This window comes from Danio rerio, chromosome 1 (genome assembly GCF_049306965.1).
Source record: "Danio rerio strain Tuebingen ecotype United States chromosome 1, GRCz12tu, whole genome shotgun sequence".
NCBI classification, from domain to species: domain Eukaryota; kingdom Metazoa; phylum Chordata; class Actinopteri; order Cypriniformes; family Danionidae; genus Danio; species Danio rerio.
The window spans coordinates 53,692,159-53,836,337 of NC_133176.1; the positions used below are offsets into that span (position 1 = coordinate 53,692,159).

The 144,179-nt window shown below is 38.5% G+C and overlaps 2 protein-coding genes across 2 annotated transcripts in view; both read right to left on the reverse strand.

Moving 5' to 3' along the window:
• Window positions 1-17,542: 17,542 nt before the first annotated feature.
• dkk2 (dickkopf WNT signaling pathway inhibitor 2) lies at window positions 17,543-63,157 on the reverse strand. The gene is given in 4 exon segments (NM_001111209.1): window positions 17,543-18,090; window positions 39,486-39,617; window positions 39,714-39,864; window positions 62,632-63,157. Coding segments are annotated over 4 exon segments (732 nt in total). The 5' UTR covers window positions 62,830-63,157; the 3' UTR covers window positions 17,543-17,839.
• A 48,003-nt stretch (window positions 63,158-111,160) lies between these two features.
• papss1 (3'-phosphoadenosine 5'-phosphosulfate synthase 1) overlaps window positions 111,161-144,179 on the reverse strand; it is a 42,505-nt gene continuing 9,486 nt past the window's right edge. The window contains exons 8-12 of the mRNA NM_001128699.2: window positions 141,295-141,500; window positions 128,113-128,248; window positions 127,525-127,793; window positions 121,413-121,642; window positions 111,161-112,999 (exon numbers count right to left, since the gene is read on the reverse strand). Coding sequence (NP_001122171.1) covers window positions 112,861-112,999; window positions 121,413-121,642; window positions 127,525-127,793; window positions 128,113-128,248; window positions 141,295-141,500 — 980 coding nt within the window. The 3' untranslated portion in view covers window positions 111,161-112,860. The remainder of the gene's footprint in view (window positions 113,000-121,412; window positions 121,643-127,524; window positions 127,794-128,112; window positions 128,249-141,294; window positions 141,501-144,179) is intronic.

Sequence of the window (144,179 nt, forward strand, 5' to 3'; positions counted from 1 at the left end):
AAGACACATCAAATAAATAAATAAATAATACGATGTCTGAACTTTAAGTGAATTCTGACCTTCTGACCTGATGAGTGTTAAAAGCAAATAAACAAAATGATTTCTGTGACGCACATGACGTTATTCTGCTGTTTACAATCTGTCAGATTCAATCAGTTGGGTTTGGACATATCAAAACACATATGCGATGACTTACTTTCATGCTGATACTTACAAACATAAATTTAGAAAATATCGAGTCACATTCAATTATTCTTGCCATGCTCTAACGATCTAATGATGACAGATGTCAAAAGTCCTTCCAATTGTGACATTTTGTCTCTTAATTAATAAAATACACAAATGGGTCATGTTAAGTATGACTCTATAGAAGGCAGTAATGCTGCTGTCTGATGCATGGATTATGACACACTGACAAATAATGATTTATTGGATCACCAAGGTACGTGGTTGCAAACAATATATATGGGCTAAATACATATACGGACGTAAATAAGGCAAGTGTGAAAGCCCCCTAAATCCATTTGAGTAAACGTACCAATTTGAGCACAGTAAACCCCAGTAAATGAAGAGAACTCAAACCAACTAGTACTGTAAGGGTGCTTTCACACCTGTAGTTGACTTCATTTGGTCCGGACCAAGGGCAACAAATGAGACATTGTAGCATTTTCTGCCGTTTTTTAGTTCTTTTCACTTTTCACACTGATTGCTTTGATCTGAACCAGTTGAAAAGTTATGTTATTGATGTCACACTCAAAGAAATGTTCTGATGGATCCAAGTGCGAGTGAACAATTAATATTTATTTGACACAGTCAAAACAAATGCAAGGAGTGAGTGCGGTGCTAGGGCTAGGAGAAAACAGGGCAGGGATCAGGCAGGAAAACAGGGTCCAGGTAACTCCTCACGGTCATGAGCACAGACAAATTGCACACATAAGCACAGGTAACGAACTGACAAGGACACACAGAAAACGTCGCCCATATATAGGCACGGTAATGAGCCTCAGCTGGCGAACTAATCAAACTAGCTGAGTGCCGTCATAACACGTGACCAAAACAAATACACGTGGGCAACAAAAACAAAACAAACCCACATGATCAAACAGACACTCTGGGAGAGCTCACAAACCTACAACCGTGACATTTGAACATATTTCCTAAACTGCTTTTCAATTGTTCAGAATTCACATGCGGGAAAATAACAATGGAACTCCCTCAAGTAAACTGGCAGACACAAAATGCTGTTTGTAACTATGGCGGGACGACATACTGATTGTACATAGAGCTGACTGATTGTATCATAGTATTTGTACTATATAGTTTGTATACATTACTTTAGACAAACTATACATTTCGAGAATGAAGCGCATCTGCGTCTGGAAAACAATGTATTAATGCATCGCAAACGGCGAAGGTGCATCGTGCGTCACTTCAGGAGGAGACGTGAATTAATTTAGCTAAACTGCGACATGGTCATCTTCCGTAAATATTACCACCGGTCCACCAGGTAATGTTTTTCCCTCTCTCTGTCTCTCTCTGTTTAAAATTGTTGGCAAAGCGCTGTCAACGAATATTTTTCCTCCACATCCTATAATGCAGAGCGCATCAACCTACCTCTGCTGAAAAATCCAGCTTAAACCAGCCTAGGCTGGTTGGCTGGTTTTAGAGGGGTTTTGGCCACTTCCAGGCTGGTTTCCAGCCATTTCCAGCCTGGTCTTAGCTGGTCAGGCTAGGAGATGACCAGCTAAAACCAGCTTGACCAGCCTAGCAGGCTGGGAGCCCAGCCAAAACCAGCTATGTCCAGCTTAAACCAGGCTGGTCAAGCTGGTTTTAGCTGGATTTAGCTGGTCATTTTCCAGCCTGACCAGCTAAGACCAGGCTGGAAATGGCTGGAAACCAGCCTGGAAGTGGCCAAAACCCCTCTAAAACCAGCGTGGTCGACCAGCTAAAACCAGCCAACCAGCCTAGGCTGGTTTAAGCTGGATTTTTTAGCAGGGACGGCAGCTGGATTAGTCCGAAAAGGTGCAGTACTTTTTGCGGTTGGGTCTGTTTTAGTTCGGATCATATTCTTACCACAAACTAACCACTCCAGATCACCTCTTCGAGGAGATCTCTGTACTTTTTTTTGGTCCGCTTTTGGTGCAGACTCGAATACTATTGCTACATTCACACCAGTCCGTCCATCCATCCATCTGTCCGTCTATCTATCTATCTATCTATCTATCTATCTATCTATCTATCTATCTATCTATCTATCTATCTATCTATCTATCTATCTATCTATCTATCTATCTATCTATCTATCTATCTATCTATCTATCTATCTATCTATCTCAACTGAGCCAGGTTTCTCTCAGGGCTTTTTCCTTTACTTTGGTCAATTGGTGAAGTTTTGTTCCTCGCCACTGTTGCCACTGGCTTGCTTGGTTTGCGACTTGTGGAGCTGAGAGTCGATGGATTTGCTCTTCAGTGTTTGGAGTTTTTTAGCAGTGAAATTTAAACCACACTGAACTGAACTTAACTGAACTCCAACTCTGAAAACTGCACTGACACAATGTCAATTTACCAGAACTTCTTTGATAAGCTGCTTTGACACAATCTACACTGCCAAGGCGCTATAGAAATAATGATGAATGAATGCGAAGTGTTGAGTTCAGAGTAGATCTATTTCTGGGATGCACATGACTTTGTTTAGCGGTTTAGATGACCTGTTAGAATGGATTGTTTGTGTTTGGACATTTGAAAACCACACATGTGATATTTCTTTCCCATTATGATCCTTTGCAGACATAAATTAGGATAAAATCTCTGACCCTGAGTCATGTTGAGATATCATCGCTCGCATTTGAAGTTGTTTGTTGAGATTTCTTCAACAAGTGCCGCCTTTGCTTTTGATATTCACTCCATTTGCAAGAAATGTGTCCGAGTCTCCAGCCAGGACTGGTTTGAATACAGCAAAACTGACGACCTGGTTAATCTAATGATGACAGACGGCCTCATAAATCCTTACAATTTAATGTTTTTTGTCTTCTAATTAAAAAAAAAACATGGCCAGGGTTATGACAGGTAAGAAGTTCTTGGAATTCCTGTTGGGCATCTGCTGTGGAGTAGTAAAGAAAAAGCCAGAGAGATTGTTTCACCAGGAAAAGCTCCAGAAATAAGGAACTGGCATATTGCAGCCAGCGTGTTTGGATAAACTCTAAAACAATTACAGTGTGACCTTGGCCTCGGCGCATGTGGTAGGTTTGGCCTGATTGAAATGATTTGAAATAGTAAGAAAAATGGGTCATGTCAAGAGCAGAAAGAGAAAAGAGTAACGGAAACTTTGAGTCGATGCTGAAACTTTGGCAGATAAAATCACTTTAACAAAGCCATAGCGTTATCTATCTGTCTGTCCGTCTGTCCGTCTGTCTGTCTGTCTGTCTGTCTGTCTGTCTATCTATCTATCTATCTATCTATCTATCTATCTATCTATCTATCTATCTATCCATCAAACCATCCTTCCGTCCGTCCTTCCGTCCATCCATCCATCCGTCCGTCCGTCCGTCCGTCCGTCCGTCCGTCCGTCCGTCCGTCCGTCCATCTATCTATCTATCTATCTATCTATCTATCTATCTATCTATCTATCTATCTATCTATCTATCTATCTATCTATCTATCTATCTATCTATCTATCTATCTATCTATCTATCTATCTATCTATCTATCGACTCGTCCATCAGTTCAGTCCATCCATCCATGCATCCATCCACCCGTCCATTCGTCCATCCATCCCTCCGTCCATCCATCCGTCTGTCCGTCCATCTATATATCTAATCTATTTGTCTGTCCATACACCCACCCATCCATCCATTCAACCGTCTGCCCGTCCGTCCGTATGTCTGTCCATTCGTCCATCCATCCATCCATCCATCCATCCATCCATCCATCCATCCATCCATCCATCCATCCATCCATCCAACCAACTATCTATCTATCTATCTATCTATCTATCTATCTATCTATCTATCTATCTATCTATCTGTCTGTCTGTCTGTCTGTCTGTCTGTCTGTCTGTCTGTCTGTCTGTCTGTCTGTCTGTCTGTCTGTCTGTCTGTCCGTCCGTCCGTCCTTCCTTCCATCCATCCATCCATCCATCCATCCATCCATCCATCCATCCATCCATCTATCTATCTATCTATCTATCTATCTATCTATCTATCTATCTATCGACTCATCCATCAGTTCAGTCCACCCATCCATGCATCCATCCACCAGTCTATTCGTCCATCCATCCCTCCGTCCATCCATTCGTCTATCCGTCCGTCCATCCATCTATATATCTAATCTATTTGTCTGTCCATCCATACACCCACCCATCCATCCATCCATCCATCCAACTGTCTGCCCGTCCGTCCGTCCATTCGTCCATCCATCCATCCATCCATCCATCCATCCATCCATCCATCCATCCATCCATCCATCCATCCATCCATCCATCCATCCATCCATCCATCCATCCATCCATCCATCTATCTATCTATCTATCTATCTATCTATCTATCTATCTATCTATCTATCTATCTATCTAATCCATTTGTCTATCCATCCATAGTATGTTTACATCATTACATCTATCCAGTAATTTAAATATATTCTTGCTGTAATATGTGTGTCATGTGTGGGTAAGTTGCTTAACAAAATGCATCTTGAATCGAGCCGTAAACATAACTTTACATTCTTACGTGATTTAAACCACAAATGTAAGAAAAAGTTGTGGCCTGTCAGTGATTACATAATATACATTAACATATTGAGCTGCGGCTCTCACACAGCATCCAAAATTTCCCAAAGAACCATAAAAGAATTACTTCAATATATCTGATGGAGGAAAGAAAAAAAAGTCAAAACTCACAGCTGACACACAAAAGAACGTGCATTTTTCCCAGTATTAGGTGGGGTCTCTTGTGTGGCCTTGACTTTCATTATTCCACATGTGATGTCCAGGAAAGTGTGCCACATGCTACCTCGGGCACACCACCAGAGCCTTCCATCCATCAACACGACACTAAAGCCTGCTGGCACACGCACAGACACACTGAGGGCCAACGCTAACAACTGTGTTGGATTACGATGACACATTTGTCTCAGAGGAGCGAGCCGCTTTGGGCCGCAGACATCACTTTGAACCAATTAGCAGATTACGGTTGCTGCTTAGTGCTGGTGGGTGGCCGACCATTGCTAATATCCCAGTACTGTTCGAAAAAAGTCAACGTTATACGGTATTAGAGCTCGGATTTAAGGCTCGATGACCATCAAGGGACTTTCTGCCTCGCTTGACTTCTATATGAATCTGAGTTGATAGAACAATGCTTACCTATAGCTTCCCAATAGCCCACCCAATGCTTGAGACGCAAGTCATTATTTAGTATTAAAAACACATGTGAAATGTAACACCAACGCCTGGACCGTTTGACCATGAGCTGAAAGCCTGTAGTATTTCATAATTATTACAGGTCGTGCCTCTTAGACTGTCCAAAAAAAAAAAAAACATTTGAGAAAATGATTTATTATGGGCTACAACATCAGACGCTCGGCCCTTTAACGGTCTGTAAAAGTAAACCGGCCAGAATGATTTTCACTAGCCCTGGATCGCTGTGACCAATTGTTTTTTACGACAATATTTGATCTGTTCAAAATAGAAAATCCAAGGGGAAAAGAAGAAATACAGCTTTTTTTGTCTGTGCTAAAGGTGTTTTTAAGGAATGGCTGTGGAAAATCCCTGTGATTTCATCACTTCCAATGAAAGCATTCAAAACGCTGAGCTGATGAAAGAAATAAAACATCATGTTTGTAGAGCTGCCACGTGTAAAGGAGCAGAGGCAGATTTTTCTTGCAAATTTGATCATATTCATATACAGTTGAAGTCAGAATTATTAGCCCCCCCTTTTCTCTATCTATCTATCTATCTATCTATCTATCTATCTATCTATCTATCTATCTATCTATCTATCTATCTATCTATCTATCTATCTATCTATCTATCTATCTATCTATCTAATCCATTTGTCTATCCATCCATAGTCTGTTTACAACATTACATCTATCCAGTAATTTAAATATATTCTTGCTGTAAAATGTGTGTCATGTGTGGGTAAGTTGCTTAACAAAATGCATCTTGAATCGAGCCGTAAACAAAAACTTTACATTCGTACGTGATTTAAACCACTAATTTAAGTTAACTCAATACTTTTGAGTTAACAGAAAAAAGTTGTGGCCTTGCAGTAATTACATAATATACATTAACATATTGAGCTGCGGCTCTCACACAGCATCCAAAATTTCCCAAAGAACCATAAAAGAATTTCGTCAATATATCTGATGGATGAAAGCAAAAAAAAGTCAAAACTCACAGCTGACACACAAAAGAACGTGCATTTTTCCCAGTATTAGGTGTTGTCTCAAACTTTTCACAGTATGTTTGGTAAATTTTTTTTCTTCTGAAGAAAGTCTTTTTTTTTTGTGACTTGAATAAAAGCTGTTTTTAATTAAAATATATATATATTTTTGGGACGAAATTATTAGCCCCTTTAAATATTTTTTTTTCAACTGTCTACAGAACAAACCATCATTATACAATGACTTGCCTAATTACCCTAACCTGCCTAGTTAACCTAATTAACCCAGTTAAGCCTTTAAATGTCTTTTTAAGCTGTTTAGAAGTGTCTTGAAAAATATCTAGTCAAATAGTATTTACTGTCATTATGGCAAAGATTAAATAAAATAGATAAAATAAAATAATAAATGAGTTATGAGTTATTAAAACTATTATGATTAGAAACGTGTTGAAAATGTCTACTCTCCGTTAAACTGAAATTGGGAAAAAAAATAAATCTACACACTTAGCTTCAGGGTTCTGATCTATTGACCTTATTCTTCAATGCGGACGTGTGCTTGTTTCGCGATTGTTTTAGAACTTTCGATTAAGTTCCCTATGGGAGAAATGACTTGTAATAATAAACTGCGAGAAAACGGTCAAACTACTTGCTCTACAAAACAAGTGTTTGCACGATTATACAGACAAAGTAGATTAATATAAGAAAATATCAGTTTGCAGTGTAACAAACTGTTTTTGACGTCTAAAAATGAATGATAGTGAATGAGACTGGTCTCGAACCAAAAAGATTTAAATGGCTGCGCCCGCTCATATGCGGAGAATAAGGTGAATAAGATGTGTGTAGAAAACTTCCTTAAAGTGAACACACCATAATACATTTTTATTTATTTTATTTTTATTTATTATTGATGGCTATGTAGGCATAATTACTGATCTAAAACAGTCAACACTTAACAAAATGCATCTTGAATCTATCCATAAATATAACCTAAACGGGTGGTCCAGGGTGTTTTTTTAATTCTCGGTTGTGTATAAAAGATGCAAAGCAATGTGTGCTCATGCTTCACTTGTAGAAAATCACGTTATTTTATTATACATCTTACTTTGATTATATACACTTACTCTGCTAACATAAAAATGACTAATATATTTCATAGTTCCTCTGAAAGGCCCACCCTCAAGAGGCTCTGATTGGTCAGCTAACATGATGTGCTGTGATTCGCAGATCGGCTCTACTTCACCAGTAAAGCGTCACGCCTCCACAAGCATGTGCTTTGCCACAGCTGTGTAAGTACCAGACATCCCAAGTCCTCCAGAAGTACCGGGAGTCTTTATCAATTGCCGGCAAACTAATGATAATCTCACGGAATCGCGAGTTTTTTAAATATCTCGTGCACCCCTCTCCACCACATCGTCAGTACCTCCTCACCATCTCAGTCTCTCCTGGAAATGACTTTGCCCAACTTGGGATGTCTGAAACACTGTCAGTCAGATTAGCTGCTAGCAGTATTCGTTTGAGCCTAAAGGCTCGTACACTGAAGCACTTTTCGTTTGCGCTTATCGTCAGAGTTTTTCGAGACGTTCTTCCAGATTCAAACCCAAGCAATTTTCACTGGCGTCGAGCAGAAGAGTTTGCAAAATCACTCCTTGATGTTAGAGGGCGCTACACAACTTCTGACACCAGCTTGTAACACGGAAGAAGAAGAAGATAGAAAGTTGACACGCTTGTTGTTAAAGTTACTGGTGATTCGAACTAGCATAGAGCGCATAGAGACACTGCAGCACTGGTGAAGAGTGTGAATAGACTGATAAATATGAATTTGTAGCTAAATTGTTAGCGGTGGTAAACAAAATTTTTCTGTTGTTTACATCTTCGCTACAACATACAGTTAATGCTAGACACAGTGCATGTAATTATCAATCGTCAAAGTAAAGATCAATTTGTAACAAATAAAAATACAGGTTGTGACTCACGATCCACAGCTTCTGCTTGTTGGAGCTGCTCCTTTGAGGAGTTTTTAGCTTAATCGAGCTCTGAATTGGGAGAGATTCTGTAAGTTCTTCTTTGTCAAATGCTAGCTATAGGTTTTTTATAATTCTCAGGAACATAATTTAAATTAAACTGTAAGCACTTCTCTCTGTGTCGTCTCCTTTGGAGGCCCAAATACAGAAACAGAACAAGCTCTGTGGAAATAGCAGCACTTGGACCACATTTTAGCTTTCTCTGCTGAACCATTACAGCGCCTCTGGCCACGCCCCTTCACCCCATTACATTCAGAGATGTTGTTTATGTTCAAACAGCTACATTATACATCAACTAAAGTATAACATATGATATCGTAGTGGACCACCCCTTAAATATTCACAATTTTAAAACATAGATATTAGTTAAATTGGGCTGCATGGTGGCGCAGTGGTTAGCATGATCGCCTCACAGCAAGAAGGTCGCTGGTTCGAGTCCAAGCTGGATCAGTTGGCATTTCCATAGTTTCCAGTACTGGGGTGCGTTTTGGAAGGGCATCCGCTGCATAAAACATATGCTGGATTAGTTGGTGGTTCATTCCACTGTGGCTTAAACATGAAGTTAACTTACTAGTTTTTACTAATTTAAGTGAATTGAATATAAAAAAATTAAGCTGTCCCAAAAAAAACCTTAACAATCGCATTGTTTCAGCTCATTTTAAATAAGTAATTTGAACAAGCAGCGAATGACATTGTGCTTTGAGTGTATAAGTGTGTACTCTAGGAGCAATCCTGGTGGTAGCCATGCTTTCTGAAGCAAAGAGAAGTGTTTCTTAACATTGCTGAGGGAAAAACTCGCCGAAGTCTAACATATGATTTAAAATTGATGTGGTTTACTTTGTGAACCCTGTGATTTACAGTTCTGACGAAGTGTGGATCATTAATAAGCCCAACATACACACATTTTAAGACCATTCTCTTTACTCCTGAAGGACTCCATGGTATTAAGTGTGGGATGGACAACATTAAGCCGTTTCCGTGATCCAGGAGCATTATATGAGCCACTTTGTTAGTGGTTTGTCATGTTAACGGCCTTAGACATTTTATATTCTTTCGTCTACTCGTAACATGTCTGCCAGAAACACAAGAGCTCAGTCTTCATGTTTTATTAACATGTTAGGCCATTAAGCTAATCCTGAAACGGCTATTGAGAAGAAAAGGAAAATGAAATGCAAGTGGGTTATTTTTAACATAAGAGCCCTTGAGCGTATTAGCTAATAAATGTCATCACAGATAACGTCACAGAAATACAAAACGTATAAAGCTACCGAGACTTTTAAAGAAGATTGTTATTTGATGAAGTAACGTGTTTATAAATATGCCAAAAATTATGTCAGGATGAGAATAATTTGATGACATTTTAAAGGGATCACAATGCAGCCCTAAAATACTTTAATCCTTTTTTTTACTTCACCTCTATTCTTCAAAACACTTTGCTTTACTCCTTTAAATACAATGTTTTGTCATTTTATTTTGCCAAAAATATTTGAATTATTAAAGCAGACATTTGTCTCGCATTTAATATGTATTTTACGCCTATATATTCTCATGCTGTATTAAACTAAATCACATATTTATCGGTATCGGCCGATAAACACTGAATGCTCATTATAAGCTTAAAAAGAAAATTTGGTTGATATATAAATGTCAATAAATGATTACATCCAGCAGGCACATAATGTCGTAAGATGTTAACATTAGGTTAGATTCAGGTCGTGGTTACAACGTGATTACAACGTCAAATGATGTTGATATTTGGTTGTTTTTAGCTTGCGTTGGTAATTGACCAAAATTCAATGTCAGGCCAACATCACATTCAAATAAAATACTGATATTTATTCGTCAGGTATGGCAACCTTTATCCAACGTCTGATAAATGTCATAGTGGTAACGTCCAAACAACGTCAAGTTGTAAAATCTTTGGAGGTTGATATTTGGTTGTTATTAGGTTGTGTTGGAAAGTGACCAAAATCCACAGTCGAACCAACATCTTAAACCAACGTCATATTGATGTCAGGTACTGACATTTATTCGTCAGGTATGGCAACCAAAATCCAACGTCTGATAGACGCATATTGATAACATCCACATGTCAAGCTGTAACGTCATTAGATGTTGATATTTAGTTGTTTGTAGGTTGTGTTGGTAAATGACCAAAAATCCAATGTCGGGCCAACATCTTAAACCAACTTCATATTGAAGTCAAACACTGACATTTATGCATCAAGTATGGCAAATAAAATCCAACATCTGATAGACGTCATAGTGGTAACGTCCACACAACGTCAAGCTGTAACATTATTAGACGTTGATATTTGGTTGTTTTTAGGTTGCGTTGGTAAGTGACCAAAATCTAACATAGAAAAAACATCTTAAACCAACGTCAAACTGATGTCAAATACATATTGATTCATGCGTCAGATATGGCAAGCAAAATCCAACGTCTGATAGATGTCTTAGTGATAACATCCACACAACATCAAGCTGTAACATCATTAGACGCTGATATTTGGTTGTTTTTAGGTTACGTTGATAAGTGACCAAAATCCAACATTGAGCCAACATCTTAAACCAACGTCATATTGATGTCAGGTATTGACATTTATTCGTCAGGTATGGCAACCAAAATCCAACGTCTGATAGACGTCATATTGATAACATCCACACGTCAAGCTGTAACGTCATTAGATGTTGATATTTGGTTGTTTGTAGGTTGTGTTGGTAAATTACCAAAAATCCAATGTCGGGCCAACATCTTAAACCAACTTCATATTGAAGTCAAACACTGACATTTATGCATCAAGTATGGCAAATAAAATCCAACATCTGAGAGACGTCATAGTGGTAATGTCCTCACAACGTCAAGCTGTAACATTATTAGACGCTGATATTTGGTTGTTTTTAGGTTGCGTTGGAATGTGACCAAAATCTAACATAGAAAAAACATCTTAAACCACTGTCATACTAATGTCAAATACATATTGATTTATGCGTCAGATATGGCAAGCAAAATCCAACGTTTGCTAGATGTCTTAGTAATAACATCCACACAACATCAAGCTGTAACATCATTAGACGCTGATATTTGGTTGTTTTTAGGTTACGTTGATAAGTGACCAAAATCCAACGTTGAGCCAACATCTTAAACCAATGTCATATTGATGTCAGGTACTGACATTTATTCGTCAGGTATGGCAACCAAAATCCAACGTCTGATAGACGCATATTGATAACATCCACATGTCAAGCTGTAACGTCATTAGATGTTGATATTTAGTTGTTTGTAGGTTGTGTTGGTAAATGACCAAAAATCCAATGTCGGGCCAACATCTTAAACCAACTTCATATTGAAGTCAAACACTGACATTTATGCATCAAGTATGGCAAATAAAATCCAACATCTGATAGACGTCATAGTGGTAACGTCCACACAACGTCAAGCTGTAACATTATTAGACGTTGATATTTGGTTGTTTTTAGGTTGCGTTGGTAAGTGACCAAAATCTAACATAGAAAAAACATCTTAAACCAACGTCAAACTGATGTCAAATACATATTGATTCATGCGTCAGATATGGCAAGCAAAATCCAACGTCTGATAGATGTCTTAGTGATAACATCCACACAACATCAAGCTGTAACATCATTAGACGCTGATATTTGGTTGTTTTTAGGTTACGTTGATAAGTGACCAAAATCCAACATTGAGCCAACATCTTAAACCAACGTCATATTGATGTCAGGTATTGACATTTATTCGTCAGGTATGGCAACCAAAATCCAACGTCTGATAGACGTCATATTGATAACATCCACACGTCAAGCTGTAACGTCATTAGATGTTGATATTTGGTTGTTTGTAGGTTGTGTTGGTAAATTACCAAAAATCCAATGTCGGGCCAACATCTTAAACCAACTTCATATTGAAGTCAAACACTGACATTTATGCATCAAGTATGGCAAATAAAATCCAACATCTGAGAGACGTCATAGTGGTAATGTCCTCACAACGTCAAGCTGTAACATTATTAGACGCTGATATTTGGTTGTTTTTAGGTTGCGTTGGAATGTGACCAAAATCTAACATAGAAAAAACATCTTAAACCACTGTCATACTAATGTCAAATACATATTGATTTATGCGTCAGATATGGCAAGCAAAATCCAACGTTTGCTAGATGTCTTAGTAATAACATCCACACAACATCAAGCTGTAACATCATTAGACGCTGATATTTGGTTGTTTTTAGGTTACGTTGATAAGTGACCAAAATCCAACGTTGAGCCAACATCTTAAACCAATGTCATATTGATGTCAGGTACTGACATTTATTCGTCAGGTATGGCAACCAAAATCCAACGTCTGATAGACGTCATATTGATAACATCCACACGTCAAGCTGTAACGACATTAGATGTTGATATTTGGTTGTTTGTAGGTTGTGTTGGTAAATGACCAAAAATCCAATGTCGGGCCAACATCTTAAACCAACGTCATATTGACGTCAAATACTGACATTTATGCATCAAGTATGGCAAATAAAATCCAACATCTGAGAGACGTCATAGTGGTAATGTCCACACAACGTCAAGCTGTAACATTATTAGACGTTGATATTTGGTTGTTTTTAGGTTGCGTTGGTAAGTGACCAAAATCTAACATAGAAAAAACATCTTAAACCAACGTCATACTGATGTCAAATACATATTGATTTATGCGTCAGATATGGCAAGCAAAATCCAACGTCTGATAGACGTCTTAGTGATAACATCCACACAACATCAAGCTGTAACATCATTAGACGCTGATATTTGGTTGTTTTTAGTTTACGTTGATAAGTGACCAAAATCCAACGTTGAGCCAACATCTTAAACCAACGTCATATTGACATCAAATACTGAATTTTATTGTCAGGTACGGCACTCAAAATCCAACATTTGATAAACATCATAGAGGTAACGTCCACACAACGTCAAGCTGTTAAATCATTAGACGTTGATATTTGATTGTTTTCAGGTTACATTGGAAAGTGACCAAAACCCAACGTTGAGCCAACATCTTAAACCAACAACATACTGATGTCAAATACTGACATTTATGCATAAGGTATGGCAACCAAAAACCAAACGTCTGATAGACGTCATAGTGGTAACGTCCACACAACGTCAAGCTGTAACATTATTAGACGTTGATATTTGGTTGTTTTCAGGTTACATTGGAAAGTGACCAAAATCTAACGTTGAGTCAACATCTTAAACAAACATCATATTGATGTCAAATGCATATTGATTTATGCGTCAAGTATGGCAACCAAAACCCAACGTCTGATAGACGTCATAGTGGTAACATTCACCAAACGCCAAGCCGTAACATCATTATACGTTGATATTTGATTGTTTTTAGGTTACAGTGGAAAGTGACCATAATTTTTGACATTGGATATTGATGTCGGCCTGACATTGGGTTCTGACGTCAACTTGATTTTCATTTCCACCCAAAATGCAACCTCCCCACGATATCAATCTGACATTACGTTGACGTGCTGGGTAGTTTCTTTGTATTCTGCATTTTAGGTTTAAAAATAATGGTAGTTATCTTCTATATTTGCCTTTTGTTTTTGTAACCAGAATACATATCAGCATTTATATTAATTGGTTCTAGTTTAGTAAACAGACATCATTCATATCAGTATAAATCAGAGCTGTAAACACAAGACCAGCAGAATGCTTGTAATACAAAATACATTCTTTAATCTGCTTTAATCACTGTAAATACACAAGACATAACAGCACTGTTAAAACAGAAACAAATAAAGACTAAGCCAGGCCCATATGGAAATCTGATATATGGCTATTTATGAACATATATATGAAACTGTAGCTAATATATATGAACACATATATACAAAATATGTTGTAAATACCCATTTTTTGCAACATTTTGAAATATATATAGATATTTTATATATGCGAAATACAAACATGTTTATTTAGCATATGTGATTTGCATATATTACCATATATCAAATTTCTACATGGCGGAAAGCAGACATTGAACACACATACAACATGAGCTCTGTGAAGGAACATGGCTTGAAAATAATTTAATAGAAATAATTCTGCATGTGGATTTTCATATCTGCGCTGTAAAAAACTGAATAAAACAGAAAACACCATGCTATGACAAGTAAAAAAGTTTAAAACAAGTGTTTTATGCTACTTTATTCACGTCCCCCTCTGTTCTTTTTACCAATATATACATGATATACAACTTTTTCTTAAATACATTTTTGAAATTTGTTTTTTATTTACAATATAAGAGCTTATTAGTTTTTTTTATTTTGTATTTTTTTAATATTCTAGCTAAAGCCGGTGTAGAGTTTTTACAGAGCAAAAGTATGGAGTATGATTCATGAAGTCATAAAAGCATTTGCACATTCACTGAACAGCATTCAATCTGTAAACAACTTTCCTCGATTATCAGAACTGATTTAGTATTTCTGATCTCATCTATGACTATTGCGCAAATCTAATGATCATATTCCTAACAAGAGGGTATCTTGAACATATATTCTTCGGTTTGGGTTTTATGCGTCACACAAGCAAACTCAAAAGTGCACTTTCAGAAGGGCAGATGTCTGAATTCTAGTCTACAAAAACCAAACTAAAATAAAGGAAGTTAAAACGGCATTTTCATAACACGATGATAATGAACGAGACCCGATGTGTATTTATGCAGCAAAAATAAAACTTTGCTGTATAAAGCGATTAGTTGACTTTAATCTTAAAAAATGAATTAAAAAATAGCTTTTAAAGTGATAAGTTGACTTTACTCTAAAAAAAAAAAAAGGAGAAAACCTGTTGCTTTACAAGCGATTAGTTGAGTTAACATTATAAAAGAGAGTAATCTTGTTGCCTTAAAATGACTAGGGTTAACTGTCCATATTTACAAAAATTAAGCTTTCAAAAGTATTTCACTTAGATATGCTTGACATTTACAGCAGGTTTGGCATGCTGTCCAGGGAGAGAACCCTGAGCTTGGAGATATTTGAGCCCAGGGCTCCCGCCCGGTCTAGAAGCATATCAGGAGATCCGAGATCAGGTAGGTCTCGATCACTCCCCCTTCAGAAGGGGAGAAAAAGGAGGAGATGGGGTGGAAGGGGGGATTCTTCCAAAACGAAGATAGAGCAATAAGGAGAAAGTGATCTGTTTATGTTAAGCTAGGATCATTCTGATTGGATTATTACTGATTACAAATGAGTGGCCAGTGGTGCACAATCATATCACGTGCTCCGCTCGTAATTAGTTTATGAAACTTCACAAGTCAACTCAACTTTTCCAAGATACTACAGATTTTTTTAGTGTTTTAAAGCAATACGTTGACTTTATTCTAAAGAAAGTGAGAAAACCGGTTGCTTTAAAAGCCATTAGTTGACTTAACATAATAAAAGTGAGTAATCTCCATGCTTTAAAACGATGAAGTAAATAATCTGTGCATATTTATAGAAATTAAGTTAAGTCAACTCAACTGTTTCAAGATACATCTAATTTTCTCACTTTTTTTAGCAGTAAGTTAAGTTTACTCTAAAGAAAGTGAGCAAACCTGTTGCTTTACAAGCGATTAGTTGAGTAATATAATAAAAGTATGTCATTTCGTTGCATTAAAATGATTAGGTTAAAGAACTGTGCATAATTCTAAAAAATAAGTTCTAAAAAATATTTTTGACTCAGCTTAAAATTTTAAGGCAACCAGCTTTCAACCCAAGTACTGCACTTGACTCGATTTAGGTTGAGTAAACTCAAATGTCCTAAAGCTGGTTGCCTTAAAATGTTTACAGTGAAGACACAACAGTTTTTCTCAATATTTTAAAATGATGTGATATTTAAAAAAGTGAGAAAACCTGTTGCTTTAAAAGCAAATAGATGACTTAACATAATAAAAGTGAGTAATCTTGTATTAAAATAATTAGGTTAAAGAACTGTGCATAATTTAAAAAATTAAGTTAATTCAACTCAACTGTTCCAAGATACAACTGATTTTCTCACTTTTTTAAAGCGATAAGTTGACTTTACTCAAAAAAGTGAGAAAACCTGTTGCTTGAAAAGCGATTAGTTGACATAATAAAAGTGAGTAATCTCATGGCATTAAAATGATTAGGTAAATGAACTATGAGCATAATTATAAAAATTAAGTCAACTCAACAATTCCAAACAGATTTTCTCACTTTTTTAAGAGATAGGTTGACTTTCAGCTAAAGAAAATGAGATAACGTGTTGCTTTAAAAACAATTGATTGAGTGAACATAATAAAAATGAGTATTTTGTTGCCTTAAAACGATTAGGTTAAAGAACTGCATAAATACAAAAATTAAGTCAACTCAACTGTTGTAAGTATCCACAGATTTTCTTAGGGTTTTAAAGCGAGAAGTTGGCTTTACTCAAAAAAAAAAGTTAAAAAAATTGTTGCTTTAAAAACGATTAGTTGAGTTACATAATAAAAGTGAGTAATCTGCATGCATTAAAACGATTAGGTAAATTAATATATGCATAATTCTAAATATTAAGTTAACTGTTCTAAGATACAACAGATTTTCTCACTTTTTTAAAGCAAGAAATTGACTTTAGGCTAAAGAAAATAAGAAAACATTTTGCTTTAAAAGCGATTAGTTGACTTAACATAATAAAAGTGTGTAATTTTGTTGCATTAAAATAATTAGGTAAATAAAGTGTGCATAATTATAAAGATTAAGTTAAGCCAACTCAACTGTTCCAAGATATATTCGATTTTTTCACTTTATCTAAGAGATTTTGGCTAAAGAAAATGAGAAAACTTGTTGCTTTAAAATAAGAAAATAAGAAATCTTATTGCTTTAAAAGTGATTTGTCGACTTAACATATAAAAAGTGAGTAATCCAGTTGCATTAAAAAAGATTAGGTTCAATTAACTACGTGCATATTTATAAAAATTAAGTCAACTGATCTGATCTGTCCCAACAGATTTTCTTTTTTTATTCTTATTTAAGTAAAATCAACTTGTCGCTTTTAATAAAAACAGTTTTTCAGTTCTTTTTTTAAAATAAAGTAACTAATCGCTCTTGATATTAAAGTGGTTATGTAATAAAAAATGTGCATGGAATATTTTTCTTGACAAAACAAAAACAAATCAGAGCATTCAGATCCGAGAAGACACTAAAACCATCAATCCCAGCCCTCTACCAGAGATAAATATGGCTTGTAAATCATTGAAACCTCCAGAAAAGATGCCCGGAGTGCATCACACTGAGTATCCGCTGTTTCGCTTCATTCCCGTCCTAAACCCACCCTGTTCTGGCACACATTCATCTGTATCTCACTCTTTATCACAGCTAAGTAAGTCCTGCAGAAAAGGAGTCCGACGCAGGGCCCTCAAGGTGCTGCTTGTTTTGTATGGAACGTCCCTTCTTAGATCCTCTGGCACACGTGCAGCCTGGATCTGGAGAATGAGGTGGCGTCTTTCCATACCTTGCAGGCTAGTCCTTTGGCACAGTCGCAGCGCTGGAAGATCTCCAGGCCGTGGGAGCCTTTTTTGCGCTGTTTGGTGCAGACTTCCCCCTGCCGCAGGACGGGCTTGCAGATTTTGGTCCAGAAGTGGCGGGCGCAGCAGTAGCCCTCCGAGCAGTCGGACGATCGCAGGCAAGGGTCGCCTTCGTGACCTGCACGTGAATGGACAAGAGCAGTGTCAAACACTTGAAATCGACAATGAAATAGACAATATTGTTGAGTTCTATAAATACAAATGCATTGGCTTCCTCTATAGCCACACTGTATTATATATACAGTTGAAGTCAGAATTATTAGCCCCCTTTAATTTTTTTTTTCTTTTTTAAATGTTTCTCAAATGATGTTTAAGAGAGCAAGGAAATTTTCACAGTATGTCTGATAATATTTTTTCTTCTGGAGAAAGTCTTATTTGTTGTATTTCGGCTAGAATAAATGCAGTTTTTGATTTTTTAAAAGGCATTTTGGGGTCAAATTTATTAGCCCCTTTAAGCTATATTTTTTCGATAGTCTACAGAACAAACCATCGTTATTATTAGAAATGAGTTATTAAACTATTTTGTTTATAAATGTGTTAAACAAAATCTCTCTGCGTTAAACAGAAATTAGGGAAAAATAAACAGGGGGGGGGGCTAATAATTCAGGGGGGCTAATAATTCTGACTTCAGCTGTATATCTGTTAATAAACAGTTTATTTATTTTGTGATTCACAGGTGTTTTGGTTTATTTACAGTTGTGAACTGCATGATGGGAGCTTGACCTTTGTTCTGTCAGCTTTTGATGTTTAAAATTCAACTCTACAGTTTATAAAGTGACTTTTATTGACATTTTAGAAGTGCATAACACACTATTTAGAGAAAGAAGTCTGTAAAATAACAGAAAATAAAATAAATATTACAAGGTTTATACACCAACCCAGACAATATTTCACCTTAAACTATTAAAAATGTCCCTTTTTTTTTTAAATGTTTCAAGGTTAAAAGTTGTTGGAAGAAAGATCAAGCTCCCAAAGACTATTCAAACACATGAATAAACAGGACAAAATCAAAACATCAATCACAAAATACAGAATTTGTCATTATTGAAGATTGTTCCCATCGATTAAATATAAGATTTCAGTTATTGCCATCAAAAAGGCATTTTAGGAAACCTCAAGTGAAGAATGTCCTTTGTGTCGACTGACATTATCATTTTAAATACTGAGTTAAAAGTATGAATAGGGTTTAAGGGTTTAAGCTTGTTTTTAATAAAACAAAAATAAATATGCATATAATAAATACTACTACTAAAAATAATAACATTAAACAAAAGCCAATTGTTATGAATGAACTGAAAAAGCCAGCAGAGATGAAAAAGGCATGAAAGTAGGGTTTTTATATTTATGTAGGTTAGAAAATAATATTTTTAGTAATATTTTAATTCTTTAATTTGTAAAGATATTTGTGTATTGCTGTACATCCTGTGTGTATTAAGCAATGTGTAAGCGAGGCGCACAACTAATGCGCTCTGTGCTGGACATTAGACAAGCTTTGATCTGATGAATTGTACCGTCTATTTAAGTTCCTCAAAATAGCCATGCACCAACAATGCGCCTCAACACGCCTCCTTTATTAGACCAGAACGCCTATGAGCCCACATATGAGCGCAAATGCATTTGCTTTTTAAGCAGCGTGGCGCAAAACCTAAAAACGACTCTTGGGCCAAGCTGAAACTAGCAAACAACAATTGCGTCCCGCATTGCGTTCGGTGTATGATAGGGCCCAAAATCTGTGCGCACAGTAATCTGCATAATTATGAGATTACTGTTCGCCTCACAGCAAGAAGGACACTGGTTCAAGCTTCGGCTGAGTCGGTTGGCGTTTCTGTGTGGAGTTTGCATGCTCTCCCAGTGTTGGTGTGGGTTTCTTCCAGGTGCTCCGGTTTCCCCCACAACTCCAAAGACATGCCGTATAGTTGAATTGGTTAAGCTAAATTTGTCTGTAGTGTATGTGCGTAAATGAGAGTGTATAGATGTTTGTCAGTGATGGGTTGCAGCTGGAAAGGAATCCGCTGAGTAAAACATGTACTGGAAAAGTTGGCGGTTCATTCTGCTGTGGTGACCTCAGATTAATAAAGGGACTAAGCTGAAGGAAAGTCAATATATGAATATTCATTTCAGTTCTATTATTGAGTACTACGCAATAATTATATGGTTTTTGTAGTTTGTTATAGTCATATTTTCTGTCTTTTCACATATATATTATATGAATGACTTGCTTTGTCCACCAAACAAGTGGTTCTAATTGGATTTGCACTGTAAACCTTAAATATGAGGGTTTTTTTTCATGTGTTAAGTTTTTAGTTACTATACTCTCGAAATTATTTCGGATATCTCCGCAGAAGGGCGACACGGTAGCCCAGTGGTTAGCGCTGTCGCCTCACAGCAAGAAGATTTCTGTGTGGAGTTTGCATGTTCTCCTCGTGTTGGCATGGGTTTCCGTCTGGTGCTCTGAGTTCCCCCACAGTCCAAACACATGCACTATAGGTGAACTCAATAAACTAAATTGTTCGTAGTTTATGTGTGTGTATGAGTGTGTATGGATGTTTCCCAGTACTGGGTTGCAACTGGAAGGGCATCCGCAGCGTAAAACATATGCTGGATGAATTCATTCCGCTGTTGCGACCCCTAATGAATAAAGTGACTAAGCCTAGGAAAATGAGTGAATGAATATATATTGTGATGGGATTTCTCCACATGTTTACTTCACATTCAGATCGGCCTCCATCCAACAGCCATGTGATTTTTCTTCCCCTTATTCCTTAAACTATTTCACTCACACACGCTGTGCGTCAGATTATGGAAACCACATCTGTTACATGTGCAAATTGCAAAACTCTTACGCACACGTTTTATCTCTCATGCAAATATTCAGGACAGCGCTCAAGTGAAATAAAGATAATAAAGTGCAACGGAATACGTCACTGTCACAGATACGCATCGACAACACAAACAAATGCAAAACAGCTGGAGCTCGGCTTTCTAACAATAGCACAGCACCAAAATAGACTATTGTATTTCTACTTGACATCGCAGAACTGCAGTTTAAACATCACCACAGTGGAATGAACCGACAACTATTGCCAATGCATTGACAATCATTTTCCTTCAGCTTAGTCCCTTTATTGATCAGGGGTCGCCACAGTGGAATGAACCGCCAACTTATCCAGCAAGTTTTACATAGCGGATGCCCTTCTAGCTGCAACCCAGTACTGGGAAACAGAAATACACACTCATTCACACTCATAAACTACGGCCAATTAAGTTCATCCAATTCTACTATAGTGCATGTCTTTGGACTGTGGGGGAAACCCACGCCAACACAGGGAGAACATGCAAACTCCACACAGTAACGCCAACTGACCCAGCTGAGGCTCGAACCAGCAATCTTCTTGCTGCAGTGCTAACCACTGAGCCACCGTGTCGCCCCCTTGGCAATATATTCGATGGGAAATTGGACCCTCTCACACTGTAGCCTAAGCGCTAAGGCATTTTCTGCATTGCATTATACCAGGCCTGCATACAGAAAGAGTGTTAGCAGTCCTGGTTCGAGCAAATCATTTCCGGATCCAGTATATTAAGTAATTGGCCCAAGTAATTTGTAGAGAACATGATATGCTTGGCTAACAGACTGCTTTAGTCTTCAAAGGGACAATTAGCGAAGCAAACATTACATATAACATAAATGATATTTATTCATGCAAGGGATTTTTACTTTCTTTGTGTGTGTGTCTGTGTGAAACATGACTTAAAAGCTTTTCCAGAGAAAATGCTAACTCGGAAAATAGCCTTCCTGTAATAAAACGTTCGAGGTTACTAAAGTAACCCTTCGTTCCCCGAGGAGGGGAACGGAAGCACTATAAGTGGATTTGATTGTAAAATCCACGCATTGGGAGGTTCGGTTCAGAAGCTACTCGTCTGAAAGAGTATTGAACGGGCCAATTAAGAATGAATTGGCAGCGCAAGCCTGCGCAGGTGAGCGGCATAAGCAATCAACTGAGTATATAAGCTCACCTGGCGCAGCAGACGCTATCCTTTTTAAGCTGAAGAGACTTTCAACAGCTAAGGGACAGTCATTATGGCGACGGAGTATAGTGCTTCCGTTCCCCTCCTCGGGGAACGAAGGGTTACTTTAGTAACCTCGAACGTTCCCCTTCGGGGGGAACTTCAGCACTATAAGTGGATTTGATTGTAAAATCCACGCATTGGGAGCCCATTGAAAGCGCCATAATGACTGCACCTTACCAACACCCCCGATGAGGAGATAGTCAAGCAAGCGTGACGCACCCACATCATGGGGGGCGCGGTCCTCCAACGTGTCCCTGGCCCTAATTTATCCTACTTCAACAGAAGTTTTACGGATTTATATATATTTTTTGGGGTGTCGTGAGCATCTAGATAATTCTAGGAAATACGACAGTACGTTGGGAAGCGTGCAATCCCGATAGGGAGGACGCTGCGGAGGCCATCCGTTACCCAAGGGGGGATAGATGGCAGAATTTACATATGGACTAGCCCTAAAAAAGGGGGAGTACGCATAGCAAAAGAGTGGTTAGCGGGGAGGGAAGACACGGGTCCGCCCAGGGGGGGGGGGACTTAACCGTGGCTGAATAAGCATATGGGATCGCCTAGTGGGGACCACGCATAGCAGACACCTTTACCCAAAACGCGGGCTGACCAGCGGGCAGACCTACAACGTAGTGGGCCAGCAAGTGACTCCTCCGCTGAGTCAGTGCTGGGGGCCACGGAGGAATCTGCAGGGCTCACCTGACGGGGAACTTTACTGACAGATAAAAAGGCGCACGTATCTCCGTGTTAGGGAAAATGGCGCAGCAAGCGTGTTTCAACACCCTACCGAATTGTTTCCTCAATCACCAAGGGTTACCTAATACCCTTGAGGAAACCGGCTCCACTCGCAGATTGTAAAACCTTGCAAATGTGTTGGGTGTCACCCAGCCCGCAGCTCTACAGATGTCTGTTAGAGGGGCGCCGCGTGCGCGCGCTCGAGAGGATGCGAAGCTCCGAGTGGAGTGCGCACGCGCTCTCGGGGGACGCGGCTCATCTCGGCTCTGATAGTGAAAGAAAGGCATCCACAATCTAGTGGGAACTTATTTCGGTACGGCACTTCCCTGCTGCCGACCGCTATAACAGACGAAGAGCTGCTCAGATGATCTAAACTCTGAGTGCGGTCCGGATAATACGCAAAACGCGAACTGGACAATAAATAAGGGCTGGGTCTGCCTCCTCCGAGGGCAGCGCTTGCAGGCTCACTACCTCGTATTAAAACGGAGTGGTAGGAACCTTGGGCACATATCGCGGGCGGGGTCTCATACGTGAGAGAAGCCAGCCCAATTACAGGCACGAGTCACTGACCGAAAAATGCCTCCGGGTCCCCGACCCTCTAATCGATATCAACGCGACCAGCAGAGCTGTCTTCAGGGACAGAAATATACTGAGTCGAGGATCGAAGGGATCTGACGCGAGGGCGAGATCCTAAGAGGGCATGAGAGGGGGCGGGGTGGATTAATTCGCTTAACGCCCCTGAGGGACCGGATGATGAGGTTATGCGTTCCCACGGTGCTGCCAGCCACCGCGTTATGAGAGCGGAGATGGCAGCCACGTAACCTTGAGTGTGGAGGGCGACAGCCTGCTCTCCAACTTCTCTCGGCGTAAAGAAAGCACAACGCTGATCTGGCAAATTACGGGGGTCTTCTCAGCGAGAGACACACCATTCAGTGAATAGACTTCACGTCAGGGCATAGGCGCGCTCGGGGAGGGGGCTCTAGCCCGAGTGACGGTATTAGCCACCGCAATCGGAGGTTACCTAAGTCTTCCTCGCGTCTAAAATCTCTTCAAAGATCGGCGAGGGTGCCAGGTGGTGCCCTGTCCCTGAGAGAGTAGGTGCTCTCTCGAAGGGACTGCCAGGGGAGGGCTATCGCGAGGGAGAGCTCTGACATCCAGGTCCGGTTGAGCCAGAGGGGCGCAACCAGCAACCTGTTCCTCGTCCTCCCTGACCATGCACAGTAACTGCGCGAGCAGGCTCACTGGGGGAAACGCGTATTGCGCGTGCCCCGAGGCCAGCTGTAAGCCAGTGCATCCGTGCCGAGAGCACTCGGTCAGGGAAAGAACAACTGGCAATGAGCGATCTCGGGGGAAGCAACAGATCGATCTGGGCTTCCCCGAATCGCGCCCATATCAGCTGAACAGACTCGGGGTGGAGTCTCCATGCTCCAGGACGCAAGGCTGCCGTGAGAGCGCATCGGCTGCACGGTTGAGCTTGCCTGAATATGAATGGCGTGCAGCGATTTCAGCCGCGGATGACTCCAGAGGAGCAGACGGCGGGCGAGCTGAGACATGCGGCGAGAGCGCATACCCCCTATACGGCTGATATACGCCACCGCCGCCGTACTGTCCGTCCTGACCAGCACGTGTTGCCGCTCCAACACCGGAAAAAAAACGGTGGAGAGCGGGGAACACTGCCAACAGCTCCAGGCGATATGCCAATGCAACTGGGTACCTTTCCACAGGTCCGCAGCCGCATGCCCGCAACGCACAGCCCCCCAGCCCGTGTTGGGAGCGTCTGCTGAAACGACAACAAGACTGGACGCCTGTTCTAGAGACACCCAGGCCTGTAGGAACGAGGGGTCGCTCCAAGGGCTGAGGGCGCGGCGACACAGCGCAGTAACAGAGACTCGGTGTGCGCGCGCGTGCCATGCGCGTCTGGGGACTCGATCGTGAAGCCAGTGCTGAAGTGGTCTCATATAGAATAATCCGAGCGGCATGAAGCGGCTGCGGATGCCATATGCCCCAGGAGCCTCTGAAATTGTTTCAGTGGGACCACTATTTTACTGTCGAGCTCTCTCAGACAGTACAGCATCAGCTGAGCGCGCTCTCCGGAGAGGCGCGCTGCCATGGTGACCGAGTCCAGCTCCAGCCCGAGAGAAGAGATCCTCTGCACGGGGGCGAGTTTGCTCTTTTCTCGGTTGACCTGAAACCCCCACAGGTGGAAGTGCCAGAGCACTTTGTCTCTGTGCATAATCAACTCTGTGCATAATCAAAAGAGAGGGCAATTCAACCAGTCGTAAAGAAATTGAGTATGCAGATGCCCGCGAGCCGAAGGGGCGCTGAGGCACCCTCCGCGGGCTTGATGAGGACCCGCGGAGACAGAGAGAGCCCGAAGGGGAGGGCTTTGTATTGCCAAGCTCGACCTTCAAACGCAAACCGCAGAAACTGTCGGTGGCGAGGAAGAGTGGAGACATGGAAATACGCGTCCATCAGGTCTAATGCTGCAGACCAACCCAGAGGACGAACGCACCGGAGGATGCGCTTCTGCGTGAGCATTCTGAACGGCAGCTTGTGCAGGCAGCGGTTCAAAACGCGCAGATCTAGGATTGGCCGTGACCCACCGCTCTTTTTGGGCACGATGAAGCGTGGGCTGTAAAACCCGCTCTCCATCTCGGCTGGAGGGAGCGGCTCGATTGCATCCTTCGCCAGGAGGACAGCAATCTCCTCTCGCAAGACAGGGGCGGACAGGGGGCTGACCCTGGTGAATACACACCCGTGACTTGGGGGGCCGTTTCGCGAACTGAATCGCATAGCCGAGTCTGATTGTGCGTATGAGCCACCGCGAAGAGCTGGCCCGCGCTAACCAGGCAGGCAGAGCTCTCGCTAATGGACTCATCGCTACAATCGCTGACGTACCAGCAGTGGGGCAGCGCGGAGTGGGTGTGCTGATCCGGGAAGCTCGCGGGTCCCACGGAAAAGCTGGAGGTGAGATATTTGCTCTCACTCCAAACCCGAGCTCCGGAGGGGAGGCTCGAGGGGTGGGAGAAAGGAGACCGTCCTCCCAGCGCTCGTGAGCCACTGGCGAAACGCACCGAATCTGCAAGCTAGAAAGCATAGCGTCCCAGACTGGCAGATTTCGGGCTGTCACATCTGGGGAAGTGAAAAGTGCCCTTTCATAATGTTTTCATGGCAGTAAAAAGTGCCGTTGGAAATGGGGCCCCGCCCTCCAGCGGGGAAAGAGCAAGTTCCCTCTTCTCCAGATGGCCTGTCCCAGGGGCGCTTCGCGGTCCGTTGCCGGACTTAGCGGCGTTCTGGGCAGGGGGGCTGCCTGCTTCCGAGGTGCCCGACGCGCTCGCTTCGCCTTAGGCGTGTGCGGGGGCGGAGCAGCTCTCGTAGGCGGACGCCTTCGGCGAGGAGCAGGTATGAATGGCACGGCGGGCGGAGCGGGCTACGGACCGCCGATAAGACATCACCCACCAACTGCTCTCTCACCGCCTTGAATTCCTGGGTGAATTCACAGACAGTGTCGCCGAACCTGGCTGGGGATATGGGGAAGTCAAGAAAGCGGACTTTGTCGACTTTGCGCATATCAGCCAGGGGTGGCGCTCCTGGACCACTAATGTGGACATCGTCCTCCCCAACGCACACGCAGCGGACTCAGTAGTCCGAAGAGCTAAGTCGGCGGCGGTGCGAAGCTCGTAAGCCTGGGTTGGACCCACCCTCGTGCAGCTCGGCCAGCGCCTGCGCTTGGTAGCGCTGGTAGGTGGCTATCGCATGCAAGGCGGAAGCAGCCTGGCCCGCAGCTATGTAAGCTCTAGCCCCGAGGGAGGTAGATAACTTACAGGCTTTGGATGGGAGACGAGGCGGACCCCGCCAAGAAGAGGCGCCGCGCGGATTTACCGCCATCGCGCACTCAACCTGAGGAATCGCCACATACCCCCTGGCTGTTTCACCGTCAAGAGTGGTTAGGGTGGAGGAACACGCAGCACGAGCAGAAAAAAGTGCTTTACAAGACCGCGTGAGCCTACTGTGCACCTCCGGGAAGAAGGGAACGCCCCTCTAGTCGGTCCGGCCGCGGAGCTGGGGGATAAACCATCTCCAACCCACGGCCGAAGCAGCCCGGGAAAGCACGGCTAACATGTCCGTTTCAGGATCCGTAGTGACAGCGCTCACCAGCCCGAAGGGGGCGAGCGGGTCTGGATCATCATCGGACAATGAAAGCCCACCCTCCGATGCCGCGGTGGACATCTGGTCTCCGGTGTCATCGGGCGTAAGGGCTACCATCTGTTAGACGGATCGCTTCCTCCGCCCGAAGCTTGGATGGAGCGCTTAGAGGAGCGGGAGGTCCGCGGGCCCGTGGGCGACGGATTATCTCTCGCTGAAACCCTCAGATCTGCCCGAGTGCCCGCTGCAGAGCAGGGGACAACTGGGGTGGTTCGCCTTTTTGCAAAGGCTAACCGCGATCTTGCGCAACAGTCATGGCATCGCAATGACGACATGAACTGCCCGCGAGCAGCGCATTAACATGCTGGACCCCCAGACATGTAACACAGTGCCCGCGCCCATCATCCGAGGACAGGAAACCACCGCATCCAGAAACGCACAGTCGGAGCGCCGTCCTGATAAGGACGTGCTGCACGACTGTGTTGCTCTTTCTGTGAAGTTTGCAACTTTATACGCACCGCTCTGGAGGACCGGACCCAAAGAACGCCAGGCAAGGGAGAAACCCAGCTCGACCGTCTGCCACTGCGTGTACACACTCTGGACCGGGAGAATGCTCTCGTTCGCTCAGAATCGCTGGTCACAGCAGGAGGAACCCTCATCGACTCGATCAGAAAGTCTCTGAAGCGAAAAGGATAGCGTCTGCTGCGCCAGGTGAGCTTATATACTCAGTTGATTGCTTATGCCGCTCACCTGCGCAGGCTTGCGCTGCCAATTCATTCTTAATTGGCCCGTTCAATACTCTTTCAGACGAGTAGCTTCTGAACCGAACCTCCCAATGCGTGGATTTTACAATCAAATCCACTTATAGTGCTGAAGTTCCCCCCGAAGGGGAACCGCAGTTTCCTGACTCCCTTTTCTCTGGTTTTGGAGTCTGATGGAGGAGGACATCAGCTTCCACCTGGTTTGTGTGTGTGTTTTGTGACAATAAATAAGTTTTCCTTCGGCTTAGTCCCTTTTTCATCACTGGTCGCCACAGTGGAATGAACCGCCAACTATTCCAGCATATGTTTTACACAGCGGATGCCCTTCCAGCTGCAACCCAGTTCTAGGAAACACCCATACGCTCACATTCACACACACACTCATACACTATGGCTAATTTAGCTTATTCGATTCACCTAAAGCGCATGTCTTTGGTCGGTGGGTGAAACCGGAGCACCCCAAGGAAACCCACGTCAACATGGGCAGCACATGCAAACTCCACACAGAAATGCCAACTGACCCAGTTCGGACTCGAACCAGTGACCTTCTTGCACAGTGTTAATCACTGAGCCACTGTGCTGCCTAACAATACCTCAGAACAGAAATAACTGCAATAAATACAAACTTATATTGTTTTCCCTAACAACTATGGAAATGCATCATCATATTTATGCTATTCAACATTTAAACGTGTCTCTACACAGACACAGATATAAGAAATGTCTTCTGTGATCGCTTTTCTATGTGTTTATACTTTAATATAGCATTATGGGATCTTAGGCGCCGTGGTGGCGCAGTGGGTAGCACTGTCACCTCATAGCAAGAAGGTCGCTGGTTTGAGCCTTGGCTGGACCAGTTGACATTTCTATGCGGAGTTTGCATGTTCTTTCCATGTTGGCGTGTTTCCTCCGGGTGCTCCGGTTTCCCCCACAGTCCAAAGGCATGCGCTATAGGTGAATTGGGCCTATTGAATTGAAGCTAAAATGATTGAATAAATGGGATCTTATTCTCTGCCCAACAACTACTGATGTCAAAACGTTTGACAAAATGGCTTTTATTGTTTATTTTTTGAAGATCAAAAGTTGAATACATAAATTGTAGGCGGCGCAGTGGCACAGTAGGTAGTGCTAATCTGGCGACTGCTGTACTTAAACCCCCTTTGGGAACAAGTGTATTTGTCAAACTAGTGAGTTTATTGATCTGCTGTCATTCTATGTGGACGGAGTAACACACAAGGGGGAAGTGTGCTGTTATTGCAGAATATAGCATGGCTATCATATATAAATGGGCGTCATGGTGGCACAGTGGGTAGCTTGATCGCCTCACAGCAGGAAGGTCGCTGGTTCGAGCCTTGGCTGGGTCAGTTGGAGTTTCTGTGTGGAGTTTGCATGTTCGTCCCGTGTTGGCGTGGGTTCCCCCACAAGTCCAAAGACATGCGCTATAGGTGAATTGGGTAAACTAAATTGACTGTATGTGTGTGAATGGATGTTTTCCAGTAATGGGTTGCAGCTGGAAGAGTATTCGCTGCAAAACCATATGCTGGATATGTTGGCGGTTCATTCCGCTGTGGTGACTCCAGATTAATAAAGAAAAAAATATTCTGCAATAATAATAACAGCACACTTCACGCTTGTGTTACTCCGTCCACATAGAATGACAGCTGATCAATAAACTCACTAAAGTTCGACAAATACACTTGTTCCAAAGGGGGTTTAAGTACTGCAGTCGCCAGATTTACAGTTAAATACAATGATTTACAGGGACTCAAATAAAAAATAAAAAAAAGCTACTGGCGAATAACTGATGAGCATTAAATGTTATATATGTTTTTTTTTTTTTAAACAGTTATGTTCATTTATTCATTCATTTTCTTTTCGGCTTATTTCCTTTATTAATCCGGGGTCGCCACGGTGGAATGAACCACCAACTTATCCAGCATGTTTTTACGCAGCAGATGCCCTTTCCGCTGCAAACCATCTCCGTGAAACATTTACACACACACACACGCACGCACACGCACGCACGCACACACACACACACACACACACACACACACACACAATACGGGTAATTTAGCCTACCCAATTCACCTGTATTGCATGTCTTTGGACTGTGGGGGAAACCGGAGCACTCGGAAGAATACTATGCGAACACAGGAAGTACATGCAAACTCCATACAGAAGCGCTAACTGAGCTAGCCAAGGCTCGAACCAGTGACCTTCTTGCTGTGAGGCGACAGCACTACCTACTGCGCCACTGCGTCGCCCAACGGTTATGTTATATTAATATTTTATATTTATAGGTTATATTTCAGACATATAGACCCATATTGGATAAGTAGAGCAAAGCCAAAGCACATGCAGCAACTGGATCTTCCATAGTTGAATGGATATGTTAAAGGCGTGTAACATTTTCACACTAGAAAGTATGTTTTTAATATACGACAATGTTTTTAAATACGACATCAATGTAGCGAATTTTGACGCTATCATCACTGGAGCTGTGAAAGCAGACAGCATTGTTGGCAGGGCGGGCAGAGCACTCTTGGACACCCTTGCTGGCTTCGATGTAAACGCGCAGTAAGGGTCCTATGGCAACATTCCTGAACTCTGGGGGCCCCAAAATGGCGTGGGCCCTTAAAATCGCCCTTTCTAACTGAATATAGACATGTTTTTTTTATATAAAACAAAGTCAATTTGTTAAACTATACAATTAAATTTTACAAATCAAAAGCTGTCAAGATGGATTTTGCATCCCATAATGCTGTTTGAAAACATTATTAAACAGTAATTAAATCTTAAATCACTTTCTTGATTACAGTGCATTTTATTACACTTTTGTTAACCAGAGCTTTAATTTTTTTTAAGTAAACATAATAACAAAACACTTATTTATTTACCGCATATCGTTTAACATCGACGTTTACTCATGAATAAACAGAGGAGTCCATAAATTACAGTAAGTGGCCTTCAGGCCGCCTCAAACGTCTCCGTCTGTATCTTGTGTGGTGTAATTTATGTTTGAGCGTGACTGTTCTGTCAGCCTGCAGTGAGAATACAGAGGTGTGGGAACAGCAGTGCATTGTGGTCCGTCTAAACAGGCCTCCCCGCTGTGGTTTAGTCTTCAAGATATACGAGCTGCGTGTAGTTACAGCCAAAATTGTGGCCCGCAGTCGCTCAACACATGCGTGCGACCACATCCAGTGAATCAACTCATTGCAGACATAGTTTATAAGTGAGCACCGATATGAAACACTCTCCGTTCGTTTCAGACCGCACACACAGTCTGGACTGACGCTCATGTGCTTTGATAATACTGATTTGATGGAAATTATAGGTATAAATGAACATGAGGTGCAAAGTGAGTGCATTTGGAGAAAGTTTGACAGATTGGGGATGACATTCGAAAAGGTTTTACTTCAAATATAGTTATACTGTAAGCTAGTTTATAAGGCTGCACGGTGGCGCAGTGGGTAGCACTTTCACCTCACAGCAAGAAGATCTGTAGTTCGAGCCTCGACTGGGTCAGTTGGCATTTCTGTTTGCATGTTCTCTTGGTGGGTTCACATGGGTTTCCTCCGGATGCTCCGGTTTCCCCCACAAGTCCAAAAACATGTGGTATAGGTGAATTGGGTAGGCTAAATTGTCCATAGTGTATGTGTGTGAATAAGTGTGTATAGATGCTTTCCAGAGCTGGAAGGGCATCCGCTGTGTATAACATGTGCTGGATAAGTTGGTGGTTCATTCTGCTGTGGAGACCCTGGATTAATAAAGGGACTAAGCTGAAAATAAAATAAATGAATGAATGACTTTAGTTTATAACTAAGCTAAATTCAAGTTATTAAATTCTAGTTTAAGTTATAGGTGGTAAATTATAATTAATGGTTTAATTTAGTCTATAGTTTAGTTATAGTTTTAATTTATACAATTTCAGTATAATTTTACGTTCGATTAGTTAAAATCTTTAAAGTTGATGCTAATTTGAATATTTACTCTCATTTTTGAGATTTCGAGAGTAGTATTTTAATCATAATTGGCTAAACGTCTATAGGGGTGAGCTCAAACTACAGCAAATATCATTTTGCATTTCCATTTTCCACATTACCAAAAATAAATCAATTTTAAAAAGTCCACAATTGCATTTTTATTACTTTCCATACCTTATTAAATAGAAAAAAAAAATACAAATAAAAATAATAATAAAGGCATCACGGTGGCGCAGTGGGTAGCATGATTGTCTCACAGCAAGAAGGTTGCTGGTTCGAGCCTCAGCTGGGTCAGTTGGCATTTCTGTGTGGAGTTTGCATGTTCTCCCCGTGTTGGCGTGGGTTTCTTCCGCATGCTCTGGTTTCCCCCACAGTCCAAAAACATGGGCTTTGGTGAATTGGGAAAGCTAAATTGTCCGTAGTGTATGTGTGTGAATGAGTGTGTGTGGATGTTTCCCTGTGATGGGTTGCAACTGGAATGGCATCCGCTGTGTAAAACATATGCTGGATAAGTTGGCAGTTCATTCCGCTGTGGTGACCCCTGATTAAATAAAGGACTTAAGCCGAAAAGAAAAAAAAAGAATAAATAAATAAATTTCAAGCTACAAAAATAAAAGTCAGATAATTAAATTTGATGTACAGACACTTTCCCTGACTACAATGACAAGTTTCCATGGTTATTAACCAGGGGTCTCAAACTGCCGGCCCGCGGGCCATTTGCTGCCCCTCCTCCTCCTCCCTGCGGCCCGTGCAACTTACGTAAAAAATTGGCCCACAAAAAATATAGTTTTGAATCACTATCATTGGTGCGTAGTCACATGTAGGCACTTATCGTTTTGACCCACCTCCTACTGGACGTTTAAAGTACGGAAATATGCTCTGGTTACTTTCGGTTTTTCTCAGTGAGCAATCGAGAGTAACACACATGCCGATTATTTCTGGGGCTGATTTAAATGTTGAAATATATTTCCATAATGCTCTATTTTTACTAAAGTTATATTTTTAATAGAACCTAAATCTATCCAATAATTAACATCTTATGATGTTGTGTGCCTGCTGGGCAATAACTAAAGCCTCTACAGAATGTTACGTTTACACACACATGCACAAATTAGATGTAAATGCATCAGCTTTTTACAGCGTACTGCTCAATACTCACTACTCATGAGTACTTTTGAAAGGGCTACTTATTACTCACACTTTGAGTAAACAAAGTCCTTTTACAACAGATACTTTACAGATACTCTATTTGTGCTATGTTTTTAGGCAAGTAATGGTACTTTTACTTGAGTATGGTTTTTCAGGACCTTTCACACCTAATCTCATTGCCGTGACGTTGCTTGAAAATTTATTTTTTAACCGGATAATTGAATTTTCTCTAAACAATGCAAAAACAACCAATTTCATTCACTTGTTAGTAAAATATATGTGTCCTAATAGTGTTTTTAGCAACGTGGGACATATATATGACTGTCAACAGCTCAAAAAATGCTTTTGCTGTATTGTGGCCCTTTAAAGCAATATATTGTCTGGTAAAAATTGGACAAACACCTTTAATAAACTGTAATGAACTGCCATTCCATTTAGCTACTAACAGACTTATTTCTCTTTATGTTATTACTTATATATTATATTATTTCAAACTACTAAAATGTCAATAAAAGTCTCTTTTTTTCAGTTAAACTATAGAGTTGAATTTTCAACATCAAAACTCGACAGAGCAGGGAGTTCCGGTTATGGCGCCTGAGGAGTAGACGTGCGCGTGGTCAGCTCCCAAAAAACTTTTCAGTTTTGTCTATTAACATCAGTGATTTTGTTCGTTTCTGGCAGTATTCGTTTATTTACTGTTTTGCGACATATTTTATCTTTGAAATGTCAAAAGGAAGGGGCAGACAGGTCGATAAAGAAGGTTCTCCTTCGCCGAATGCTAACGTCACATTGGCCGAGATTCGCGCGCTACATGATGACCTTAGAGCCTCGATCGCAGAGGATTTTAAAACATCTTTTGAAAGTTTATAATATTCAATCCACGGTGGCTGATCATGACCTTCGCATCGGAAACCTCGAGTCCGGTGCTACAGAGTTTAGTCAGCAACTCGATCAACTCAACGCTACGTGTTTGCGGCTCCAGAAGGACAACGAGTGGCTAAAAGCTAAAGTTTCCGATCTTGAAAGTCGCAGCCGGCGCCAAAACATTCGAATAGTCGGCTTACCCGAATCAGTCGAGGGGCCGCGACCGACGGCTTTTTTCTCTCAGCTTCTGGTCGATGTCCTTGGCTCCCAGGTGTTAACCTCGCCGCCCGAGCTGGACAGAGCTCACCGCAGCCTCGCGCCTAAACCTGCACCAGGCCAGAGACCGCGACCTGTCATCCTGCGATTTCATCGCTTTCAAACGAAGGATTTGGTCGTCCGTGAATCTCGCAAAAAGGGTGAGCTGCTGTATGATGGCCACAAGATTCGTATCTTTGAGGATTATTGCCCTGATGTTGTGAAACTTCGCGCCGAGTATAAAGACGTGATGTCATCACTCTACAAACGAGGACTCAAGCCTGCGCTTCTCTACCCTGCTAGACTTCGAATAACACTTCCAAACGGTGAGAAGAAATGGCTTGCTTCGGTTTCGGAAGCCAACAGTTTCATCCAGAGTTCGAGCTAGTAGCAAACGAGTTGAATTAGACTCTACTATGTACAGTCATTAATGTCTTTCTGGCCGCCTCCCTCTCCAAGGATGCTATAGGATGTACCTGTGGATTTGAGATATAAACCTGCTCAGTATAAAGACTTTTCCGTGCTTGAACTTAAAAGCTCATTTTATTTATAGTAGGTTGAATTGTAGGCTTGCAGTTTATTTTCCCCCTTGTTTTTACATTGCATATTATGCTGCTTTGTTTTTTTTATATCGATCTAAATAAGGGATGACTAGTACTTGGACAATAAGCTCAGTCAGGCTTTTTTATACTGCAAGCAGAATTTACTTTTTGACCTTTTTTATTATTTAAAGAACAGCCTGGGAGGTTGGCCCAGCGGTTTTTATATTGGACATTGTTAAATTTGATAAAACTATGTTGATGTTGCTTAGTTAAAAACTTACTGCAGACTATTTTATGTTATGTTAAAATGCAATCTACTTAGATTTGTGCTTATTTTGTGAGGCATAGTGTTACTGCCCTTTTGTATTTTGTGTGCGATTGCTTCGCCTTTCTTTTTTCTCTTCCACCAATTTGTTTTGCAGTCTAAGTTTGTCAGTAAGCATTGAATGAAAATCGAAATTTAATATTACTGATGTAACTATTATGTTTGGGAGGTCCAGGAGTTAGGAAACTTGCCTGTTATGGTAAAGTGGGTTCAGCTGCAGTTCTTGTTGTCAGCTGGGGAAAGGGTGGGTTTAGGAGTGGGTTTATCTTTTTTTCCCTTTCTTTCTTTTTTTCCCTTTGTTACTGTTGTTTTGTTTTTGTTGTGCTTTTTTTTTTCTTTTTGTATTTTTGTGTGCAATCACTTTTATTGCATTTTGTATCCTCATAATGCTTCTAGCCACCTGCTATGTTGGCTGTGCATACTTGGGGGTGGGTTCTCAAAGACTCGATCACGCTTATAGTATTTGTTATTAATATCTCTCATGAGTAACAAGGTAGCAACGCGTGGTGTACTAAAATTCACTAGTTGGAATGTTAAGGGGCTTAACTCCCCGGTGAAGCGAAATAAAGTTCTTAACTACTTAAAACATTTAAATACTAGCATTGCCTTTATCCAAGAAACACACCTTATGCCTGCCGATCATCTAAAGATAAGAAAGGGATGGGTAGGTCAGCTTTACCATTCTAGTTTTCAGAGTAAGTCCCGAGGTGTAGCTATTCTCATCCACAAATCGATTCCCTTTTCAGTCTCTGAGGTTATTTCGGATCCTAATGGGCGTTTTGTTATTCTCAGAGGACAAATAAACGGAGCTCGCTTGGTTTTGGCAAACGTATATGGACCTAATTGGGACGATGAGGCATTTTTCAAAAAAATTTTGTTTTCCCTCCCTGATTTACACTCAAACCAACTAATTCTAGGTGGGGATTTTAACTGTTGTTTAGACCCTCTTCTAGACCGCTCATCTTCCAGACTCTGTGCACAGTCTAAATCTAGTAGGATCATTCAGCTTTTTATGGAGCAATATGCTGTTTCTGATGTTTGGCGCTTTTTAAATCCGAATACAAAAAAATTTTCATTTTTTTCTCCTGTCCATCACTCTTTTTCCCGTGTAGATTACTTTTTGGTTGATAATAATTTGCTTCCATTGATTAGTTCATGTGTTTATAATGCTATAGTAATTTCAGATCATGCCGCTGTTACATTTGATCTGGCTCTTCCTGGCTTTTCAATGTCTAGGCCACCCTGGCGTTTTAACTCCTTACTAAAAGATCCTGAGTTTATAGCAGTTATTAATGATCGTATTGATCTATTTATCTCTACAAATCTCTCTCCAGAAGTTTCACCTAAGACTATTTGGGAGGCATGCAAGGCTTACTTAAGGGGAGAAATTATCTCATATGCAGCATACAAGAAAAAAATAATGAACGAAAGTAGGGTCAAGATTCTTAATTTGTTGTCAGACCTCCAGGCTAAATGTGCTAACTCAACAGACCCTGACCTTTTCGCTCGGTTTCTCACAACAAAGACGGAATTTGATTTGCTTACCACAGATGAGGCAATTGATGCTTTACATAAAACTCATTCCAATTATTATGAATTCGGTGATAAATCAAGTAAATTGCTTGCTCATCAGTTACGTCAGTCTGCAGCTTCACATCATATTACTCAAATCTCCACCCCCACTGGTTTTTCAGCCAACCCACTAACTATTAATGACATGTTTAAAGATTTTTATGCCTCTTTATATACTTCGGAAAATATAGTCGAAGAGGCTCAATTTGACACTTTTTTCAAATTTCTAAAATTACCCTGTATTGATTCTGATATCTCCTCTAATTTGGCAGCTCCACTTGCATTGGAAGAAATTAAGACTGCTCTAAATTTCATGCAGAGTGGCAAGTGCCCAGGGCCTGATGGCTTTCCCGCAGAATTTTTTAGGACATTTTCTGACAAATTGTCTCCTCTTTTACTTAACATGTTTAATGAGTCTTACAGTTCAGGTATCCTTCCTCCTTCTCTCCGACAGGCTATTATTTCCCTTATTCTTAAAAAAGATAAAGATCCCTCCCAGTGCAGTAGCTATCGTCCCATCTCTTTACTTTGTTCTGATGTCAAATTATTAGCTAAAGTTTTAGCAAGACGTTTAGAGACTGTTCTCCCAGCTATAATCTCACCAGACCAAACAGGTTTTATTAAAAATAGACACTCTTTTCACAATATTAGACGCCTTTTAAATATTCTCTACTCTTCTTCTTCAAATGCATCTCCAGAATTAGTTATTTCTATGGATGCTGAAAAGGCATTTGATAGAGTCGAGTGGAGGTATCTGCTTTACACACTGAAGAAATTTGGGTTTCCGGATCAAATTATAACTTGGATTAGACTTTTATACACATCTCCAATGGCCTGTGTACGAACAAATAACAATTATTCTAAATATTTCTCACTTGGTCGCGGTACTAGACAAGGCTGCCCACTCTCCCCTTTACTATTTGCAATAGCCATTGAGCCGTTGGCAATTGCTCTAAGAGCCAGTGCAATGGCTGGCATAAAAAGGGGGGAGTTGGAGCACAAACTGTCTTTATACGCCGATGATCTCTTGTTATACGTGTCTGACCCTTGTACCTCTATTCCTTTGGTTTTGAAATTGCTAGCAGACTTCGGCCTGATCTCAGGATATAAATTAAATTTGAGTAAAAGTGAATTGATGCCTATTAATACAGCAGCCTTGGATTACCCATTAGGTTCTCTACCTTTCAAATCCTCCTTACAAAGTTTCAAATATTTGGGCATAAATGTCACAAAAAGCTTTTCGGACTTATTTGACCTCAACTTTGTCCCATTAGTGAATAATCTTACACAGGATTTTAATCGATGGTCTCTCCTCCCCTTATCTTTGATCGGTAGGGTTAACTGTATTAAGATGAATGTACTTCCTAGATTTCTTTACTTATTTCAATGTATTCCTATTTTTATTCCAAAATCTTTTTTTGTTTCACTTGATTGCTCTATTTCTAGTTTTCTTTGGAACAGAAAAACCCCAAAGATTCGTAAAAGTATTCTTCAAAGAACAAAACAATTGGGTGGTCTAGCTCTTCCAAATTTCCAAATATATTACTGGGCAGCAAATATACGCTCTACTCTATATTGGCTACATTCATGCAAATTAGCGAATCCCCCCTCTTGGCTGCACATTGAGTCTGTCTCGTGCAATAAGTCGTCCTCTTTGGCTGCTCTTTTATGCCTCCCACATACAATGACCCCAATTAAATATTCAAATAATATAATTGTAAAAAACAGTCTCAAAATTTGGACCCAATTTTTGCGCCATTTTGGTTTTCATAATATCTCTTTATTATCCCCAATACACTCCAATCCTCTGTTTTACCCTTCTATCTTGGACAGTGCTTATGCCTCATGGAGAGATCTTGGATTGGCTTCTTTTGGTGATCTTTACATTGACGGTGTTTTTGCCTCTTTTGGTCAGTTGGCCTCTCAATTTAATGTCCCTAAATCCAATTTTTTCAGATACTTACAAACTCGAGATTTTGTGCGCAAAAAATTTGTTAACTTTCCAAATGCACCGCCAACTTCAGATCTAGACACAATACTGGGCATAGATCCCTGTGCTAAAGGTTCAATTTCTAAATTATTTAATATAATTGTTAATCTTCAATTTTCTTCTGATAACTTACGGACCACCTGGTCTCAAGACATGGGAATTGAGATTACAGAGGAGACATGGAAAGCGGTCTTGAACAGGGTTAACTCCTCCTCAATCTGTGCACGTTACAGGCTTATACAATGCAAGGTAGTGCATAGAGCTCATTGGTCCAAAAGCAGGCTAGCTCGCATCAATCCGTCTATAGACCCTGAGTGCGACAGGTGTCATTCTGGTACAGCTACTTTATTTCATATGTTTTGGTCCTGTCCTTCCCTGCTTTCCTTTTGGAGACAAATATTTATCTCGCTATCAGCTATTACCACTGTTGATATCCCACCATGTCCAATTATTGGTTTATTTGGGGTTCTTCCGCCCGACCACACTTTACCCTCTCATTTTGTAGACTTTGTAGCTTTCTTAACTCTTCTGGCTAGGCGATTAATTCTTCTGAACTGGAAGAGCCCACACCCTCCTTCTCACTCTTGTTGGATAAGAAATGTTCTTTATTTTATGAAATTAGAAAAAATTAGGTACTCTCTTCACCGAACTAGCACTATTTTTATTAATTTATGGGAACCCCTTCGCAAATATGTCCAAACTCTTCAGCTTGACCCTGCTCCTTCTGATTGAGTCCCCACCCCCTAATGCCCAGCTTTTATGGGAAACTACTTCTGGTCAACACATTGTAGACTTGTTTTTTATGTATATAAGATTGCACTAGTGTTGTTGTTTTTTATTTTATTTATCTATTTATTTTTATTATCATATTTTTATTTATTACTGTTTATTTATTTTTATTATTACTATTTGCTCAAAATACTCTTCAGTATATTTGCATATTGTTACATGATTATGTCTTTGTAAATTTTTGTAATGTTTCATAATGTATAAATAAAACATTAATAAAAAAAAAAGATGAATAAATTTACAAACAAAAATGAAAAAAAAAAAAAAAAAAAAAACTCGACAGAGCAAAAAAATCATCACCACATTTGTTGTGCTATTGGAAGCTGCTCACCTTTGAGAGAGATCTTGGCGTGAGCTTTCCCGTTCTTCTTCCAGTTCTTCTCTTTGATGGAAAACTTGTTGTTCTCATCCATAGAGGATTTGTGCGAGGACAAGGCGCTCTCTGAGATCGGAATGCAGATGTCTAAAGAAACACAACAAAAAAACAAATCCACTGTAGCTTTCTCCAGGTTGGTTTGAAGACATTAGCAGTATTCATACGTCAATTGAACAAGCGTACAGTTGCTGCAGCGGTTTCCCGGACAACACATGTTGTCTCTGTGGCAGCGCTTCTTCCTCCGGCGGCATGACAGGCAGCGGGATGGCGCGTGTTGAGGGCTGTGGCAGTACGTTCCCACCACACACTCTTTATCACTGCTGCATGGATAACCCTGAGAAGCAGACGAAAACATCAGCTGTGGCTTTTTTGCACACTGAATAAAGCTACTTATATGGGCTGAATTTACATAAACAAAATTAAACGTAGTAATGCTCAACTTAATTTGTTTAAATTCAGCCCATATAAAGAGTTTGCAACCAGTTACCTCAACAACAACAAAAATTAATTTTCCCAATTAATTTTAATCCAATTAATAAATAATTTTTTGCAACACAAAACTCGTATTTAAAGAGATAGTTCGCCAAAATACAATTTAAAAATGGATCCCTGTTTGCTCACCCTCTAAGTCAATTATTTTCTGTGTTGAACGCAAGAGAAAATCTTCTGCAGAATCTGCAAACCATTGACTTGCAAAGTTGTGTTTAAAAACATTCAATAAAGAGTCGATGGCTGCTGGTTTTCAACATTCTTCAAAATATCTTATTTTTGCTTCTAGTGAAGAAACAAACAGGTTTGAAACAGAGGTTAAGCGATGAGAGAATTTTCATATTTGTGCATACTTGTCCCTTTAAAAAGTTACATGTAAAGATTTGTAAGTATTAATGACAACACTTAGACCAGGCCTAAAGTATCTGGATGCAGCCATGATGATGCAAGCTGAGATTGCTTATCTCAGTGATGCATTGTCAGACACAATGCACTCAAGGAGCTAGTGATGTCACTGAGAGGGGTAGGGTTAGGTGTGGGCATTAAAAAGCATTGCATGCAGGCCAACTGCACCAGGTCTGCATCCAGAACTCTCTCCAAAAAAATGCAAAAGGTGTGTAATAAACACTTTAGGTGTTGTAGTTTTGCGGTTCTTATGTCTATATTTTGTGGAAACTGCCATTCAAAATGTCTGTGTTTCGTTTCATAGTGGCGTTTTACATTTCCACTCTTTACAACTCCAATTGTCTCATTAGAAATCAAGCAGGGGTGCGTTTCCCCAAAAGCAGCGTTAGCCAATTAAGGTCGCAAGTTCCATTCTTACAAACATAGTTCGTTGATTTGCCTTTTTTTCAAATCCATCGCTCCAATGAACATTCGCAAACTGCGTTGCAAACTTGAGCACTTGAATCTACACCTCTGGAGCTGTAGTTAGAAACATAGTTCCTGGCTGTGTTCTGTTCCCACTTATCCCCCCTATGCCGTATTCATTTAGAACATTCTAACATTCAAAGTTGCTATTATTAAAAATAAAAAAAGCATTAAAGTCATCTTTTAGCTTTAATTTGCTTTCAAACTATTTTTACAGTTCAGTTTTAGCGATCTTCGTGTTTACAATTGTGCTCTCTTCGCAGTGCACTTCGAAAACATTGATGCCATTTTGAACACAGCCTCGTGACGAAAGCTATAGGCGACCTATTATTTAAAAGCGGAATTTATGATACATCTCCAAAGCTTGTGAAAACAAAAAACATATCATTCGTTGATGCTTTTAAGCTATAGTAGACTATTTATTAAGTGTCTGTACTGTATATGACATGGACCTGTTAGTTAGAACTTTCTGCTGTGGTTTGCATGTCAAATTGTAAAAGTAGACTTTTCTAAAAAAAAAAAAATATTCTAAAAAAATCTAATAAAATAAATAAACAATATCCTACTTAATAATCATCATCATCATCAATATTATTAATATTGTTATTAAAGTAAATATATTTATAATAAATCGCCTCATTATTTATGTATTATATGATTTATATTTGATATTAGAATACGTGTTAGCTTTTGTAAGTGATTTTATGTTTTAGAATATAATATGGAATGTTCTCAGTAATATTTGTAAAGAAAACACAGGCCCTATTTGTGCCATTCACATGTATTTCAATTTATATGGAAAGTGAGTGCATGTTTTTACCAAATCTAATATTGGATTTTATTTTAAATGCGTGTGTGTGTAAAACAATATAATTTGCACAAAGAAATGATGGGGTTCTACTCTAAAGTTGTTATTCCACCCCGTTAGGAGCATCACTATGGGCGTTTTACGCTATAACTAACTTGGTTCAAGCAATGGATCTGCGACAGAGAAACTAGTGGTTTTGGGAAACACTCATCACTACATCGTTCTTTTTCCCAAATGATGCATCGAACTATGATAGTTCAGCCTCGAGTTACGTCGTTGTTTGGAAAACGCACCCAAGAACTCATACTTATCTGTTCAACTTTAAACTGTCGACACTCTTAATCAAGTTTTCTTTTCCATGAAACGGATATCTTCATCTATTCAAATTATTGCATTGCTGCAGTGCATTAGAATTAAGCATGTGCGCGTGTGCGATTAGCCCACTCGTTCACATAAAGCCTCGTATGATCACTGGATGTCATGACAGAGTCACGCAGAAAACCCATATTTTTTAAAACAATAATACAAACAAATAAACTGCTGATTTACAAGCTTTATGCATTAATCAATCAAGCAAATCCACAATTTGAATCTTTTACGTATGGTCTAGCAATACGAAATGGAGTCGGGTGCGAACTAAAAACCGTTTTAATGTCTAAATATCAATGGAAGTAAATGAGACCAGAAGTCCCGAGCTAAGAAGATTCCAACGGCTGCGTCCGCTATTGTATCAATATTGTAATGCTTGTTATAAACTAAAGTATGTATCTGCAAGCTACATTATTTTGTGAAAATGTATTTGTCCTCAGGCTGATTCTAAAATACGTACCCCTATATACATTTCTGGAGATCGCTTAATACGTCACTGGAGGTATGTTTTTTTTTTGTTGCCATTTTTGTTTTCACGAATCCACCCGAGGCCGCTGTGTATGCTTTTTGAGATCTCAAATTTCTCACAAGAGTACCATTCGCGCCTGCTCTTCTCGCATAAATCCACCAGAGGCCGCTGTCAACTGACTGGCTGACTGTCCAATCGACTGACCCACCCTCCTCCTTCCCTAAACGCAACCTATAGTGTTTTCAAAAGCACCGATTGACAGTGGTGGGCGACACTTCCCTACACCCAACCAATAGTGTTTTCAAATGCATTCAATAATAAGCAGATTTTTACCACGTTTTTAGATTTGACCACATTCTCACCCTGTTATTTACTTGTTTAATAGTTTTTTTTGGCTTTAGTTATTGTCTTACCTGCTTTCTGAAACCATTCTTTGCCAGACTCAAACCCTATCGTTGCGGTCAACTCAGTTCCACCTAACAAGTTCCCTGAAATATGCGGCGAGCCACAGGACATACTGATAATAGTGGAAAAGCCGTCTACAAAGAGGTAAGCGGTAATCGCAAAAAGGAACGACATCATACCGCCACATAGTGTTCGTTTTAAAGTTTAAATGCAGCCATATGTACCTCTGGCTACATACCTTGCGATCTCCAGAATTGTATATAGCGCTACGTTTTCAGAATGTTGCTTATATCATAACATTGCTCCCTGTCGAAACAACATTTAATTTTCTTTAGACTTGGATAAACTATCTATGCAGCTGCCATATGGTTATTGCGATACTAATATCACGATAATTATATGATGGAGGTAGATTTTTTTGCAGTTTTTGTTTTCGCAATTCCACAAAGAGGCCGCTGTGCACCCTTTTTGAGATCTCAAATTTCTTCCATGAGTGTCATTCGCGTCTGCTCTTCTCGCATAAATCCACCAGAGGCCGCTGTCGACTGACTGGCTGACTGGACATATTGGTACTGGTGGAAAAGCTGTCTACACAGAGGTAAACAGTAATCGCAAAAAGAAACAACATCATACCGCCACATAGCGTTCGTTTTAAAGATGAAATGTAGACATATGTATCTCTGGCTACATAATTTGCGATCTCCAGAAATGTATATAGGGGTACGTTTTTAGAATGAGCCTGTGTTGTTTTTCTAATAGCATTTCCTCCCCTGTCGAAACGACTTTAAATTTTTTTTAGACTTGGATAAACTACCTATTCAGCAGCACACAAATGCTTGCATTTTGCTGCCATATGATTATTGCATTGCTAATATCGCGATAATGATATTTGATAAATTGTGCATTGCAACTGAAGATGCAGTCATATTTACGGTTGTTCTGCAAATGTTCATGCTCAAAATCCACTCAATTAGGAATTTCCCCACACACATTTCAAAACAGATTTAAGTTCATGCTGTTCTACTTGGTTTGGAAGCGATTTCTGCCTGAGTCTTTTTAACCCGTCAACATGATGTGCACTAACAGGTCACAGAAGTAAAAACTGTCTTATAAATAAGAGGATAAGCGATGAAGTAATTTCATCAAAAACAGAAAATAATCAAATTTATTAGATTCGATTACTCCAACTCTGGAACCACAGTATCAGCCATTACTCATCTCTGTCGCCAGTCATATTTTATTTCATCTTTTATGTGACGGATGAAACTTTTGGATGAAACCACATTCATAACATATGCTGTGCTTCCCCTAATAAGCTTATTAATGACGGTAATGTGATGAAAATACAGCATTCTGCAACACACAGTCAAAATAATTATTTTGCAGCTTGTTGAAACTACTTGTTTAAAAGGAGTTGAAACAACATAATTCATAAGTTTTTTGGGACAACTTAACTGTATTATATTCAACCCACTTAAATTTGTAAAAACGATTTAGTTAACTTAATCAATTTGTGTTAAGACAACATAAAGAAATTATACAGTACGTACACTGTAAAAAAAAAAGCATGGTTCCACACACAAAACCATTAAGTTAATGTAACAAACTTAAATAGATCGAACATAAAACAATTAGGTTTGCCAAAGAAATCTCCAGAACTGTGTTGTTCTCACTTTAAATAAGTAATTTGAACAAGCAGCAAGTCGTTCAAAGGTTGCTTAACCGTTTTCTAAAAGGATGACAAGCTGACAAAACACTGCTGTCACTATAATACAACAGTTATTTATGGAGAAAATTACAAAGCATTGTAGTATTGGGGTGCTCTGTGTTTGTAAGAGATAATTATTCCGATTTGTGTATATTCCATACAAGCTGAAGCTGATCGGTCAGTTCTTGTCACATGACTCGCTGTCAGCCTTTAAGCTGTGCACCTCCATTGGAAATAACTAACTTGCGCAAACTCTAGAAAAGACGTAACAAAACACCTAAAAGCCCGCCGTCATTTGCATTCTCCAGCAGTTGATTTTCCTGCACAGACATGCTGGATTAACCTGATTTGTTGACAAATGGGTTGCGGATCTAGTCCTTGGCAGTTCGCGGGTCCTTCACTGGGCCTTTTCCTCTTAGCAAAGCAACTTTCCTCTGTTTTTTTTTTTTTTTTTAAAGATTAATCTTTGGCCTTCATTAAGTGGATAGGACATTAATTCAGATAGCAAAGTGAAGTGGGAGAGAGAAAAAGGAGGTAAGGGTGGGAAATGTCCTCATGCCAGGATTCGAACCCGAGACACCCTAAAGAGCTACTGCACCATATGTCAGTGCGCTAACCCCTAGCCTATTGTGCTGACCAAAGATACCTGTTCCTTAAAGAATACAGACATTTTTCAAAATAAAAAAACCATTCAGACTCAGATAAAAAAAATAAACAGAAATAATTAATGATTTCTTGCGTGCGGTTGAGGACCACTGTTATACGAGATCGCTGGGATCATTTCAGACTTTGGAATTGTTTTATAATCTTAACAATCATATTGTATATGCTAAAAAACTAAATATAGAATAATCCATAGAATAATCCATTGATCATTTAATAATTCTAAACTAATCTACGGTCATTTTTACTGATAATCCATAGATGATACAAAAGATGAATGCATGTGTGCAAGTATAAAAGTTGTATAAGTTGAATCAAATTAATCTTATACAAGTCCTTTCAATGTACATGACATATTACTGGCTTAAAACATGAAGTTTAATTAATATAAAACATGACTGTGCTATCCTGACCAATCGGAATTGAGAATTTCAGAGAACTGCGTAATAAAAGGAAGTTGCGATGATTCTGCATCATTAACAGATATAATTAGTTTCGACAGTCATATAGGAATTTTAAAATTTAGGGTATATTTACATATACGTATTCGCATTGTCACATTTACATAGTGATATTGCCATCTACTGGCCTGGCATGCATAATTAAATATTTCAAGTCATTTTTCGTGGTTTTATTATAACAACTTTGCTGCAAAATTACACATAAGAGTACACTAAATAGCTGTGTTAATATGTGTTTCACTTTAGTATGATTTCAATAATAAGCTACGCCATGACAGTGGTGTCTAAAATCCCTTCAGAACAACCAAACCAAACTAGCTTCCTCAACACAAGCTTAAATTACCTTCAAAAGTCGAAGCTGAAACTGAGACCATGACAATCTTTTACAAATCTCAACCTCCAGAACAGAATCCAGCTAGTGTAGATTAACATTACATCACCCGTAACAATCTTCAGTTTAGCGTCAAATGCGAAACATCTGTTCTGACAAGGACAGAAGAATATCTCAATATCTAATAACAAACAACAACAGCAAAAAAAAAAAAGGTTTTGTTCCGTAGATTGACGGACCTTTGGGCGATCTTCCTTTCTTATGTAAGAAACACAATTGGTAACATTGAAAACACATGATGAAAGCCGGCCAAACCACCAATGATACGTTCATGAGAGGAATAAAGAATGAATGAAGCCCATAAAACATGTTTAAATACTAAGTCGCTGACCTCAAAAAGCAGTATATTGCATCATTAGAAAGTTATCGAGTACATTACATTAGTGGATGCATGAACCGTGCTAAAACATACAACTCCTGTCAGATTTTGGTTTTATTGTCAGGATTCATACACATTTTAACCACTAAAATTCAATGACTTTACTTCCAAGTACATTTTCATGACCTACTGTTTCATGTAATGCCTACGTGTAAAAAATGCTGGGTCCCGCACATGATTTGTGTTGAGACATCATCGATTAGTTAAGTTAACTTAGTTTTTTACAATTTTAGATGGATTAAATAAGTTCTCCCAAAAACAACTTAATTTTAAAATAAATAGTTTAAACCAGGGGTGCCCAGACTACGGCCCGCGGGCCATCTGCGGCCCGCAATCAGTTTTGTGGCGGCCCGCGAGGCTGTTTATAAATATTAATAGAATCTGGCCCGCTATACCACCAGGTGTCGCTATGACATGCCTTCAATTAGGCAGCAGTTCCTGTTATGAAGTAAAACAAACCGAACAAACTGAAGGAAACATAATTGATATTGATATGATTGAGTGCAGGAAATTTCAGTCACGATGGGGCAAAGATTATTTCTTCACAGAGGTCAGTGGAATATGTGTCTGTTTAATTTGCCAGGAATCAGTTGCAGTAATGAAGGAATATAATATTAAAAGACATTATAAAATAAAACATCAGGCCTTCAGCTCTTACACTGGTGCCGAACGAGATCAAAAAGTAAAACAATTAGCAGCTGCCCTATCAGCTCAACAACAGCAGTTTTTTCATGCTAATAAAGTGCAAGAAAATTCTACGCTGGCTAGTTATGCACAGGAAACCCCTCACTGAAGGAGAATTTATATAGTCTATAGGAGTGTCTGATGAGTGTTGCAACTGTAATTTGCCCAAAGAAGATTCAAGATTTTAAAAACGTAAATCTTTCTAGAAACAGTTGAAATAATTAAAATAATTCCATAATACACACACACACACACGCACACTGTGTGATGTATGTAAAATTTGGCCCGGGACAACTTTTTTTTTTTGCATCTGGCCCTCGGCCCAAAAAGTTTGGACACCCCTGGTTTAAAAAAACAAAAAAGGGTGGCAGTCCCAGCTGGACCACTTGGCGTTTCTGGGTGGAGTTCTCCCCATTTTCACGTGGGTTTCCTCCAGGTGTTCAGGTTTCCCCCACAGTCCAAACACATGTGGTATAGGCGAATTGGATGAGCTAGATTGACTGCAGTCCAGGGTGTGAATCACAGGAGGGATTGGGGGAGATTGACCCCCTCAACTATTGCTTGAACCCCGCTGAAGGACATCAAAGCAAGATATATGAAGGGGTCACCCCTTTAATAGTTAGAAATAGTTTTATATTTTAAATAATAATGTAATGATTAAAATTCCAGATAATGTAAATATCCATTTGACCACCCCTATAATGGTTAATAATACCACTGTGGATCCACAATCACGCCAATCGGTCAATGAAAAAGAAATCATTCAACAGTCTGAAACCGGCAGATTTAGAGCGACAATAGTGTTCACAAGACACTAGATGTGTTGGTGTTGGGATCATCAACATATAGCTTAAAATACAGTAAAATAGATGCATAGTTTGTATAGTTTGACTTTGAGTAACCTCTGAAATAACTAATCAGAGGATACTGTAGGTCAGACACTAACTATCCCTCAAAACACTGAACGCTTAAATACATTTTATTATTAAATTACATGCAATTTAAGTAAATACATAATTGACTGAAGCTTGCACAATCTACAGTAACATTACTGAAAAAGTGATTGTTGATTGTCAATGTATAATTCGCACACTGCTGTAGTGTATGAGTATATGTGTGTGTGTGAATGTGAGAGTGTGTGGATGTTTCCTAGTACTGGGTTGCGGCTGGAGGGGGATCCACTGCATAAAACATATGCTTGAATAGTTGCCGATTTATTCTGCCGTGGCGACCATACCTGCCAGCACTCCCGGGAGTGTCCTGTATTTCAGACCCATCTCCCGTTTTGTAATTTCTCACGGAAAATACAGTAATTTCACCCCTTAACACCCAGCAACATTCATTCATTTTCTTTTCGGCTTAGTTCCTTAATTAACCAGGGATCGCCACAGCTGAATGAACTGCCAACTTACCGAGCACATGTTTACGCGGTGGATGCCCTTTTAGCCACAAGGAACACTGGGAAACACCCACACACTCTCGCTCACACTCACATAAAATATGGCCAATTTAGCTTATTCAATTCACCTGTACCGCATGTCTCTGGAATCCTAAGCACACAGAGGAAACCCACGCCAAACAGCAATAAATTCAGTTAAACTGACAAGCTTACATAAAGCATAGTACTAATTTAAATGAAGTTTTTAAACTAATTTCGAGAGGAGCACGTGATATAATTGACTGCAGCTGGCCGCCTATCTACACTCATTAGTTAGCCAATCAGATCTATCCTAACTTACTATAAATAGCCTAGCTAGATATTACTCTACCACCTCTACTCTACTAAACCCCCCATCCACCCTCTTTCTCCTCCTTTCCTCCTTTAAAAAAGGGGAGCTCTCGAGAACCACCTGATCTCGTACTCCCCTCACATGCTCTATGGACCTGGCGGGAGCCCTGGGCTCAACTATCTCCGAGCTCAGGGTTCTCTACCGGGACAGCATGCCAAACCTGCTAACAGTTGTCAAGCAATATCTAAGTGTGAACTCTTGAAATACCCCTTTATTAATCATTGGCTGTTAAACAAACAGAAACGACAGAAATATGCGAAGTTGGTATTATGCTAATTATGACGGAATATAGCAACATTTAGCAACTTTTTTGGCAGAGCTTAGGGCCTTTTCATTGAAAATAGTTGCCACTCCTCACATGCACCCCCACCCTACCCTGCTCTTCATTTTCTTTCACGATTCCCTAACCCTCTTCAATTTCATCTACGTCATCTCTCCCTCCTCTGGTAACACATGCCTATTCTGAAACCTTGCAATTTACAAATTAGGCACTGGTCAACAGATATCACTAATGTATTCACAGCAACCCGAGTTCGATTCCCAGCTTAAGGTCCTTTGCCTGTCCTACCTTTTTGTCTGCTCCCTACTCTTTCCTAAATGTATTCTCCACTGTCCTGTCCATTAAAGGTGAAAACCTCTAAAAAAATTAGAATAAAAAAAATAATTGTGTTGTTTCAGCTCATTATAAAAAAGCGGTTTGAACAAACAGCAAACCTAATTTTTTTTGAATGTCTCATCCTCTTGAGTAGCATGATTGACTTTGGCAACGTGTTCTTCCACAACATCATGTCATTATGAAGGTACAAAGTGAACGAGATGAACTTAAATTTGATGTTGAGAGACACCCGCATAAAAAAAACTGCTTTTTATAAACCCGCCGGATCCATAATGGTGTCTACACACAATCTGGCAAAGCCATCGCATCAAGATTTTAATGACCCGGCCAACGCTTGGCTACGTCTCGTTGATCCTCATCCCTCATTGATTCCACACTGTGTTTTTTTTATACCTCCATACATTCATGTGTGAGATAAGTGTGAGGATGATAAGCTCAGAGACAGACGGTGATGAGGGAAACCCAGTGGCCCTTGTGTCACCACTTCCTAGCTAGCAAAAAAAGCAGAACTTTGAAGACTAAACGTGCCATGCCTTTAAAAACCATCTCGCTATCTGTCTGTATTCTCCCTCATGCTTTCAGAAACCATTTAAGGATTGATATCAGTGTAATACCCAAACTGCGTCAAGTCTTATCTTGTTAGCCGTAACTGATAAGCGCGCAGTACTTTAGCAAGGGGATTTGTAAACTTGCAGTCTACTTCCTTTCATAATGCTACCTGTATTAAATTTCAACTTTTCTAGAAACTGAAAAAAAAATTATAATTTCAACTCAAACCATCTGAGGAAAACGTTTGTAACAAACCATTTGAGTCAAAAAATTATAATCTACATGAGTACTGTGAGCTAACTGTTAGTGTTGGTATTTAATTAACTCATTACCTTCAACACTGAGTTCAAAACTTTTTTCGATTGAGTACAATTAACTTTCTGTATATTTTAAGGTTAACTACACTCATTTCACAGTGTACTTGCACTACATTGTTGCACAAGTAGTAGTACTTTTAATTGAGTATGATTTTTCAGTACTCTTATTAAAATGTGAAATAAAACTAATTGCAATGCGACACTGAAAGCCAATTTGCTCATGTTCATTGAGCAACACACACAAAAAATTAACGAGGAGGCATGTGGACATAACACAACATCTATATCAAGTAATTTTAGCATGCCCGAGTCAGATTCATATATAAAATATTTTTTCCCAACAATAAAATTGTGGCTAGTGAAAATGGCGAGTGGCTAGTAACGTTGGAAAACTACTAGCCACAGTAGCTGATGATCAAAAACGTTAATGTCAAGCCCTGTATACAGTAGATACAGAATACTATCAGAATAAACCATTTTGAAGTCATCTTAGGTCTTGCATTTGCAATGTATTTGTATTGTTTTGGACTAAAATGGATTGTGCACAAAAGCTTACAAAAGAAAAAGTCAACATTCTGTCTACAACAATTACACTACCTAACAAAAGTCTTGTCGTCGACCCCAGTAATAATAATAAATAATATTCACTAGACTTCTAGTTAATCATTTGGAAAAGTGGAATTTTTCCGGCATCTGTTGAACTGCATCCCAATCATCACAAATACTGCAGAAGACCTATTGGAACCAGCGTGGACCCAAGATTCTCACGGAAATCAGTCAAGTTTGGTGAAGGAAAAATCATGGTTTGGGGTTGGAGAGATCTGCAGAGTGATGGCAACATCAAGAGCCTGAGGTATCAAGGTGTTTGTGCTGCACATTACATTACAAACCAAAGGAGAGGGTAAATTCTCCAGCAGGACAGCGCTCCTTCTCATACTTCAGCCTCCACATCAACATTCCTAAAAGCGAGGAAAGTCAAGCTGCTCCAGGATTGGCCAGCCTAGTCACCAGACATGAACATTATTAAGCATGTCTGGGGTAGGATGAAGGAGGAGGCATTGAAGATGAATCCAAAAACTCTTGATGAACTCTGGGAGTCCTGCAGGAACGCTTTCTTTGCCATTCCAGATGACTTCATTAAGTGATTTGAGTCATTGCAGAGATGTATGGATGCAGTCCTCCAAGCTCATGGGAGTCATACACAATAGTCATTCTTTCTCCACTGCACCATGACTTTATATTCTATACTGTACATTATTTCTGTTATATGACAAGACTTTTGTCTAAGCAAAGTCAGACCTTACTGTCCTAATTAAATCATTAGAAATCAAGGCATGATCATATTTTATTTTGGTAAAATAAGCGTAATCTAGAGGCCTTTGCCTTTCATATAAGCCACTTCTGATACCAAATGAACAACTAGAAGTCAGGTTATTATTTGCTGTTCCTAAAACTTGGATAGGCGACAAGACCTTTGTCAGGTAGTGTAGAATTGCAAGTTCTTTGAACCCGTGTTCGTCTCCGCAGCATCCTCTGAAATCGTGAATAGGGTTTTTCACACATAAAACCCGTGTCTCATACATAAGTTCCTCTAGGGCCCCGGGGCCCAGCTTAACTTGACCTTGCCAAAGTAAAGCTGACATCTGACACCATGAATGGTGTTAGTGAATCGAGACGCTTTTTGAGAGTAAAATAAACTATGTCACTGAACAAACAAACCTTATCCGCCCTCAAAGGGCATGGCCTTATGGGTATCCAATTGCACAGGAAAGCTGCACGTTCTCCCCCTGTTTGAAGCGCAAGTTGAAGGATAATCTCAGCAGTACTCAAAACATATCGCCAACTACCCCTTACAGACACTATTGACATAAACATGGTTAAATAAGGTGATAAATGCATAATAAATTAATATAAAAATCTGGTCATGCTTTACAATAAGCTTGTAGTAGTTAATGTATTTAATGAAAAAGTACTAACAAGGTCAGTTTATTCATTGAATGATTTATTGATTCAATGACCAGTGTGACTTAATGTTTTCTCTTTCCCTTTAATGCTGGAACTTATTGGAGGAAAACTAAAGAAAATCTTCCATACACCTTATGTACTCACATTAAATCTCTTCATATTTTTTTTGGAACATATATAAAGCATGGACTAATAGACTAATACACGAATACATTGATTGTGTTCATTAGAAAAAAGGTTTTGACTAGCAACCGATTAACCAATCTTTTTCTCGTTATGTGATATGCTATACTAACTAAAGTTCTTCTTTTATTATGGGGTCATGTACTGGAACATCTTGTTCAAAGTTCTGCTGACAAGAGAAATTGGCTGCAAGATATTGCAAGAGGGGGGGCCTTGGTCCAAACTTCCTCTCTACCAAAAAAGATGTGCAGGGTCACAAGAAGGGTATGGTTGTCACGAGTTATGAAATATGTGAAAGGTGCAATTAACTATACAAATCTTCTGTGCAGAAAGAGAATGGTGAAGGAGGAAATACCAAATATGCAGAGGAGCAGCCTGGAACTCACCCTCTTTACTCCCGCTGTCTATAAAACTGGGTTTCTAGACACCGGGCAAGTGCAGAGCACCTGACTTAGCCTTGTATAACTGTTAGACTATCTTGGTGTATGCCCAGAGCTCTGAACATCGAATTATTCATTTGTATTCAATAAATTACTATTCTTTTAAGCATTGAACAATTTCTCCTGAGTTTGAATTGAACACGCATGGAATAGAGAAAAACATTCCAACAAACTCATCTCCTTTATGTGCTAAATTTAGTTCTCGTACAACAAAATGATGAATAAAAATGTGCAATAAATGTGTAACTGCTGCTTGATCTATGTGTTTTATCATTGCTGTTCAGAATTACAGACAAATTGGTCAAATAAATCAGCTACATTCATGCTAAGGAAACTCGCTGACAGCTGTCAATCTTTTTTTGATGATTTTTTTGTATTTATCAGTATAATATCAGTATGTAATCAGTATATATTAAGTATTTTCTCTGGCGCTAATTTTGATCATGAATAGTGCACACAAACTGAAATTAAGCTCGTCGGTCAACATTATTATGGCTCAATAACAATCAGCAATAACCTTCATTCATTCAACCGGCCAAGACTGAGGTTGTAAGGAAAAATCTGGAGTTTATTAATGGCATTTATAACATTGCGATGTTGTAATTGTAAGTGTAATAGTGGCTAAGTGTTAGTGGGATTTCAAATGCTCAGCAAATTCTATATTAGAGCATCTGTTCATAGGAGGAAAGTTTTTTGTTGTGCTTTCATGTTTATATTATAAATCTAGGAAATTTTAAGCCATAATAACAGCAGAACTGTACTGTATTAGTAAAAATAACCTGTGAAGTACCAATAAAAATTATTAATGCATAAAATATTCTTTCATATAGGCCTCATCTGTTGTTATTGATTTCTTTCGAAAATGTACAGTTGAAGTCAGAATTATTAGCCCCCCTTTGAATTTCCCAAATGATGTTAAACAGAGCAAGGGCATTTTCACAGTATGTCTGATAATATTTTTTCTTCTGGAGAAAGTCTTATTTGTTTTATTTTGGCTAGAATAAAATCAGCTTTTAATTTTTTAAACACCATTTCAAGGACAAAATTATAAGCCCCTTAAGGCCATACTTTCTTTCAATAATCTACAGAACAAACCATCGTTATACAATAACTTGCCTAATTACCCTAACCTGCCCAGTTAACCTAATTAACCTAGTTAAGCCTTTAAATGTCACTTTAAGCTGTATAGAAGTGTCTTGAAAAATATCTAGTCAAATATTAGTTATTGTCATCATGGCAAAGATGCCATGACTTTCTGTCTTCAACTGTATTTAAAAATATAATGGGAAGCATTTATTTTTTTTCTTTAAATATAATTTTGATGGGGCAACTAAGTGGCTCAGTGGTTAGCACTATCGCCTTACAGCAAGACGATTACTGGTTCGAACCGCAGCTGGGTCAATTGGCGTTTCTGTGTTGAGTTTGCATGTTCTCCCCATGTTGACATGGGTTTCCCTCAGGCGCTGCGGCATAAACTGAATAAACTTAATTGGTCGTAGTTTATCTGTGTGAAAGTGAGAGTGTATGGATGTTTCCCAGTACTGGGTTGCAGATTGAAGGGCATCTGGTGTGTAAAACATATGCTAGATAAGCTGGCAGTTCATTCCGCTGTGGCGACCTTTGATAAATAAAGGGACTAAGCTGAAGGAAAATAAATAAATGAATGAATGAATAACATTTTGACCATACATAAGTTTTAGCATATGATGGGTGGAATTAAATATGCTTTCAATTTCCAAATGTATTTTATTAAGATTTACAGCTTCAACATGTATTTTGCCTGAAAAAAATTTATTCGTTTTTCACATGGACAATAGAAAAAGAGCTAAAAAAAAAACGCACTCTGGGTTAATTATAACCCAAATAGCCACAAATGCTGGGCTTTTGAACCCAAATAGCCATGTTTAATGAAAAGTAGCCATGTGAACATGCAGTAACACAAAAAAACAGAAAGTTTAGTAACTACACGGGCTGCACGGTGGTGCAGTGGGTAGCATGTTCGCCTCACAGCAAGAAGGTCGCTGGTTTGAGCCTCGGCTGGGTCAGTTGGTGTTTCTGTGTGGAGTTTGCATGTTCTCCTTGTGTTCGCGTGGGTTTCCTCCGGGTTTTCCGGTTTCCCCCCACAAGTCCAAAAACATATGGTATAGGGTAAACTAAATTGTTCGGATGTTTCCCAGTGATGGGTTGCAGCTGGAAGGGTCTCAGCTGCGTAAAGCATATGCTGGATAAGTTGGCGGTTCATTCCACTGTGGTGAGCTCAGATTAATAAGGTGACTAAGCCGAAAAGAAAATGAATAAATGGGGACACTGGAAAACATGCAGGGGGTTGTAACCTAACAGGTCAAGCATAGACAAACCAAACACAAGCAATTTATAGACTGAAGTAAGAAAACCTTCTCTTTTTTGGGGATTTTCAAAGGCTGAGCGGTTAGAACTGTCGCCTCACAGCAAAAAGGTCGCTGGTTCGATTCCCAGCTGAGCCAGTTGGCATTTCTGTGTGGAGTTTACGTTCTCCGCTTATCGGTGTGGGTGAGCTAAATTGGCCATATTATATGAGTGTGTGTGTGAATGTGAGAGTGTATGGGTGTTACCAAATACTGGTTTGTGGCTGAAAGGGCATCAACTGCATAAAACATATGCTGAAATAGTTGGCGGTTCATTCCGCTGTGGTGACCTCTGACGGATAAGGGACTAAGCTGAAAAAAATTGGATGAATGCATGTTCACATGGCTTCTTTTCAATGAGCAAGGCTAATTGGACGCTAACCATCGGAATTCTGGGAATGCTGCAATATCATATGCCACAGCCCAGTTGAAATCCTACTCATAGTTGAAATCCTACTCATAAACCTCTTACAGCTTTCAGTCTGCACAGATGATTAGCCTGGTAAGCGCTAAAAAAAACTCCGCCACACCTTTGCCTGTTTTATTCCCCCCTCTCAGCTCGTTAGCATCACTAAACAGTCACTTAACCTCACAGGGAGCAGGAGAGTCGCCTCTTTACAAGCCAGACCCAAACAATCCCCGTCCCGGTCCCTACTCGTTAACGAACCCTCAGTATCAAATTAAATAAGAGGAAAAGTTAAAAGTCCCAAAGCAGCGGCACTGATGTGAAACAGCTCTCGTGTTCCTGCGCAATACTAGCCTCTTCCCCTTTAGTGCTGAGGTTAATGTGGTGAACGCCTTCTGCCAATCCCAATATCCCTCTTTTTGGGTTGCCCACAATTGGGAAACCACTATTAACCCCCCTTGAACATTTACTCTAATCATCTAAAGTGAGTGATTTTGGTTTGTTTCGACTGCACTGGTAGGTTCGGAATGATTTGTGGCCGGCATCTGACTTTGTCAAAGAGTTAAATGAAGTTGTAGCTACTAATAAAACTCTGACGTGGTGGCCGCGGGCCAGCTTTGCTTACAGCAAGAAACCGAATTTCTGCCTGTCCCCGATTGGGATGGATGTATGAAACTGGGTGGCCGTTTCTCTTCCCTAATTTGCAGCACTTGGGAGTACGCCAGTGCGGGAGATTTATTGGGAGCTTGTGTTATAATCTTCACCATATCCTTGAGCAGTTAGAGGACTTTAAGAGGAAACATTTCAGCAGCTGTGTAATGACATATAAAAATGTAAAGCATTCTTCAGACAGCTCACGCCAGATGGGAGTGAAAAATGTAGGAAAAGTGACTACAAGGACGTCGCGGTAAATTAAATCCAGGCGCACTTCTGGGTGCCATCATTAAATCTTTTTCAGCGCTTATATCTTTACACTATTAAACACTTGCAGAGCTTAATAGGGATCATTCCACATGCTTTTTCTATGCTAAATGTGTCTGGGCAATAAAATTGTTTAGACCACATATCACACCACTTCAGCAAGTGTGAACGCATCAATCTTACTGTAGATTAGGAATGGGCTGGTATAAGATTCCGATGGTATGGTTACCTTGGATAAAAATATAACATTTTAGGGTATTGTGATTATTTCTCTAAAATATATTAATTAAAAATAAACTACTTTTCCCCCTTTGAACACAATATAATTTTTTGAGCAACATCTAAAATATATTGGCGCAGTAAACATGTCAGGCTAAATAATTCAAACGAGTCATTGACTTCAGCAGTCTTCATTAGTTTCAAACAGATTTCTTTACGATTTAAAATGGCATCTTTAATTATCTTTCCTTAAAAATACCTGAGGAACAGTATAGCAGAAAATTTAGCCAATTTTAAAACCGCCTTGAAAACCGTCATCATCCCATGCCTAGTGATGGGAAGTTCGGATCATCTTACTAACTCGGATCTTTGAGTCTCGTACATCGAGATGAACGATTCTTTTTTTTTAGTCATTTCGTTCATTTGATTTAATTTGCCAAAATATTATTAAAATGTTACAAATTGCTTCCAAACACATCTACAAGTAGCCCAAAAGCTTGATCACACGACAAATAATTCATAAAAAGAACACTATAAGAAGGAGAAAATAATAATTCAATGTTTACCTGCTCTTTTGCCTATGAAGGTATTGTTGTCTCTTTGCTCAGCTCATCTCTTCATGCCTTTAAATGTCAGTGGTTCGTTCACGTTACACTGACAGTCACATACATATAATCTTAACCAATGTACACAGTCTGAGCCGATAGGAGCCATGCTAATAAAATCACCTTTCGAGTCTATTGGTTCTTGATTCGTTCGTTCATCACGTGACAGAATTCAAACCTGAGGACTCGAGAGTTGAACGGATCAATTCTTTTTCCAGCTCTAAACGCATATGATTGGCTTCTGCCTTTCCGCGATGAACGACTCAAAAGACTTGAAATGAACGATACCACCTACACAAATGTGCGCACGTGCGGATGAACGAATCACTACCTGAAAGGACTCGTAGTTTCCCAGTCACAGTGAAGATTCGTTCAAAATGAACGAATCATTCAAGAACGATCCATCACTACTACTACAATAAGTTCATTTGAATTTGAATGATCCAAACCTATTGAAAATAGAGAATATTGGGGGTCGCGGGTCACTGGCGTTGTTATTTTTCAGGGTTGTGGGTTGAAAAGTTTGGGAACCCCTGATTTAGACTAACAGTTTAGAGTTTTGAAGTAGTTTCCAGAATATTCCAAATACTCAGACCAAAGCATTCATTGAGGTGGTTATAAATATATCAACCTAGCACACAATGGCGCACACATAACCATTGGGCCCAAGTCTACTCATTGTCTAATTTCGGAGATCGCCACTTGGAGACTATCCTTTATGTTCAGTTGTGGCCTGTGTTTATTTTTAATGTACAAGAGTGTCGCTTATGGTGTTAGAAAGTTTAACCTGTGCCGTAAAATCAATCTGCTGCATCTGACGCTTTTGCTTTGTCTTTAATATAACGTAATCCCCCACAGGGTTCGCAAAATAATTGAAAGGCTGATGGCTTTTTATTTGCATGTTACTTTTACAATGTTTATTTTTAACATGTTAACAATGTTAAGAAGGACACTGATTCGAGGCTCGGCTGGGTCTGTTGGCATTTCTGTGGAGTTTGCATGTTCTCCCAGTGTTTGCGTGTTTTTTTTACCCACAAGTTACAAAAAAAGCAACTAAGGCTAAAATAATTTTAACAATGTTACTATTAACTTCTATTATGTTCTTCAGGAGCTATGGATAAAATATGGTCATTCTAATAGTTTAATAAAAATGAATTAGATTTTTGGAAATAGACAAGCAAACCAACCTCATTGTCCCGTGACCTCCGGGGGTTCCGACCCCAACTTTGGGAACCACTTGTCTAAATTATATGTTTGTAAAGTACTGCCTATAAAAGTTTGAACAAAGGTTGATAGTAGCATTGCACACTGTATTAAGTGGTTAGTTTACTTATAAAGGTTAAGTCAATGTTACTGACGTTAAGTAAAATCAACTTGTTGCTCTACTTTTTTAAAGTAACTAATCGCTTTTAACACCATGAAATAAATGACAGATTTTGTCAGAATATAACACATTTAAAAACAAGTTGTTTTAAGTAAAAGAAGGTAGCATTCGTTTTATTTTTGAACTTTACCCAGCTATTAGCTTTGCCATATTTATTTGGGTTTTTACAAATCAACAAAAATGGGTGGCACAGTGGTAAGCACTGTCACCTAACAGCATAAAGGAGTCCTGGCAGAACAAGTTGGCATTTTGTTGTGGAGTTTTGATGTTCTCCCCGTGTTGGTGTGGATTTTCTCCAGGTGCTCCGGTTTCAGTCCAAAGACATGCGCTATAAGTAAATTGGATGGACTAAACTGGCAGTAGTGTGTGTGTGTGTGTGTGTGTGTGTGTGTGTGTGAAAGCGAGAGTGTATTCCTGCCTGAATAGTTGGCGGTTCACTCCACTGTGGTGACCCCTGACAAATAAGGGACTAACCCGAAGGAAAATGAACAAATTTTTCCATTTATAAACTTAACCCAGCCGTTGGCTTTGTCCAAATGTATTTGGGTTGTAACAAAAAACAAAAATGCTAATCAGTCAATATCACTGTTAACTGTACAAATATGTTAATAGGTTATTAAATGTGATTGATTTTAAATATAAGAGGGCTCTAGAACTACAAATTCAAAGCTACATCTGAAATAAATTTGCATCTACATGACCTATGTGAAATAGTGTAATTGTTTTGCTATCTCTAAACTGTTTTGTTTGTTTGTTAGACTTTATTAATCCCAAAGGAAAATTCACGTCGTCACAGCAGAGCTCTTCATACTAAAGATAGATTTTAAAAAAAAAAAAAAATATATATATATATATATATATATATATATATATATATATATATATATATATATATATGTATATATATATATATATATATATATACACACATATATATATGTATATACACACATATATATATGTATATATATATATATATATATATATATATATATATATATAAACAATAATAAAATTACATTCATATGCACACCTTAGTTTCAAACAACGAGTAGACACTTGTCTGTATCTAATGCTATTATAATTCAGCATAATTCATCTAGTATGACTTTGGTTGTGTAATCTGATCACTGTTGGCAAAAATGACTTCATTATTATTCATGCATTATTATTCATGCAAATAATGCGGATTTTGTGGCAATTCTAAATGTTACTATCAGCAAAAAATAGCTATGAATGAAGGTACACATAACCGACACAACCCTATGTGTATATCATCTACACACAACTACACACTTCCTTGTTCAATTAATAAACATTATGCAGCAAAACATCCAACTCTTATCCAGGAAACACTCAGATTAAACTGGTGTTGTATAATGTCATGACTCCACAGCCAAGTTAGACCTTAAATCATCTAAAAATATGCAGAACAAGTTTGCCTTGTTTTTTTGTTTTTGTTTTTAATTCTGTTATAATTCATAAACATAATTAAATCTCCCGACCAATCCTTTCAGATTTCAACATCCGCCCCAGGTACAGAAAGTTGGGATCTGTCCACAATATCTGCAACATCTGCAACTGGAAACTTCCAAATGAGACAACAGCCGCTCTGTTAGCAATCTAGAAAGTTGTTCGCAATCTACATTTGGATAAGCAGCTAAATGTAGCATGACATTTAACTAATATTGGACTGTAGTGGTTTCCACATGTATGGCAGCGGTCTGATCATCCAGACCACCTGCGTTTATGGAGATGGTGCAGTTGAGAGCAATTGTTTAGATGAGGCTCTGGCAGGGAACTGAGAGATATTTCCAATCCAAGAGGAAGCGAGAGGGAGAAAACTCCCATCACATCCCCTTTCTACACCGAATTGTCCAATAACTTGCATCTGCTTTCAATTAAAAACAGCTAATCTGAGGGGAAACACCCAAAAGCGAAGAGAACTTTAATCTGAATCATCAGTATTGTGGCGTTTACACTGAACATGCATATAATTTTGCATTTAAAATATCTGAAATCTTGAACTTTGCTGTGAATCTGAGATTTGCTTTGTGTTTAAAGAACAGCACTCAACTGTATTTAATAATAATAATAATAATATGCTGAAAAAATGCAAATGTTAGAGCCTTGTACACACTTTTTTTATAGTAGATGAGCAATGTATATCACATGGTGCTTGTCAGGGTAATAGTTTAAACGTACAGTAAGAGATGTAATCAAGGTAAATCAACAATATGTCAAGCCCTTAAGCCTTTTATGGACAGGTAAGCAAAATAAGACGTTTTGCAGTGTAATATACAAGTAAAACACTCAATAATGTCTGATTTGAAAAGGAAGTAAGTAGACTAATGAGGAAAAAGTTAGATTAAAAAGCTTTTTTTAAATCAATGATAAAATGATGTAACTAGATTAAACTGGATTTGTAAAGGGCTTAAGACTCCACAGCCAAGCTAGTTTGGTTGGATATACACCTTAAAACCTGCACAACAAATCAAATTATGAGAATTAAACCTCCCAACCAATACTTTCAGATTTTTTCGAGATCTACCCCTGGTACAGAAGCGCTCAGTAAAGTCTGATTTGAAAATGAATTAAGTATGCCCATCATAAAAAAATATTTTTAATCAATAAAAAAATCCATGAGGATGTATACTCTAGCAACAACAGTTTGCCGCTATACAGATTTCTGGGTGACACATAATACAATAACCGCACTTGAATAATGATGCATTAATATGTAAACTAAACATTGCTTTATTACGGACTAATGATGAGTTAATGCATGCGCTAATCATGAACTAACTTTAACTTCAACATGATTCACATGATTACTACCTTAATCACTTGTTTATGCATGTTAATTAATGTATTAATTACCACATAAGTTAATGAATAATTGAACCATTATGGTCTCATGACATGTTTATGTATAATTATATCATGACTTTACTTGGAGGGGCACAACATCATTAACCCATTCTTAACAACTTATGAACTCCTTCTGAACTTCTGTCGAGTTCATTTACACTGAATAAACAATATACAAGTGTTCTGGTATAGCTTTAAACACAGGAGTTCATAAGTAGTACAGCATGAGTTAATGATAATGTGCCCCTCTAAGTAAAATCATGACATAATCATACATTAACAGCTCATCGGTTCATATTGGTTACATTTTAAATGACAATTCACACATTAATTAACAACATGTACTAACAAGAAGGTTTAATAAGGAAGCCATTATTTAATAATGAACTCTTAGCCTGAATATTAGTTCATGATTAGGTCACTAATTCATGATAAAGCAATGTTTAGTCTATACTAATACATCATTATTCATGTAAAGTGTGATTTCTGTTTATCACATCGACAATAACAAATTAACTCGACATATTTAACTACTTAGAATACATTTTTTATTTAGTAGGACAATTTTAGTAGGAAAACACGTGTTTAATCTTAGATGTGTGAGACTTACTTTGGACAAACTGTTTGTCTCCTCAGAGCTAACGCAAGCTAAATCAACAAATTTGTACAAAGCAACACGACAGAAAGATTCATTAATCATAAATAAGTGGTGATGAAAAGCTTTTGGAGTTGACTGGTGAATGAATGAGGTTTACCTGAGCGGGGATGTTGCTCTTCTTCGGGATGCCGCTGTATGAAGCCCCGGAGCGGTTAGCGGCGGCGGGCTGCGGCTCCAGAGATTTGATGGAGTTCACCTGAGCCTGGCTCTCGATCCCCTGAGTTTCTCCCATCCGCACAAACGCGACGATCAGCGGCAACATCCAACAGCACCGACTCCTCGTAACAGTGAGCATCCTTTCAGTCTGTTTTCTTGCTCTGAACAAGAACGTGCTGCTTTCTTGGCGAAATATTTGTTAAACCACTACTGTATGCGCTTTGATCAGTGCACTTCGGCTTAAAAGAGGCATAAACTCCCCTCAACAGTGTCCATCACACATCAAATGTGGGAAAAAAAGTATATAGCTGTTGCAGAGGAGCTTTGAAATGCAATACAATTTAAAATACACAAAAAACTGAAGGAATGTAAAAGGCACCAGGATGCTGCACTAAGAGAAAAAAAATCAGAGCAGCAGAGAGGAGAGGAGGACTCGTGCCCGTGTGAGTGTTGGTGAAGCTGGCGTTGCATGATGTGGGATACCTTCTTTTTATAGGATGTCTGTGTTTAGATCCGCCCCCGTTCTAGCCTACTGGCTCAGACTGCAGAGATTGATGCTTAAGAGATTTCGTTTAAAATGATGGCATTTTCTTTCCATCAGTTTGAGCATGCAGGGTGAATTCAAGTAATTTGGGACAGTTTTTGCGCATATTGACTTCAGCTCTGTATTTCAATGTCTACACTGTAAAACTCGACAATCAACTTTATCAAATCAAATGAGTGTAGTTAACTCAAAATGTACTGAAAGTTAATTCTACTCACCTGAAAAGAGTTTTGAACTCAGTGTTGAAGGTAACGAGTTAATTAAATACCTCATTACTTCAGCTTAAATGGAGTAAGTTCCCAGTACTCATATAGATTAGTTTAACTCAAATGGTTTGTAGTAATCGGTTTCCTTAAACGGTTTGAGTTGCCTTAACTTATTGGGTTGTACTGTACTCAGTTGGTTTGAGTTCTCTTCATTTTTTGGGGTTTACTGTGCTCAAATTGCTTTGTTTACTCAAATGGAGTAAGTTCACAGTACTCATTAGGTTTTTTAAATGGTTTGTTGCGATCTGGTTTATCAAATGGTTTGAGTTACCTTAATGTGTTGTGTTTTACAGTCTATCTAACTAATTAGAACAACATCTTAGACTTTTCTGAAATCCCTAAGATGATTTCTAACCAAGAAAACATAATGTAGATATTGTACAAAAATGAGCCACACCTATTAGCATTTTTGTGTCAAAAAATAAAAAAATTCTGCCTGAATTTGATCATCTGGGACAGGTTACTTCGTAATCTGGTCACTTCGTAATTTCTCTAAACTCTCTAAATGTCTCTAAAAGTCTCTGTTAAGTCTCTAAATGCATATTTTAACCATTCGAAGGCAGTCCCAGATCACCCAAACAATGCTGTCCCAAATTATCAATCATATTTGATAACGTGGGACAACAAAACAAATCTAAAAAAAAAAAAAAAAAAATGTTTTCAACACTTTAATTCTTATTTAGTTACTAGAATAGATTCATTCATTCATTTTCTTGTCGGCTTAGTCCCTTTATTAATCCGGGGTCGCCACAGCGGAATGAACCGCCAACTCATCCAGCACATGTTTACGCAGCGGATGCCCCTCCAGCTGCAACCCATCTCTGGGAAACATTCACACACACACACACACACTATGGACAATTTAGCCTACCCAATTCACCTGTCCCGCATGTCTTTGGACTGTGGGGGGAAACCGGAGCACCTGGACGAAACCCACGCGAAGGCAGGGAGAAAATGCAAACTCCACACAGAAATGCCAAATGAGCTGAGGATCGAACCAGCAACCCAGCGACCTTCTTGCTGTGAGGCGACAGCACTACCTACTGCGCCACTGCGTCGCCTACTATGTTCATTTCCTTAACATTTAATCTAGTCAGAATCATGTCACTGACCAATGCCATCCAATTTTAATGATAGCTTCCTGATTGACAAGTGCCCTGCACCACCTTTAGCAGCAATTACAGCCTCAAGTCTTTTAAAATATAATGCCACAAGCTTGGCACACCTGTCTTTGGGAATTTTTGCCCATTCCTCTGTGCAGTACCGCCCAAGCTCTATCAGGTTGGATGCAAAGCAACACTGTACAGCCATTTTCAGATCTCACCAGAAATGTTCAATAGGATTTAGATCTGGGCTTTGGTTGGGCCACTCAAGGACATTCATCGAGTTGTTGTGAAGCCACTCCACTGATAATTTGGCAGTGTGCTTTGGGTCATTGTCCTGCTAGAAGATGAACCATTGCCCCAGTCTGAGGTCAAGAGCACTCTGAAGCAGGTTTTCATTCAGGATGTCTCTGTACATTGCTGCATTCATCTTTCCCTCTATCCTGACTAGTCTTCCAGTTCCTGCTGTTGAAAAACGTCCCCACAGCATGATGCTGCCACCATCATACTTTACTATAGGGATGGTATTAGCTTGGTTGATGAGCGGTGTCTGGTTTTCTTCAAATGTAATGTCTGGCATTCACTCCAAAGGGTTCAATTTTAGTCTCATCAAACCAGAGAATTTTGTTTCTTATGGTCTGAGAGTCCTTAAGATGCCTTTTGGCAAATTCCAGGTAGGGAGTGGCTTGGCCACTCTACCATACAGGCCTAATTAGTGCTCCACAGATGGTTGTCCTTCTGTAAGGTTCTCCTCTCTCCACAGAAGAACGCTGGAGCTCAGACAGAGTGACCATCGGGTTATTGATCACCTCCCTGATCACTCAGCTTAGATGGCCGGCCAGCTCTAGGAAGAGTCCTGGTAGTTCCAAACATCTTCCACTTACAGATGATGGAGGCCACTGTGCTCATTAGAACTTTCAGAGCAGACAATCCTGTTTCTGAGGTCTACAGACAATTCCTTTGTCCTCATGCTTGGCTTGTGCTTTGACATGCACTGTCAACCCTGGGACCTTATATAGACAAGTGTATGCCTTTTCGGTCATATCCAATCACCAGAATTTACCACAGGTGAACTCTAATTAAGCTGCTGAAACATCTGAAGGATGATCAGTGGAAACAGAATGTACCTGAGCTCAATTAAGAGCTTCATGCCAAAGGCTGTGAATACTTATGTACATATCTTTGGTCTGTGGGGGAAACCGGGGCACCCGGAGAGATTACTCAGGGAGAACATAAAACTCCACACAGAAACGCCAACTGGCCCAGCCGGAACTCAAACCAGCGACCTTGCGGTGAGGTGACAGTGCTAACCAATGAACCATCGTGCCAACCCTTTAGCTTTATTCAAGTAAAAAAGTGTTGACATTTCTATAGTTTTAACAGCAAACAAACTTTATATATAAATATGTCATATTAGAACAAGTCCTCGCTTAAACTCACAGACAGTGAGAAGATGGAATCGGTGAGTTTCTCAGCTGTTTAAAGCCAAGACTTTCAAGAACACTTGTCTGCAAAGGAGGAGAGACATGCTATTTCTTAAAGTTAAAAAAAGAAGCATGAATCAAGACAACTGACACGAAAACTACACTTTACATATGTATGCTCCATGCGTCTGCTGATCTTTGAGGTATAAATTAAATTAAAATAAATTAAATGGAAGTCGGTGAACTGTAATATAGTAATGCCGTAATGCAGTCACGCTTTATGATGATGAAATCATAGGGATGGTGTTTTTGGCAGCCGACATATATAAAGCTGAAAACAAAACCTCACAAAAATGTAAGCTGAGTGGAAAATACGAGACATGAAAGTCAGGAACAGGTTCAAGGGAGAATAAGCAGTGGAAAAATAAACGTTCCAATGAGGTTAACGCAGAGCTCTGGGTGGCGTTCTGAAATTCTGTCATCGCCGCAGTGTTAATAAGCCAGCAGGGTTTTGATCGCAACCATGTAATGTTTTGCTTGAATGGACAACATTACAACTTTATCGTATGACAAATTCATCATTATTATTCAAATTCAGTGGCCCAGAAGTTCATTTCAAATGTCAAGTAATATCCCATATCGGTATTAATCATGACTGGATTGATTCCAGTAGAAATAATGCCGCGAGAGGGATATTAAAAACACATCATTCATCTGTTGTGTCTTATCTCCTCACTCTGATCACATGTGTGTCCACCACGTTCTCTCTGCGTCAAAACTGCAGTCGCTTCTGCTTATTTTATACCTCAGAAGCACACTGTAGGTCAGTATTTGCATAGCACTAACTAAAACAAAGACTCCATTGAATTTTCTAAAATCATTGACGATATTTGGAGTGTCCAAAATAAGCACAATGTTCAAAACAACATTGCTGTTATTTATGTGGTATAGAATGTGCATGTTTGGTTGGCGATGATTCTGCATTTTCATTGTCTGTTATTGGATAATAGGAACCATTTTTTATTATGTTTGTCTCTTTTTCTTTTAATCAAACAATTGTTTGTATTGGTCATGTAAGGGTCATATATTAACTGAACTTCTAATGTTGTGGGTGAGTGCTGTGCATACTAATTAGCATTTTTGCAGAAGTAGATAGATGCGGGTCCAAAATTAAATTCAGCTCTGCAGAAACTTCCTGTCTGAAGAGAGGCGTTAAAACTGAACACAGAACACAGAAAGATGTATACTTTGTTGTTGGGCAGAGAATTCGTAGAAAAAGAGGAAGTATGTCGAAGGTGCGGCCAATGGAGGACTGAACAATGACTGACAAGTGACGTTACACCAAAACTCCACCTGTTAAGATCGGTTGTGTATATATGCTGAAGTCAGGAAATGTATGTTAGTTGCGAACCTCTTGAATGTAATTCTTGTATTGCATTGGGGTAATGTAACCCAGAGCTCTGTCATCGAATTATTTATTTGTATCTAATAAATTGTTACGATTTTTGACATTGAAGAAAAACCTCTCCAGACCTTTTCTTATTGAACACGCATGGAATAGAGATAGATATTCCAACACTGTGTATGTGTGTCTTATGTTGCACAGGTGTATTTTTGGAAATAGCCAAAAGTACACTGTATAAGGCAAAATGGTTGATTTTATATGCAAAAATCATGAGAACAATAAATAACAATCATATCCTGTTAAGATAATTAGTAAATGTCCTACTGTACATATATTAAAGCCTAATGTTTGATTAATATTCTGCATAGGTAAGAACTTAATTTGCACAACTTTAAAGGTGATTTTTCCATATTATTAACATGTTTTGCACCCTCAGGTTCCAGATTTTCTAATAGTTAGACAGATTTTCTAATCTATCTTTTAAAAACTGTATTAGTTCAGCTTACAGATGATGTGAGTAATCAATAAAAAAACAACAACTGACAATTATTTGTAATCTAGGGTCACATTATAACTATTTTAGTCAAAAAATTAGTAAACCAGGTCGCACTGAATTTCCTGCTCCCTGTCTAGGACACCTGTTGGACTCTACAGGCTCACGCACACACACATACACAGCCACAGATAAACAGTCACCACCGATCCCCTCATCCAAACGCCTCCATGTGCTTTCACCCACTGGAGGGGGTAGGCGGGTCTGCGACCAGCGCCTCTGTGGCTGCAAGACCCGACGGCAGCCAGCCCTCACCGGACTACATCCATATCCCCTGTTCCCATCCCATTTGTCAATGTTGTGTCTAGCATGTGCTTTCTTGTGCTAGATGGGCTGTGTTTTCTCCCTGTCTCACTTTGCTCTAATCAAGAGCAAGGTTAGAGAATTTTTTTTTTTTGTCTAACCTTTCTGATGTATCTTAGGGTGCTTTCACACACAAACTTTTGTTTCGGAACCTGTCTCGTTTGCCCAGTTAGCCCGGTTCGTTTGGCATATGTGAACAGGGCAATCGCGCTCTGTTCCGCGCCAAAGTAATCGCTCCGAGATTGCTTGAATGAGGTGGTCTCGGCTCCATTGAAATGAACCCTGGAGCGGTTCGATTGCAGTGAGAAAGCGATCCGATCCGAGCGCGGTTATATCACAGTTATTTATGAACATGTAATAGGCTTACGGCTATACGAAGAGAGAATCATAAGTATGGCGGGAAGTTTCGCGAGTCTCCGGATGCCCGCAAACGAGTGATGATCTCCCGGTAATCTCGCGTCTCCCTCCCGGTCCTCAACGTCGCACACCCTTCTCACCCCTCCCCACCGCATCTCTCCTCAGACACGTCGCACGCGCGCACCCTGTCAATCACCACCAAACCACCACCTGACAGCTGAGCGGGACAATGTAACAATTGTAATCTCTGTTTCGGAACAACTGAATCGATTCACAGGTGTGAAAGCACCCTTATACTTGCCTTTCTAAATGCTACCTCCTGTGACCTGTCTTCCCCTGAAAATTGTGATGTTTGTGTACGGTCGGGGGGTTCAATTTCACTATGCGAAAGTGTATGTGAAAAATGAAGGCCTGATTTGATTTGATTTGATTTGATTGGAAGTGGTGTTAGTGAGGCCAGCAGAGGGCGTTTAACCTATTGTCTGTGTGAGTCCTAATGCCCCAGTATAGTGAAGGGGACACTATACTGTCAGTGAGCGCTATCTTTCAGATATGATATTAAACCGAGGTCCTGACTTTCTTTGGTATTTAAAAATCCCAAAGAGTAGAGAAGTATACATGATAAATGCGCTATTTAAAACGCACATTACATTACTAAATTAAAATTAGTGCCATCCAAATGCGCATGCTATGCCCAACATGGTGCAAAACCTGACAGGTGGACAAATCTAAGCCTGTTTTAATAAAACAAATAAACATTCATTCATTCATTCATTTTCTTTTCAGCTTAGTCCCTTTATTAGTCCAGGGTCGCCACAGCGGAATGAACCGCCAACTTATCCAGCACGTTTTTTACGCAGCGGACGCCTTTCCATAATATATATATATATATATGTGTATGTATGTATGTATGTATAAATATATAATAATATAAAAAATAATATTAATAATAGCAATAATAATAATAACATGATACAAAAGCAAATAGTCATGAATAAACTGAAAAAAAGCCCCCCAAGATGAAAGGCATGGAAGCAGTTGCTTTTATATGAGAGTAATAATTTTTGTAATTTTTTAATCCTTTAATTCTTTTTCATTTGTAAATATATTTGTGTATTGCTGTACATCCTGCGTGTATTAAGCAATGTGTAAGCGAGGCGCACAAGACTTTAGACCTGCTTTCAGTCTATTTTAGCTCCTCAAAATAGCAACAATGCGCTTTAACATACCTCTTTTCTAGACTGGAACAATCCGGAGCAAATGGATTTGCAATTTAAACAACGTTGCGGAAAACAGGAAAATTACAGTTGCGCTGGTCTGAAAATAGCAACAAATCACGCCAAACACGTCTTGCACCTTATTGCACCGGGCGTATGATAGGGCCCTAAGTGACAGAGAGATGAAAGAGTGTGATTTCTACAGGTGGTTTCTCAAGTCCACTCACCTGTGTGAGGCACACTCAGTTTGGGGTTGTTGTGGGGGGAGAGAAGAGGGGGTCCTGGTTTTGTTCACAGGGGTTCAGTTGATAGTGTAAAAGAAATTATGGACAGTTAAGTTGTTTTGTGGTATTTATTTGGCAACGTGTGAAGAACCGCATGAAAACAATCTCTTATTCATCGAAAATGTCACCGCAGAAAATGTCTAGAATCTTGAATTGTTTGAAAATCCTGCTCTCAAACCATGTTGTTTCCCGCATGTATTTTTCAACGAATGATGAAAAACAGGTGTGCGGTTTCTGGTTTTATTTCTGTAAATCAATTACCCATAAAATTCTGATAGAAGTCAGCGAATCTAGATAAGCGAATACGCAAAAGAAGCGTTTTATCTTTTGCCAAGAGTAAAACAACAAGAAAAGCTGAAGCTGTGATTTGCATTCCATAAACAAAACTTTAAATGACTAAACAAGCAGAGGAGTATTAGTCACATATGAAACAGTCAACGTTTTTTTATTTTAAGCTTAAAGTTGAGGCAAAAAAGATAATAAAATTTATTATAATAAATACGTAGTAATGATGATAATAATATATAAAATACTAATATATATACACTCACCGGCCACTTTATTAGGTACACCTTACTAGTGCCAGGTTGGACCCCCTTTTGCCTTCAGAACTGCCTTAATCCTTCATGGCATAGATTCAACAAGGTACTGGAAATATTCCTCAGACATTTTGCTCCATATTGACATGATAGCATCACGCAGTTGCTGCAGATTTGTTGGCTGCACATCCATAAAGTGAATCTCTCGCTCCACCACATCTCAAAGGTGCTCTATTGGATTGAATCTGTGGACTGTGGAGGACATTTGAGTACAGTGAACTCATTGTAATGTTCAAGAACACAGTCTGAGATGATTCACGCTTTATGACATGGAGCATTATCCTGCTGGATGTAGCCATCAGAAGATGGTACACTGTGCTCATAAAGGGATGGACATGGTCAGCAACAATACTCAGGTAGGCTGTGGTGCTGACACAATGCTCAATTGGTACTAATCGGCCCAAAGTGTGCTAAGAAAATATCCACACCATTACACCACCACCAGCTTGAACCGTTGATACAAGGCAGGATGGATCCATGATTTCATGTTGTTGACCCCAATTTCTGACTCGACCATCCAAATGTCGCAGCAGATATGGAGACTCATCAGACCAGGCAACGTTTGTCCAATCTTCTATTGTCCAATTTTGATAAGTCTGTGTGAATTGTAGCCTTAGTTTCCTGTTCTTAGCTGACAGGAGAGGCACACAGTGTGTTCTTCTGCTGCTGTAGCCCATCTGCCTCAAGGTTGGACGTGTTGTGTGTTCAGAGATGCTCTTCTGCAGACCTCAGCTGTATCGAGTGATTATTTGAGTTACTGTTGCCTTTCTATCAGCTCGAACAAGTCTGGCCATTCTCCTTTGACGTCTGGCATCTCTGTAAACCCTAAAAAAATCCCAGTAGATGAGATCAATTTTAAGATTTTAGACTAGCCATTAAGAAGCTAAATGAAATAAAAATATATAAAATAAAAAATACCAAATATTGTACTAACATATTTATAATGATGGTAACAACAACACTAATAATATATCAAATACTCAGTTTAAAAAATAAATATTTTGTTATTGATGAAAACATTAAGCTTTAAATTAAGCTCATCTAAAGAGATGAATAAAAATATATTAGTTTATACCTTTTTCTTATTTTCTTTTGTGCAACTAATTGATTTAACATATCAATATGTTGCGTTTCCGACTTCACAAACCTCCATCAGACTCAGTCAGCAGTTTCAGATCACTTGTTCCTTTAAAAATTCCTCAATTCCAGGAAATTCTTGTTGTAGGAATGTTTCAATGGAATGGAGGCTGAGCATGAAGAAACCGGGTCACTCCATCTGATAAGCTCTCCAACAGTGTCGCCTTGTTTGCGGAAGATGGATTGGGTCATTCCTCTAGAAGTCACCGAATGGTTGAAGCATGAATGCTGCTTCTTGACTTCTTAATGACTCAGATTTTTTAATTGATAACAGTGACCTCTCTTTAGTGAAGCGCTAACCACATGAAGGAAAGCTGCTGTTAAATTACAGGCCTTAAAGGCATCGTCTCTGACTCAAACCCGAGCAGCTCAATCCAGTTAATACCACTTCGCCTCAGGCTTTGAAGATGCAATGAGACGCAAGTCACCTTTAAGTGCCAGATATTGGGAAATATTCGGTGAGTTATCCCAAAAGATCTAGAATGCATAAAGTGGGGATTTTCCATGAGTTTCACACAGATTGATTTCAGCGCTGCATATTTTAGTTCTGTATTGGACTTTGTGAAAATCCCTTGAAGAGCTCTTTTTTTATGTTTGCTGCCAATCAAATTTCTGTTCAACAGAGAGAAGATTTTGTCAACACATTTCTAAACATAATAGTTTTAATAACTCATTTCTAATTACTGATTTATTTTATCTTTGTCATGATGACTAAATAAATAAAATAAAAATAAAAATAAATTTGACTAGATATTTTTCAAGACACTTCTATACAGCTTAAAGTGACATTTAAAGGCTTAACTAGGTTAATTAGGTTAACTAGGCAGGTTAGGGTAATTAGGCAAGAAATTGTATAACAATGGTTTGTTCTGTAGACGTTCAAAAAATATATAGCTTAAAGGGGCTAATAATTTTGACCTTAAAATGACTTTTAAAAAATTAAAAACTGCTTTTATTCTAGCCAAAATAAAACAAATAAGACTTTCTCTAGAAGAAAAAATATTATCAGACATACTGTGAAAATTACCTTGCTTTGTTAAACATCATTTGGAAAATATTTAAAATAGAAAAAAAAATCATATAAATGTGTTTGTGTATATGATTGCTCATCAAGGCATGTATTTTAATGGAAATATATTATAAAATATAATTTATTCCTGTGATGCAAAAAAAAATCATGTATAATTATTAGTAATAAATACTAAATAATAATAAATACATACTATAATAATAATAAATGCTAAAATATAAATTATTAGTTTGGGATTTTTGAATTCTTAGCTTAAGAGGGGAACATTCATTTGAAAGCTTTTGAAACTTTACAAATGTCTTTCTCATCACTTCTGTGCAATTTAACGCATCCTTAAAAATAAAAACAAACCAACAAAAGACAAAAACACTTTATTGACCAAAAACATTTTTACACATTCATATACAAAAATTAATATCCGAAACTCATCATTCACATTAGATTTCATGTTAACGTTCCTTTAAATTGCAGAACACTGTTAATACTACTACTACTACTACTAATATTAATAACTTGTAAAGTTGAAGTCAGAATTATTAGCCCCCCTGAATTATTAGACCGTTTGTTTATTTTTTCCCCAATTTCTGTTTAACGGAGAGAACATTCTTTTAACACATTTCTAATCATAATAGTTTTAATAACTCATCTCTAATAACTAATTTATTTTATCGCATGATGGCAGTAAATAATATTTGACTAGATATTTTTCAAGACACTTCTATACAGCTTAAAGTGACATCTAAAGGCTTATCTAGGTTAATTCGGACTTAGCAGGCATCTCTACATAAATGACCATCACAGGAAGTGACATTTATATGACTTGTAGCTTGGAGTTGGTTCGTTAGTTTGGATTTACGATGAAATCCTCAAACCGATCTCATGATAAACTGTGATTTTACAAATATTCCACTAAATCAATCCAGTCAACCATAAAACAGCATAATGCTATCGTGTCGGTATGTTAATAGCATGCTGAAGTGCACCAGAACACAACATACTTGAGCGCAATTGCTGTTGTGTAATTATAGCAGTGTACATTGCTGATTGGGTTTGTCAGGAATAGGGTTTTAATTATAGACAGACAGACAGATCCTTAAATGTAGATCAGGCATACGCTCATGGTTATGTGTGCTCTGTTTTTTTACTAGCACTGCATGTGTTTTTGTGCATTTCTCTTATATCAAGTATGTGATCAGCGGCCATCAGTTTGGCTCAATCAAATTTTATCAAGTCTGATGCTTATATATTTGTGCTGCTCATGCTGATTTTATGGAGGAATCTGTGGAATTCTTATAAACATGCCAAATGTGTTTGAAGCTTTTCAGAATGATTTAAAGGAAAGTCTTGTTTATAGCGAGTACTAGTGGCCGTTTAGTGAACTGCACGTGATCGCACTGGTTATACGGCAGTCCTTTTTCATTCATTGATTATAAATAGATGTTGCAACTTCATACAAATAAGTGCATCTTATTTAAATGAAGTTCACAAACTAATTTCGAGAGGAGCACATGATATGATTGACTGCAGCTGGTCACCCATCTACAATCATTAGTTAGCCAATCAGATTAATCCAAACTCACTATAAGTAGCCTAGCTAGAACTACTCCCTTACCTTCGTTTTCCGAAGGAACCCCCCATCCACCCCTTCTCCTCCTTTCCTCCTTTACCACAAGGAGCTCTCGAGAACCACCTGGTCTCCTACTCCTCTTACATGCTATATTGACCAGGCGGGAGCTCAACTATCTCCAAAGCTCAGGGTTCTCTCCCGGGACCAGGCCCGGATTGGCTAATCGGGAGGACCGGGAGAATTCCCGGTGGGCCGGTCCGTTTTTTGGCTGCGAGGGCCGGTGTCCCTAGCTCCAGAATCTGTTGCTCTCAGCAGTCACACTTTTTAAATATAATTTATTTATTTACTTGACCACAGCCTTCTTATTTATTATTTTACCGCAGCTCTGCTCTTGTTATCTATTTTCTCGTAAACTCGTGAGCAAGATGCAGCCTGCAGGTTAATGATAATATAACTAGATAAGTCACTAACTAACGTTCAGCTGTTGTGGTACAGTGGTTAGCACGTTAGGTTAAGACGCGGTCACCCAGGGTTCGGTCCTCGTCTATGAAGGTTTTTTTTTTTTTTCATTTTTATTGTTAAGACATATAATACTGTAAGGGTTGTTGAACATTTGAAGTTCCAAAACAGCTGTTTTCTAAAAAAAAAAAAAAAAAAAAAAAAAAAAGACATGATAGTGTAATTAGAAACTGAATTGGAAATGACCTTATTTTAAGATAGTCAGTGGTGAACTGAGGTGGGCCGGTCTAAGGCTTGAAACTCCAGGGCTGAAAAAGAGTCCCACTCCGGCCCTGCCCGGGACGACATGCCAAACCTATATATATATATATATACAGTACACACACACACACACAAGTTTTTGTCTTGTTTATAGTCCAAATATCTAAACATTCTTAAATTAAGAAGCATTTTATAGATAAACCAAAAATATTGTCTTGTTTTAAGAGATAATATGCCAAAATGAAGTGAGTTTTTCTTTAAAGGGGTGGTCCAATATTATATGTTAAAATTTAGTTGATGTGTAATGTAGCTGTGTGAACATAAACAGCATCTCTGAATGTAAGACGCTCAAAGCTCAAGGCAAAGAGAGAAATTGTTTTTACAGAGTTAGCTTAGCAAAGCCTACAGCGAATGAATTGGAGACTACAAAAAAATACATGCTGGCTAGTGAAATCAGAAGGGCTTCCGGTTGCAGGTATTTACCTCGCGCATACGCCCTACGCAGTGCAGGAGCGTGGCCAGAGTGGACCAAACAGAGTCATTTTCATGTTAGCAGAGCAGCTGTATGTAATCAAAGTAACATAGATGAAAACATAACCTTATTTTCTACAAGAGAAGCATGAGCACACATTGCTTTGCATCTTATAAACACAACCAAGCCCTGAAATACACTCTGGACCACCCCTTTAAAAAAAGCAAAATAATCTGCCAATGAGGTAAGCAAAATAATTTAGTTTTTCCTTTGGATTTAAGTTTATGTTGCTTAACGCACCAGCAGTTTTTTTTTTTTTTTTTTTTTTAGAAAAAAAAAATTGAATTTTCTCTTTGAATTTTTTTTTTTTTATAAACTTTATTTATTGAACACAAGTGGAAAGCATTCGTATACAAATGTCCAATTTCTGCTTTTCTTTTTTGAACACTTTTGTAAACATTCAACCCCAAAACCCCCCACCCATCCAAACACTTTTCTTGTAAAACGTATAACAGAAAACGGAGGAAAAAAAAATAAATAAATAAAATAAATAAATAAAAATAAAATATTAACAATAAACCAAAAATAATGATGATAGTACAATTTAAGATACATTCATAAATGCTTTCAAATAAATAAATAAATGAAACAAAATAAATACATTAGCTAGTTACATCAATAATAATGATGTGCTACCTACTTCTTGGTTATTATGGTTTTAGTTGTGCTGAGGTTAAACCAATGCGTCTAGTTTAGGGCATGACTGTTCCGGAGAAAAAAATGCTAGACTAAAAGAAAAAAAATAATAATAGTAATTCCGACCATAAAATGATTTCTTAAATAATCACCTCCAGAGGCGTTAAATCATCAAAATAATTTAGTAGTGGCCTCCAATGAATATAAAACTTGTGAGGCGAGCCTCTGAGAGAGAACTTAATCTTCTCCAATTTCAAAAGACTTAAGATGTCGTGTAACCAGACTTTGATTGAGGGTGGTTGTTTCGATTTCCACATTAAAAGAATTCTTTTGCGAGCAACAAGGGAGGAAAAGGCAATGACATTATTTTGAATGTTTGTGACATGAAGATCATCAGGGGGTTTTCCAAAAATAGCGATGTGAGGGTTTGGGTTTAGATTAATGTCCAAGATATCCGAGATTGCCTTGAAAAATAACCGCCAGAATTCAGACAATTTAGGGCACGACCAGAACATATGAGTGAGGTTACATGGGGTCTGTGAGCACCTATTACATTTATTATCTAATTTGTCTGGGTAGAGCTTTGAGAGTTTCTCTTTGCTATAATGTAGTCTGTGGAGGACCTTAAATTGTATGAGTGATAGCCTGGCACAACTAGAAGATGAATTTACAGCATTTAAGGCCTCCTCCCAGAAATTGTCAGACAGATTTAATTGAAGTTCTGATTCCCAATCCATCTTAATTTTATTTAGGATAGATTCGTTAGCTGGAGAGAGTAGATTATATAAATATGAAATACGGCCTCTTGTCAAGTTTTTGGCTTTAATGATCAAGTCTATCCCACTAGGTGTTGGGATCTCTTTGAATTTTTACAAATTATTTCAGAAAACAAGACAAGAATATTCAGATATTTACACTAGAAACAAGACAAAAATATATAGTAACTAAAGAAGAAAAGCATTTTGTTTTGTTGCGTAATTCTTAAGAGTGTATTTAACGATGTCGGCGCCATATTTTGCAGTAGCACGTCAGTAGCCCCTTTCACACATACAGACAGGTTGTATGTGTGAACAGGTCCTTTTTGAAAATACCGATAAATTCGTTCTGGCTATTTTGCGGAAAGAGAAGTTGTAACATTACCGGCAATTTGCCGGAATGCTGCGCTGTGTGAATGCAGAAGCAAGATTGCCGTAATAAGCGCGTGCACGTCTAGAACGTGCTGACGTGAGACGTCTGCTTTAGCCAATCACAACAGTCAGACGCATTTACGTCCGCGCGGTTTGTGAGAATAAAAGCCTTTGAATATTTTTCCAGACACATTTAGCTGGTAGAAGTTAGTCAGATCACGTTTATATGATCTTCTTAATGCCAACTGTGTAAATAATCATCGATGAGATGCTTATGATAAGCCGTTGTTTGTTTACCTTCAAGCTTTGCGTGTGCTTTTGAAACAGCCTGTGAGTGCCTGCACATATTCACAATATTGATCATCCACAGAGTTTGTAATTTAGTAAAATGTTTACAAATACAAGCGCAGCCGTTTAAAGCTCATTTGTGGTTAATGATGTCAGAATTTACCGGTATTTTGGAATGGATGTGTGAATGCTCTTTTCCGGAAAATTTCCATAACGTCCTCGCCTGTGTGAACAGCGCTTAAAGAACAGCGGTAAAGTCTTTCCGGAAATTTTCCAGATATTTACCGGTATCACTGTGTGAAAGGGGCTAGTGAGTCCCAAGTTCAAATCCCGGCTCGAGGACATTTTCCAACCCCCCCCCCCCCTCCCCTCTCTCTCTCTCTCTCTCCCTCTCTCCCTCTCCCTCTCTCTCTCTCTCTCTCTCTCCTACTGCCCTATCTAAAAAAGGCTAATAATAAATAATAAATACATTTAATAAATACATTTAAAGGAAAAAAAAGTGTATTCAACTATTAAAAATGGCATGCCATTTCTAAAAATTTCTAAAAAAATAAGACATTCTGAAATCTCCATAAATATCATGTTGTTCTTTTCACCTATTTCAAATGTTCTCCTTTCCCATTGTTCCTACTTAAAAAAAAAAGTTCTGTTGATTCGCAGCAGAAGCGTCAACCCACGAGTTTTTCTAGGCAGCAGGATTGCAAAAAAAAAAAAAGTCAATGCGCCTGTGACTTTTGTTACACGCTTCCTCTGAATTCTTCAGCGTTCCCTCACACAAATCTGGCCGCAGATCACTATCTAAGGTGGTCCTTTGTACTTGGCTTACAAGCATTCACAGTTACATCATTTTATGTGATCACTCACTGTCAAAGACGGAGCGCTGCGCAGGATTGAATAACAATGGCTCATTGTCACCAAACATGAGATTTTGCAGAAATTGCAGAAGCGGCACCCTGAGTGTGTACCGACTTACAAGTGTCCATTTCAGCCCATGCTTTCGTGCCCAGCTGGCATGATGAAGATGGCATGAAGTACTGACAACTGGCAAAGAAAACATTTGAGATTATCAGAGAATTTGAGCTGCCAAGCTGTAAAATATGGCAAATGACAGCACGCTCCTGATGTCAAGACGTTTAGTTTAGAAAGTTAGACATAGCAACCATATCTATATCAATATCTATATCACTGATGAAAGAGTTATTAGTGATTTTAAATATGGTAATTTGGTAACATGTTAGTTAAAGCAACAATTAATTAACGTCTTATTAAGATATGAATGTATTGATAGCCTACTTATAATTGTATAATAATTAATCCTGCCCAATACCTAAACCCAACTACTAACATTTAATAAACAGCTAATTAGTCGTTTGCTGAGCTAAAAGTCTTAGTTAATTGTACTGTGAATGGCGCATTGAAATAAAAAAGTGTGAGTGTAAATTTGTTTAATAATTATAAACTAGCATTTAAAAATGTTTCATGTCAACAGTACACTCACCGGCCACTTTATTAGGTACACCTGTCTAACTGCTTGTTAATGCAAATTTCTAATCAGCCAATCACATGGCAGCAACTCGATGGATTTAGGCATGTAGACATGGTCAAGACGATCTGCTGCAGTTCAAACCGAGCATCAGAATGGGGAAGAAAGGTGATTTAAGTGACTTTGAATGTGGTATAGTTGTTGGTGTCAGACGGGCTGGTCTGAGGATTTCAGAAACTGCTGATCTACTGGGATTTTCATGCACAACCATCTCTAGGGTTTATAGAGAATGGTCTGAAGAAGAGAATAAATCCAGCGGTAGTTCTGGGGGTACAAATGGCTTGTTGATGGCAGAAGTCAGAGGAGAATGGCCAGACTGGTTCCAGCTGATAGAAAGGCAAAAGTAACTCTCTGATCTAAAGATCATCTCTGAACGCACACGTCCAACCTTGAGGCAGATGGGCTACAGCAGCAGAAGACCACACCGGGTGCCACTCCTGTCAGCTAAGAACAGGAAACTGAGGCTAAAATTTGCACAGGCTTATCAAAATTGGACAATAGAAGATTGGAGAAACGTTGCCTGGTCTGATGAGTCTCGATTTTTGTTGCGACATTCGGATGGTAGGGTCAGAATTTGGTGCAACATCATGAAAACATGGATCCATCCTGCCTTGTATCAACCGTTCTGGCTGGTGGTGTAATGATATGGGGGATATTTTCTTGACACACTTTGGGCCCATAAGTACTAATTAAGCATCATGTCAACAACAGCCTACCTGAGTATTATTGCTAACCATGTCCATCTCTTTATGACCACAGTGTACCATCTTCTGATGGCTACTTCCAGCAGGATATGTCTTATGTCATAAAGCATGAATCATCTCAGACTGTGTTCTTGAACATGACAATGTGTTCACTGTATTCAAATGGCCTCCACAATCTCAAGATCTCAATCCAATAGAGCACATTTGGGATGTGGTGGAACGGGAGATTCACTTCATGGATGTGCAGCCGACAAATCTGCAGCAACTGCGTGATGTTATCATGTCAATATGGAGCAAAATCTCTGAGGAATATTTCCAGTACATTGTTGAATCCAACTAAGGCAGTTCTTAAGGCAAAAAAGGGTCCTACCCGGTACTAGTAAGGTGTACCTAGTAAAGTGGCCGGTGAGTCTATTGGTCAAAGTCAATTCAGATTTATTTGTAGTTCAGTGTCTCATTTTAGTGCTTAAATTTAATAAAGTACACCAGAAAAAATTCTTGTTCAAACTGCGTATATAAAAGGAGTTGAAACAATAATTCTTTGTTTTTTGGGGGACAACCTAAACGCTTTATGTGAATCCACCCAAATTTGTAAAAACAAAGAAATTCACTTAATCAGTTTTTGTTTGTGACTGACAACTTAAAGGAGTCATGTGGAACCCTGCATTGTTTACAGTGTATACATAAGTAATCCATGTAAATAGCATATTTAATGCAATATGAATGTAATAAATAGATTAGTCATCTCATGTAAAGGTTCTGTATGTAACTTATTGGACTACTCAAGTATAAAAATAGTATTATATTTCATAAGCAAACAGTTAGATCTCACATCAGTGAACTTACATCATTCTGGGGTGGCACGGTGGCTCAGTGGTTAGCACTGTCACCTCACAGCAAGTAGGTCCCTGGTTTGAGTCCCGGCTGGTCCAGTTGGCATTTCTGTGTGGAGTTTGCATGTTCTCCCTGTGTTGGCGTGGGTTTCCTTCAGACAATTCTGTGCAGAGACTTTCTAAGGGGCATGTGCAGGGAAAACAAATGAAAAGTGGGTGTTGGATAGGCTGAAAAGGCATCTGCTGTGTAAAACATATGCTGGATTCGTTAGCAGTTAATTCCGCTGTGGTGACCGCTGATATATAAGAGACTAAGCTAAAGACAGCTAAATCCGGCCACAAAACGAGCTCCAAACTTGGCTGTGATTTTGCCTTGGGTGACATTTTTCAGCTAAAAATAAAAACTGCTGCGCTAGCAGAAAAGCGCTAGTTTTGCTCCGATGACAAGTTTTCAGGAGTGCTGACAAGCTGTCGAGGCGACAATTGATTCCAGAAGACCTTCTGAGGTGTAAAAGGAAGAATTGTGGGTAACCATTAAAATTAAATGTCCGTCTGTTTCTTTGCAATACCACAAGCATCTAAAAACAAGCTCAACTGCTACTTCTGGTCTCTTCACAATAGGTCACCGACTATTGTTTACAGTGAACAGTTTGTGTTTAAACCAGCATGGTGGTGATGTTCCAAGCAGAACTGGGAATGTCGTATGGAAATCCATCACTCTTGTTCTTGGACTCTAACAAGCCAGTTCTGGGCAGCAAGAGTGATGAGCAAGCGTACCGTCTCTAAAATACTCAAACCGCCATTTAATAAACACTGAAAGATAAATACACAGCATCTAATGAAGTTTGGCTTGTCTACAGGGAAGGCTGCAGTCTCTGCTCTGACCCTCAGTCTGCGTTTGAGTGTGAAGTAAAACGATCGTACTAGATAGAAATTCTTTGCACAGCTGAAGGACATGTTTTCTCTCCTGCTGTCTCATTTCATTCGCTGTCTGCAGATTAGAAGCTATGTAGGGGAGAGCGGGGCACAAAGCTCGACTAAGCTCTTCGGACTACTAAGTCCGCTGCGTGTGCTTTGGGGAGGACGATGTCCACAATAGTGGTCCTGGAGCGCCACCCCTGACTAAAACTTGGCTGATATGCGCGAAGTCGACAAAGTCGGCTTTCTTGACTTGCCCATATCCCAAGCTGGTTGGCGACATTGTCTGCGAATTCACCCAGGAATTCGAGGTGGTGAGAGAGCAGTCTGATGGGTGATGTCTTCTCGGCGAGTCCGTAAGCTCGCTCCGCCCACCTTGCCATCCATACCTGCTCCTCATCGAAGGTGGATTTGATTTTAACATCAAATCCACTTATAGCACTGGAGTTCCCCAACCGAAGGGGAACGTTCGAGGTTACAGAACTAACCCTTCGTTCCCCGAGAAGGGGAACGGAAGTGCTATACTCCGTCGCCATAATGACTGTCCCTTAGCTGTTAAAAGTCTCTTCAGCTTAAAAAGGATGGTGTTTGCTGGCGCCAGGTGTGCTTATATGCTCAGTTAATTGGCGATGCAGCACACCTGCGCAAGCTTACGCTGCCAATTCATTGTTTTCATTGGCCCGTTCAATACTCTTTCAGACAAGCGGCTTATGAACCGAATCCTCCCATACGTGGATTTAACATCAAATCCACTTATAGCACTTCCTCGGGGAACGAAGGGTTACTTCTGTAACCTTGAACGTTCTCACACGAACACTAAGGACTACACTTCCGCCTTCCCCTGGACTACATATTCATACATGCTCTCCGGTTACACTCACACATGCTCACTCATCAAGATTGATTACATTCTCACCAGCGAAGCCTTGTCAGAGACTGATTACACACCCTACATAAGCCACTCATTTACCCATCCAGTTTGCCGAGTCTTGTTTGCTGTATCAGTGACTTTACAACGCGTTTCTCTCTGTCTTGTTTCTAGACCCTAGCCTTGTATACCCTTGTTATCCCGTTTAGCCGCCTGCCTTCTGGCCTTCTGCCTGTTTACTGACTACGATTCTGGACTGCCTGAATATACCCGTTTGTACCTGTTTGATCATTGCTTGCCTGACGCTGAATAAACCTGCATTGTGGATCTTACCTCCAGTTGTCTCTGTCACTCCCCCCGTCATTACAATTGTGTCAGCCAAATCTTTTCCTCCTCAATCAGAGGCATTTTCACAAAATGGTACTCAAAATAAGTTTTGTGAATTAAAATTGAAAACAAATCCAGTGTTATGTACGTAATTACATGCATGTTTTCAAGTTTAGAACCTCAAATAAAATAAGTAGCTGAAATTGTTGAACTTTTTGTTTGTTTTCGAATTTACTGTTCATGCTTATAAGAAATACATTAACAACAACATTTTTGTTTTCCGGTAATGTTTTATTTGTATTAAACCACAGGTTTCCTTTTTTTTTTCTACAAAACAAAAACATGTTCTATCCCATATTATCAGTATAATAAATAACAAAAAAACATCAGTGTGTGGACTTAAACATACAAAACAACTCCATTAGTGTGTAAAAATTTAGTTATCAACTCAATTTAGTTGGGTTGCTACAAGTTAAATATTGTTTTAAAGTAACTGAAAGATATACTTACCTTTAAATTAGCATTTTTAAATTGATGTAATTCTCAATATTTACCTGTTTTAAAAACTTAAAGTTATTCTGGCTACTTTAAAGTTTTAATCTGATAAGCATTTTAGAATTTTTAAGTTACAAACAGACCTCTTGACTTATTTTTTAGAGTGCACCTGTGGGGCTAGTTGTAACAGTCAGAGGGTGAGTTGTAACACATGCTTACAAAGGCAGATTTAAATCCAGTTTACTTTAGTAGCTATATTTCCTCAGTACTTAACTCATTTTATTGTATATTCTACATAGCACAGTATGTTTATTTATTTATTTATTGGATGAACACATTTGGATAAACAGCAAGCCCTGATGGTGGCCATGATTACACCTACAAATGATTATTGTGTTGTTACATGTGTGTAGTTACAAAAGTATTACACAAGTAAATATGTACCAGTGTGTAAATACACTGTAATTACAAACTAACTACACATCTAGTTACCATGTAAGTTTACAGGTATAGGAGACACTTAATATAAAGTGGCACTGATTATCTTAATTGAAAACCTCCAAAGGCTCACTGTTTTAAGAGGTGGTTGAATGCAGGGGCGGACTGGCCATCTGGCAATTCTGGCAAATACCAGAAGGGCCGGACCAATTTTTAAATGTGGGCTGGTCAGTTAATTTTTAAATATGTATTGTTTTTGAAGTGCAGACAGCTTTTATCTTGCTAGATGTGATATTGTGATGATAATAATAATGATAATAATAATAATAAATGTTAAGCATTTGGCCCAATCGGCAACTGCCGCCTGGTTTCAAGATGGGCCGACCCAATCCGAGGTTACCCATACATAATCAAAATCTGGCAAGAATGTCATATTATTTCACCATCTGTTGACTAAATAGTGAATGTGCGTGTCTGTGGGTGGGGCTCTGTCGGTGTGGTAATGTGGGCTGGTGTGGCTACAGTGCAAGGGCTGAATTTTTGTCCCAGTCCGCCCCTGGTTGAATGAGCTGCTTTATGTTATTCAAATGGAACAGCTACGTCTTGAAACTTCACAGAAAAAAAGTTGAAATGGGGACCTATCTTAAGACTCTTGGGAATCTAGCATTTTACGTTTGTAAATTTTTTATCTCTATATTCATGACACTGACTTTGTAAAAACGTGAATACTTCCATCTTTTTTTAATGTTTATGCTACATATGCTGTGTGTATAATTATATAATTCGTAACTAAGATGATCCCTCCACATTTTATTTTTTTTTTAGGTTTTTGAGATTGACCTTCCATGTAGTGTGTAACACCAGCCTGATCTCTAGAGAAAAAGTAAGTATTTTACGTTTTGACAATTTAGTGGCTAATTCGTACCAATTTGTACAAGTTCAGTCGTACGAAAATGTACGACTTTTAAAAGGAGGCATGGCACCCAACCCCACCCCTAACCCCAGCCGCCATTGGGTGATGAGCAAATCGTACTAAATTGTACGAATTAGATTGTACGAATTCACACGAATTAGCCACTAAATCTAAAAGTTATGTATTGCCGTGAAATTGCGTTGGTAACACAACTCTAAGTGAAGTGAAATATCAGGCTTAACTCTGAAAGTGCACAGTATTTAAAATTATTGATTCATTTATAAAAGTCGACTCATACTGCTTCAAATGAATCGTCTTAATAAGGAGTCTTTAGCCGTTTCAGCAAGGCGTCGAAATGAAACTTAAGCCCCGCCCAGTTGTTGCACGCACAAACCCAGGAAATTGCAGGAGTTTCCTGGGATAATTAACAAAATTGCAGGAGTTTCCTGGGATAATTAACAAAATGGGTGGGTGGCTTGGGATGGGTCTGAAATACGGGAGACTCCAGGGAAAAGCAGGGGTGTTGGCAGGTATGCTCACACACACTCTGCACTCTGACTACTTTGGTATTGTTGATAAGCCGTGGTGGACAATTCACTCTGTCTTGTGCTGAACGCTGTCAGTGTTGGCCAATCGCAACAGGCTGTCATATACCAATCAGCCCAGATTAGCTTCGTGCCAAGGAGGGGTTTGGGAACAAATGAATCACTGACTGATTTATATTGGAGTCGCTGGGATAATGAGGTAAAAATAAATGCATATTATAAGACAATGAATGTATTTTTTGACCTTACATGCGTATCAGTATGTTGTTGGAGACCCCCAAAACCAAAATATGACCCTATTTAAAGTATAATAGGGGCTCTTTAAATATCTCATAAATGTTAAATAAAACAAAATATGACAAATAGAAAAGCCTGTAATATTTCTACGTTAAGAATTTAAAAACATGGGGTAGCCTCACAGCAGGAAGGTCACTGGTTCGAGTCCCATTCATCCCTTATTTATCTGGGGTCACCACAGCAGAATGAACCCCCAACTATTCCAGTATATGTTTTAAGCACCGGATGCCCTTCCAGCTGCAACCCAGTACTGGGAAACACCTATACACTCTCGCATTTACACACACACACTCATAGACTACAGCCAATTTAGTCGACCCAATTCACCTACAGTATATCGCATGTCTTTGGAGGGAGCACCCGGAGGAAACCCTCGCCAACACTGGGAGAACATGCAAACCCCACATAGAAATGCCAACTAGCCCAGCTAGGAGTCAAACCAGTGACCTTCTTTCTGTGAGGCGACAGTGCTAACCACTGAGCTACCATGCTGGTGAGTGAATATCAATATCAATTGAATATTTCCAGCAATGATGGTCCCTTTGTTTACATAAAAGCTCACCTTTTACTTAACTGTATCTGTGACCGTGTGTGAGTGTGTGTGTGTGTGATGAGAATAGGCGTGTACATAAATGATAGAATTTCTATTTTTCGGAGAACTCGCCCTTTACAGCGGTCTATTCAGTCCCTGTATACGTTAAGAGAGTGAGAGTCAAACCCACCAGCTGGGCCTTTGTATGTTTATTAGCTCTATATGGCCTTTCAGCTCCGGCAAGAAAGTCACTTTTGCCTTCTCTCACTCAACAGACAACTTAAAAGGGATTTGAAAAGAAAGGAAACAGACAAGATCAAATGTAATTTGTCTGAATAGCGAGGAAACACTTCTTTATTTCCAGTTCAAAAGGGCTGCTTGAACTCTATAATACCGTAAGCAAACCCAAAGTACATTGAAAGTCTATTGTACAGCCACTTCCTCAAGGCATTAGAAGAAAACCTATACTGGCACGAGTCCAGAAGCTCTCCTATTATGAGTTGTAGACGGAGTAAACTGATATTTCACAGACTAATTGCACTAACGTTAATAATATGCTTTTATTGTTTGATTAGTTTACTTGTGTATTATCATGAATCGTCCTCTGTGGAATAAACAGCACATTGTAATATAATACAGTCTATGAAATCAATACTTTTTTCTTCCAATTTCAAATTCCAGTACTGCTATTGTGAGTTTTCCTCTCAAACTTTCAGAGTTGTAAAGTAGAACTTTCCAGCTTAGAACTCAGTTTGAATCCAAAAAGTCTAAACTGCATGTGAGAAATTGTGCGATTCAGATATTGTCACCTGACGATTCCAAACTTTTTTTTGTCCCGTTTCTTCCAAACGATTCCAAACTGCATATAAGGAATCGTGCAAATCAGTTATTATTCACCTGACGATTCCAAACTTTTAGAATTGAAGTTTTACTTTGTTTATTTTTCACTTTATTTATCAAAATTCAGACTTTTCCGCTCACAATCTAAGAATTCCAACATTCATTCATTCATTCATTTTCTTGTCAGACTTTAATAATCTGGGGTCGCCAAAGCGGAATGAACCGCCAACTTATCCAGCACATTTTTATAAAGCGGATGCCCTCCCAGCCGCAACCCTTCCCTAAGAAAGAATTTCAACATGTTAAATTAAAATTATAGAGACTTAAAGCTGCATATCTAAGAAAAAAGTACAAATGATCTTTTAATTTACCTTTAAACAAGAAAAGCTCATGGAATAGATACACAACTTTGCACAAATTTAAGTCTTCCAATGTCTTTTTAAGTTTGCATATAACAATTCTTATAACTTTCCAGCTTAGAACTCAGTTTTAGTCTCACAATTCTGCGCATAGAAAGGTCCGAACTACATGTGAGAAATTGTGCAATTCAGAGATTTTCACCTGACGTTTCCAAACTTTAAGAACTCAGTTTTTACTTTTTGGTTTATTTTTTACTTTATTTATCAGAATTCAGACTTTTAAACCCACAATCTAAGAATTCCAACATGTAAAATGGAAATTATAGAGACATAAAGTTGCAATAGTGAGAAAAAAAATTAAGTTAAATTGGGGAAAAAAAGTCCAAATTACCTTTTGATTTACCTTTTAAAAAAAGCAAAGCGAATGGAATTGATACTTTATCCCAATTACAAGTTCGCAAGTAAAACAATTCTATATTTTCTGCTTAAAACTCAGTTGAAGTCTTGCAATTCTGAGGAAAGAACGTGCAAATTGTGAGATTTTGTGCAATAGTTTTAGTTTAATTTCTACTTGTTTATGTTTCTTGTTCAGTTTATTTATCACAACTCTGACTTTTTCTCTCAGAAAGGATAGTTCTTCTACCAATTCCAAGTTTATATCTTCAGAAGTTATGCTTCCTGTCTTAGTTATACTTTACTTACTTATACTTCACCCAAATCCAAGTTCACATCTCCCAGTTCTTACTTTTTTGGACAATTCAGTGCAGTGATTGATACATCACAAGCATTTCGCAATTCTGAGTTTACATCTTGTTAACTCTTTTTCTCAGAATTACAAAATGAAATTATAGAGAAATAAATCACAGCCTGATCTAACAAGAAAACGCAAGTATAGTTTAAGTGTAGTAGTGGCTAATTTGTACGAAATTCATTCGAAAAAGTTTAATCGTATGAAAATGTACAATTTCAAAAAGGAGTCATGACACCGAATCCTACCCCTAAACCCAACAATCATTGGGGCATGATCAAATTGTACTATATTGTACGATTTAGATCATCCAAATTCATGTGAATTAGCTACTAAATCAAAAAGTTTCGAATTGCTGTTTGCGTTGGCAATTCTGTGAAAAAAATGTACCTTCAAATATATATTTTTTCCAAACTTCAAGGGCAAACATCATTGCTTCTCTATCATTAATTAGATCTATTTCGCATATCTTTACTATACTAAAATGTGTTGAAATTGTCCTAACAAGTGTATCAGAAGGAAAAATAGATGCTACCGGATGCCCAAATTCACTGGCTTGTGTTCAAAATACAAGTCAAACAATCATGTAGAAATCTGAAGACCTTCACAAATGAAATCCATGTGCACAGACAATACCCACTGTCATCCTGACAAGTGTTAGTAAGCCACTCAGCATGTGTGTGTGTGTATACTTTTAATGCATTCCATCTGCCTTTCCATCTTGCCTGATTTTTCACACTAAAGAACGATTAGGTGTAAATGAGCAGAGGTGGAATCCAGACTCCCACAACTACACACCAGGGGATAGTGTCAGTAATACCACAGCAATTTCTAACACAAATAACAGTAACCAAGCGCTTACCAAAAGGCAGAACGCCAATGTCCCCTTATATTAAATGTAATTCAACAGGACAGAGTGTTTACATCACTTCACGGAGGTCCGAAAGCGTATTTAATAGTGTTGTCCCTCTCCACCAAAAAACAAAGCCTTGATTTGGGTGCATTAGGCAGAGAAGCGTATTTGTGTTACCTTGATTTGGGATGGATTTGCTCTGAATACGCCTCTGGGGAGCAGTTGGAGGCTGATGTATCATGCATACTGGACGCGTTTCTGCTCATATTCACGCTGTCGAGAGGTCTTGGACACTTCACTGGAATTTTTTTGTCTTCACAAAGTTAATAAATGGACAATCCGATCTACAGTCACAGAACAAATATCTGTCATTTAGGCAGAGTTGGACACGCTTTCCAAAATTCCATGCTTCAATCTGTTTGGACAATTGAAGCAGCTTTGAGTGAAACACTTTCTCTTAGCATGAGCTAACGCTATTTCACCGCAATTTGTGACTTTGATTTAGTGGAATTCGTTTGAATTCATACAATCTCTTTCGTACAGTTTAGTATGATTTGCTTATCCCCAATGACTGTTGGGTTTAAGGGAGGGGTTTGGTGCCACGCCTCCTTTTCAAAATCGTATGTGTTTATTCCAAAAGTATAAAGCTGATCTGTCAGTTCTTGTCACGCAAGTCATGGTTTTCAACTGGGGGTGCCTGGAAAATGCCAGCGCGTCCAATATGTGCTAACCATATGCACTCGCGCAAAAGACGCAATATGTGAACGGCCCCAAAAAGGTTCAAGATATCCTGGAGTACTTTTACTTGAGAATTTAACAGATTTGTGTGTGTTGCACACACTGACGTTAGCACCTGTCAGCTTTAATTGTGGGTCAAACTGGATAATTTGGAGCTTTTGTTAACTAATTTCATCTTCCGGGTTAAAAAGGATTTTTGGGGAGTGATCAAAATCAGTGACGTAGCACAGATCTGCTAGTGCATTTTCTTATGGGAAGAGCCTGCTTCTAAATTATTCATGAGAGCACGTGCTTTCTGAAGGAAGGCAGACCTGCCAAGCTTTGAGACCCAATGGCTGGGTGAGACCGTGTCTGCACGGCAAGGGTTGTATGATTTTGTTTCCATGATCCATTGGGTTTGTTGTATGTTTCCCCCCGCAATTCTGTCAGGGTCAATACAGCAAAGCTGTTGGTTTGCAGCAAGCATTTTTGTCGGGAGAGCTGTACGAGTATGGCGGACTTTGTCTTTTATTAGTTGAGTTTGTTACCATTCAGACAAATCACCTATATCCATGCTGTTGTGTTCGCACATGTTTAAATCCTCCAGATTACTGGCAAGGATAATGGTTGGAATAGACAGAGCAAAAGACCTGCTGCACTGCTATCCACTGTGTCTGCATTCAGACCCGGGGATTCAGGAGGAGAGAAGTCCTCCTCATTTATAGTGTTTATATAAACACGATTATCTTTATAATGATATAAGAAATTGTGGTTACATGTATATGAAATTATGAAAAACAAATGTAGCAGGACATTAAACTACTTGCTCTTTATTTTTTTGCATTTTAACTCTGTAAACTATAAAATCGTGGGTCTCCTCAGGATTTGTGAGGAGACACATCATGATGTGTTTTTTGACAAAATTCTGAGGTACACTTGAACCGAAAGAGGGGGGTTTCAGGTACGCTCCTCTTCTCATTTAGAAGATATCTCCAATCCCGATCCTGCACAATTGCCTTGACTTTAGTAACTGTTATCAAATTGCATAAATTTATTATGAGTATATAATGTCTAAAATAATTAGTATATAAAATAATTTGTTACATTACTGCGTTCCTCAAGAATGTAATTAATATACAGTAACGTGTTACTGTGGAGCGCGTTACATCTAACTCTGGTCCTGAGTGAGAAGCAGCCGTCCGGCAATATGATGTGTTCACACCAGACGCGGATGAAGTGTCAATTACGAGTGATTTACATGTTAAGTCGATCCAAAGGCGCGAAGAGACATCCTGCGAGCAAATAACGCAATTTGCGCGAATTGAGTGTTTTGCAAATTTGACGCGATTAACGAGTTGCTTTTAGCGGATATTAATGCCAGGTTAACCAATCAAGAGCTTTCTCTGGTAGGGGCAGGATTATGACGTAGTGCCTGTTGTTGGTGTCCCGAGGGGAAAACCTCCTGCCGACACCCAACAATAGTTCATTAAACTGGGCTCAGATCAGTTCGGAAGCACCGCTGAAAGCTTCCTTCATCCAGGTACAGTTTCTGGAGGAGTTGGTGAACTCACCGAGCTGTGTGAACATCTGAAATAATCTAGTGCACTCAGACACGGTGCCGAACGAATCTACACTGTTTTTCAGCCTTCTTAAAGCACAGCTAATCTCTCAATAAAATCCATGTTAGCTATTATAGAGTCACCGGGTAGACAGAAGTCCCAGCCATGATGCGAATCCAAATCTATTGTGAAGTGAATTTGGTGCACGAATGAAGCAACTTTGACATGCGAATGAAGGGAGTGAATTCAAAATGCTCACACGTCTATTTAAGCGTGAATAGCACAATTTATTCTCACATGCCATATCTGGTGTGAACACAGCATTAGAGTTTGAATGTTAGTCCAGCTCTGAATCTGCCACTATGCTGACACACAGGCACACTAGCTCCGCCCTCTTTTTAAAAGAGCCCAATTTCATTTGAAGTGTTGTAAAACATTATCTGTGTGGTATTTTGAGATGAAATTTCACAAACACTCTAGAGACAGCAGAGACTTATTTTACATCTTGCAAAAAGGGGCATATTTGGTCCCTTTTAATTTGTATAATCATGCACATAGTTTATTTACTAACTTTTAAGGCATTGTGTTGACCCATTTTAAGTAAAATTAACCAATTTTAAAGCGCAGCAGAAAGTAATATAAATAAAGCACAGATTTCAGAAATCAGAAAATAGCTGAATAAGCTTAATTGGCACTGTGTTATTGAGGACAACATCTCTCTTCTTCTGGCTGGTCAGGTTGTGGCCGAGAAATTAAAATTTAAGGGGTGACATGGAGAGGGGGAAGAAATGGTTTTTGACTGTCCTCCAACTGCGCGATTATCACGAAGTCAGATTCCAAAGCTAAAAGCGTCTTTGTCTTTCCTGTCATTGCTAATTAAATCTGTCCGATGTAGAGCGAGTTTGCATTCCTTTAAATGCTGAAAACTGGCCTGAGATGAAAACAGTAAGGCAGCAACAATGCTAGATTTATGGAGGAGATGTGTGTTTTTTGGAATTTATGGACAATGGAAACACGCAATACTACTTAAAACTCAAAAAATGTATGAAGAAAAAAAAAACCTTGTAAAAAGAAAAAAGGCCATATTTGGCTTTGGCTCAGAGGATGGAGAAAATGTACAGTAGTGGAGTTCTAGTGAACTATAAAAGTCAGGAGATCAGGAGCTGCTGGAGTACCTGAAATTCAGGGTGGGCTGCCATTTAGCAAACACTCACAGAAAGAGTTTAGAAACTCCTGAAGCACTGAAATACAATAAAAGAAGAAATATCAACAGATAGACTTCAACAGTGCACAACTGCAGGAATGAGCAGAAGACTGAAACCACTGGTGAAAATGTATGTGTTTTGCATTCTTTCCTGATTGAGTAGATTATATGTTGCATGAAAAATGATAATGTCCGCATTATGACAAATTATAATCTCAGCATTATATTCTAACTGAAAAATAACTGTGAATATGTTGGCTTACCACACAGATTTTCTCAAACTCCAACATTCTGAAAATTTTAACTTTAGCTAAGAAAATTAAAATTAATTAAAAATCAAAATTAGCCCCCGTTTGATTTTTTTTTTTTTTTTTTTTTATATTTCCCAAATGATTTTTAACAGGGCAAGGACATTTTCACAGTATGTCTGATAATATTTTTTCTACTGGAGAAAGTCTCTTTTGTTTTATTTCAGCTAGAAAAAAAGCAGTTAAAAAATTTAAAACATAATTTTAAGGACAAAATTATTAGCCCCATTTGGCAATTTTTTTTTTCAATAGTTAACAGAATAAACCGTTGTTGTACAATAACTTTCCTAATTACCTAAACCTGCCTAGTTAACCTAATTAACCTAGTTAAGCCTTTAAATGCCACTTTAAGCTGTATGGAAGTGTCTTGAAAAATATCTACTCAAATATTATTTACTGTCATCATGACAAAGATAAAAAAAATTTGATTGTTATTGATTATATTATTGATTATATTATTACTAATTGAATTAGTTATTACAATTTGTTATTAAACAGAATATTGAGTAGGGGGCGGGGTTCGCTTTTTGCGCATCATTCCCTCACAGCAAACTAACGATTAGAGGGGCGTGGCTAAAAATATCGTGGCTGAAGCGTCAAACTGACATCAGAACAAAACCGTCCAAATGCAGAACCAAACGTTCAGGCTTCGATTAAAGATTACCAAAACAAACATTTATTCCAGTAGAGTAACTTTTACTGATTAATTGTTCACTTAAAAAAATAACAAAGTGTGCTAGCAAAGTATACAGTGGATATTTTGATTTCACATGAGCTTTGGTGAAAAAAGTGCATGTATTAGTCAATACAAATACAATTCAATACAGTTCATGTTTATTTATATAGCGCTTTTTACAATGTAGATTGTCAAAGTAGCTTAACATGGTTCTAGTAAAGTCCAGATTTCAGGGTTGAGTTCAGTTCAACTGGTTTAAATTTCACTGCTGAAAGTCAAACACTGAAGAGCAAATCCACCGAAGTGCAGCTTTACGCGTCTCGATCCAAGCAAGCCGGTGGCGACTGTGGCAAGGAAAAAACATTACCAATTGACGAAGTGAAGAGAAAAAAACCTAGAGAGAAACTAGGCTCTGTTGGGCAAAGACCATTATTCTTCTAGCCAAACTTCCTGTGTGGAGCTGTGAGTAGGTCACAAATAAGAGGTCACGCTGGCCCACAAGATTAATGCGGGGACTCGCCTGTCATGGTGGTCTTTCGGGAATTCCTCCATGACGACCACAGCATCAACTTGGGATACGGCCTGGTCCAAGATTATGGGTACCTTGAGATCATCTCTTCACAGGTTTTGAATCGCATGAATGGAGTTGCATAGTCTCTAGGGACCTCAGAATGAGTATCCCCCGATGAAAATAAAGAATACAGCGTAATAAAGTATTTAGCGCTAGAGCTGAATATTTTTGCCCGAACCCGACGAGACCCGATGGATTCGGTTTAATTTCTATAATATTAGACGGCGTCTGCTTGCGCAGTAAATGAACAGTCATGTGATGCATTTCGATTAGCGCGAGAAAGTAATTAAATCGTTTGTTACAACATTAAATACCCTCCCTGCAAAGGTGAAACAAAAGATGACTGAGAAGTCAAATAGAGCGAATTTTGACTGTGGTCAGGCCAAAGGTATTTTTGCGGTCACTCATACACTGCGTATTACGGTAGAGTGGTAAACAGCAATGTATGTACAGCAAGCTGACAGGACTGCGCTAAAGCCATTAACAGTGGATTCAATAATGTTCTTCCACAAAAAAACACATAGCCTAATCTTGGTGAGTAAAGGTTTTCTTTTTTTTATTATAAATAAATACTAATTAAACGATAAAATCATAATGAGTATACTGGCTAATGTTGGCTTTAGGCTTTTTTTTATATTCAGCTTCACCGCCGCCTTAATGCCAGATTGTGACGAGAAGTGGCGAAACAAATCCCGCAGAGCCTTTATCTTAATTTCGTTATTGCCAATACCCATCATAATTTAAAATTTATTTAAATTAAATTTGTTAAGATCGACTTATTTCATTGGTGTGTTGGGCAATTTAAAGGCTTAGTGTATGTACATAGGCTTGTTTAGAATGCTGAGACGTTACGATGTTACAGAGAACTTATTTTATTACTTTGTTCCAACTTCCAAGTGGCCTATAGTCTATTTTTGTTACTAATAAATTGTTAAAATGTATAAATGACTCATTCTTGACAAAAAGCAGAAGAGCTGTGTGTCTGTGCACATTTGAATAATGTCAGGCTATAAACGGGTGTAACGCCGGGGGAGTGACACTGACAACAGAGATAAGATCCACATGCAGGTTTAATCAGTGGTCAATGCAGGCAATGGTCAATACAGGTGCAAACAGATATACAAGGGAAGTCCAGAATCGTAGTCAAAGGATCAGGTGAGTGGTCAGAAGGCAGGCGGCAGACTAAGACAAACGGGCTAACAAGGCTAGGGTCAAAACATGGGAAAACAAGACTAGGAAACGTGTTGTAGTGTTACTTTACAGTAACAAGACTCAGCAATCTGAGTGAGTGAGTATGCTGCTTAAATAGTGTGTGCAATTGTAGCGGAGGCCAGCTAGTAGGTGCTGTGCAGGTAAACCTCACTCCTCTGACCTCTAAAGGTGCTCTAGCGACAGGCCCTAGAGGCCATGGTCTTTAGCCTCCTTGGTAGAGCACCCGACTCCCATGCGGAAGGTCGCCGGTTTGATACCAGCTTGAAGCGGGTTGGGTGGTGGAGGACTGGCGGGGTTACATTGGTGCCGTGACCCGGATGGGAGTGAGGTTTAGGGAGGTGAGTGTAACGGAGGCCAGCTAGTAGGTACTGTGCAGGTAAACCTCACTCCTCTGACCTCTAAAGGTGCTCTAGCTAGAGGCCATGGTCTTTAGCCTCCTTGGTAGAGCACCCAACTCCCAACGGGTATGGGCTTTATAAAGCTGTCAATCAAAATGTACCTGTCGGGCCCTATCAGGCCTAATTTTTATGGCCCGATTACAGCACTTATTAGTGTAGCTGCTTTAAAAACACACAAACAAGACTCTTTTTTCAACCTCTATCTATTTAAAATGCCAATAAAACAAACAATATGTTCACTATACAGCGCAAAAAAGCTTAAATAAATAATCATTTGTGCAAATAAAGCTCCATTGTCTGCCTCTTACAATAGCTGAGCCGGAGGGAGGGGGTTAAACGTGCGGTTTTTGCAGTTTCATGAAATCCCTCTTGTTTTCGGGTCCCGATTGCTCCTGTTTTTCCGGAATCCGTAAATGAACAATTCCCTCTCATTCACCTCTCAGGTTTAATTCATCTGTTTATTTTTGTTTCGGGACCTCAGGATGAAAGGCTGGAGGTGGGGAGGAGGAGGAGGGGCGGGCCTGCTTCAATTTCCACTGATTCATTTTACGTATCCGCCTTCATTCACAGACTTAAAGAGTGTTGCACAATACCAGCCAACTGTATTGTTGATGAAAACCATAAAGGGAGGCATTTAATTGGGCTATTTATCCTCTACTTAAGGCCTGCACTGTGCCCGGGTCTGTGTTCTCCTGTTGCACCGGCTGTCTCCTGCGGAAAGTGTGGGGCCAAATAATTACAGCTGCTCATGATCAAAGCTAGAACAATGTCCAAGACAAATACAAAACTCGCGGCATCGAATAGCACCGCAGCGGATGATATATGGGAAATCAAGACTGCCAACCAGGTGCTCTGCAAACAAGCCCCGGCTGAAACAGAGCCACTGTGTATTACCAATAACAACACTCTGATAAACGCCAGGCAGATGTAAAGACGCTTGTGATTACTGTTCTATTGATTATGCAGACATTAATCTGACTAAAATGTACAAATTAAAAGCTCAATCTTATTTCGATAACATTTGTCATTGATAAAGGATTTACATAGTCTTTAGATTAGGTCACAAAACTGGATGAAGTTGAGTTAATGAAGAATTTATTACCATTCAAAGTGACTATTGTTGTATCCCTGAATAATAAGATGTATAAACGTTCATTTAAATAGTTTATTAATCATTTTTTTATGCATTCTGAATGATTTTAAAAACACCAACTACTCTTAAGTAGCTGGTTTGTACATGATGCAATGCTTAAAGGTGCTGTATGTACGTTTATGACTCTTCTAAAGCATAAAAATATCATAATACGTTTATAGATATATAAGAAACATGCTAAGTGATCACTCTTGCTTATCTGAAAAACAATGCTGAAGTCAGATATTCTGCTTTGAAAATGTGCATTACGTGCTGGAACGTCTGTCTTTCTTTTGGTCCCTTAAACCCGCTCAATGCCAGCTTATCCAATTATATTTCAGCAGCCTGGGTTGTCATAATGAACATGTGACATCCGATGGACAGTAGCATATTACAAAATGAGACGCAGATTCAGAGTTCTGAATAAGGTGGTTATTAATAAGCGTTACGAATTAAATTAAAAATACTTAATCATAAAGAGATTTAACCAAAACGTAACAAAATAACAGGGGTTAAAAATATAATCCCTGTATATATATAAAATATAATCCGAAAAATATAAAAAAAAAACATAATCCGAAAATGTGACATCCGATGGACAGTAGCATATTACAAAATGAGACGCAGATTCAGAGTTCTGAATGAGGTGGTTATTAATAAGTGTTACGAATTAAATTAAAAATCCTTAATCAAAACGTAACAAAATAACAGGGGTTAAAAATATAATCCCTGGTGCCCCCGCGCTCTCGCTCCCCAAAATATATACCAAAAACACAACCACTGAGAATTAACAAGAAAATATGATTTATTTACAGAAATAAGGAGCAAAAATAACATCAGGAGGGGTTCAGCCAAAATAAATGACAATAAACCAAGCTAACTAAATTAGATTAAACTTCCCTAAAAAAAAACAAATAATAAAATAAAATACAGAAAACTTACATCCCTACTAACAAACACAGGAGAAAACGAAAATAACAAATAACAGGCACCAAACCTCCCTACCATGCTCCAAGCCCGACAGGAAGACAGAAAAACCGGACTTCAATCGCCGGCTAAAAATCCCAACGGCATCTCACAATGCTACAAAGAGAAACAAGCAAACACTCATTAGATCACTTTCTCCACTGAATACAGGCGGGGAAATCGACAGAGAGCGGGGAGCCATCGAACCCATGTTCTCTGCAGGTTTATATAGCCGCCGCCAATCCAAGCGCCAATCATGATCCGTCCCAACGTAATCCGCTGCACCTGCGAATACGTAGAGTGAGAAAGAGAGCGAGAGAAAGAGAGATAGAGAGCAAAACACCACACACACACACACATAAGCCTACACTACACTACAACTACTCGTAATATAAGCTAATAATATAAATATTATAACGTAGACATTAGGTGAGCAGGTTACATTGTAACTACATGACGTAACTTGCACAGAATAGTGCACTTACTGCACTCCAATGAAATAGTCAGGTTTATGATCAAATTAATACATATTAAACGTCTTTAACATTATTAAATGTAGATGCTGAATCACTGATATGTGTTGGCTTGCACTGAGTCACAGTTCTGAAGTTCAATGTTAAACGTTTATTTTTTTTCAAGATCTGAGGTGAACTATCTGCTGCTGCTTTCAGTAGTATGGCACTAAATGTCAGGTAAAATGGCATTCAAACTCACATTTAACACTGAATAAAGCACATGAGGTGTACCTGAGGTGATCATTGTCAGTTTTATGTTGTTCAAAAAAAGTTTTTTTTTTTTTTGTGACAAAAAACATTTATTTATGTTTTGTTGCAGTATGTTTTCAACCTTTTTCCAGTGTAACTAGCTTCCAGTATTATGAATACTAAATTGTGGGCAATATGCATAAATTACTGGTCTTGATTTCATTACACTAATCTTGGTTTAGGTTTAAATGCTTTGGTTAATCTTAAGATTTAAACAAATAAATAAATTAAGGAGCAATTCTCCTATTTAGTAACTCTTGTTGTAAGACCTTTTCACACAAAGAAAAGCAAACTGTTTAAAAATACTTAACCAGCTATTATTTTTAATAATTAGACTGTATAGGCGGCTTAGAATAACAAAGTGCTATATTAAATATTTTAAAAGCATTTCTTATTTCAAGAGAATTTTACCATAATCATTTTAATACAATGGCTCGTTTTTCCTTCTTAATTTGTTAATTTATTTATCATATTGAGATTTTGACCATTTAAGATCTTATTTTAGCTGTAATAACTTGCTGTAAGTAAAAAATAAAAGGTTAAAAAAATGCTCAATCACACTTAGTTATTTTTTAGAGACAAAATACATTCAGTTATGCTTTGTTGCGGCAGGTTTTTAACAATTTTGCATTGTATCTAGTGTCCAGTCCTAATTTGAATGGGTTGAATGCGGCAGAATGCTAAAGGACTTTTAATTTGTCAATAACCTGGGTTAAGCGCTTCCGGTGAACTGTATGCAATTAGAAAATTGACACGTTTAAGGTCTGTTTTCTTTACAAATCAGCAATCTCCACTGGCTGATTGATATCCGATATAAGGTGGGTCTCAGATTTTACAAGAAGCACTGCATTAAACTAAAATTACCCCACTATGTCTTTATAATATGAGCATTAATTTTACCCCAGTATATTCAATAGAGCTTCGGCGCTAGCCTGCCGATTCTGATGGGCATGTGCGAGTAAACTACTTTTTTTTTCCGTTTTACACTTGAGCAACTAAATGAATGCCAAAGTCTGTTTAACTGCTTGTATTTTAATCACATTACAACATCGATGCTGTAAAAGGAACTGTATAAAATGGGAAAAAGTCACATTAACCGTACACCGGAAGTTTATCAGTGAAGAAACACCAGCTCTGCATATACCCCATACAAAAATGGGGCCAATATGCATATATGACTGGTCATGATTTGATTACAGTAATCTTGTTTTAAGTTTAAACGCTTTGGTTAATTTTAAGATGAAAAAATAAATACATTAAGAGCAATGCTCCTATTTACTTACTCTAGTTTTACAGCCTTTTCACACAGAATAAGAAAAGCAAACTGTTTAAAAAAACGAACCAGCTATTTTTTTTTAATAAATACACAAAATAAGAATAAATAAGCGCTATATTACTTATTTTAAGGCATTTCTTCCTTTACTAAATCCTAGGTATGTAAGAAAATCTTACCATAATCATTTTACTGCACGGGCTGTTTTCATTCTTCGTTCATTTATTTATTTATCTTATTTAAACGGTTATTTCTTTGCAGCGTGTCTGTTTTTATGACCTCAGAAAGCTCCCACTGCATTTGCATGATGTCAGGATACTATCTTCAATTTGAATGCAAATGGCAGTTTGGTCATACCATCACCAGGTTGTGTTTATTTGTGGCCAAATACCGTGAGAGAGAGCACATGAAATAAAAGAGATGAGCTCACGACCTCTTATTTTACAAATGGGTAAAGTTCAGAGAACAAATAGCACTGTATTATAAAGTTTTGGTTTATTTTTAGATTTGTGTGAGTGTGTGTAGGCAAGGACATGGTTGCAAATGGCATTAATGTGTTTCAATGAGCCGATCACACGTAGGTGTTTTTTGAGGGCATTCAAATATATTTGACTACATGAGGATTGTCAAAAGTGGACAAGCTCAAAACGCTTTAAACACCATTTACACAGGTATGTTCACTACTTGACAAATGTCTTGTCGTCGATCCCAGTTGTAAGAGCAACAAATAATAAGGTAATTTTCTTAGATGAATCATCAGTTGAACTGCATCCCAATCATCACAAATACTGCAGAACACCTATTGGAACCAGCGTGGACCCAAGATTCTCACAGAAATCAGTCAAGTTTGGTGAAGAAAAACTCATGGTTTGGGGTTACATTCAGTATTGGGGTGTGCGAGAGATCTGCAATGTCAATGACCTTAAGTATCAGAACATTTGTGCTGCACATTACATTACAAACCACAGGAGAGGGCAAATTCTTCAGCAGGATAGCGCTCCTACTCAAACTTCAGCCTCCACATCAAAGTTCCTGAATGGAAAAAAGGTCAAGGTGTTCCAGGATTGGCCAGCCCAGTCACCAGACATTAACATTATTGAGCATGTCTGGGGTAGGATGAAGGAGGAGGCATTGAAGATGAATCCAAAAACTCTTGATGAACTCTGGGAGTCCTGCAGGAACGCTTTCTTTGCCGTTCCAGATGACTTCATTAAGTGATTTGAGTCATTGCAGAGATGTATGGATGCAGTCCTCCAAGCTAATGGGAGTTATGCACAGTATTCATTCTTTTTCCACTGCACCATGACTTTAAATTCTATATGTTACATTATTTCTGTTAAGTGACAAGACTTTAGTCTGAGCAAAGTCAGACCTTACTGTCCTAATTAAATCATTAGAAATCTAGGCATGATCATATTTTATTGTGGTAAAATAAGTGTAATCTAGAGGCCTTTAGCTTTCATATAAGCCACTTCTGATACCAAATGATCAACTAGAAGTCATAATTATAATTTCTTGTTCCTAAAACTTGGATAGACGACAAGACTTGTAGTCAAGTAGAGCAGTGGCATTGTCTTGACCAATAATAATGCATCTTATAAGTATAAAAAGGGCTTAAAGGTGTGCCCAACTCAAATCCAACATTTTATTACGAATATTTTAAAGAACAATGCAGTCAAAACTTAGTCTCTTACTTCTACCAATATGGATAAATGATTTCGATGACATCACTCTGCACTAGCAACGCACCAATAGGATGTTTTGGGGTCCAATACTGATTAGCCTTTTCAACCACATATTGGTTAAGTGCATAAAGTACTGCACAGTAGCCTGTTTAGCTTCATTTAAAATACTGGATTGGATCCATTTAATTGTCCAACATTTAAGAGAGACAACACCATTCAATAATAAACTATTTAATTAACATAAAAAATTCATAAATAAATTAATTCTAGATGGATTTAACTAAATGCTGAACCAAATATCGACAAACTCAATCACCGAGTTGTCATTTAAATTCAATTTAATGTACCAAATGATGAGCTTGTCCATATAGTTAACCCAACATTATTATGTTTTTTCTAGAGTGTATGTCCCTTTCGAAGAAAATCCTGCTGATCATGCCTCAAGAGGGCTAAATGTTCAACAATTGCTGTCGTCAATCTGGTTTTCTGGCCCAAAGTTCTTATGGAAGAAAAACTTACCGAATCCAGAGACAAAGGTAGAGCTCTCCATAGAAGATCCAGAGGTGAAGATCGCACAAGCCTTAAAAACTGAAGGCACTGACGACGTGAATTTGATTGATCGTTTGTCTAAATTTTCTTCTTGGTCGCGAGTAATTAGGGCTGTTTCTCGACTTATGGGGGGAGCTAGCAAAGATAAGTCAAATCACTTGAGCACTACATCTGAACGACAAAAGGCTGAAATGCATATTGTTAAATGCTTGCAAGGTCATGCTTATAAGAATGAGTTGAAGAAGCTTGAGAAGGGAATGGATGTTTCATCTCAATCTCAATTGTATCCTCTTGGTTCGTTCATTGATGAAAAAGGTATGCTTAAGGTGGGAGGTCGACTTCGTCACTCAGACTGTTTATTCATTCATTAATTTTCTTGTCGGCTAAGTCCCTTTATTAATCCGGGGTCGCCACAGCGGAATGAACCGCCAACTTATTCAGCAAGTTTTTACGCAGCGGATGCCCTTCCAGTCGCAACCCATCTCTGGGAAACACCCACACACACACTCATACACTACGGACAATTTAGCCTACCGGAGCACCCGGACGAAACCCACGCGAACCCAGGGGGAACATGCAAACTCCGCACAGAAACGCCAACTGAGCCGAGGGTCGAACCAGCGACCCAGCAACCGTCTTGTTGTGAGGCGACAGCACTACCAACTGCGCCACTGCTTCGCCTCAGACTGTTTAGAGCAGGGGTTCTCAACCCTGTTCCTGGAGATCTACTTTCCTGCAGATTTCAGTTGCAATCCTTATCAAACACACCTGCCTGTAATTATCAAGTGCTATTTAGGTCCTAATTAATTGGTTCAGGTGTGTTTGCTCAGGGTTGGAGCTGAACTTTGTGGGAAGGTAGATCTCCAGGAACAGGATTGAGCACCCCAGGTTTAGAGTCTTTAAAATATCCTGTCATTATTCCAAAACATCACTCTGTTACAAAATGATCATCACACATGGTTATGAAAAGATCAAACATCAAGGAAAGGGATTTACCATTAATGAAAATGGATCTTGTAAATATTGGATTCCAGGAATTGGTAGAGCTGTTGCTTCTTATATTAAAGGATGTGTTATATGTAGAAAACTTAGAAGATCTACAGAGGTGCAGTAAATGGCTGATTTAACATCAGATCGAGTAAACTCATCACCTCCATTCAAGTATACTGGTATGGATTGTTTTGGACCGCTCTTTGTTAAACAGGGAAGAAGTGTGTGCAAGAGGTATGGCCTACTTTTAACTTGTTTGTGTTCACGCTCGGTGGATATTGAAATGCTTACGGACATGTCAACAGACTCTTTTATTAATGCATTACGCTGTTTTATTGCCATCAGGGGGGCTGTACAGCAAATTCGATCTGATCAAGGAACAAACTTTGTGGGTGCAAAAAATGAATTCAAAAAGGCACTTGAAGAATTTGACATCGAGAAAAAAAAAAGGTTTGTCTAACCCCATTTCTTTAACCTACTCTCCCCTATTTTATATTTATTTTATACTTAAATCTAGCTGAAAAAAGCAAAATGTGGTTAGAATTCTCCAGCAAATTGATTATATTCCTACAAACTCAAATCCCGACAATTCTACCATTGACATAAACAACACAAGCTGCCAAATCATCCTGTGCTATGATTAAATCCATTTTTGAAGGCAACACAAACATTTCTAAACCTTAAATGAGCTAATCTAGCAAATCTATCCCACTAAACCCTGATTACCTAGTGGCAAATAAGCCCGCGCTATACCGCCGCTATGTTTACTTTGAGAGGTACCCCCTCAAGGGTGGTCTGTGACTGCTAGTGACGGACAAATAAACAGGGATTAGCGCTTGTTTCTCTTCTCGCAGATACTATCTTCAGTCTCTTGATTGAGGAAGAGTAGATAACAGCATCAGGACTCGCTCAGATGCCGCTGACGTAAGAGGCATTTGAATACGGTAGCGTGCACTATAATGTCTTATTAATGCGCCGTTATGACCTATAAACATTCGTAGGATGATAGCATCAACCATACCTTCGTCATCAAGTCATGTTTTGGCCAAAGGCATGAAGTGTTGACAGCTTTCATTCAATCGCTTCAAACTTCCCTGTCGCAGTTTATGAGCCGGTTCATTACATGAGCGAGAGAGAGAGAGACTGTTAAAACACCTGAATAAAAACTCTGAAACTTAAGTGACGGAGTTTAAATCTTTTCGTAATGACAAAGTTCACTTATCTAGTTGGGTGGCATGCGTTTGATGCACAGGATGAGAGGCCTGACAAGAAAAAGTCCTCCTCCAAACTGTAATACAGTGTCCCGAGTCTTCGTGTCATGAAACACTTTGATGTGAACATGCCAGGCTGTAGCATTTGATGTATGATACCCCTCTATCATGCGATCCTCTGAGGTAATGCCTTGTATCTGAGATTTTTAATATCTGTAGATATGCCAAACCGGATGAAAGTAGATTAAAAGGAAGAGGATGTAAGTCATTGAAAAAAATAAAAAAATCACCAATGTTTGCGACCAGCTCAAATATCAGGCATCGCAGGAAAAGACATGTGGAACGAAGCAAATATTTGGGTAAGCTGTATGAAAATCGCACAAGAATCAGCCAACATTCTCATTTCAGCATGAATGTGAAAAATTCCCTTAAAAGCATTTTAGCCAAGCTTTGTCTTTATTTACCCGGCTTTCTTACAATAACAGACACAGACATTTTGAAGAATCATAGTAACCAAAAACCCTGATAGTCCCAATTGTCATCCATTAAAAAAATTACATGGAAAAATTACAATGGAAGTCAATGGTGGCTAACCTTGAGAAACATGTAGTTCTTCCCCTCACTCATCTCTAAATCAGACATTTTCATGCAGGATAATGTACCATGTCACTTGGCAAATCCAGTAAAGCAGTTCCTTGAAGCTGAAATCACTGAAATAACAAAATAGCCAGTCCAGAGTCCTGAACTAAACCTGATTGTCGGGCCCTTCTTAAAAGAACAGACAGATATTTTGTAAAATTATATTAATGAGTAATGGGGAAGAACTGAAGAATATCACGACAATGAACAATGTCACTTGGCAAATATAGTAAAGCAGTTCCTTGAATTTGAAATCACTGAAATAATGATGGCCAGTCCAAATTCCTGAAGTATACCTGATTGACTCGGCCTTCTTAAAAGAACCAACACAGATATTTTGTAGAATGATAGTATAATAGTAACCCCAAACCTGATGGTCCCCATTGTCTTCCATTATACAGTAGGGGAAAAAAATACAATGGAAGTCAATGGTGATGAACCTTGAGGAACATGCAGTTCTTCCCCATTACTCATTAAGTAATCAGCTTGACATTTCCATGCAAGATAATGAAGCATTTCACTTAACAAATCCAGTATTGCAGTTCCTTAAAGCTAAAATCACTGAAATAATGAAATTGATTGATTAATTGAACCTGATTGATTTGGCCTTCTTAAAAGATCAGACAATATATTTTGAAGAATGATAGTAACCAAAAAATGAACCACGTCATTTAGCAAATCCAGTAAAGCAGTTCCTTGAAGCTGAAATCACTGAAATAATGCAGTGGCCAGTCCAGAATCCAGAAGTAAACCTGATTGACTCAGCCTTCTTAAAAGAACCGAAACAGATATTTTGAAAAATGATAGTAACTAAAATCCTGATGGTCCCCATTGTCTTCCATTATACAGTAGGGGGAAAAATTACAGTGGAAGTCAATGGTGATGAACCTTGAGAAACATGCAGCTCTTTTCCTCACTCACCACTTAATCAGACATTTTCATGCAGGACAATGAACCATGTCACTTGGAAAATCCAGTAAAGCAGTTCCTTAAAGCTGAAATCACTGAAATAATGATGGCCAGTCCAGAGTCCTGAACTAAACCTAATTGACTCAGCCTTCTTAAATGAACAGACAGATATTGTGTAGAATGATAGTAACCAAAAACCAAAACGGCCAGTTCAGAGTCCTGAACTAAACCTGAATAGAGTCCTAAACTATATCAGAGTCAGAACAAATTTGTTTTCATATCCCATTATTTGCATTGACCTTTTTCCAAAACCCAAAGTTCGAAGAAACCTCAAGAAAAAAAACAACTTTTTTCTTCGGTTTCCAACATTTTTCCAAACACAAAATTAATATTTGAGAGGATTTTAGACAGTATAGAAACTATAATGGATGTCTGGTGAAGTGTGGGCACTTCATTGTCCTTTCACTGAAGGCAGGGTCTTGTCATGGACTGCTTTGAATGGAAGTAAAAGCAGATGCAGGGGAAATGGAAGGGAAAATGTGGCTGGGCTTCATGTAACAGACTAATCTATGATGTCACATGATGGAGTGGTGACACTAATTAGTCACGGAGGATGTGCAGCAGTGCGTGACAGTTATCAGAGATTTTACACCAAATACTGTAGGACTTCTTTTTTTGTCAACAAAGATTCAGGGAGAGACCTTACATCTTTACTGGGAGATGTAAATCCATCTAGAGGGCTTTTTTCCAATTTTTCGAAAAGAAGCAATAATTAAAGCTACTTTTTTTAATTCAAAAAGACATGAACCATCTCAGCGAAACATAATTCAGAACAGTCCAAAAGTCTGGAGTCTGTATACTCAGAAATAAACTGCAGTGTATATTTACTTGTCAGGAAAAAAAACACATGATGCTCTGAGAAAGACATCTGTCAATAACAACAACAACAGCAAACATTTGCACCGCAACAACTCTTGCCCCATCACCTTTCAAAACAACTTCACTAACTCATCCCAGCGTGTCGAGGATATTGTAATGGTTTCCACATGACTGGATGCATTTACCTTTATGGCGGTTTGCATTTTCGGCAGTGGATTGAAGGTCAGGCGGGCCGCGGCTTTTACAGCAGAGCGGCAAAGACAAGAACCAGGTGCTACCGAGAGCAACTTCCCTGTCTGTCAGCATTAATAAAGCCCGTGTTAAAAGACAACGATGAAGGAGGAAAAAAAGCAGTTGGCAAAAACATTTACAAACATCATTTATCACTGATCAGAGATGCATTAGGTAGAGGATTTAAATAACTACATCAGGAGATCAAGGTCAAATTAAAGAAAAAGTAGCAGTGGAGATCAAAACTGGAGAATAACAATCAATTTCACTGATGTTTAAAAGTTTTCCAACACAGGAAAAGAAGCATTTTAAGCATATTTCAGGGGTTTTCTATATTCTGAGAGAAAATACACTAAATTAAATGAAATGCTTAGAAGAGGAAGAAGAAAAATGTATCATTAGGGAACACTGAGATTCCTCTTAGTTATTGGAGATAGTTCAACAATAAATGAAAATCCCCTCATCGTTTATTCTCCCTCAAGTGGATTTTAAGCATGGAGTTCCGTTCTTCTGTTGAACACAAAAGAAGATATTTCGAAGAATGCTGGTTGCTGGAATCCACTGACATCCATAACAGGTAATAAAAAAAGATTATTGTGTAAATCGAATGGTACCAGCTACCAACATTCTTCAAAATATATTCATTTCATAAAGAAAAAATGCTGAAAACATTGAATAATGAAATGGCCTAAGCTAAACCTGATTGACAATCCTTGGTGACAAAGCCATGGCTTAGAAACACTACAGTCAGTATCTGGGTTTCTAATCTAATGTGAAGCCAATATTTCCAAAATTTGCCTAAAAAAAAAAAGGAAAAAAAAGCGAATTGTGAATCAGGTGCGTTTTCAACAACACACCTATTGAAATTATGAAATGGCCAGTCCAGAATCCTGTCTAAACCCAATTAACAATCCTTGGTGACGAAGCCATGCCTAAGTAACAGTAGAAGCTGGGTTTCTATCCTAATGTGAAGCAAATATTTTCAAAGTTTGACAAAAAAAAAACAAAAAAACAGTTAATTATCAGTGTTTCCAGCACAGCGAATTAAAATAATAAAATGGCCAGTCCAGAATCCTGATCTGAACCTGACTGAAACTCCTTGGTGACAAAGCCATGGATAAGAAACCCTAGAAGCTGAGTTTCTATCCTAATGTGAAGAAAACATTTTCAAACTTTGTCAAAAAAAAAAAAAAAAAGTTAATTATGTGTGTTTTCAACACAACTAATTTAATTAATGAAATGGCCAGTTCAGAGTCCTGATCTAAATCTGATTGACAATCCTTGGTGACCAAGCCAAATGTGAATTTATGTGCATTTCCAACTTGTTTTTTTACGGGTTTTAGTTCACCCCAAAAATGAAAATCTATATCCTGTTATTTGCATCGTTTTCCCACAAGTACAAAACCACCTCAAGCTAAAATAATTGTTTTTTTAAGGGATTTTAATTTTTTAATTTTATATTAGACTTGTTTCTTCTTCGACACTTCAATAAGTGCATTAAGACAGTGAGATGGAAACCCAGATTGTGAACTGATGTCATTTTTCACTACTGTGACCTTCAGGTGTATTAGTTGACAATTTTTTTTTCAAGCTACAACCATTGCTGTTCGCTAGATTACTAGACTTGTTGATTTAAAGTGCCTTGGTTATTTTTTTAAAACGCTGCTCTACTATCAGTGTATTCATTCATTCATTCATTTTCTTGTCGCCTTAGTCCCTTTATTAATCTGGGGTCGCTACAGCGGAATGAACTTCCAACTTATCCAGCAAGTTTTTAGGCAGCGGATGCCCTTCCAGCCGCAACCCATCTCTGGGAAACATCCACACACACACATTCACACACACACTTATATACTGCAGACAATTTAGCCTACCCAATTTACCTGTACGGCATGTCTTTGGACTGTGGGGGAAACCGGAGCACCCGGAAGAAACCCACACAAACGCAGGGAGAACATGCAAACTCCACACAGAAACGCCAACTGAGCCGAGGCTCGAACCAGCGACCTTCTTGCTGTGAGGCGACAGCACTACCTACTGTGCCATCAGTGTATAGCCAAACCTAAAATTCCTTAAAATTTTAAATCCTAAAGACTACACTACTTCAGAAAATAAAAGTCAAATGTTCCTGAATTGTTCTTCGACTTTGATCCGTATATCTGAGCAAACATTGATGTCATGTGACTGTTGAAAGTCTCTATCGATGGGGATCAGAGACTGACTGAGCTTGGATATGTTTAAGAAAAAAAAAACATGAATGCTAGTACAGTTTCATCTCAGAGCTGGAATCAAAAGAAAAAGTCTGGATTAACCCTTTCACAGGGGCGCGACTGCATCTGGAGGCCAGCTGGATCTGTGGGTGCGCTTTCTGATGTATTTTTTTGACCTTGTACAGCAGCAGCAGCAGCACACCGTTTGTTTTTCTGAATGCTAGATTAATGTACAAAGAGCTGAAACTCGCTTATTTTGAGGTGGGAATTGGCGGACATGCAACAACTTTATTGATACAGTAAACACAAAACAACAGTCTCCATCTAGAGCTCCTTCATTGGACTCAACACCAAGTATACACTTGCTCCATCAAGCTTGTGCAGCTCTCATCCCCACCCACACTCATTAACACTACCAAGCTGACCAATCACAGAGCTTGTGCTATGTGTCGCTGCGACATGTAATAAAATTTTGTGAGAGGTGCGCGTCAGCGTCGTCGATAGCCATGGCGAGGGCCATGTGACCACCCGTAGGCTGCACTGGAGCACATGCGTGTGCTTGATGCAGAAGTATAAATTAGCAAGTTATGCGCTGTGGGTCACGCTGATCACTCGACCCAGAAATATAAATCAGGCTTAAAGGGCACCTAGGTTACCCCTTTTTTCAGATTCTTTTGCGTCTCTAGAATGTGTATATAAAGTTTCAGATCAAAATACCCATCAGATTTTTCATTATACCTTTTACAAGATGCTGTTTTATACTGATTTCCAGCAGGGGGTGGTTTTGTCGTACTGCGCCTTTAAGCCGATTCTTTCCCGCTCACTGTTTCTACATGCCTCCTCCCTCAGCTGCGTCAGACAACAGACAGACTTAAAGGAAGAAGGTCTCACGCAGCACACACACACACACACACACACACACACACACACACACACACACACACGCACACGCACACGCACGCACACGCACACACACGCACACACACGCACACACACGCACACACACGCACACACACGCACGCACACACGCACACACAAACACACGCACACACAAACACACGCACGCACGCACGCACGCACGCAGACAGACAGAGTGCGCTTAGCTTAGTTAAGGCTAACCTCAAGTACTGTGTGGATATCTGTTATGCTAATGTACAAAATAAACCTGATTTAACTTCCACAAACCGGGATTGAAGCGTCTTCTTTTATAATTGTTCTGACACGCGGCTGTGCTGATGAAGTAAAGCTGAAGTAAAACGCTGTAATTAATTACACACAATAAATAAACGAAAAACTTAAGCAAATGCTTCTGTAAGAAATTAATTAAATGCTATTTTTAAATAAAAAGTTCAAAGTTTTATTGAGATTGGGATTGTTGGTGATTGTATGGGTGTTAATGGCCAGATTGGGTAGACAAAGAAAACTTAAGACCTGTTCAAAAAAGATCTAAGACCTACAACACAACATTTCAGTAGATTTAAGGCTTTTTAAGGCCTGAAATTTAGCTTTTGAGATTTAAGACATTTTAAGACCCTGTTTCCTCACAATATTTCCTGCAGCATCAGCTCTTTTCTCTCTTTCAGTGTCTGAAATGGTTAGTTCAAGGATTAGATCTCTATAAACCCCGCCTTTTTAAAACTCCACTCTGCTCTGATTGGTCAAAGCAAGGCAACCCAGTTTGTTGGCTAAATTTCAGCTCTTCCTCAGCACTTTGCTTTTTACTATGCATTTAATATATAGTCCTGATACTTTTGGGAGTGAATGCAAAGTGCATTCATGATCGCACCACATAAAAGCAAACAACAATAAAAAAATAAATAAAAAACAAAACTCTTCCGGGTCTGATATACAAATACAATGTTTGAGGGTTGTTGAAAACATTGCTCATGTTTATGTCAATAGAGACCACAGACAGGCATTTGGAAATGTCGTGACAAATGTACATAGGTTTGTGCAGGAGTTTAGACTGATAAATACTGACAACTCTTTTCAGGGAGTTCAGTATCAACTTCTCTCTTCATTTGACCATTAAATCCTTCACAAATAACAACCTTAAACACAACATAATATATAAAAAGGATATTAGGGCGCTTTATATATTTTTTTATTAGGCGGAATGATTTAATAAAGACGCTGAGGTAAGAAGGACATTGCTGTTTAAAACAAACAGGATGATTACGAGCTTCAAAATAGTCTTCCCATTCTACTTAAATAAACACAAACATAAATACTACCAAATAAAAAAATGCACCTATATTAAAGGACAAAAGCTAATTGTGTTTAACATAGCACTACATTCAAACAAAGAACTATCAAAACAGCATGATTAGAAATGTTACTTACTAGACAAAAGCTATGCCAGTAACTTTATCGGCTCACAAGTTTAAATATCGTGTGCAGCTGCTTTATAACCAGATTTCTAAATAGACTATTGACCAATTAAAACATGAATGATATACATACAGTAGATTGTGACAAATAAAATCAGATCGTAGATTAAAGCAACAGGATTTTTCTTAATGACATCAACCAAGTGTTAGCAGTACCTTCCCATTCAGGCACACATTTTGGCTTAAAAGCTCAATGAATTAAGCTCTATTTGCAGCATTTGTGGTATAATTACTACTTTAAAACACTGGGGTTAGATTAAAGGTGTACTTAAAATGTGCTGATAGTATTTATATATTCACATGTACATTATTAGTCTGTACAGTAATCCAAATATGATTTTCTGTCTAAATTCCTCTGTTTTCGTGTTATGCTATCCAAAAAGCCCAAAAAATGTAACTTTTTTTTCCTCAGAATTTTGAGTTTGCTTCTTGTAATGCAAATATTTTACATGTTTTTGTCGTTTTTGCCACAGAATTAAAAACAAAGAAGGTAACTGCACTCACATTGACTTTTAACGTAGCTTCAATTTTATACTTTGCAAATAAAAACGCCTTTTTTATTTTTAATACTGTGCATGAAAAACCAAAATGACCTTCCGCCATGACTAGATGACATAAATGCTGTCAGTAGAGCTTAAAGTGCACTGAACCCAGAACAATGCTGCAAATGTAACAGTTTTAATAAAAGCTTATGATCTTTAAGGCAAGAAGGGCCATTTTCTTAAGTTACACACCGTTTTCCGTCCAATCGTAACATCGTTAATAAACCCTTAGGATCGTACAAGAATAGAGATGTCATAATTTACTCACAAAACAGTTTCGTTTTCGATGTTTACAGTATTGTATGCATAAAATGCACCTTTCACAACTCCAATAAATATATATTTATAAAAATGCTGCCGTAAGACTCCGTGAAAGAACCGTGAAACTGACGTTTAGTGATCTAATGAGGAACAACATCCACAAACAGTTCATGTAGTCTTTTGGTGGTCCCAGAATTCAATCCTTGTGTGTGTGTGTGTGTGTGTGTGTGTGCTGGTTTGGGTGGTTTACAAGGACACATTTGTATACTGTTTGGCTATCATTTAGGGATTACGATAATGAGGTGGTTTACGAGGACATGATTAGTGTCCTCATAATTCAAAGCGCTTAAAAATCATAACTAACAGGGTCTTTTATCATTGAAATTTGAGTTTAGGGATAGGGCAAGACGATAAAACAAAGCTTTTACAGTATAAAATACATTACGCCTATGGAGAGTCCTCATAAACCACCAAACACCAACGTATGTGTGTGTGTTTTTGTGTTTTTACAAACCAAGATCCTCCTCAGTGTTTGTTTTCTGTAACAGAAATGCTTCCGCTTCTCTCTTCTGGGCTACTGGAAAACGGCTCAAGCCTTCTCCAAAGACTGGTAGTATTCCTTAAGAACGTTCCAGGCCTTAGGTGCCATGAAGCCTTCTGGTGGATTCTGGCCCTCGCGAGCCATTCTCCGCATGCGGGTTCCTGAGATGAAGTCATAGTCCTGGTGTCTGGGGTAAAACGAGACGGGCTGTTTTAAGATGTGCAAAAGGGACAGCATGGTACCCAATGTGATAAGAAAATGAACAAGAAACATAATCCAGGGGTTTACGTCAGAGATAATAACTAGGTGTTGTACACTGCTCCTTTGTTCGGGACACTTCAATCTGCAGGGAATGATGCATTATACTCTGAAAAAGAGTTCTTTATGATCAAATATGTTCTCTCCAGTGTTTTCAACGCCATGAAGACGAGGAGGTAAACAGGCTGACTTGAGTTCTGGACCAAAAAAATAAATAAATTGGCAAGAAGCAGAAATCTAAACTTCATCATTAAATCCAAACTCTCAACTACACGTTTTTCATTTAAACAAATGCTTCGAAAATAAACAGAGAGTGAAACGTCTGATAAATAGAGCTAATTAGTCTCCGAGTGCACGGATGAAGCTCGAGCGCTAGTCTAAATACAATCCTCTGCGGCTCCTACGGAGAGGGTTTATTTGTTACGGATTAGTTGTTCTTCAATTAAAATGCAGACCTTATGAAAACAAATCCGCGCAAGCACAATGAATTTGTAAACGGGCCCATCGCTGCGGTAATCAGGTTGGTGTAGCGGTGTCACTGCAGTCTAGACGATCAAAGCGTTTCATATAGACTTTTAATGTGGAATGCTTGAATCACCGATTTAGAAAAAAGCTAATGTTTACATTACAAGCATTTTAAGGCAATGGCAAAGTTTCATGATGTCAAATGATTCGTTGCATCAAAAATAAAAGTATATTTTTTTTGTACTGTGTACACTACCTGACAAAAGCTGCCTTTACAAGTTTTAGGAACAGCAAATAATAACATGACTTCTAATTGATCATTCGGTATTAGAAGTGGCTTAATCAAAAGCTGAAGGCTTCTAGATTACGCTGTAACAGTTAAATAATGTTACTATTATTATTTTCTGATCTATTTATTTTTTTGCATTGTGTATTGCTTGGCATGTTAAAATCAGTATGTTGACATGTAATACTGCTTCTGACATCCGGGGGGCACTAGGTTGATTTGTACCCTTATAAAGAGCAACTTAGAAAGATATGCAATGTTAGGTCTAATTTATAGTTGAGCAGAAGCTACAGAACTGTGTTTAATTACTGTATTTATATAAAATTAATGTTTTATGCAAAAAAAAAAAAAAATTCGTACTTAATTTTTGTCTCGTTTTTGGTCCAAATATCTACATTTCAAAGCGAAAATAACATTATTTCACTTACCACACGTGCAGATAATGTTATCTTATTATTTTTTTCTGATGGTGAAAACTAAAACAATTTTTTTTTTATATTTTGGGCAAAAGCAATGTAAGAAAAACTTTTTTGTGATTATAAAATTTTTGTACCTGAATAATGTTCGACTCCCCAGAAAACCGCCAAATAGGGCAATTCAAACAATCTTGTGAAACTGCATTGCTGGCAGCTAGCTCTCTGCCACTCTCATATAGTCACCCACTGAAGCTAAGCAGGGCTGCGCCTGGTCATTACCTGGATGGGAGACCGGGCAAGCTAGATTGCTGCCAGATGTGGTGTTAGTGAGACCAAAAGGGGACTTTCATCCTGCAGTCTGTGTGGGTCCTAATGCCCCAGTATAGTGAAAGGGACTCTATACTGCTCAGTGAGCACCATCTTTCTAGTGAGAGGTTAAATCGAGGTCCCGACTCTCTATGTTCGTTAACAATCCCAGGAAGTCATTCGAAAAAAAGTAGGGGGTTAACCCCGGCATCCTGGCCCTATTTGCCCACTGGCCTCTGTTCATTATGGTTTCCTAACCATACCCGTATCATAATTGGCTTCATCATTCTGTTTCCTCTCCACCAATCAGCTGGTGTGCTGTCTGGCAGAATATAGCTGCCATCGCACTATACAGGTGGATGCTGCACACTGGTGGTGGATGAGGAGATCCCCTCAAAAATGTGAACAATATCGCAATATCAGATTTTTCCAATAGTGTGCAGCCCTAATAGACATGAAAGAATTTACTGTATGTATTTGACAATATATAATACAGTTTATTTAGTATATTTTAAGTGTTGCACAGGCTCGAGTGATGTCATTCTCTATAATTGCTTTATGCACTTTAATCATTAAATACATTTGTTACTATCTTCCTTTTGTGCAAAGGGTGAACATACCTTTCATGCTATTTTACAATTTAATCTGCTCGAAACATCTAATAGTTTCATTTAATTTCCCAAGCATTCGCTTCTAGATGTAGTGGAGAGCATGAGACTGATTCCAGTGACGCTCCAGGGACAGACGAGTCTTCGCTGAAGCCAGCTTCCAGCCTCCACTGCTGAGACTGCAGCTCTGCACAATACTTTTGGCCAGCGAAATTAAAATGGAAATTAAAATGGTCATGCCGAACTGAGTCTGGATCTCTCAAGGTTTTTTTCTTCACTCTCCTATTGGTGAAGTTTTTTTCCCCTCTCCGCTGTCGCCACTGGCTTGCATGGTTCATGATCTGAAAAGCTACACATCGATGAATTTGCTCTTCAGTGTTTGGACTCTCAATAATGACTTTAAACCACACTGAACTGAGCTAAACTGAACTGAACTTAAACACTAAAAACTGAACTACCCTGATCCAGTTACTATGACCATTTATGTGAACCTGCTTTGACACAATCTAGATTGTAAAAGCGCTATACAAATAAAGCTGAATTGAATTGAATGTAGCCAGCTAGTATTACTATAAGCTAGCTTGCAAATCTTTTTTGTTCTGTGCTTATTAACAATTGTGCGCTCTTGTGAAAGTGAGAATTATTCGCCCTCATGTAAATTTATTTTTTTTTTTTTTAAATATTTCCCAAATGATGTTTAACAGAGCAAGGAATTTTTCACAGTATTTACTATTTTTTATTCTGGAGAAAATCTATTTGTTTCATTCATTACTGCTATACTAAAAGCGGTTTTTAAAAGTCTACAGACCAAAGCATCCATATACAATGACTTGCCTAATTACCCCCAACTTGCCTAATTAACCTATTTAAGATTTAAATGTCATTTTAAGTTAAATGCAAGTATGTTGAAAAATATCTAGTGAAATATAATGTACTGTAATCATGGCAAAGATAATATGAATCAGTTATTAGAAATGAGTTATTATACCTATTATATTTACAAATGTGTTAATAAAAATACTCTTTCCGTTAAAAAAAAATTGAGGGAAAAAATAAACAGGGGGGCTAATAATTCAGGGGGGCTAATAATTATGACTTCAAAACACCTTAGCAATAGGATGCAAATATGATGTGTCCAAGTATCTGGCGCACCCCCAACTGATGCTTTATGGAACATTATCACCATTTTACCTGGTAGTCACTTCAAATGGGGGTGATGGGGTAGACCACATAAAGTCCAACTCCACAGAGAACAGTTAATATGCATCTAAATGAGAACCAGCTTGGACTGATTTGAGCTTTTTTAGAGGACTTTAAGCGGGATGCCTGGCAATTAGGCTCAGCATCCATATTCGTCTCGAATTTGGCCAGGCTCAACACCCTTCTCAAGGAGCAGACGGGAGCACCATAAATTTAGCGAGGCGCCAAGCGGGATCCTTTGAAACTCAGACGGAGTGTGAGTCTAGCACCCCAACCCCCTCTATAACCAGCGGCTGGGATGGAGGAGCGACAAGATGCCAGTAACCTCCAACCTCACTGTCACCACAGCACATGAGTTTATCTATCAAGCGTAAGATGAGTCTTTTGTGTCTCCAGAATGTGTCTGTAAAGTTTCAGCTCAAAAAACCCATCAGATTATTTATTCAACCTGTATAAATATTGGAATTTTCTGCTCTGAACACAATGTAGCTGTTTTTGTGGCCTGTGCCTTTAATGCTAGTTCTCCCCGCCTACTAGGGCTGAATGAAATTTTTTTAAATAAAGATCGAAATCTTGATTTGATCCCTCACACGATCTTAATTCGCTTCTCTGCGATTCGGGTTAAGATCAGGTCATTCTCTAAAATTCAGCCAATTATATTTTCAAGGTTAGAAGCGTAAAGGTGGTCGCACATTATTTTATATTCATTGCTCAGCAACATGGACACCTCCAAATAGTATTAAAATCTTAATGTAGATTAAAGTCTTGATGTAATGACGTCATCGCTGCCGCGAAATCCCACGTGAGCTGACACACTGTTTGCTTACTATTGTCAGTTTGTGTACATGGACGACAATAATGTCTACTTTAATGAACAGAACCTGCAATGGCTGTGATTAACAGGCAGATCCCACATGATGTTTGTGAGAAATACTACAGTAAGAACTTCCCCAATGATTATTTGATGTATTTGTTGTGGAGTTAATTCTAGCCTTTCTGCAATGAATAGTCACACGTGATGTCGTTACAAAATTCACACACACACACAGCGGACACACAATGTTTTTGCAAAGCAAATGTGACATGATACACGTTAATATCCAGTGCTGTATAGATATCCGTTGTGTTAATGTACAAAAAAAACCTGACAAACTGGGATTGAAGCATCTTCTTTTATAATTGTACTGATGTGTGACTGTTTTTTAAAAACGTTTTAAACTTGTAAAACTCCTTCTTGATTCATTTGATGATGGTTGATGATCACAGAAAGCTGAACAGATCTTCAGAATCCCGGTTGCTTTGCACACATCCTGTCTTGTTGATATGATTATACGTGTTATTGGATACATGTTAATACACAGCAGTCAATCAATTTGGTGGGCGGGAAAACCACACTCCTACGTCTAGTTGCAGTGGGCCTCAAAATGGAAGGGATTTAGATCCTATTTTAACATCCAGAATTATTAAAAAAAAAGAAACTTATTGTGTTTATATCACCCTAATATGACTGCGGACACACTATACCTACACAAAGTTCTGTCCAAACAGCTTACAAAAGATGATTTTCATCATAGATGCCCTTTAAAACATCTAATAATTATAAATTCTAACAAAAATATGATTGAATACGATTCAAATAAATGAGAAAAACGGATGAAATAACTTGATTAGCTTCAAACAGATTTTGAATATAATATAAATTCGATTATAGATTAAGGATGGAGTCCCTCATACAAAGATTATAATTTTGGTGGTCTAAATTAGCTAAATTTGACAAATATTCAGAAATATTTGAATAAGATTAAAATAAATAGTGAAAATTAATAATCTAACTTGATTAACACTAAACAGATTTCGAATAATATTTAAAGCATATTTATAATATTTAGAACATAAATGGCATAATGATCATTCATTCATTTTCTTTTCGGCTTAGTTCCTTTATTAATCAGCGGTCACCACAGCGGAATAAACAGCCAACTTATCCAGCATGTGTTTTATGCAGTGAATGCCCTTCCAGTTGCAACCCAACATTGGGAAACACCCATACACTCTCATTCACATTCACTACAGCCAATTAGCTCATTCAATTCACCTATACCGCATGTCTTTGGATTGTGGGAGAAACCAGAGCACCTGAAGTAAACCCACACGAACACGAGGAGAACATACAAAATCCACACAGAAATGCAAACTCATCCAACCGAGGCTCAAACCAGCAACCTTCTTGCAGTGACGTGATTGTGCTACCCACTGTGCCACCATGCTACCCGCATAATGATCATAATACAACATCAATTTGAATAGAAATTCAATTATAGATGCCTTTTTACTTTTAAGGATGGCGTCCCTCATTCAAAGATTATATTTTAGAGAGCTCCTGAAGCACAAAATATGACAAATATTCTGAATTATTTGGATAAAACATTCATTAAGAAGAATATGCTTAAATATGTTCTGTTTATAGTTGTTTTGTACTTTATAGAGCTTAACTAATGAAGATCTGTGCTGTTGTCCTCCTCCTCCTCCTCCTTATTCCATGGAAGAAAATAACTGCATATGATTTTGGAATGATCCGGGGGCGAGTAATTGATACAATTTTCATTTTTTGGTGAGCTGTTCCTTCAAACTCTGTGTGGAACGCGCATTAGCATAAAGATCGTGCAACATTAAAAAGTCCCCTGTCGTTCTTCCAGTCAGATCTGCAGCGTGATGACATGGGGGCATGGTATTCATCAGGGACGACTCAAAAAAAAAAGCCTGTTAACTCGATAGCGGTGGGCGCTATTAATTGCAAGACGATACGCTGAATAAAGGCATGATTTTTGTTAGTCATCTTCTACAGAATTTGCACAGTGCCAGAGGAATAATGGCAGGTCTCCACTTCCAAATGACTTCAAAGAACGGAACAAAGCCGTCGAATTTGGTAAAAGCACACAACAACAAAACATTTCCTGTTATTCTTGGCTCCGCAGTTAGACATCGAGGAAGCCTGACATGGAGAGAGGTTTCATGTGCTGTGATGGATTGTTTGAACAAGCGTGGAAGATAAATTTAGGTAAATCTACGCCTCTAGCAGCTGGTTTTATTCTCCATTTTGATGACAGGGCTTTGCACGATATTGGAAAAATTGCATGATTTTTTTCTTCGACAAATTTTGCAATTTAAACATACTGTCACAAGATGGTTTGAATGGTTTTCTATGGAGTCTAACAGTACTCAGGTACAGAAATTGAAAAATTACAATGCTAATGACGTCCCAATTCACATGACATCATTGATGACGTAGCTGATGAAGGGCTGGAACATAGGAATCGCTCTCAGAACATCAAAATGTTTATGTTTTGTGTTGCTTAGAATTGTTTAAATCGGCCAAAATAAGAAATGCCAAACAGTTTTTATAGACTTATTACTCATAAATGAGGAGAGTTCAAGAAACTGGCTGAAAATCCAAAGAAAACGCAGCATGTAATAAACATTTTTTCAATACATCCACTTTTGAACGCGGTAATTCCTTAGACAGCACCAATAAAGATAAAATACAGGCCTAGCTACTGTATGTGTATAAATATGTTAATGTGTTATATAAAAAAGATACAAACTCCATCAGACGTATATCAAATCCAGGAGAATATAAATAACTTACTCTGCCTTGCCATTGCTGCAATGAAATCTCCATCTAGTTTTGCAATAATCCAAGTCTTTACTGGCATTTCGACAGAATAAACAACCATAACGTTAACATCGATATGCACAGCAGCGGTGAATGTTTGATGGTAAGTTCATTGACCGAACACAAGAAATCTTACCCTTTCGACAAAACTAGACTGTTATTATTGTAGAGCACTTTTCCCCCTTACAAAAATAAATAAATAATATTTTAGACTATATATCCACGCTTTTGTATCCTTCCATCTGTTATTTCGTGATGTCTGGAAGACATGTAAATATTACTACAGAAGATATTCACATGGGGTAAAACTATAGTAATTTATAATAAACATGTTTTTGAACCTCATAGTAAAGTGTATAATGTGAACACCTCTTTGTTAATGATTGCTACAGAATACTGTAGAATAGCCATGCCCAACATATGTGGTTATTTTGTATTTATATCTCCTATAAAATGTGGTATAAATTATAAAATGTGGACTTTCCTTTGCCTCCCATTTAGTTTTTTGCTTCCTGTCCTCCATCTGAATTTTACGCATCACTAGAACCACGTGATTGCAAACAGCATATTGTTTTGTTTTACCTTCAAAAGAAAAAAGTGAAAACGAATAGTTTTTCCTTAAAACGAGCTAAATTTTCGGCCAATAGGTTAAGAAAAAAATCTTTAAAATTGACACATTTGGGCTAGAAGACATAAAAAAATTCCATATAAATAATTAAATACAATTATTCTTTGTTATACATCCAATCGTCATGATTTTCTTGTGGCCAAATGTTTCACTCTATTATGGTTAAACATAGCAGTGACTCTACATGTTCTGTACATGTTCTGACATGGCTCCTGGTCAACTACCAGAGTTATTTACATTAGATGTCGCCTACTCTGTTGTTGTCTATTGGAAGGAATACGTCAATAGAGCTGCCATTTTAGTACAGTGTAGCGCTCCTTTGAAATGAATGCGGGACCAAGCTGCAGTTGTGACTGGCCATCCAGAGCTAGAGATATATACAAATAATTACATATATCTATGATTGGGAGTTTTCCAGTGGTTGGTATGTAAATATTTTTATAAATTACGCAAATTATAATTTTACATCACTTTTCTCGATGGATAAGTGATCACACGGGCATTGCTGACAAAGAGGGTATGTTTGTGTGCATGGAAATGTATTATCCTCCCTCCCTGTTAAATTTAATCGAATCCGTGTCCTGAAACACACTTCCTCTCCTGCTTTCACTTCTCATTCTAATGGAAGGAGCGATTCATTTGTGAATGAATCTCCATCATGAACAACTCGTTCACTTAGCCGACAATAAGCTTCTTGCACCGCAGCATCTTGTTGTCATACTTCATTTACTTTTCATTTGAGTAAGAAAAAGAAACTTACTTTTTGGGGTCATAAAAATCCATGGCCTTCTTGACTTTATTGTAAGCTGCCACTTTGAAAGGCACGATTTCCAGCGATATGAGTCCAGGGGCCATAGTGAGGACTTTAGCACCGTGTGAAGGCTCGTAGAGGTCTTTACCAGTGTCCGGGTGAGGCATTCCTGCAGGGTCACGGCCCACTATGTAAAAGTTGGCCCCGGCCACCATTCGGGCTCTGCAGTGCCACTGCACCTGTCGGAAACATTCAGATTTATTTCACTTTAAGGGTCCCGAGAAGTGCATTTTTCTCTGATCTTTGACATAATCACAACTGATAGCATAGAAAGGGTGGAACACAAAGTAGCTCCTCCCCTTTTTAAAAAACAGCCAATTGCATATAGTTTTTAATCACAGCTCTGCCAGTGACAGTGGCTGAGATCTGAAGATCTGAAGTATGATGTGACGAAAAAATCAATCCGTTTAGAGAGAAGTTTCTATCAGTATCTTTGTCACTGTTATGCCTAATACATATCCTTAAAGGGTCACGAAACACCAAAACACATTTTTTGAACTGTTGACAGTCGTATATGTGTCCCACACAGCTAAAAACACTATTAGGACACCTATATTTCACTAAAAAGTGTAAATTGGTTGTTTTTGCGTTATTTCAAGCAAATTTGTACTTCCTGTTTGAAACGAATTTTCGAAGCTGCGTCACGGTCATGACATAATAGCGTGTATTCCAGCGTGCAGACTGGGCGTCTGTGCCAGAGTGAGTCTTATTACGTCTTACAGTGTGTTGCATTAATGCATGAGTAAGGCTTGGTTCAAACCAATCAGCGCGCTCTATTGTGCAACTTCATTAATATTCATTACTGTCACAGTGTAGACGGCAAAGACGCCACGTTGTATTGGCAAAACAAGCGTGAAGTGTTGCTTTTATAGTTTGCTGCAGTTAAGTTCCGTTTTCATTTTCTCTCTGTGAGAGCTCAAACTCACGCGTGGATTAACAGTGTACGCGACGCGCGACAACAATAACTTACGTGTCTAAGGAGGATTATTGTTTACCTGAGAGCTGTTCTCATCTGCAAACGCTGAGATCCAGATTCGCTTGTAGTCTCCTCTAAATAAAGACGCGGCTCTAGTTGCTGGTGATTGTCCTGTCTTTACAGATTTGGTAAGTGAGCGACCAGTGCTCTTTGTTTATTCAGTTCGTATTTTATTCGTATCAAACAAACTATTGCACCGAGTGCAATAGCTAGCACTAACAGTTACAACCAAACTATAACCTGGTGTTGGATTTTGTGACCGGAATAACACACACGGCTTTTTGACGCTACCTGCCGTGTGCATCTAAGTTTCCGGGAAATGCTGAGGTTTTTTTTCTCTCATTCGCCGTGCGGTATCAAACATTGCATGAAAAATACACGCTTAGAGCAGCGCCTCGAATCAAATATCACGTTTGTCGCGAGGGACATGAATGAATTCCCTGAATGAAAGAACCAAACTGCAGTTAAAGTCCACCATTTAATAATTTGGCAAATAATTCGACTACAGATGTCCATGTAAACACAGTCACATTGTCCGCTGTGGGTGTGTGTTTTGACTCTGAAATTCAGCGCGCCTAAATAGACACTCCCATACCAAGCCGCTTTTCTTCCTCCGACACTCCCCCCTAAACAGAGCTGGACACGCCCACTTTTCTGACTTTTTCCAAAGTAGAGGTGTGAAAACACACTGCTGAAACGAGTGGGTTTCATGGCCCTTTAAAACATGCTAATACTAACATCTAAAAAAACTTTATTTGAATTTCAATGGACATTTAAAGTCAATCTATTAGATTGAGGCAGAAGTGTTTTGAGTGGGTCACAGTGTTGGAAAGATGTTGACAGCTCTTATCAGATGCGATTCTTGTTTGCGTGAGAAAAACATACTCTAAAAGCAGCAAAACGAGAGTTGGTTTCTCCACTGCCAGTGCTGGTATATCCAAAATCTTCAACACTCTTCTGGCATACAGTTTTTTTCCCATTAAATGTGGTGGCTCATAACACTTTACGACAGGGCTATTCAATTGGCGTCCTGCAGGCCAAGAGGCAATTTGTTCCGGCTCTTCAAAAAGTGTGACCAAGACATCAAAAATAAATTTAGTTTAGTTGAAAAACGGTCGCTATAGTTATGAAGTGACGTGCATCTGTTCAATAAAGCATGATCTGAAGTTGAAGGCTGCGCAGAGCGAGTCACCTGACATTAAGCGAGTGGCGCGAGCAGCTGAAAACATTTGGATAATTAATCGTAAGGGCTTCAACGCATCGTTTCTGTTGCACAAAACAAAACTGCTGCAACCAAACAAAGTTATACCAACTGTGCGCTAGTTTAAAGTTCCGAGCTTATAGTTTATTATTTTCAATGTAAGAATATATGCCTATATGCGACCGCAAGCGAAGTGATGCCCTCGCGCCTTCCAGATGCACCATCTAGAAAACATCTCACGCTCACGCCATAGGTGAAGCGGTGAGAGTTGTGCGTGGCTTTCAGTGCAATGTGAAAAAAAGATATGCTAGACAAAATATTGAAATGTTATGTCATTTGGGATGCTTTTCATAAACTGGCTCCCAAGACAAACTAATCGAATAACCCTGCTTTACTAATTCTATAATTAAAGGAATATAATGATGAAGGTGATGGAAAAAGGATAAAATGAGAAAGATATGATGACATTTTAATTAATGGCTATTTGCAATCCTATGTATTTTTTGGGTCTATGTTATGAAATGTACAACTGGAATCAAACATATAATATGTCAAAGATGATAAAAGGATAAAATATGTCTCACGTAAAAAAAAAAAAGAGAGATAAGTTTAAGTTTAAGCAATAGACGAATGATGTATGTGATAATGGGGTGGGAAAATAATAAGCTTGTGCTTCACCCCGCTCCATTTACGACCATGTTAAAATGTATTTTTTTGTTGAAGATATTTTATGCATGATATTTCTGTTAGAAAATAAATAAATCAAATCAATTCAATTGCAAGAACCACAACTAGCTTGGATTTGCTATTAGATGTTTATTTAACAATATTAGTACTATTATTTTAATGTATATGTATGTTAAGAAGAGTGGGGTGGCATTTGTGTTCATTAGATTTCACAAAACACCACGTTAAAGCCACTACTTAATCATTCATTCATTCACTTTCCTTCTGCTTAGTCTGTATTTCAGAAATCGCCACACTGGAATGAAGCATCAACTATTCTAGCATATTTTTAAGCAGCGGATTCCCATCTAGCCGCAACCCAACACTGGGAAACACCCATACCCAATAATTGACACTCCTACACTACGGCCAATTTAGTTTATTCAATTCACCTATAGCGCATGTGTTTGGACTATGGGGGAAACCGGAGCACCTGGAGGAAACCCACGCCAACACGATGAGAACATAAAAATGCCAACCGGCCCAGCTGGGACTCAAACCAGTGCCCTTCTTGCTGTGAGGCAACAGTGCTAACCGCTGAGCCACCGTGCCACCTCTGCTAAATGTCTGAAAAAATAAATGTAAAAAAATAAGAAAATGTTTATAAATTGTATGCTATATTCAGAATCTTCATCTGTGGAACACAAAAGAAGTGAAAGAGGATGTGTGGATGAGAGCAATGCAAAAAATTTTTGAAAAGACAAAACAAGAACCATTAAATATAGGGATGTAACAATATTGTATATACCGTCATACCGCAATAGTAATTTATTTCAATATTACCGTAGGCGGATGACTCAATAAAACTATATTTCTGAGAAAAGTTTGCTTAGACGAATGAAGCGAACGAGAGGTAGAGGGAACTACAATTCCCATCAGCCTAGGCGTGGCAATCATCCTTTGCGGTCTGTTGTTACTACAGATCCATGCGGAAATGGAGTGTGTTGCTAGTAGCGGGGAAGAAAAAGAGCTGAAAATGATCGAACCTAAAGCGGGTTTTAAATCGAATGTGTGGAAGCATTTCGATTTCTTTCTAAAAAGATACGAAAAAGGAGAAAAGGTGACAGACAAAAAAAAAACAATATGCAGGCACTGCCAGACTGTGGTGAAATATAAGTCAGGGAATATGACTAAAAACAGTCATGGAGACTGCAGAACACAACACACTTGTTAGATTGATGCAGACATTGACTTGTACCGCAAAGAGACCTCTATCTCACTCATGGCTTGTCCTCTCAAGTGGTGGAAAGACAATGCACAACGTTACCCACTGCTGTCAACCTTGGCTAAATCATATCTCTCTGTCCCAGAAACCTCAGTCCCAAATAAGAGTTTTTTTTTCTGTTGCAGGGGACATGGCCAGAGATCCCAGCTTTTACCAGATCATAGTTATATGATCATTTTCCTTAAAAAAACATCTCTATCTAAGTGAGTGAGTGATTAAATGTTGAATGTGATGAGTTTTCAGCAATACTAAATTGAAACTTTATTTTTATATATGGTTTAATAGTTTTTTGTTATTAAAATTGAAAAATTGAAGTTCCTGTTTCGAAACTTACAGATAGAAGGCTAATTTGTATGTCATTGATATGTTCAGTGCTAAGGTAAATAAACACTTTTGGCACTTTTTTTGAGTCTTTTCATTAGTTTTGTTTTTCCTGTAAATTATTCAATAAATACCGTACCGTGCCATTCATACCGAGGTATTATCATACCGTGAAATTCTGATACCGTTACATCCCTAATTAAATATCATCAAAGACTCCAGTCAAACCGTACAGTTTTCTGAAACCATGCAGTTTCAATACAATACAATTTTTTTTTTTTCGCAATTATACACTTAAAATGTTCTCAGCCATAGTTCTTAAACTTCATTCCCTCTGACCCCAAACAAATATGGCACCATATTTCATGCTAGTCGATTCTGTGTTTTGTCACCAAATGACATTTGCGAGCACCCACAACGGGACAAATCCCTGCCTCTTACATTAAATGAATTCGTTCTTGCATAGACACAAAAATGGAGGAAAACTTGGATTAAAACAAACAAATCAAGCAGACAAATGCAGAAAGAAGCATCTGGGACAGTCTGGGCTTTTATGTTGTCCATGAAAGAATGAAAGGATTGGAACAACATGAGTGAATAAATGATGACATTAATCATTTCTGATTAACAATCCTGTGCTTAAAACTGGAATAACAATGATAATGTAAACCAAATGGAAACATTACAGTTTGTTCAGTGACATGATGATGGGGACAACTCAAACAGCTGCCAAAAGTGATCATTTTGAGATGAAGCGAAAACATTTCTAAGTGGACACATGATCAGAATTGGCCACCTAAGCTAATTCTTTTCTGTGGAGTCAGCATGTCCCCTACTTCCTCCTCATAACTCAGTGATGCGAACGACTGCTTCCTGTGGGCTTGCTTTAGTCGTACAGACTCTGTCTGCTCCCAATAAATTTTTTAATGTCTCGGCCACATGATTAAAGAACAAGAGACTTCAAAATAGCCATGGAACACTATACCCGCAACTACTTTCCTTTTTTTCTCAGAAGAAAGCTCCCCATTCGTCCTTGCCGTGTGATTGCATGCACGTATGGATCATAAAGGGATGTCATTGGCCTCGAAAAAATTTGGTTCTGCTTAGACCCACTTCAGGAGATGAAAACCAATTCCTACTGCAATGTCCAGAGATGCGTGATGCCCTCAAATACTGCCTTTACCTCCAGCGCTGGTTAGGTGGAACGGATCAGAAATTCAGCGCACCACTGACAATTTACTAAGGAATGCAGCCTACGCAAGATTCCTCGCCGCTAACTTTCCATACACCAGTTTGTTGGTTTCAAACACCGTTTTGATTATCATTCTTAAAGCAAAGCACATTCGATAGAGCTTCTTTCTCTGAAACATTGCACATGTCAAGCAGCATGTAAGTAAACAAGTAGGCGAGACTTTAAATGAGCAAAAAAAAAAATTGGGCTACTGACCATAAAACTGTTTATAGATTAGTACATGATAAAGAGTAACCAATTAAAGTATGAAAACAAAAAATAGATATAATAAATAGCTAATAATTCTAATGATAAAACATTATTACTTATAATGGGAAACCTCCGGTGTCTATTCTAGGTCTTTTTGCATTCCGCACTTACTTCTGTGGGGCCGGCGTACATCATTGGTGATGGGAAAATGGCAACTATGGTGGAGTTGGGATCAAGTAGACCCTCCTCCAGCACGGCTGCATGCTGTTTCATGCGCCAGGCCAATGGCACATCATCATCTTTGGTCCATCCGCCCAGCGGGTGAAGCAGAAGAACGGGTCGGCGGTAGCCACGTTCAATTAGACGCCGCTGTGTATCCTGCATGAGCAGTGCGTGGCCATTATGCACCGGATTTCGCAGTTGAAAGGCAAAGACGGCATCTAAAAATAAGAACAGCTAATTAACTGTATAGCAGTGGTTCTCAAACTTGATCTAAGAGCTTGATTAACCAGCCCAGGTGTGTTTGGTTGGGGTTGGAGCTAAAATCTGCAGGAGTGCATGAGACCAGACCTCCTTATAGCAATAAAAAACAACCTCTATATTGACTTATTATAGTAGTTCGCATTAAAACTAATGCAGTCATTTAAAGATAATCCATGTTTTTATGTTGACTGCAACAGTTAGAAGAGAATACTGCTAATTACAATCAACAGACTAGGCATAACTAAGTTAAAGTGACTCCTTAGTGTAGTTGCATACCTGCGTTCATCTCTTTAAACTTCTGCTTGAGTTCGGTTGGTGTAAGCCTGTAACTGTCCAGCCCGTCATTCCAGTAGATACGATCCAGCACCTGGAGATCACCTCCAACCAGCCAATCACCACTCTCCATCACCATCTGCAACAAAAACCAATGTTGGACAAACTGAAAAGATTCGCGAAACTTAAGAATTACTCTGGTTTTAAAAGCCTAACACAAGAAAATAATTTCAAACTAACATAGCTAGACTTGTTTGGCCACATCTTCTTGCCTCTAAGACAGAATAAACAGTTTGAAATGGGCAGCTAATATGGTTGGTTATAAATTCAAAACTTTGTATTGATCTTGATAATGATGTCATTAATATCACCAAGGTTGCAAAACCAAAGTGGTTCTTCCTTGAAAGCGCCCAATTGTAGTCACCTGGAAACTTCAAAACACTCACAGAAAAAAATGATGCAGTGTTGTACCAAAGAAGGCACAAACCCTTGTCACTGGGGCAGTACCTTTTTATGGAACAGAATTGTACCTTAACACAAAGAAACAAATGTGTACCACTGCAGTTTGTAAAATGTACATTGTACATTGTACATGTACATTTGGCTTTTAAAACCTGCAGATACAATATTGACCTTCACCAAAGGTACAAATCTGGTCTATGAAGGTACCACTACAGTGACAAGACACTTTGTACCTAAACAGTGTCAAAATTCTTACAAAATATTTATTAAAATGCCTTAAATGTTTAGTTCACAATTCCTATAGTTTTACGTTTTACCAGTCATTTTGTAATATTGTATTATAGAACATAATAATTAATGTTTATGAGTTTCTTTAAGCATATGCTTTTAAACGATGATTTGTATTTTAATATGGAAATTATTCATAATTCACTTTGCCTTTCCAGTAATATTTATTTTCAAAGATATTGTAATAAAGAAGATTTGTTCAAAACTTTTGAACCTTTTATATGGAAACAATTTTGTAACTTCATTGCAATTTTACCATAAAAGGTACAGAACAGTATCATAAAGCCTGGTTTATACTTCTGCGTCAAGTGACTGGCGTAACCCACGGCGCATGCAACGCGCGTAGCTGTGCATTTATACTTCTGCGCGCTGTCTCTGTTGGTCTGAATGAACAATTCTGAAACGCTAGTGGGCAGTGAGGTGTAAATGCTCCTCTGTGTCGAGTTTCTTCTCTGCTGTTTTGCTTTTCCTGAACATTTCCTTGATGTACAAGTGGCTGAAACTCGTTCATTTTGAGGCAGGAACCGGCGGACGTGCAACAACTTTAACTATGAGGTAAACACAAAACAAAACTTTCCATCAGGAGCTCCTTCACGGGACTCCACGCTTGTAAACAATCGCTCCATTGGGCTCGCGTCCAGCTCGCGCCATTCGCGCGGCTCTCGGTCCCGCCCAGACTCGTCAGCGCTACCAAGCCGACCAATCTCGGAGCTTGCACTACGCGTCGTTGCGACGTGTAGTTACAATTTTTGAGAGGTGCACGTCAGCGACGTCGACGACCATGCCGAAGGGCTATGCGTCAGCGCCGTAGCATACGCCGGCGTTTGGCGCAGAAGTATAAATCAGCCTTCAGAGGTCTTTTCTGTCCCACATAAGGTACAACTTTTAAAAATGCACCAAACTGTTCCTCAAGGAACATTATTTGTACCACAATGTACCTTTTTTCTGAGAGTGTAGTACAAAGAAACACATCAGTATTTATAAGTTTAACATAGAAAGTATCATTCCCAGATTTGGATTCAAAGGCTCCTAGTTGATAAGCTGGATTTTAAAGCATTTACATTTCAAAACAGGAATTCAAATCCCCCAACATGGGCACCCATTATATCAGGCTACAACTTTCAAATGCTTGATATTTCGCCTTCGGGAGGTCTTCGTTGGCATTCGTTGAGCTTCTAACTTGGCCAGGGTTAAAGTATGCAGAGGATACCACAGCTTGCGGCAGATTTTGGGGCCACAGTAGACGGAGAACACCATTTCACAACCCCGCAGACTTTCATCTGTTGATTCAACTTGACAGCAGCACCAGTGGCTTGGGACCTTTATGTGCAAGTATGTGATCGTATTAAGCAAACTTGGAGATGCCTGAAAGCTGCGAATATAAATAAAACGCTTTATGCACTGGTCTGCTTTTGCATTTGAAGACTGAATGCATGAGCAGCTGTCTCAGACTGGCTGTGGCATAACAACAGTAGCAGCCGTTTATTTAATTTATGTTGCTGGCGATGGGAAAACTCTCTGCTGGCACCAAATAGATCTATACAGTAAATCAACACCATTATCTGTCATAGAAAATAGCAAAGCGCTGGTTGAGCACTGCACCCCATTCAGCGAAAGGAAAGGAAACAGATAATGCAATTAGGTAAATGTTCTCAAGTCTGCTTAACATCCCCCCCCCTCCATCACCGAAACTTCCAATGTGGATTCAGCTGTCAGACTGACAGCCGAAATAAACAGGAAAAGTGTATTTACTGCATATAATGGAGGCCAGTTTTACCGGCCCGCTGATGGACATGCTTCAGCAGAGGGAATTGAACATGTGCATGATTCTGTGAACTCTTCTTCTAACACTATGCACATAGATGTATTTAGTTTCTCTTACGTGCAGATTCATAAGATCAAATATTCCTATTTTAAGTGCTCTATTAATCAAACAGGCATTCGGTCTCATTTGTTTTGGGGGGGGTTGGTTCAGCTTAAGTGATATTAATGATGGTGTAAAATGAAAACAGGCATGACGGTGGTTCCAGCTTTTGGCTTTGACAGAACTTCAAGCAAGCATGATGACTTTCACAAGACATCTGCAGGACGCAACAGCATTAAAACAAATCTTTGACATGATTATATAAAAATAGAAAGTGCTGTAAATAAACATGACTTTATTTGACTAGAGTGCAAACGTTCACATTGCTACTATCTGATGCATTCTTAACTCAATTTCTTAAAATCCTCTTCAGTGTGTGTTTTTTGCTTTTGGATGTCTGACCTAAACTTTTCTGTAAAGCTCACTTTGCCCTTTCAAACTCCAGAAACAAGCTCCAAACAAGCTTGATTTTGGTCTGATTTTGTTTGAAATTATGTCACGGCAGTTTATTATTAGAAAATTATAGCCTTAACAGAGACAAATGTTATCAGAAAGTAAAAACTGATGTAGGTAAGTGTGCACAATTGAATATGATAAATCAAATTTATACCCCATTTTACACTTTTTTAACACATTATTTATTCATTCATTCTCTTTTCAGCTTAGTCCCTTTATTAATCAGGAGTCACCACAGCAGAATGAATCGCCTGTAACACATTATACAAAGCCTAAATATTTAAAATGCATTATAAGGACATATAGGAACAATGTCTTATAAGCAATGCTATAAAACAATAATAATACTAAACTAAATGTTATTCTTCTATATTATAATGCATTAAATATTCCATAGCATCACATCTTTAGAACTATTAATGCCTAAATGTTACAAAAATTATATTTTAAACATCTAAAAAAGCTTTAGAAAGTGTTTATAATATGGTAACAATTTCAGACCAGTTTTTACTTTTACCTAATTGCTTATCAGCTTGCATATTGGCCGTATTTTAATACTTAATAATGTTTTATCCTGTATGACCACATTTTACATGCTGTACCATATATTATAATTTAAACACTATTAGATTAGTTTAGATATTTATTTATGAAAGGCATGAAGATGTATGCTTGCGTACTCTTACTTACTCCCAGGGTCATTTACATTAACCCTTAAAGACCTAGAGGTATTTTGTGGGCACCTAATGGGCCTATATTATTATTATTTTTTTAAAGCAGTTTTATTTTTATTTTAGCAGTCAGACTCAAGTGTCATATATTATTTTAAACAGGAGAACCTGAAGTTTCAATCTGTATCATTTAAAGGTCCAGTCTAAAACTTTTTTTGGTCCAAAAACATATGAACAGACAGAAAATATTCCAGAATTTTCCAGAAACGATTTTTTAAAAAAGTGGCATTTTCTAGTTATTACAAACAAAACCTTATGAAGTTTGTTTTTCTTTCTTTAGAAATACATGTTATGATGTTTTATACTTCCAAAATAAATTTTGTCTACATCCACCATTACCTGAGCAAGTTATAGCAATTTATTTCAATGTTATTCCAAGGCGTTTTTCAATGGGGGGGAAAAATGCATTTATTTACTGACAATGTATTTGCCCAAAAGTTCTGGGAATGAACTAAACAGAAAAAAATGTTACAAAATAACAGAACACTGAAGCAAATTTGACTTTTTCCAAATAATATATTTTTAGTTACCATAAACAACACCACTTATAATGAAAAAATATAAAATAAGAAAATAAGAAAATAATAAATAAGCGTCAAAGTCCAAATAAACATGGTGCAAATCCTCAGTAAATAAAATAGATATAAATATTTACTATACTATAAATAGTTACATAACTAAACTAGATTCAATATGGACCATCCTTAGGTTTTATGTGCCAGCATATGGTTGTCTGTGGATATGGATATGGTTCGCGTGCAATGCAGACAAACAGCCCAACCTTCATTTGCGTCCTTTGAAAACAGCAAGAGCAGCACTTCGTCTTTGCTGTGTCACTGTTTTGTCATGTTTTTGTGCTGTTGTGCATGCAAAAGTACTTAGTATGAGAATTATTTCATGCAAAACTTTTTTTTTTTTGCGTTTTATTTAGCCGCGCGTAAATGTGCAGCCTATCTCTCATTCAGTGTTGTTCAAATAGCTGATTGTTGGTTCACAAGGCGAAACCTATGCTTATTGGTTGAGATAGAGCGAGTTTGAACCAATCTGGGCATGGAGGAGGGACAATGCATCCATGTATCATGTCTGATTTGTCCGGAGAGACAAGTGACGAGCGTCCCTTTGTCAAATCAGCGTTGTCAAAATTTGATGACGTAACCACACTGATTCCGGAGCCTCTGAAAGTCCGTGAATGTAATGTGATAAAGCGCTGGAAAGCTGAGATTCTCTTCTTTATCCCAATCTTTGAATTGTATGGATCGGATCAGCGGATCAAAAGTTATTAAACATTTAAGAGCAATGCTTATTTTTAGCCGCGGGCGGCTGTCTCGGTCTTTAAGGGTTAAAGCTGATCCATATTGGTGTTTCAAGAGTTCACACTGATGATTATAAAGCTTGTATGGCATGCTGTCCCAGGAGAGAGCCCTGAGCTCATACGTTCCTCGAGCCCAGGGCTCCCTCACATTTGCAAGGCGAGAGGGGAGTTTGAGCTCAGGTAGATCTTGAGAACTCCCCTGCTGTAGTAGCTAATGAAGAGATAGTGATTGCTCTTAAGAGATAACTACTTACTAGGAGCATGTCTATGGTGCTGATTTGGTTTAGTCAGTTAACCTAAGTTGAATGTTTTTGGATGGTGGGAGGAAACCAGGAAACCCAGGGGAAACCCATGTGAGCACGGGGAGAATGTGACATTCTTGCAGTGAGGCGATAGTGCTAACCACTGGGGCATCGTGCCACCCATCTAGGAAAGGGGAAGGAGTAGGGGTGGAAGGAGGGATTCTTCAAAACGAAGATGGCTGTTACATGGAACTTAGGGTATTTATAGTGGCTTAGGAATCGTCTGATTGGTGAATCAGAAATTGGATAACGTGGGACCAGTTGCAAGCAATCATAAGCATGTGATCCTCCTCTAAATTAGTTTATAAATAAACTTTAAACATTTTACCAAACAAGTTATTTTTAACAACAAATTATGCACACATAAATGATATTTTAATTTTTCTCGCTTCATGTCCTGGAACTAAGCAAGGATACATTTAAGCGGACAAGATAATTCTAGGAAATAGTTTTAAAACAAATGTTCCCAAGGTACAGAATAGGAATATGTTGGAAAAATTGCACAAATTCCCAAAACAGCTTCAAAATGTATCTACATTTCACAAATTTAGTGCAAAGATTAATGATAAAAACTGAACATTTAAGACTGACTTGTCAAAAAGATATTAGTAGGGATATAGGTAAAGATACCTGGGATAGAATTCTTTCTCAAAGTGGAAAATATATAAAAGAAGCAAGAGGTAAACTTATACAGTATAAAATCCTTCATAGGTATTATTACACTCCAATGCGACTTTTTAAGAATGGGATGCTTAGATGATAATAAATGCTGGAAATGTAAACAAAAGATTGGTACATACTTTCATGCATTATGGCAATGTACAAAAATTCAACCCTTTTGGGAATCTGTGTTAAGACAATTAGGTAGATGTCTGGGATTTAATATCCCTCTCTAACCTAGGATATGCCTTATAGGTGACAAAACTGGGGTTCCACATGTTATAAACGATGAGTTCACCCTTATAACTATGGGCATTACTACAGCAGCATGTATAATACTGAGGTTTTGAAAGGATATTCAATGCCCTATACTTAAATTATGGAGGGAATCTATGATTGAGAATGTATCATATGAGAAAATGTTGGCCAAAATGAATGGGATTACAAGGAAAGAGATTATGGGATATTTTCATTTCCTCACTTGAAATATGAATGTATCTATCCTGTTGAGCTCTGTACTATTATTTTAGAATGGTTATTCTTTATTACTGGTGGTCGAATTATTTAATGATTTTCTAAATTGATGAACAAATTTATAAATTGTGAAAATCTAGAATATATTTTATATATTTGTATGGTACTGCATATTATATCAAGAAAAATCAAGAAAATAAAAATCAAGAAAATAAAAATTTTAATTTAAAAAAGGGTACATTTAAGCTTATCATATACAATTGAGGTCAGAATTATTAGCCCCCCTATTTTTTTGCTTTTTTAAATCTTTCCCAAATAATGTTAAATAGAGCAAGGAAATTTTCACAGTATGTCTGATAATATTTTTTCTTCTGGAGAAAGTCTTATTTTGTTTTAATTCGGCTAGAATAAAAGCCATTTTTAATTTTTTAAAAGCTATTTTAAGGTCAAAATCATCAGCCCCTTTTATATTTTTTGTCGATAGTCTACAGAACAAACCATCGTTATACAATACCTTGCCTAATTACCCTAATCTGCCTATTTAACCTAATTAACCTAGTTAAGCCTTTTAATGTCACTTTAAGCTGTACAGAAGTGTCTTGATAAATGTCTAGTCAAATATTATGTACGGTAATCATGGCAAAGATAAAATAAATTAGTTATTAGAAATGAGCTTTTAAAGCTATTATGTTTAGAAACGTGCTGAAATTTTTTTTATCTCCGTTAAACAGAAATTAGAGAAAAGAATATACAGGGGTCCTATTAATTTAGGGGGGCAAAAAATTCTGACTTCAACTGTAAACAGTAACTAATGCAGTTCATCAGGTTATGCATGCATTAAGAAAACCCATATAAACAATTACACACACAGGCTTCACAGAAGAGGATTCAAACAACTCTGAACTGCACTAAGAAAAAGCCTTTGAGCGAGAAAGACGCCGATGGGTTATGGGTTTATATGTGACCGTAGGCCAGCAGACAGACAGGGCCATTCCCGAGTCCGAAGGCTCACTGTTGGCGCCCATTAGTGCGAGCTGGAGCAGAGCGGAGCCATTAAAGTCCACCTAAGCCCACAATCCCTACTTACAGATGGAAACAATTGTTCAGTATTTACTCGGCAAGATTTGTAAGAGGAAGGTAAGGGGTAGAGGAGGGGGAGCTGAGCGCCACTTGCCCAAACACTGTTTAAAGAGAAGGCAGGGCGAGAAATCCAACTAAAACACATGTGTGAAATGAAGGAGGTCGAGGAATAAAGAGATTACGAAAGCAGCGATCGGGTGAAGATGAGGGAACGAGCGAGACCCTGTTTCCACACTCCAGCTAAGAGGGCATCGTGGCTCCGTCTGCTGTCAGAATGCAGGCCAAAGAAAGCTTGGCAATGAGACCGCAAGGGGACCTATTAAGGCATCAGGTCTGCAGTTTCTCGCTAGATATCATGCTTTAACCTTTAAAATGGGAGAAAAGTGGAAAATCGTTTCTTTCACAGCTAGATACAAACTATTCTGAACAAAAAAAAGCCAACCAAGCACATATTCAGCCGGTTCGAATGTTATCACTCGATTGAATGGGCATTATCAGTAGTTATTAGCTGATAGATATTGACCAGTAGGGGCCTTCTGCACCTACTGGTAGGCTCAGAAGGCTGTTATTATTCATCGACATGGTTAATCAGCTATAGATCACATAGGGTTGCGGCCAGAAGTTAGCGAGAATTATTTATACTATTTATTATATTTCCTATTATTCCTATTTTATTAACGTCTACCCCTACCCCAACTCTAAACCCAACCATCACAGTAATGTAAAAACACATCTGGAGTCTTCTTTATTAGTATAGCTGGTTTACCATGTAGATGGATGATAACAGTCTTCTGAGCCAACTATTAGGTGCAGAAGGCACCTACTGGCCCATATCTATCAGCTGATAACCATTGACAACGGCCATTCAATCGAGTGATAGGATTCGAAGCGGGTGACATTTAGCATGTAAACCATCTAGATGCATTATACATAACTTCATACTTCGCATTGTTTACTTTATTTTCCACTTATTGAAATGTCCTTCTGTGTCTTTGTGTTGATATGGATGTACACTGAGCTGGTGAAAAAATCTCATTCTGATTATGAACTAGGAACAAAATAAATAAATAAATGTTAAATAAATACATATTTATTACTTAATATCATAATTTATAATACTTGTATAAATAATATAGTATAAAACCGAATGATTAATGACTGTAAAACTTGCCAAAAACGAACATTTTGACAATACAAATTATTTAAATCATGCAATTTTCATAAATGAAGGGTGACACAGTGGCTAAGTAGTTAGCACTGTCACCTCACAGTAAGAAGGTCGCTAGGTTTGAGTCCCAGCTGGGCCAGTTGACGTTTCTGTGTGGAGTTTGTATATTCTCCCAGTGTTGGCGTGGGTTTCCTCCAGGTTCCCCCACAGTCCAAAAGACATGTGCTATAGGCAAACTGGCTGTAGTGTGTAAGTGTGCATGTGAATGTGAGTGTATGGGTGTTTCCCAGTGCTATTTGCAGCTGAAAAAGCATCTGCTGCGTAAAACATATGCTGGAATGGTTGGCGGTTCATTATGCTTTAGCGACCCCTGATAAATAAGGGACTAAAGTCTAGCTCACACTGTGAGATTTTTTAAAATCCGAATGATTGTAGCATGTCAGACTGCACGAACATGGCTCTCATGTCACACTGTAAGATTACAGCTATCATCAAGTCAGACTGAATGACAATGAAGACATGCCAAACACCAAAGAAAATGCCCCTGTGACACTTTTACTGTCCCACATTCTGAAATGATTCCTCACAGCAAACATAAACAATCTGCAGAAGCAGTTTTGCACATGCAGTGTCTCAATAATAAAACCAGGAATAAAAAAAACAGTTTTAACATTTCCTTGCGGTCGTTTGAATTGTCGCATAGATTTATTCATTCATTCATATTCTTGTCGGCTTAGTCCCTTTATTAATCCGGGGTCGCCACAGCGGAATGAACCGCTAACTTATCCAGCAAGTTTTTACGCAGCGGATGCCCTTCCAGCCGCAACCCATCTCTGGGAAACATCCACACACACATTCACACACACACTCATACACTAAGGACAATTTAGCCTACCCAATTCACCTATACCACATGTCTTTGGACTGTGGGGGTAACCGGAGCACCCGGTGGAAACCCACGCGAAGGCAGGCAGAACATGCAAACTCCACACAGAAACACCAACTGAGCTGAGGTTCGAACCAGCGACCGAGCGACCTTCTTGCTGTGAGGCGACAGCGCTATCTACTTCGCCACTGCCTCGCCCTGTCGCATAGATTGCATCATCAAATACAGAGTTCCAATAGTAGACCATTTCAATGTGGTCATGTCATTGGCCCATGAACATTTCCTGCTTGTTTTCAAACTACTTAATGTTAAAACATATATCATAACATTACCAATAAGTGGCCATTTTTGGATTGTCGGAAGCTAAAGAAATAATAAATGTAAAACAGGAAATATATGCTAGGACCATTGTTATTGTTTAAATCTCTCAAAATGGTCTATTGGTTCTTGGATTGACGCTCATCGCAGCTGCAGTCACACAGCAGGAAAATGTTTGAAATCTTCTGACACTGCCAGAACTTCATCGGAGGAAAAATCTGATCGCAATGGGCACTAAGTGGCTGTTTGTGAACATGTCAAACCAACGATCAAAGATCACCGATTCTAGCCTAGGATTTCAAGAATCTTTTAGAATTTCCCGAATTTGTCTCAGATGACAAAATCGTGGCTTAAATCTGACAGTGTGAGCCGGCCTTAAGCTGAGGGAAAATCAATGAATGAATGAAGAAAAATATTTGCCGTCTTGACATTTTGTCATAAGCCAACTCTGTTTTGATTGTTTTTCTGTACCATACGTGAAATAAAACACGAATTTTAGAGTGCATTTCATGAACGTGGGACTATGCCAACACTTTGATAGCATTTTAGTCTAATCTTTTGAGAGACGATATCTTTTCAGACTATTAACTTTGCAGAGTGTTTACGTTAAAGGACAGTTATGCTACAAACCACATTTATCTACGATTAAAATACATCTATAACTATCCATAATGTCTGATGCAAATGTGAACTGTGAGTTCCAGATCAGATTGAGTCTCGAACCAATAATGATATCTCTGAAGAGCAAAGAAGCAGCCTGAAAGCTTTGTACAGCTTCACATTTGTGCCATCTGACGAACAGTTTCCACGTTGTGTCCCAGACAGGTGAAAAGTGATGCGTTAATGGATGGAGCTGCTGAATCACAGCGATTCTGCTTTCATATTAACATGTATGTAGTCTAAACAGTGCTCTCATTCACGGTTGGCTTATAATCGGGACTTTCCAGGTGGTTTTGTGAGTCAGAAAAGGGAGGGAGCCGACAACAAAAATGAGATGCAGGACAATGTTAATCATTGCCAACTGCTTATATAAGTTGATAGGAATATCTTATCACCCATCAACCATCGTTTGTGTGGTTTAATAGGAAAAAAAGTCCCACCCGATAATATGCCACTAGTCCAAATTCCAGATTTAAATAATAGTGCCCTCATATGCTCTCATTGGCTGTGACTGTATTGGATCGATCACAAAATGATTTTTGCTGCCAGACACATGGTATGTATAGGTAGTAATCTACCATAATTTCTAGAAACTATGCAGAATATGTTTTGTTTTTTAAAGGAGACCTACTATACCCCATTTAGAAGATGAAAAATATGTCTCTGATTCCCAAGAGCAGGGGTTCTCAATCTCGGTCCTGGAGGTCCAGTGTCCCACAGATTTTAGCTCCAGCCCCTATCAGACACAGCTAGACTAGCCAATCAAGCTCTCACTAGGCTTTGAAGAAACATCCTTGCAGGTGTGTTGAGGTAAGTTGGAGCTAAAATCTACAAGACACTGTATCTCTAGGACCAAGTTTGAAAACCCCTGCCCTTGAGTGTGCATGTGAAGATTCAGCTGAAATTCCCTTCATATAATTGTTTATAACTCATCAGCCCTATTTAGGCTTTGATCCAAATTTTGGAGATTATTGCTTTAAATTCGAATGAGATTGTGCTCTTTTAAAAAGAGGGCGGAGCTATAAATGCCTATGCATCAGCATAGCGGCAGATTCAAAGCAGGACTAATGTGATCTCTGTGAAAAACTAAAACTGCAAAAAGAAGTGGTTTAGAAAAAGATGGAATATGGATACTCCGGTTCATTTATGAAGTGTGATTATAAAAACAGAATTAATTATAGTTTATCTCTAGATGCAGGCTATATTTACACTGTTGCCACATAACTTTGGTAAAACCCCTTATAAAAGTGATTTTTGCATGAAAGATCCCCTTAACGGTCGATTTACACTTGCTTTTGCTCCCATTTACACTGTAGATGACACTAAATGTAGGTGTAAAATGATCGTGACCACTTACTGAAGTCAAAAATGCATTCAATCAGATAATAAACACTCATGTGGTTGAATGCATTCGAACAGCCACAAATACACACCACTGAAAAAACGTGATCATTACGGGGCATGTTTTGTGAAAATGCATCTAACATTTGGCTGTGCTGTACCAAAGCAAACAAAATATTAAAATGTGATCAAATAGATCACATATCAGAATAATACATATTAACTGTGCATATATATAAGTTGATTAAATAAAGTTGATATATATAAATATATATATATATATATATATATATAAATATATATATATATATATATATATAAATATAAATATATATATATATATATATATATATATATATATATTTATATATAAGTATATATATATTTATATATATATAAGTATATATATATATATATATATATATATATATATATATATATATATATATATAAATATATATATACTTATATATATATATATATATATATATATATATATATATATATATATATATTTATATTTATATATATATATATAAATATATATATATATATATATATATATATATATATATATAAATATATATGTATAAATATATATATATATATATATATATATATATATATATATACATATATATATATATATATATATATATATATATATATATATATATATATATATATATATATATATATATATATATATATATGTGTGTATAAGTTAAAGTCAGTTAAAGTCAGATTTATTCGTCCCCCCTTTTTTTATATTTCCCAAATTATGTTTAACAAAGCAAGGAAATTTTCACAGTATGTCTGATAATATTTTTTCTTCTGGATAATTGTTTTATTTCGACTAGAATAAAAGCAGTTTTACATTTTTAAACACCATTTTAAGGGCACAATTATTAGCCCCTTTAAGCTAATTTTTTCCGATAGTCTACAGAACAAACAATCATTATACTATAACTTGCCTAATTACCCTAACCTGCCTAGTTAACCTAATTAACCTAGTTAAGCCTTTAAATGTCACTTTAAGCTGTATAGAAGTGTCTTGAAAAATATCTAGTCAAATATTATGTAATGTCATCATGGCAAAGATAAAATAAATCAGTAATTTATAAAAATATATTTTATTAATAATTTATTAAAAAACCCAACGTGTCAATATTTGACCCCTGACCTTGATGTGTGGATGATCCTTACAGGTGGTCCCCCACTGCCGGGCACACCGCTCCTCCTTGCGATGCTCATAGAACTCTGGATTTCTCAGGATGGCGACTCTCCGACCTCCGTAGGCCAGAGCGAACGCTGTGCTCCCATCCAGACGCTCCTTATCAGCGCTGGAGACGGGGAGGACCACCGGCACCGACAGGTTAATAACCCCACCTATGAACAGAGGTCAGATGCACAGCTCATACATCAAGCAGAGTGAGGCTTTGAGAAATCGACAGCTTTTAAAGGCCTTAAGGGGGAATAGTTAAAGATCTATGAGCTGAGATAAGAAAGAGAAAGAGGGAAAAAAAACACACACACAGAATTTCAAAGTGCTGAGTTTTGGAAGAAAGTATGAGGTACTACACCTTGATTAAAGCAATATGAGCGGGAAGCTTTTAAAATAGATTTCCAGTATAAAACACACACACATACACGCATGCATCATAGCAGAAACAGCTGTTTTCCATAAGAAATAGACTTGTGAGCATCCCAATTCAGCTCGGTCCCAATTAAACTAGTATCAGGCAGCAGGACGCACAAATCGTTTTTATTCATAAAGTGCCATGCAAGTTTAGTCCAATCATAATAATCAAAAATATATACATACCACAAGGTGTGAAGTACAATAATGAAGTCTAATGATGCTGCTGATGTAATGCATAGACTGTATTTCTGCAATCTAAATGTCTGCCAGACCCACTTTGTAATCTTAATAGGTGTGTGTGTGTGTGTGTGTGTGTGTGTGTGTGTGTGTGTGTGTGTGTGTGTGTGTGTGTGTGTGTGTGTGTGTGTGTGTGTGTGTGTGTGTGTGTGTGTGTGTGAATAAATGTGAATATAAATTTGAATACTAGGCAAGACAACATACGAGGACATAAAACTAAATTGACACTTTTTGAAACCTCAAGCTTGATGTGGGGAAATTACCTGTAATTACCTCGCATTTTTTAAATGCAAAGACCACATTATGGTTTAAAAAGTAATTCGCACGTTTGTCGTTCTCGTAATCAAAAGGTGCTGGCGTCTTATGCCAGGCATTTTGGTTTCTGAAAAGCTCATTAAGAGCAACAGATCTCGAGGCTTCATTAAAATGATAGCAGCTCTTTTATTTGTACCACTAATTAACCTTTAAAAACCACTCGCAGAGCTTTCAGATTCCCTCATTTATATTACATTTTGGTTTTGTTCGCTTGATGCTGGTGGCCTATGAAGTCACTTGACCTTAACTTGCTTAAAAAGTACAAATCAGTCACTATTTATTCACCTAAGGCAGCGGGTCAGGGATAATAACAGCTGATCAGAGATCAGAAGGACAAGCACAGGTCATCCCCAAGGCTGTGTTAAGCTGGGGTCACACTAGAGTTTGTGCGTGCGAAATTCTGTGGTACGAAGCTGTGAAAAGGGGCGGGATTAAACCAGATGATTAGACATTTAAAAAAAATAATAATAATAATTTTTTTAAAAATCGAGCGATTAGTCTATATTTTAAATTTCTGTCCAGATAGGTCATGTTTTAATCCTCAATTGTTCTAACGCAGTTAAGTGATGTGATTTCGCAGGTTAGAGTTCACCAAGCCTGAACCTTCCAGTTCAGCAAAATAAGAAACTTGTCTTATTTTGAATGGAAGTTTATGGGGAGAAAAGTGCAGTGTGACCACAGCTTTAGCTCCCCAATTTTTTTTACACTGTTAACAAATGACTGTGTAAGTCATAATTCCAGTAATCTTATAGTAAAATACTCCGATAATACAGCGATTATTAGCCTTTTGTATTATACATTTCTTGTGAAATAATGCTCTTCAAACCATCTTCTTATTAATATCGACAAAACTGAGGAAACGATCTTTGATCCAAATTCGATTGGAAATCATTCACCTGTGGTTATTGACGCAGAGCCCATTAAGCAAGTGTGCTCTTTTGAATATCTGGGTGTTCACATAGATCACAGGTGTCAAATCCAGTTCCTGGAGGGCCGCAGCTCTGCACAGTTTAGATTCAACCCTAATTAAACACACCTGATCAAACTAATTAAGACCTTCGGTTTTGTTTGAAACCTCCAGGTAAATGTGTTGAAGCAGGGTTGGAACTAAACTGTGCAGAGCTGCGGCCCTCCAGGAACTGGATTTGATACCTCTGACATAGATAGTTTGCTTACCTGGGGTCCGCAGGTACAGTTGAAGTCAGAATTATTAGCCCCCCTGAGTTATTAGCTCCCTTTATTTTTTTCCCCAATTTCTGTTTAACAGAGAGAAGATTTTCTCAACACATTTCTAAACATAATAGTTTTAAGGTAACACTTTACAATAAGGTTCATTAGTTAATGCATTTACTAACATGAACTAATCATAAACAACACATGTACAGCATTTATTAATCATAATTGAACATTTACTAATGCATGATTAACATTTAAGTCCAAGCTTGTAAACATTAGTTAATGCACCATGAGTTAACGAACTAACAATAAACAACTGTATTTTCATTAATTAACGTTTATTAACATGAATAAATACTGTAGTAAATGTATTGTTCATTGTTTGTTCATGTTAGTAAATACATTACATTAACTAATGAACCTTATTGTAAAGTGTGACCAGTTTTAATAACTCATTTCTAATAACTGATTTATTTGATCTTTGCCATGATGACAATGCAAAAAAAATTTACTAGATATTTTTCAAGATATTCAGCTTAAAGTGACATTTAAAGGCTTAACTAGGTTAATTAGGTTAAATAGAGAGGTTAGGGTAATTAGCCAAGTTATTGTATAACGATGGTTTGTTCTGTAAAAAATCTAAAATATATATTGCTTACGGGAGAAAATGTTATTGACCCTAAAAAGGCTTTAAAAAT